General features: G+C 41.5%; 1 long non-coding RNA gene across 1 annotated transcript; it reads left to right on the forward strand.

Annotated features, from left to right (window-relative positions):
* Positions 1-46751: 46751 nt before the first annotated feature.
* LOC135973022 (uncharacterized) lies at positions 46752-106094 on the forward strand. Its single transcript, XR_010589706.1, has 4 exons — positions 46752-46832; positions 93857-94830; positions 100287-100383; positions 104251-106094. It is a non-coding gene; the product is annotated as an uncharacterized LOC135973022 (long non-coding RNA).
* The last annotated feature ends 38085 nt before the right edge of the window (positions 106095-144179 follow it).

Raw genomic sequence — 144179 nt, forward strand, 5'->3', positions numbered from 1 at the left:
CCACTAGATACCCCTCTCCATTCTGAGAATTTACCATTAATTCCTACCCTTTGTTCCCTGTCTTTTAACCAGTTCTCAATCCTTGAAAGGACCTTCCCTTTTATCCCATGACAGCTTAATTTACGTAAGAGCCTTTGGTGAGGGACCTTGTCAAAGGCTTTCTGGAAATCTAAGTACACTATGTCCACTGGATCCCCTTTGTCCACGTTTGTTGACCCCTTCAAAGAACTCTAATAGATTAGTAAGACACGATTTCCCTTTAGAGAAACCATGTTGACTATTGCTCAACAGCTTATGTTTTCCTATGTGTCTGACAATTTTATTCTTAACTATTGTTTCGACTAATTTGCCCGGTACCGACGTTAGACTTACCGGTCTGTAATTGCCGGGATCACCTCTGGAGCCCTTTTTAAATATTTGTGTTACATTAGCTAACTTCCAGTCATTGGGTACAGAAGCCGATTTAAAGGACAGGTTACAAACCTTAGTTAATAGTTCCGCAACTTCACATTTGAGTTCTTTCAGAACTCTGGGGTGAATGCCATCCGGTCCCGGTGACTTGTTAATGTTGAGTTTGTCAATTAATTCCAAAACCTCCTCTAGTGACACTTCAATCTGTGATTATAGTTAATCCCTCTGTTTAATAAATCATGTACTTGTAATGTGAAACATGTTTATATAAGAGAAGCCTATGTATCCAAAATATTTTAAGGTTGTTTTAACACAAATACATTTTGTGCTGTTTTGTATGTTTCATTAAATTCCAGTTACTGTCCTAATGCACTTGACAAATCATGAGCAAAAAGTTAATTATCTAGTATATAAGCAAATGTATCATTTGCCATTTTCTGACATACTAAAACTGTACAATTAGGAAGAATCTGAAAATATTGAGTTATATAATTGTTTAAAAAATCATAGATACTTACAGTGTACCCTCCTAGATAGAAAAAAGATCTACCAAATCTAGTGTAAAGGCTCTATTTAGTTGTAAATCAATGTGTTTTAATAGTTATATCACCCAGTGAGGGTTCTTTAGAAAATAACTGAAGTACAAATGGAAAAGTTAATTAAAATTGATGATTTAAATCGAGGCTTTGTACTTGGTGACTTAAATCAATCCATCCTGCTTTTGTCCTCTGGAATTGCTCTACTTCAGGGTGTGCCCCTTCCCTATGCCAGGTCTTCCTATGGACTGTTCAGCTGTTCCCCTCCTGTCAATGGAATTCTCCCCCAGCAGGGCTTTTACATTTCCTGTGTGCTACCACATACAGGGGCTGTAGTGGGAGCTATAATCTCACCTGCTGGGTTTACAGCTAAAATCAGCTTAAAATAGACACAGTCTTGTCTGAGATTTATTTTTGTAAGGGCAGAGGTATAGTCTCTTGGGGATATTTGGGGAATTTTATTCATTCAAATTCAGCTGATTCTTATCGGGGTTAAATGAAGAAACTAGCTTTAATGGGAGTTACCTACATACATTCTCAAACACTGACCTGAGAAAAGAGCCTGTATCTGTATGGGGACTGTGCTAAGAAACCACATTTTAAAGTAACTTAAATCACAAATATACGAGTGAAAAAAAAGGGGGGGGGCTTTTAGTAGTGAAATCCAGCGTCTTGTCGAGGGTACATCTTAGAGAAGCAAAATAGGGCACAAATCCATTTTTCTTTTTACTTGCAGGCCCTCTTTAACTCAGTGATGACCTTCTGGTACAGCACACTTGTATAGATATATATTTCCTTTGCAGTCAGTGGAATTACTCTAGTTTCATGCTGATCTAAGTAAATTTGACTCAGTGAGACTAGACTGGTCTATTTTACAGTTCTGGTTCTTATGCTCTAGCACACTGCTGATGTTGGGATGCAGACACCACAAAGGAATGTTAAAATTATCCATGAGGCTCTTTTCATTGAAACTGAAAATTCATTAAGCTTTTATTCAAAGCCTAGAAGTTGAGCCTAAATGTTTTTGACAAGTGCCCCTTTGTGGACTTTGAAATGTTGTTGTTACAGGATTTGTGTCCTGTGTGTAGTAGGGTCTGGATTTCAGTTTCTAACCGCTTGAATTCAGAGAGGAAGCATTGTTGAGTCGAAAAGGCACAAGCCTAGACAACAAGACTCCTGTGTTGTTATTAGATCCATTGCTGGCTGGCTACTCTGGCTCAGTTCAGCAGTCCATCCCTATTCAGTAAGCATTTATGCATGTGCGAACGGAAGTCCATCCCTAAATGCCTTGCTGAATTGAGACCCATGTGAGGGCAAGGTATTTAATTCCTTTGTGCCATAGTTTACCCTACCTATCAGAGAAGCATAATACTGCCTCACAGAGGTGTTCTGAAGCTTAGGGTGATACCCTGGCTCTTTTGAAGTCAATGACAAAACTCCCATTGACTTCAACATCCTTAATGTTTGTTGGATCCTTAGATTAAAGGTGCCATATAATAAATGCAAAATATTATTCTTCCCTTTTGCTTTTCCTGAATTGCTTCTTATTACCCCTCTCCTCAACCCTTTGGTGCACCTCAGCACAGTTCTGTTTTCATGCTGCTTTATTATTAGCCTCATTCTCTACCTTTAGGGTACTGGTAGCCCCTATTGAACTCAATGGGAGTTACAGGTATGCCCTGAGAGGGTGAGAGGAGGGAAGGAGGAGAGGTGACCTAGCTTTTAAAACAAATCAAATTCTTATCAGATGTCTTCTAACACTCAAACATGGATTGATGACTGGATATTTCCAGTCTTACATTTTCTAACTCAGTGAATCTCAGTATAGAAGACACCAGAAATTTTGTCTTGCATAGGAATTGTGATGGACAGAATAGAAAATAAAATCTCTGTAAAGGAAGTGAGGTTTTCTCCAAAAGTTTTTGAGACTAATGTTATTTTTAGTATCACTGTTCAGCAGAACTGACATTAATTGTACCTGGAGGTGATGGCTTAGCTGTATTTACTTAGAACATGCAATTAAAATATTTATTTGAAAGGTCAGTTCTGCATGGGATATATTATATGTGTGTGGAAAATGATAAGAACCTGCCTTTCATAAGAGGATGTTTTCTTTTGAAGCATATACATAAAATATTTTCCTATGTTTCCTTTCAAAATATACCCAGTCTTTGCAATTGTCATGCACACAATATCTCACCTGCTCTTGATGAGTAATGATAATGTTAAAACAAATATTTTATTTACCTGTAAAAAAGACAAACGATTGCTCACCTTGGATGAGTGGGTAGTAGAATTTTGCAAGACTGCCTGAACCAAAACTAATCTGCCTCCTTGTTGTGGCTGGGAGGGATAATGAATGGATCAGAGGGTTTGCAATAGGATATAGAGTGCCTGCCTCCTCAACGATATTGACTTGAATTCAGCCCAAATCAACAGAGCCTGAAAGTTACCCTCTGGATACACAGTGGCTCATATTTAATGATTTGGTGATCTCAGTCCACTTCCCATTGGATAAATGTTCAGACAACAATAACTAGCCCACAGCTGGTACTGACTTTACAACAGAGAAATGATGGATTATGACACCATTCAGGAAAACACTTAAGCACAAGCTTAAATCCATCCTTGTTCAGAACAGCACAGGCTTAATTTAGAGCTGTGCTTACTTTGTAATAAAAGAGGTGCCGGGGCTCAGCCCTGGCAAGCGCTAGCCCAAATTAAGCACTGGCTGGGTGTCCGGGAGAGTGGCGGCTGCTGGCTAGGCACCCGGCTCTGAAGGCTGTGCTGCTGCTGGAGATGGTGCTGTCTTCAGAACTGGTCAGCCAGAGAATGGTGGCTGCTGGCCAGGGTGCCAGAGGTTCTGGGGCTATGAACTGCCAAGCCCCGGCACAAATTAAGCACTGCTTTCGAGAAAAGAAGTCCTATGCAAAGACAATTGGACATCGTGTATGCTTAAAGTTAAACTTGTGCTTAAGTGCTGCTCTGAATCAGAATGCTTTCCTGGATCAGGGCCTGAATGAATCAGACACTGAATTATCCATTCTTTCCTATACCTTACCCCTGCAAATTAGGAACACACCAATGGGTCATAATGTGGGAGCTTGTACTGCCACTAACTGTGATGTAACAGTTCTGTGGCACAGGAGGGAATTCAGAGTCTAAGGTCACCAATCTGGTATGTTTCACAGGCATTATTATTTCCCATTATTTCCTCTTTACCGCATCCATGAGTCTCTTCTTCCCTTTATTCCCTGAAGTCAGCTAGCTGGACTGTTTGTGACTCATGACACAATTTCCTGAAACTTTTTTTTAACTTCTTAAAATATATAAAGAAATGCTTTCGTGTGTGATTGTGTGTGTGTGTTTCTATTAGCAGACATTGCAATTTCACCACAGAATTTTCAATGCAGTTGAAATTAACATATGGACCTGTCAGCATTCCTCACTCAGCAAAACTCCCAAATGACTTCAATGAGAATTTTGTGAGGAGTGCTGAGTGGGGACCATCATTCGTTTACTTCCTTGGTTTCTCCATTAGACTCACTGATATCAGCACCATGAATAGTACTTGTTAAATCCTGTTGCAGGTCCAGCAAGTGATACTTTTGCAAGTTGATATTTCTCTAATTGAGGGATGGGCAAGGGAAGGAAAATCCTAAATTCCACCCCCTTCAGAGATCTATCTAATAAGTATCTAGAATCTGCAGGAAATTCTCAATCACATTGTAACAATGTTACTTGTGACTATGCTTTTAAAAATAAGATTATTTCAAGAGGTTTTTTTTGGCGGTTCATAGAATCATAGAATATCAGGGTTGGAAGGGACCTCAGGAGGTCATCTAGTCCACCCCCCTGCTCAAAGCAGGACCAATCCCCAACTAAATCATCCCAGCCAGGACTTTGTCAAGCCTGACCTTAAAAACCTCTAAGGAAGGAGATTCCACCACCTCCATAGGTAACCTATTCCAGTGCTTCACCACCCTCCTAGTGAAAAAGTTTTTCCTACTATCCAACCTAAACCTCCCCCACTGCAACTTGAGACCATTACTCCTTGTTCTGTCATCTGCTACCACCGAGAACAGACTAGATCCATCCTCTTTGGAACCACCTTTTAGGTAGTTGAAAGCAGCTATCAAATCCCTCCTCATTCTTCTCTTCTGCAGACTAAATAATCCCAGTTCCCTCAGCCTCTCCTCATAAGTCATGTGCTCCAGCCCCCTAATAATTTTTGTTGCCCTCCGCTGGACGCTTTCCAGTTTTTCCACATCCTTGTAGTGTGGAGCCCAAAACTGGACACAGTACTCCAGATGAGGCCTCACCAATGTCAAATAGAGGGGAATGATCACGCCTCTCGATCTGCTGGCAATGCCCTTACTTATACAGCCCAAAATGCCGTTAGCCTTCTTGACAACAAGGGCACACTGTTGACTCATATCCAGCTTCTCATCCACTGTAACCCCTAGGTCCTTCTCTGCAGTATTGCTGCCTAGCCACTCGGTCCCTAGTCTGTAGCAGTGCATGGGATTCTTCCATCCTAAGTGGACTCTGCACTTGTCCTTGTTGAACCTTATCAGATTTCTTTTGGCCCAATCTTCTAATTTGTCTAGGTCCCTCAGTATCCTATCCCTACCATCCAGTGTATCTACCATTCTTCCCAGTTTAGTGTCATCTGCAAACTTGCTGAGGGTGCAGTCCACTCCATCCTCCAGATCATTAATGAAGATATTGAACAAAACTGGCCCCAGGACCGACCCTTGGGGCACTCCGCTTGATACCATCTGCCAACTAGACATAGAGCCATTGATCACTACCAGTTGAGCCTGACAATCTAGACAGCTTTCTATCCACCTTATAGTCCGTTCATCCAGCCCATACTTCTTTAACTTGCCGGTAAGAATACTATGGGAGACAGTATCAAAAGCTTTGCCAAAGTCAAGGAATAACACATCCACTGCTTTCCTCTCATCCACAGAGCCAGTTATCTCATGATAGAAGGCAATTAGGTTAGTCAGGCATGACTTGCCCTTGATGAATCCATGCTGACTGTTCCTGATCACTTTCCTCTCCTCTAAGTGCTTCAGAATTGATTCCTTGTGGACCTGCTCCATGATTTTTCCAGGGACTGAGGGGAGGCTGACTGGCCTGTAGTTCCCCGGATCCTCTTCCTTCCCTTTTTTAAAGATGGGCACTACATTAGCCTTTTTCCAGTCATCCGGGACCTCCCCGGATCGCATCCAGCCTCATGGACTTGTGCTTGTCCAGCTTTTCTAAATAGTCCTGAACCACTTCTTTCTCCATAGAGGGCTGGTCACCTCCTCCCCATGCTGTGCTGCCCAGTGCAGTAGTCTGGGAGCTGACTTCGTTCATGAAGACAGAGGCAAAAAAAGCATTGAGTACATTAGCTTTTTCCACATCCTCTGTCACTAGGTTGCTTCCCTCATTCTTGTTGCTAACATAGTTCATTTCAGATTTTTTTTACTTAGAATCACTAGTTATGATATTGTAATGAATTGACGTGTGTGTGCATAGTAAGATTTTGCAAGTAGTGAAACCATAGTAAGGTTGTATTGTATCAGAATTTTCAGTCTTATGGGATCTGTACTCGGTGTCTCACCTGGTTTTTTTGGTAACCCTATTTTGTAAACATGTCATAGATAATTTGAACGAAATTTCAGCCACTAATAAATATGAATATGGAATGATCTCCAATGTGTATCTTTTGTATGGATATTTAGGAATTTTGGGAAAACTAGAGTAGCCTATGTATAGAAAAGCCTATTTTTTCCACACAGCACACCTTTGCTGCCCCCTGCTGCTGCCTAATATTGTGATATCAGAGATATTGATCCCACTCATCATTACTGCCCTCTAGTTCATATGTATACCTGGGAAGAGTCACTGTTGTTCTGGTTGTCATGGCAGTGGCTGTCTTTGATAACTGATTTACCTCAGATGGCTATGACATGACTACAAAGAAGGGTCACAGGAGGAACTGCAATGAAACAGACTGGATTTAGATAAGACCTGCTGTGCTCCTTTGGGTTTGTGTTGTGGTAAATTACACTGCTTCTTTTGAAAGGGTAGATGGTTTGATTGTTACTTTCCTCAAAAAGAGTTTATTGACAATAAGATAGAAGGGTTCCTTTTCATGCGCATTGATTATATGCTCCTTACAAATTGGGGGATATGGGTTTCTTGAGTGTTTACCTTTTTTTTTACATGGGAAATTATAATGGAGGCGTTTAATCCAGTTTAATTAGTTTCACCATATTGGTCAGCATGGCACTGAGTGGTGAAATATGGAATGTTGCAAAGATAACAATGGGAATAAAATATACATTGAAAAGGACGTTAGGTAAGGTTGCTCTCATCAGTAAACTAAACCATAAAAAGTTAGGAAATACAAAGGGAAGGATTAAAAGGTTGTATAATTAAGCATTCTCAAGCTAGGAAATGACAGAATGAACACTAGCCATGGAACCTTAATTTGGCCCCTTTATACATATGCATTATGATACTGTCTTTAACTACACACTGAAATTACTAGCTGTGAAAAGTTTGTTTTAAGTAACTTGCCCAGGATCACACAGAAACTTGGTGGCTTAGTCAAAATTGCCAGGATGGCATTCAACTGCTGTAATCATGAGACCATCCTTTTTCTTCCTGCAATTCACTACAAATCTTCCAACTACCACAATAAATGAGGCAGAGGTCCTGCAGACAAGACTCCTTTCTTAAACAAACCCCATTCATCCACAGAGCAGATCTGTCCTGTGAACTGAATGAACCAAGGATCCTGGGCTTGTATATACATATAAAAATAATGTAATTAAAGACTTTATCATAATGCAAACTCACAAGGTTGCATGGGGAACATTCATTCTGCCATTTCCTAACTTGAGTGCTTGATGCCACAGCTTTTTAATCCTTTTTATTCCTTAACGTTGTATTTCCTAACTTTTTTTATAGTTTAGTTTATTTACGAGTAAACTTAACTAAAAAACAAAGGGTGTTTTTTTGTGTGTGAAATAACACATGTACTTCATTGCCCTCTACTGTGGCTATTGTAAGTAGCATATTAATAACTGTGAAGTCCTAGATCACCACAGATTTGAGCATGGGTTGTTGGAAGGTCTAAGTTCAATTCATTTTTACAGTTTCTTGAATTCTTAGGAGCATGTTCTTTCCTCAGTTCCTTTTTGCAGCTCCCTCTATTATCAATAGATTTGTGCCTTAAATAAATACTTCTAATTTGCTTACTGACTACTTCAGCTCTAAATAACAAGAGTTGGCAACAGATAAGAGGTCCAGCCAGGATTTGTTTGTGATTTTAGTTATAATAACGAATAAATAGGCAGGCTGAAGTGTTTTGTATTGCTTTTTAAAAGACCATTAGAACTTCAAGAGAAAAAATACAAGAGACCACTTTTAGCAAATAGGTGCTCTAAGATAAGACCTTATTGATACTGAAAGAAATTCCTGTTTTTTCCCCTTCTTCTTTCCTTTTTTAGTTGGTTCTCTTGCAGTTTTCTTGACATAGAGAAAGCTGCCTGTGTCTCTCATGCTGCCCATATGTGAGTGAATGCTATTCAAGAATTCTTTTTGTCCCTTGCCCCCAAGATCCTGTGGATGCACTTGAAAGATCTGGTAAATGGAGTAAGGCCTCTTCTACATCTGAAATTGGAGAAGTTTAAATGCTACTGCCATCCTCCCATATTGCTTTTTGTTTTTATTAGCTCTTAACTCCTCTTTGGACTGTATTATAGTGAATAATCCATACCTGCCTGGGAGGCTGATACTGGGTTGGCAATGGTGTTTAGTAGCATATCTTGGTGAGGCAGGTAAGGCCTGGTTTCTCATTTGAAATCAGATCGTGGATGCTGACTTTGTGTTCCTCAGCAAAAGCTTGAACTTCTTATCTCCTGCTACATAGGCTGTTGGTGCAGTGGGCAAAGATTTTGTCAGAAGAATGGATGGTATATGCTAGGGCCATCCCTGATGGTTCTCCTGCTTGAATGGTGTTTCCACATGCCCATTAGAACTGGGATTTTGGGGACTGGGGTTCTAGTTATCTTGATGGTGTTGCGATTCCACTCTGCCATATTCCCAGCATGTGGCAAAGTGCTCAGTCCCTTTGGCTAGAGTATTGGCATGACAAAAGAGTGTGCCTGGGTAGTGCCATGGCGTATGCAGGCACAGAAGCATTCTTATTTCTGCACCTTGCCAGGACACTCCACTCTCTCTGTCCAATTCAGTGTCCCTTTCCTGTGCGGCAGCTGTGGCATCCACTTACAATGTTGAGATTGTGGAGGCTATTCGCTAAAAGTCTGAGGGTAGGCACCCTTCTTTTCTCCCTCTTTTGCTGGGTTCTTACTAATTCCTTCTAATGACTTACTGAATTACAGTGGGGTGCGGGAAGAGTGAATATAGTGACCAAAGTATTGTTTAAAAGTAGGAACAAAGCATTTAGAGAAAAGGATTTTAAAACAGCCTACACCCATCGATCTTATATATAAGATACTGTCCCTGATAGTGTAGGCAGGCCTGATTTCTTCAGACACCTCAACAGGTGCCTGTGTTGGTCTAAATAGTTCCATAGATGCTGCTTCCTTACAAAGAATCCCATTTTATCCAGCCAGACTCTTTCTGATCTTCTGGTTGTTATATCAGATTGTAGGATTGTGGGGGATTTGGCAATCTAGTAAAATGGTTTTAAACAGTTCCCAATTATCACTCACATTTTTCTATTTAAATTCTTTCTTTCCTCAAGGTAAATTGGTTCATAGTTGTTTTCAGTTGGTGAAATTTGCCAAGTACATCTACTACTAGTTTGGACTTCATTCTGTTTACACATAACAAATGTAATCAAGAGCACAGATTTCAGATTAGTCTTCAAATTCAGAACTCTTTGAGGTTCTACTATCACTGGATCTATATAGTTGGCTTGGTGTGTGCTTTCAGATGTAATTAGGCTATGTTTATGTTGGAGGTTGTTTTTGTTTTAATGTCCTTTTACTAGTTGGCGTGTGTGTTCCTTGTTCTAATTCTTCTTGTCTTCTTTTCGCAAGCTAAACTTGTCAGTCAGGGTTGTCATGGTACTGCTGGATAAAACCTGGAATGTGAGAATGTAACAGGATACTGGCCCTTTAATAGGGCTATAAGGGAAACATGGGCCCCCATTCCTGGCTCAGCACTGAATAAGAGTTCTGGGACATGTAGTTCCTCGATGGACTGTGGGAACTATATGCTGGAGCGCAAAGCATGCTGAGAAAGAGGCTAAGGAAATAAGAGTTTACTATTTTTCAGAGATTGCAGTGGTTCTTCCTCTGACAGCGAGTGAGAGAGTGAGTGTGCAAGTGAATGCATGCCTTGAAAAGAGCCAGGCTATGTTAGGGATCCCAGGAAACACTCTGGGAATGAATATGCATTGGATCTCTGCTTAATCTGCTGAAGGAAAAGACACTGAGAGGGTAGGAGCTATTGGTGTCTCAGTAAATAAGAACCTCCAGTGAAGGAATGTGACAACAGCTGATACCTGCAGAGAACAGCCAGCAGGTGTTGTGGGATGGAGCTGGGAGGCCTGGAAATGGGAGAAGAAAGTGACTCTGCCAATTGAAGCAGAGCTTACAGAACACCTGGGGTGGGATTCAGTGTCCTTTGAGGGCTGAGAATTGTGGCTTCCAGAAGACTGAAGGAGGGAGTCAGTCCCCTCTGCAGTCAACTGGGAGACCAGGGCAGAGAGCCTGAAAACTGAGCAGTTGAAAAGTTAACTGAGGATTGTCTAATTTGGACCCTGCCTCAAAGAGAAGAATTTTGGGGATCCCAGCTACTAAGGAGTGAGAGTCATACTGATTCTAAGGGTGTGACTATGCCTTAGAAAGGGTTGGTTAGAGCTCTTGATTTGTGCTTCTTGTTGGATTTCTTTCCATCCTGGTAGACATGGAATTCTCCTGATTTAGCTGAGGGCTAAATTAAATCACCCAAACCCACTGCCAGCTGATGGAGACTGTAAACATAGTGGGAAATTGAGGCAGCCAGCGCCAACTCTGGAGCAGTAATAGATCCATGACAATTAACTTTTGAACTAGAAGAGGTTCTATAAGCCATTTGAGAAAGAAAAGTTGAACCATGGAAATCTTTCAAAAAGTGCTATGGGTGCAAAAAACATGTGAACTGAATTGGGGAAACTTGCAATAAATGTTGTGAAAAGCTTTCACCAAGCACTGTCAGATGATTTTGCAAGCTGTATTGCTGTTTAAAAGCTATAAAAGCAATATAAATAAATATTTTAATATTGGATCCAGATCTAGCGGCATTCACTCAGTCAAAAAATTTGCAGTTGAAATGAATGCCTAGTGGAAAAACAAACAGGTTCCAGTCTTTCAAAGAGATCTACCTGTGCAGGCCCTTATGCCAGCTGAGATCAATGAGACTGTACTGACAGAATTCTTTGCAGCATGAGGATTGTAGCTGGCTGAAATATTTTCCATTGCAATAGGATTCAGCAATCAAACTATGAGCACTTTTAACTAATGTCTCTAAAAGTCGCTTCACCATGTCAGGAGACAGAGTTTGTCATATTATGTATGCTTTGGTATGAGGATGAAGTGTGGGTTTTCACTTTGCCACAGGCTCAGGTGTGAAAATACTCCTGTTGGCAAAGAAACTATTGACAGACTGGTAGAGTCACAGTTCAAGATAAGAGAAGTTCTGGTGAACAAACACATGAAGCTGAGTTTAGGAAGCTGGAAACACTAAGACCAGCTAAAGCTCATCACCTTTCCCTAGTCCATTTCCTTTGATAAACATGTTACAATTTAGGCTTGCCAATAAATGGTCATGACTATCTTGACACAGTGGTGACTGGCATCTTCAACAAGTCAAAAGGGAGGAAGTTTGGATATAATAGAAAAGCAGTTTTTAACCTTTTAAAATTATGCATTCCACTGACAATCTGTGCAAACTATCTAGGAATCATCTCAAGGTGATTATTATTCATATATAAGCCCATAGGCTATCTGTGGAGTTTTATTGAAATCCAGAGCAGAATACAGATCTCTTTCCGAGCTACCCCTCTGTGTTCCAGATAGAAAGCTGTTTACCTACAATTTTCAGGAAGCATTTCACCACTGAATCATTTTTACTTACACCTGTTTGGAAAGTTAAATTAGATCCCATATCTGTTGCATATTAATAAAAAATAAAAAGGTATGTTCTAAGGATTTTTCCTTTAGTTTAGTGTGAAAGAGAAATCTAGCATCACAAAATAGGTGCTTTTTCTTTTCAGTCCCTGTTTTTATTGGTATATTTTTACTATGATTACCCTTTCAGTGGAAAAGTTTTCCTTGTTAGTTGAATTAAGGCAGTAGTGAATCAAAAGGTCTGCTATCATCAAGTTGACCCATATCATTCAGTTGTATTACTTTAATTTATCCACATGACCTCTTGCGCTCAGATGACAGCCTTCTTATACACTGAGCTGTTTGTAGTGGAAGGGTGCTGTGAGGGGAAGAAAAAATTGCCACTCACCTAGAATGTGAATTGTAAAATGCTTTCCCAGAGCTGTCCATTCTTAATTTCCTGTGTTCAGTCTGTTAGAAGCATCTCTGGTGAAAAGTCAATATGATCTATGTTGCTGTTTCAAAACGAATGCCTCTTTGTCCTATAAGGTTATGTATTCTTTCAGCTTTCCAAGTAATTCTACCAGGAAAGAAAAGAAAATTAAATGGCATTTCTGTCCTCTTTTTGTTTACGTGTTGTTTTCCCCTCTTGTGGGAGCAGAAACTCTTGTGATCTCTCTCACTCCTTTTTTTTAAAAGAACTTTTTTTAAATACATGTTTTTTTATAGTAGTAATGATATACAAAAATACTGTGTCTATAAATCAGTGGTGACAGTCAACTTGAAGTGCGCAAATGGTTTTATTGAAAATTGTTGTTCATTTGTAAAGTGAGGTGTTTCTATGACTCATTATGTTCATTCTTGGATTTGTTTAGATTACGCTTTTGTTTCCAAGAGTTAGTGGTCTTGATGTGCTGGCAAAAGCAACTGAGGAGTTTGGGTTTTTTGTTTTTGTTTTTTGAGTTTTCTCTTCATTTAAACACAATACTATTTCTTGTAACTTGCATGATCCTAAAACACCTGGGTAGACTAGAACTATAATGTGTAGATGAGGTAGGTGGATATACTTAGCTAGCTGCTGACTAGACAAGACTGCTAATCACTGCTAACTGTAATCTTAAACATAAGGCTGAGCTGAAGGAGGTCATAGTTAATAATGTGAAACTTGGAGGAGGGAAAAGGTGTCTCCTAGAACTTGCCAGCTGACCTGCTTTGGACACACCACCATGCGCTGTCTTTGTAAATTGGAGGTACTCTGTCCTATCAGAACAGCTCACCACTGGAATAATTGCTTAATATGCATACTCCAGAGCAGTGCTTAATTTGTAATGAAAGGGGTGCCGGGGCTCAAGCAATTAGGTGCTGGGGCTTGAGCAACTTTTTTACATTCATGATTGATGCAGCAAACCCAGAGGTGCCGGGGCTATGAACTGCCAAGCTTAGAGGTGCCAAGGCTCAGCCCTGGCAAGCCCTGACACAAATTAAGCACTGCTCCAGAGTAATAATCCAACTAAATGTAGTGGTGGAGGGAAGATTCCATTGGTTGATCTGCTCCTCACTACCTGGGATTGTCTTGTGGCAGTCAGATGGACCCTCTTCCCACAAACCACTAGAAAAGTGGCCAAAGCCAGCAAGTACAATTAGCTTCTAGTTTTCTGTGGGACTTTGGAGTCCATCTAATAGCAATCAGTATTCCCTATAAATTCCATTTCGTTCCATGCAGAGCTCCAACATTCTATTGGCAGAACGTGACTGGGCATGGGGAGCCTCCCACTCCAGTTGCCATGCAGAAGCCAGCCACAGTGGCAGAGCAGACTGCTTTGTTAGCACCACCACGGACCAAACCCATTCAAAAGGGGAAGGGCCATGGCCCTGCTCATCTCCTCCCCTCATGCTGCATTCGCCTAAGGAGTGACATACTAACTGTACTGCCAAAAGTGCTGGAAGGCATTATTTCCATGAGCCAAAATGCCTCCCACTGGGCTGGTACAGCTCTGCATTGTCCCACATGACTATGCCTAGTTGGCACAATTTGGTATTAAGCCTTATATAACATGTTCTGCTTTCTAGTCTATCCTGACTTAAGCCATTTTCTTTGCCTCTTTTATGACTGCATCACTAGCCTTAACTATTTTAGTTTTGGTGTCCTCAAGCTGATGGATTCTCAAGATTGTTTTTTCTCAACCAAGCTCTCCCTCATGTTCTCATTCCACTCACATCTATCTATAAGGTGGCCTTTCCCTATGTACATCTATCAGCTACAGTGGATCTCCACAAACGCTAAATCATAATGCTATAATCAGGTCTATAGTGCTCTGTGCAGCAGAAAGCAACCAAGCTGGGTAAAGGTGCATTTTTAGAAGCTGAATCATACAAAGTAAAAAAATATTTCAGCTGGAGAGTATAGTATTGCATTGTCAAGAAAAAGGAGCACTCCATGCTTTCCAAAATATATGAAAACACCATTCATCCTCTGACTGGAGACTTTAGATCTGAAACCTGGAATTCTTGCCCTCCATGACTTTCCTGAACTTCATGTGCACTTCATGTATGTTGTACCTTTATGTTTTGTACACACATAGTATTACTTTCTTAGCAGGTTGTTTGCTTACTGGATGTCATGGCTTTTTAGTTCCTGCCATTCTGTTACTAGTTGCTTTGGGTATGTGTTATTAACTATGCTTTGTTTGAAAAGGAAATCAGTAAAATAACGTGAGAGCCCATTCCTTTCTGCTCGAAGTACAGCATCATATATTCTTCTTTGGCAGAAGTTTTTAGTTCTCATTTCTGTCATCTCATTGTTTTTACAATTTTGTACATATTTAGGTTGGGTAAAGCGCATAGGAATTCTTCCTTGTTGAATTAGGAGAGAAGAATAGCAAAAGGTTTGGTATAATCATGTTGACATATATTATCCAGTTTTAAGGGCTCAGTCTCTCTCTCAGCAACTCTCACTAGTTTATATAACACTGAGATGTTGCAGTAAAAGGTTTCAGAGGAGGAAAAGATCACTATTTGCCTAGAATGTGAAACATAAAATACCTTCCCTTAGCAGTCCATTGGTAACTGCGTTCAGCCTCCCAGCTGAAAAGACCATATGATCTACACTGCTGTTTTTAAGAAAGGGTCTTTGTGTTCTGTAAGATGTGTTCTTTGGATTCAGAAATAATCCTACCAGAAAGGAAAAGTAAGTGAAAAGACAAGGAAAAGAGAGAGGACAAAATGAGAGAAATCAGTTAAAATGATACATTTTAACCATACACCGGCTCTTTATAAACTAACGTTACTAGAAGAATAAAACATTCAAAAGCTATTGCATTCTTCTGTCAATGGTGTCTTGGCCACATAGCTCATTACCATCTCTTCATAATTAAATGAATTAAGAAAGACATACTTGGGAAGTGCAGTGATGGACATGCTATAGAAATCTACCAAAGTCAAACATGGAGTACAAATCTAATAAGGGCTACATGCTGTAGGGCATCTGTACCAGATGATTGGCAGATAGCTAATGTGATGTAGATTTTTTTTAAAAGGCTTCAGAGGTGATCCTGGCAATTAAAGGCCAGTAAGCCTAACTTTAGTATCTAGCAAATTAGTTGAAACTATAGTAAAGAACATAATCATCAGACACACAGACGAACCCGGTATGTTGGGGAATGGTCAACATGGCTTTTGTAAAGGGAAATCATGTCTCACCACGCTATTAGATTTTTTGAGAGGGTCAAGAAGTAAGAAATATAGATAGGTATATAAATCCAAGTGAACAAGGCCCAAATCGTAGAAACACTGGAGCAGAAACTGAAGGAATGGCTCTGAAGGACCAGACCAAGGAGTCAGAGGAGGTGATGACCATCATGAACTATAAGTGCCCTGGAATGTGGTAACTTGAGCCCCCTACCAATTCAATTTTATCTGCTGTCATTGTCTGGCATAAATATATGTTCAAACACTATAAGTGACAAAAATTCTGTCTGAAATTGTATAAGCAAAGACAGAAATTGATTAAGCCTAAATTGGATGGATTTGTGACACTTCCCCGATTTAAACCCCAACACCACAAAATGGAATGGCATGGATGGTAGTTCATGAGAAAAGCTCTCCATTAAGATGGGGTCCAGATTGCTGAAAATGTATCCTGTGGGGATATAAAAGAAGCTATAAGTTAAATTATATCTGGACCTGGTAATTTTATAATTAAGGTTGCCCCAGACTTTCCATTGTAAGACATAGTTTTTAGTCACTTATAACTTTGCCAAACTTTAACTGTCTGAGCTGAAGTGTTCCATGCCAGGAGTCTACCTCGTGCTGATTTTTTTTTTCAAAACAAGTCAACCACTTTCCAAGAACAAAATCAGAGGAAAAATACATGTTTTCAGTGCTCTTTTGTTTTTTTTTATTTTTGCCACTGTTCCATTGAGAATCAGTAACATGTCCATGTTTTAGAGAAGAGACTTTCCCCCCCGTATTATTCAACGTGTGGCCCACACCTTTATACTACCTACTACTTAAACTCTGCAATATAGAATTATTTTCTACATGGCATATGTATGGCACTTACTGCCCTAGTAACTGAGTGCTTCACAAACATTAATGAATTCATCCTCACAAAACCCATCTGAGATTAGATGATATCACAATATTACAGCTGGGAACTGAAGCACAGAGAGATTAAGACAAAATTGTCAAGTGTCCACTATTTTTGGGTACCCAATTTAAGATCCCTAGGACCTGATTTCTTTTTCAGAGTACATAGCATATTTATAGCACTTTGTATGTCCAAAGTACAGTTCCTATTGATTTCAGCTGCAGTTGTGAGGGTTCAGCACTTCTGCAAATCAGGCCACAGGTGCACTCAGCAACAGGAACATATAGTCCATGTGTGAAAATGTTGATTTAAGTGACTCATATAGGAACTCTGAGGCAGGAGCAAGGATAGAAGCCAGTTCTCCAGGATGGTATTCAGTTCCCTAAACCATGAAACCATCATTTATCTTTCCACAGTTCCCCACCTCATTCACTATGCAGCTTGCAACATCTGCAACAAATAAGGCAAAGGTCTAGAGACAGCAGCCTTTCTTTATACAACCCCTTATTGATTCTCTGAGTACCCTCTATTCTGTGCACAGGGCCGGCTCCAGGCACCAGCACAGCAAGCTGGTGCTTGGGGCAGCCCATGGAAGGGGGCTGTACGAACAGGTCTTCAGCAGCGGGTCCCTCAGGTCCTCTCAGAGGGAAGGCCCGGCCGCTGAATTGCCACCGAAGAATGAAGCGCCGCAGTAGAGCAGGCGCCGAAGTGCCGCTGATTGCAGCTTCTTTTTTTTTTTTTCCTTTGCTCCTTGGGACAGTGCAGCCGGCCCTGTCTGTGCACTGAAGGAGGTGGGGGTTATGTTGAAAACATGTGATCATGTAATTACAGTGGAGTCGCATCTTATGCAGGGGTTAGGTTCTCAAGTCAGCGCATAAGGCAAAAATCACGTATACTCAAAATTATCCTTGAAAATCCCTTAAATCGCCCATAAAGTACAGTATACTGTACATGGTTTTGTGTATATAACGCTGTACAGTAATATGTATAAATGTATAATGTATACAGTAATGTACAGTATATAATAAAGAGTACATATGCAAAATCTAATTTTACAGTACTGTATTTTTAATTACAGGGGGTCGTCAGGGCTTGATGTCGATCCAGGAGACGGAGGTGATGGAGAGCTTGGGTGATGGAGAGTGAGTCGTAGACGAAGTGGTTGGCTCTGGTTCAGCTCAAGAAGTTGATTGCGTAGGCTCATCTGCTGCTGGTTGTTTTTCCTTGAAAAACATAGTGATCGGCAACTGTCGCTGTTGTCTCTTGAGCTGCTCAAACATTTCTTGATACGGTCTCAAATCGTCCGTAATACTACATGTGATTTTGAGGCTTCGTTCTATAGAGGGATCTTATTCAGAAATTAAATCGTTCAAGTGTTTCGCTGGTTGGAACACTTCAGCAAATTTATGAAGATTCCAATTTGCTGGCTCTTCCTGTTTGTCGTCATTATCTTCGTCTTCTGTAGACGATTTTATCAGTTCCTCTAACTCTTTGTTAGTCAATGTTTCTCTATGGCTCTCAATTAATTCTTCAATTTCTTCCTCAAGGATATCAACGAAGCCATCACCACCCACTTGCCTGGCCACCTGAACAATGCGTTTCGCTTCTTTGTCAATGGTCGGGAAACCCTTAAAATCATTCACACATTTTTTCCATAGGTTTTGCCAACATGCATTGACTGTTTCAGGCTTGATTACATCCATTGCCTGTTTAATATAAGTGATGCAATTGGCAATGTTGAAGGACTTCCAACACTCCATCACATTAAGATTGGGATCAATATCCACAGCGCTACGTATCTGTGAGAATGTAAGCCTCATGAATCATGCCTTGGTCGAGAGGTTGGAGGATGGAGGTGGTATTGGGGGGGAGAAAGACGACTTCAACGTCGTTATGTGCAAACCGGAGTGCCGCAGGGTGAGCAGGAGCATTGTCTACGATCAGCAACACTTTAAAGTCAAGTCCTTTCTCTTCGAGGTACCGCTTGACCTCCGGAATGAAACACTTGCGGAACCAATCCAGAAATAATGCTGCCATCACCCAAGCCTTTTTATTTGATTGCCAGAACACAGGCAGGAGATTTTGTTCTTGCTTTTAGGGCACGGGGATTTGCAGCCCTGTAGAGCAAGCCTGGCTTTATTAAATGCCCAGCCGCATTGCCACAAAACAACACAATCACACAGGGGCTTGTCTTTCTGATTTCGAAATGTAAGTGCGGTTGGGCATTTTTTTTCCAGAAGAGCCCAGTCTCGTCAGCATTAAAAACTTGTTCCGGAAGATAGTCCTTTTCTTCTATGATTTTCTTTAATTGTTCGGGGTAGGCTTTTGCTGCCTCTTCATTGGCAGATGCAGCTTCACCAGTAATCTGCACGTTTTTGAGGTTGAAGCAGTTCCTAAAACTGCTAAGCCAACCTTGGCTGGCTTTGAATTCCTTCTCATCAGAAGGCTGTCCCTCTTTAGTCTTCACTAAAGTCTTATTACACACCTGGCTCATCACCTTAGCAGTTATTGGAGCACTTGATGCCATGGCTTGACGAATTTCTCTCTCTCAAATTTTGATGGCACGGATGCTAGATTCGTTGCGGCCATATTTACGTGCCATGTTGGAGACTGACACCTACCGTCTCTCAATAAGTCCAACACAGCCAGTTTTTCCTCCAGTGTTGGAACAGATTGCTGTTTCTTCGGTTGAGCACCAGATGAAGTAGTTGGCTTGCATTTAGGGGCCATGTTGTACTAAAAAACCACTAGAATCACACTTAGCGTGGTGCGATGCTCACACTATGAGAGGCACGCGGGAACTGAGACCAACTGAGGGAACAGCAGATTCCCGTCTTCCATCTCACGCTAACTCCGGGGCATACACTCATTGGGTGGAATCGCCCACACTATTTACAGGTATCTTGTTGTTTTTCTTTTTTTTTGCCAAGCGCGTATAGTTGAATTCGCGTAAGTTAAATGCGCGTATGATGCGAGTCCCCTGGTAAAGACTTATCATAACGAATACATGCAAGGGGTTGCAATAAGCATTTCCTAACTTTGGAATGCTTAACTCTGCAATGTAAATAACATATTCACACAGAGGTTTTTTTGTTTGTTTGTTTTAAAGATCTGTAGTACTGAGTAGAAGTTGGTCAGAAAATGATTTGGCAGTCACTGGATGTGCAAAATGAGTCTAATTTACACAGTGAAGAGGGAGGAGGATGTTGTAGTAGGAAAACCAAGCCCTTGCCCTATTGTACATTCTTCAATCAGCTGCTACATAACCGCTTGTGCTACCTTGACTTACACATAATGGTTATATTCACTTTACATTATTTTGGGACAGCTGTTTAGGAGGTGTAAATGGGTAGAGCTCATTGAAGTCACTGGAGCTCAAAAGACTCACACCATTTGAGGATCTGGCCCTTTGTTTTTCCAATCTGTAATATGTGTTCAGGGTTATGGGTTTTTCTTTAAAACTATGTGTTGAGAATTCAGTGCTACCCAGATGTAAACATAGAAAACAAACATCCTTTAAGCAGAAATTCTACAGTTTGAGTGCACAAATAGACAGTGATACTCACTGGTGGGGGTAGAAGCCCCACAGCAAAATGCTGCCAGTGTTAACTACTGCTGTAACACAGCATACCGTCAAAGTGCAGCCAGGCTCAAGGAGACATTCCCCCTAGATTATCTGTCACCTGAGGGAAACCGCTTCCATCCAAGAATAATCCTCCACCTTTGTTTCCTTTCTTTCTGTTTTTTGACCTCTCTGTGTGGGCAATTTCTCTAAGGAACAAAATACTTGCCTTGTGTTTAGCCTTGTAATACTCAGTCTGACTGAATTCCAGCTATATTCTCTTTAGTGCTGTAGAAGGGTCGAGGTAGCTGTCTAATTTGTTGACTTTTGCAAATCTTTCCTTAGGAAACTATTGCGACAACCCTTGTTGACCATTTGTACAGTCATGTTCATGGCTCCAGCAATACTGTGTACTAGTTATATGAGTATCAACTGGTGGGGTAGAAGGGGCAAAGAAGGGTTGTTACAACTTTTCACATTTTAAGAGTATCTGGGTAAGTCTTTAGCAGAAACCATTGGCACAGAGGCAAAAACACACTGAATTTATGCCCAAGCATTTTCATCATGTACTTAGGTATGTTGTCATTATGCACTTTAAGCAAAAGTGAGTGATAGATGGAGTTAGAATTTGGATGTATATAGCTGAAAGAAAGAGAACTGTATTCTGTCATGGAAAGTATTCTGCTTAGTATTTTTTTGGACATATTTAAATATAGAACTAAAATGATGCCTGTATAATGTAAAATAAAATGCACATATAATTTTTAACTTCTCCTTTGGACAACCCTGAGACAACAGGGTTATGCAACCCTACATAGTTTTGACCACCTCATTAGTTAATAGTTTTGCCATGAAAACTATTTACTGACTAAATAGCACTGGCTGAGATAGAGTCAAATGATCTGATCTGAACATACGCAGTAATCTCTTTTAGACTGAGGCTAGGTCTACACTACCGCCTGAATCGGCAGGTAGAAATCGATCTCTCGGGGATTGAATTATCGCATCTCGTCTGGACGTGACAATCGATCCCCGAATCGACGCTCTTACTCCACCAGCGGAGGTGGGAATAAGCGCCGTCGACGGGGAGCCGCGGAGGTTGATTTTGCCGCCATCCTCACAGCGGGGTAAGTCGGCTCCGATATGTCGAATTCAGCTACGCTATTCGTGTAGCTGAATTTGCGTATCTTAAATCGACCCTCGCCCCTGTAGTGAAGACCTGCCCTTAGTAAAGTGAATGTTTTCTATCTGAGGAAGAGTCATCAGGGGAAAACTGAAGCTGCAACATATTTAAGGAGAAAGTTGAGACATAACTTATTCCATATTTACCACAGCATTTATGATGATGTGACTTTTGTTGCTCTTTACTTTCTTGAGCCATTTTGTAGGAAAGAAAATGAAGTGAGAAGGAAAAAATGAAGCAAATAGGATAGGAAATTAAAAGTAAATGCAATACTTTAAATCAGGCACTGGATGTCCCCAGCAGTGTTATGACTAAAAACTAAATTGTAAAGTGAAAGCGAAGGGCAGAAATTAACAGTTAAAACAAAGAGCTCCCCTAGAAAAACAAACATGTTTTGATATTTGTATTTTAGTCTAATACAGTGATGATGATAAAGCAGATGAGAGTACATAGGTGTGGTACTACTGCCACTGAGCGGAGACTTTTAACCTGACTTTTAACCTGGTTCAAGTGGCATGTGAGTTGACAAAAGAGTGTTTTAGTGAAGAGTTTTCAGCTCTGGAACTTGCTTTCTCCTTTGGTCTTCCAGAGCTTGAACTTGTTGACCTACAAGTCAAAATGCAAAGCTCATCATAACCCTCAGGCTTTCTTGTAGATGGGAATAGGTAAAATCCAGTTTTGATATATCTGAGAGTATTTCATATTTTGTGCTTTGGCCCTAACTTGTATCTTTTTTTTCTTTTTGGAACATTTGCACAGTCAAACACTCTCAGAATGACCCTCTGAAAGGATCATCTTTTATTTCTATGAAGAGAGCTTGTTTACTCTAGAAGTACTTTTCTTGCTGGCAGAAGGAATCCAGACTAGAATTAAATAGGACAGTGCCAAAGTATTCTCCTATATTTAAAATAAGCAATATATTGAAAATGTAAAACTTAAATAAATCTGTTTCCTTGCCAGCTTTTTTTTCATACTCTGCCTGAGCACTGGTTTGTTGTATAGTTGCTTATTGGATTGCTGATATTGTTTTTTTTAAAAAGCAAAATGTACTTAATGTATGTCTTCCCCCCTCCAATATTAATATGGATGCTGTAAACAGATACAGGTAAACACGTATATCAAATTGTTGCGTACCAAACTTAAGTAGTCTGTCTTTCATAGTTAGCTCTCTAAGTGGTAGTGTGGAAGTTCACATTATAACACATGATAGGAAAAGGCATAAGTTCAAGGGTCCTTGTTTATTAAGGATAATTGTTTAGAAGATTAACTTTCCTATAATATTACAAATCTGTGTCAGAGGTAAATAACACTATAAACATTATTCATTTGGAAACATCGTATGGGGAGGAAATCTGATGTGAAGAGCAGACAAGGTATCAGTTCTCTTCTATACACTCTGAATGGGGGTTGGAGGCTGGGAAGTGGGGAAATCAGTTATCAGTTCTGGCACATATGCTTTATAGCCCATGGAGTGAGATGTTCTATGACATGAAAGCACATCTTTATACAGTCAGAATGCACTTCTGTTTTGGCCAGTGGTTACCACTAAAGGCTTTACCCTAATGCTGTTACTAGGGTCAGCTGTATTATAGCACGAGTTACTTATTTATTCACTGTAGTGACAGTTACATTTCATATAGCAGCTGCTGAAGCCAAAACTATTCAGCAAGGACAAAATGTGATAAAACCCCAATGAAGTTTTCTTGCACCATATTAAGTTTTAATTTTTTTTTGTATAGGAACAAATATTTTTCTACTGCTATTTTCAACTTGTGACTGCAGCATTAAAAAACAGTAAACACTATTATGGTATGTAACACATGTAAAATTTGTTTGATGTCATTAAAATATAGTTCATTGATTTGTATGTCTTGTACTGTAAATATTTTTTAAAATATGGAATACCTGAAAATGATTTCAACTGTATAAATGTGTTCTTCACGTGACCAGCAAATGATCACTTGCTGGCTTTGTCAAGGAGTAAAACCTCTTTAGTCTAATGATTTCTGTTAAGTTGGTATGCAGAGAAGTACAACTTAGTGTAGATCACCACTGAACCAGGAAACCAGTGACAACACAGGAGAGTTGTGTCTCGGAAATAGCTTGGATGAAAGGTCCATCAATAGCTTTTAGATTTTAATGGAGTATTTGCTAAGAAAAGTTAGGGTGGGGTCAAATTCTGCTCTTACGTACAATTCCTGATGAAGTCAATGAGGAATTGCACTTGAGTAGATGAGGAATTTGGTCCAGGGTCTTTATTTTGCTATCACTTACATATATGCACACACCCAATTTCTTTGGTTTCTGTTTAATAAAATCAAGGTATAAAGGCATTGCATGTCACTTTTAAATAGTTAGGGCCTTATGCTTTTGAAACCAAAAATCCTGGGTTTGATTGCTGCTGGCAGTAGTGGTTCTCAACTAGTGGTATGCAGAGGTCTTCCAAGAGGTACCTCAACTTATCTAGATATTTGTCTAGTTTTACAACAGGCTACATAAAAAACACTAGCGAAGTCAGTACAAACTAAAATTTCATACAATGACTTGTTTATACTGCTTTATATACTGTACACTGAAATGTAAGTACAATCTTTATATTTCAATTTATTTATTTTATAATTAGATGGTAAAAATGAAAAAATAAGCGATTTTTTAGTAATAGTGCGCTGTGACACTTTTGTATTTTGATGTCTGATTTTGTAAGCAAGTAGTTTATAAGTGAGGTGAAACTTGTGGGTACACAAAACAAATCAGATTCCTGAAAGGGGTACAGTAGTCTGGAAAGATTGAGAGTCACTGAGCTAGGCTATGTGAGTGAGTTCAGCACACTGGGTCAACAGTGTAAAAATACTGAATCTTAGGTGCTTGGGATGAGCTCAATCTAGCCAGGGGGAGTATATAATGAAGTGGGAAAGTGTGTGGCTCTATTGATTTGTAGTGGCTCGCTCACAAAATATAAAACTCCCATGTAATACTTCTAAAGTAATTGAAGATTTCAAGGTGGCAGAATCTTGTGCTTTTTTAAGCGGAATGTTCTTAGCTGGGTATAAATAATGCACATTTATTATTCTTCCCTCTGAATGAGGATATTGGCTACTGCCCAACAGTGAATGATATTTAAGGGAAAAGGATGTAGCTGTTCACACCTAAGGCCCAATCCTGCAGTCCATATTAACTGTTAATGACCAATCTTGTAATTCAATTAAAGCTGACATTAACTGTTCTATCTATGTTCTGTGAGATCCTTCTTTTTCCCATAATGCTGGGAAGAAGTTCTGTGCTTTTTCATGAACAGCCAGCAGCCATCTCTATAGATATGAAGCTAGCCTTTCATGATCATAAATGCTGCATATATAATGAAACTTCCTCACAGACTTCTCCACACAGACATCTGAAACCCCAAACAAACATTTCCAAACACGTTAACGACTAAGCCATAACACTTCTACAAGAAAATGCCATAGATTCAGAATTCATTCTTTTAAGGAAGGGCTTAATTGATACATATGTTAAATATGTCAGTTACATGAAAGACAGTTATATTTTGACTTCAGTTTAATGACAGTCACATATCAGAAACAATTAAATACCCATTTGCTAGTTAGAGAAGGGATGGGCTGTGGTACTTCCACTTCTCACTTATGTAACATGCAATAAAAATATAGTAACTCTTACTGATTTCTTAAAATACAGCTAACCGTAGCAGACTGAATGTCTGATTTCAAACATATGTTTTACACTTAGTGTACATTTAGAAAAATGTTAATCAGAACTAAGTTTTTAGTAAATATATTTAACTGTATTTAATATACTTAAATATTACTTTAAGATTTTAGTAAATATATTGTAGATTAACTGATTGCTATATTGTATCCACAATAACAGCATATTTAACTTGTTTACTTCTAAAGGAAAACCAAAGTACTGCTTCTCAATTTTGATATATAACTGACATACAATATTGCATACAGAATTCATACCATACTGAGTACTTCAACCTGTCTCTTGCTGTATATAGTAGTGCTTGTTTCTTATCTTATACAGCAATGTGCAGTAATACCTTACAAATACAGCCTAGTTTCATTGCAAAACTGTTTCCCTGCAGCATGTTGACAAAGGTAACTTTACATTAGGATGGGCTTCCACAGGTCCAGTCATCTGTAGTGGAATAACCAATACCATCTCATTGACGATGCTTGGGGGGAAGAAAAAATACATAAACCTTTTTTCATTCCTTTTTAATTTGGGATATCAAACACAAAACTCTGGGCCTGCTTTTCCTTTCACACTGGTATCAATCTGTATACGTTCACAGAAATCAATGAGAGGCAAATCCGGCCCTTTGGGTGAGATTTTCACTCCCACTTTGGCTGCTTTACTCCATGTAAGAGTTACGGTGGCAAAAAGGGGCTCCCCCAAACCCCAGTTCCGGCCATAGGAGGACTCCCTTAGCTCTGGCACTGCAGAAGACAGCTGTAAGGCTGCTTCCTGAGGACTCCTCTACCAGCCCTGGGGCAGGGGGTGTGCTGGGTATAGGAGGGGCGTGTTGGGTCAGGGCCACCATGAACTATCGGTTAGCCTGGGGAGACAGCTGTAACTTAAACAAGGCCCCAGGGCTGTTTAAGTTATGCTGGACATCCCGGAGCACCCCAGGATCATGAGGGCTCAAAGGTGGGCTAAAGGCACATTTGTCCCCCTCATCTCCTAGTCTGTGAATTGTGTGCTGCATCTCTTCCAGAACAGAATTTCAGCCTTTGTCTCTAAAGCTTTAGAGTCAATTTAATTTCAGTGTCTGAAGGGTTACTTGATTTCTTGGAAGACCATTGTGATTGCTCAGATCTCGACCCCTTCTTCTAACAATCACTTTGTTCACTTGAATTTTTTTTTTTTTACTGTTTGGCAATCTCTCAATAGCATTCAATAGACCTGTCAGCGCAGGTTAGCAAATTAAAAACACATTGGCTTTCCTAATGACCTCACTTCTGTTACTCATAAAAAGTCATACACAACATACCACAGTTCTCCAGTGTACTTGGACAACCTGTGTTATAGGTGGTTCAAGAAGCAAAGCCCGTAGTTAAAGTTGACCAACAGTATCTAGTATAAGATCTGGTTTTCACTTGTTTGTAACTTTCCCAAACTTTAACCGTTTGGGTTGAAAAGTTCCATGCTGGTTTCTGCCTGAGGCTAGCTGCTTTTTTTTTTTTTAACTTCAGCTATTTCTCAGAATGATGTTATGGAAAAATACATTGTTTTGCCCACATTAAAAATAACTTACAGCTGTTTTGCTGAGAAGCCGTACCATCCCTATACTTTGGAGAAGTGACCAGAAATTTGGCAGGTGGGGTAATTTTGGTGTTGAACATTTCTTTTACCATCCCAATGAAAATCTTGACCAAGTAACGAGCCTTTGAAGAACTCGGTTCTCACAGGCTCAGTAGAGACTTCTTAGAGTTTGGCATCTAAATTTTCCAAAGAATCTGTCTCTGCTGAGTACGCTCCATTCTCTCATAGCTCTTACAGATGACTGGACTGTGCATATCCCATCCCTACATTGCAACTGAGCATGCTCCATCCCAGGGCTGCAGAGGCTGAGCAGGACTTCTCCTTTGCTTGCTCCTCCTGTCAGCCAAGGAATGCTGTGGTGCTGGCACCAGAATAGAATAGGGATACTCATTCCTGTGCTCTCAATGCTTTCCTGCTGCTACTCAGGCAGCATGGAGGAGGAAGCTCCTCTGTAGAATGCAGAGGTGGGTGAGGAGCTGGCCCTGGAGTATAGCAAGTATGTGTGTGTGTGGGACCAGGATGTGAAGCTGATGGAAGTGGATGGGGAATGGGATGAGTAGAGGTTGTAGGGGCTGAGGGAGAAGGGGTCAGGCTTGGGAGGGAGGAACAGGGGCAGAGAAGAGTCTTTAACTACTTAAGTATACTTGCCTTAGAACCTGGACTAGAACCCAGGATTCCAGTCTCACCATTCCGCTCGCTAGTGGAAGGAAATAGCTGTGGAACCCACTAGCAAAATATGTGCCTCATCTCCCTCTATTGGCTGGCTCACAGAGGATGATAAATTACTATTGCTATCAGCAAAAAGAACGAGGAGTACTTGTGGCACCTTAGAGACTAACATTTATTTGAGCATAAGCTTTCGTGGGCTAAAACCCACTTCATTGAATACATGCAGTGGAAAATACAGTAGGAAGATGCATATACACAGAGAACATGAAAAAATGGGTGTTGCCGTACCAACTACAATGAGAGTAATCAGGTACTCTAGTAGATCAAGTGGCAAAAGTATGTGCTGTGGATCTAAAGCTTCCCACCCTGTTGATGAACTGTGTTGGAGTCAACATGGTTCCCCAGGATAAAGCTTGTTTTTTCAGTTTAATTTATTAAAACCTAGGAAATAACACACAAAACTACTATGTTAAAAGAATGTTATTAAGGGTACAAAATCAAGCACTCATAAGTTAGGAAATGTCAGAAGTAAGATTGCCTGTGCAAACTTAATTTGGCCCCCTTGTGCATGTGTTTTATGACAGTTTTTAATTACATGTTCACACATCATTTCCACAGCACAGCCAGCATATAGCACAAATCATGGGTAAAAAGCACATCAATACAATTGTTTGATATTGAGGAACACCCCCCTTCCTTGCTGCCCCAGCCCTCCAAAAATCAATTATTTTTTGTTTATTTTTAATTCATTTTCAAAACCATGGCCACGAAGCACAACTGAAGCTTGCCTCTTCTCGGCTTATTACGTTCCTTTGCATGAACTGAAATAAGATGCACAACATAACTGTCATGTCTTCTATTTTGAGTTCTATAAAGACATTTAAGCCTTTCTATTCTCCTTGACAATGCAGTATTTTTGGAGTCTCCTGATGGTCCACTACATATAGCTTTAGAAAATTATCCTAAACCGAACATATGGATAGGTAGGTCTTAGGAGAGAGGCTCTATTTTTAGTTGTGCTATAGATTCTTCTTTTTTTGTTGTTTTTTGTTTCTATATACCAACTTTTTTTTTTAATCTGTTCACTGCCCAGTGCTATGATTGGAATAATTTCTTAAGTGCAAAGCTGCTGCCTACAAGGATACCTAGGCAAACAAAGGGTTAAATTCTGGCCCCATTCAAGTTAATAGGAGATTTGCCACTGACTTGGATGGGGCCAGACTTTCACACACTGGCATTACATGGTGTCATAAGCATTACAAACTAATGGCCCATTGTCAGGGCTGTCTTGCTTTCTCTTTTATAAAGTGTGCACATCTTCTACCTTTTGTTCTAGATTTATTATGCTTTACATTGGTCTGGTTGATGTGTTTAGAAAGGTATTTGTTTCCCTCACTGAATTACGCTGATCGTCTTATAGATCTGTTTTCTCTGGGCCACTCATTTCTCTTCATGATTACCACGTCTTCCGCTAGGATTACAGCAGGCAATTCTGTTTTTCTGTTACTACTTACTTTCTCTTAAAATAAGTAATTTGTTTGGATTCCCATTTCTCTGTTCTGTTCTGTGCATCTGTTCTCAGTCATGACAAAGGTAAAGAAAGCATGAACATCTTACTTATGGCTCCCCTACTTGCTTTAAATGTTCTGGTAAATCAGTGTTATATTATCTCTCTGTATTATGTCTGATTTCTCCCACTAGCTGTGAGCTGTGCTTCTTTGAAACCAGATGCCATGGTTTCCATTGTTGCCTCTTTCTGCATTGGGTCTGACTTTGAAACATACATTCTCACGACAGAGAAACCATCTGCTACATGTGGGGACTTAACAGCACTAGGCATAATGTTTCTTTATAGCTATTTACAAACGTGCCCAAATACTGCAAGATAATCAGACATAATAGGATTTAAATGCCCATTCAATGCATAGCCCTGCGGTAAGGCCATTTTCACATAATCTTGTATTGGATTACATTATACTGAATTTCATTTTAGTTCCTGTTTTCTGGTGTCATATAGTAACTTGGAACAGGAAATCTGCTATCAGTATCTGTTCAAACAAATCTGTTTTTAATGGTATGGTGAGTATTAGGAAGTTCAAACATAGTTGAATCTACACCTAATGTTTCTGAAGTTTCTATTTTAACTAGTATTTCAGCATATCCTCCTGTTCCTGTTTAGAAATGCTAATTCCAGTTCTGTTCTACTCCTTATAATATGGACTATAAAATAGTTTGATTTATTCCTTTTTCTTATTTATGACCCTTTGTTCAGGTATTTTGGATATTAAGGGCCAGATCTAGGTGACAGACAAATTGTCCTTTAGTATCATTAGAGGTATACTTCCTAACAAAATTAAAACAGTTTGAGTCCCTAAGTAGGAATAGTCACTCTATATCGCTAACAGGCAATAGGTGATGCTACAGTACACCATGTGTACCCACATTGTGACTCTGAAAGAAGTAGGAGCCCTGCAGGTTTAGTCCAGCTGGATATAAGAGATCTGTATCTAGAACAAATGGAAAAGTCACACTTAACGGACAGTACCATTGGTGTATATGATGAGTGTGTAGGGACTGTCTGCTCAGAATGAAGTTGCTGTTGCAATTTTTTGTACTTCTAGTTGTCAAAGTAGCTATCTAAAAAAGAAATAAAATGGGTTCTTCACTCAATACTATTCATGTTCCTATACAGCCGCATCACTGATGTATTTGAAAGCCTCCAACGCTGTTTGAAAGCTGTTACTATAAGTTTTTTACATACTGTCTGATAGGGCTTGCTGTGGAGTAACAAAGCCCTGGAAAATTGGCAGATGTCATTGCAATGTTTTTGTGCTAATAGTGCTTGGGACTGGAAATATGGATCTCCCACTTTCCTGCATCATTGTGCATCATTTGAATTATATTGGAAATATCTTTGTATGGTTGCTTAATGTGGCTTTATTATTCCCTCCAGAAATCTTCATGTTTCTCATATATACCCATTTTGTAGATCTATAAACTTGTTTAAAGTTTTCCACTCACTTGGTGGGTGGGAAGCAAATGTGTTGAATTTGCCACTTACAACAGATTTCTGTCGACTCCACAATTATATGTTTTATGCAAAAAGGATGGCAAGTTTGTTTTATGGAGGCATGAATTACACTGTCTGTGAAGTACTCGCACAGGCGTCACAAAAAAGGAGTTGTTTCTATAGGTTAATAATACATTAGAACTTATTATCCTTAGAACCCTTTGAAAATATTAAAGAATCCTCACAAGACCATTATGACGGTAAGTATTATCCATAATTGGCAGATGGGGAAACTGAGGCAGAGAGATTGATTTGCTCAAGTTGCCCTTGACTTAGGGTTAAACCAGAATTAAGCATTACAAATGTTCTTATAATATCCATCACTGTAGGATTTGAACAGGCAGATGAAGTTTGGAGCTTCCTGGTTCCCAGTTCTCTAATAAGACCAGTGGACCCCACCCCTTTTAACATCTTTCTCTGCAATTTTTCAGTCTTCCTTGGTAGTAATATTGTTAATCGGGAATCATGTATCTTAAGTGGCCATCCTTCCAACCAGGCAGTCACAATTCTCAAATATTAACATAAAAATGACAGAGTCACACTCCCTTTAGCCCTACTGCAATTCTCAATGTTTAAACAAACATTAAATTGTGAAGGGAAGAAAGGATTTTGCATGCCTTAAGTATGGCAAGGAGAAAGCTGGAGACCAGACCCCCTTAAGGGCTTCTCTTCTACTTTTAATATACTGAAAGGGGATTTTCATGACTCCTTGCCACCTGCACATGATCAACAACCTTATCTGCACACACATGAACAGCCCCCGCAACCTGAAGCACATACTCACCAGCAACTACACACCATACAACAAAAACACTAACCCAGGAACCAATCCCTGTAACAAATTTTGCCAACTCTGTCCGCATATCTGTTCAAGGGACACCATCATAGGACCTAACCACATCAGCCACACCATCGGGGGCTCGTTCACCATGCCATGTGATATATGCCATCATATACCATCCCCTCTGCCATGTACATTGGCCAAACCGGACAGTCTCTAAACAAAAGAATAAATGGACACAAATCAGGCATCAAGAATTATAACATTCAAAAACCAATAGGAGAACACTTCAGTCTCCCTGCACACTCAATAACAGACTTAAAAGTGGCAATTCTTCAACAAAAAATCTTCAAAAACAGACTCCAACGAGAAACTGCAGAACTGGAATTAAATTGCAAACTGGACACCATCAAATTAGGCCCGAATAAAGACTGGGAGTGGATGGGTCACTACAAAAAGTAATTTTCCCTGTGCTGATACTCATACCTTTTTGTCAACTGTTGGAAATGGGTGATGTCCACCTTGATTGGCCTCGTTAGCACTACAAAAGTAATTTCCCCTCCCTTGGTATTCACCCCTTCTTGTCAACTGTTGAGAATAGGCCACTTCCACCTTAATTGAATTGGCTTGTTAGCACTGACCCCCCACTTGTAAGGCAACTCCCATCTTTTCATGTGCTATAATATATATTCTGCTTACTGTATTTTTCACTCCATGCATCTGATAAAGTGGGTTTTAGCCCACAAAAGCTTATGCCCAAATAAATTTGTTAGTCTTTAATGTGCCACAAGGACTCCTCGTTGTTTTTGCTTATACAGACTAACTCGGCTACCCCTCTGAAACCTGACACCTATTAGAACTGTTTATTATTCTAGTCAATGTTGTTGACTTTGGCAAGTTTGGACAGCTCAAGGAATTGGTAATGGGATCTAGTCCCTTACCTCTAAATTGCCAGTTGAAATCCAGCCCTAGGCTGGAAGATGTTACTATTTCATATAGCTCTGCTTAATATTTGATGGTTATTATCCCATTCCTAGTGGACAAGTACTCAAAAACCACTTTCATAGAGGGGACTAATTTACATGCTTGTTTGCCTCACTTAGCAGAGCAAACAAGAACTGAATAGACATGTAGACTGAACTGTCTTCTCAAAATCTTTCTCCAGAGATGGACCCCCACCTGCCCCAGGTCAGAGTTTGGGCACAAGAGGGGACAGTATGGAGATGCTTGTACAGTAGCTATATATTCTATAGGTAAATAGAGGACTTTGGTATCCACAATTGCCATTCCATCATCTTTCACTAAAACTAAGTTCACATGAAAGATCTTAATAGATTTTTTTTAATCAACATTTAACAATAGTCCTGTCCCAGTTAGTGTTTCAAGTGTTAAAATGTTCATAACTTAGCACCAGCTTGAGCACAGACGTTTTTATAATACTCTCTGTAAAATGTTTTTGCTGATCTTTAGAGAGAGGAGAAAAAACAATGGAAATCCAATCTGAATTAATATCCAGGCTGCTGAGAGGAACTGAAGAGTATATTAGTCTGACAGCTAGTGACAAAAAGTCATGTTTGTCTACTGTTTGAGGAGGCAAATGAAGTATACAGAAGGAAAGTATGCCTGTTAGGAAAACTTGCACCATAATATAGCAAAATGCATGTTGAGAATATATTTATGCCCCATAAAATTGCCTGCTCCTTAATGTGCTTTTTCTGCTTTTTTAAATAAACAATCAAAGCTGTTCTTGCTCTGGCAGCTTCCCAGGACTACATGTGTTTCAGCATCTTAGCCATTGAAACTTTCTGACTCAAATCTCCCATTTCCCTTCTCCATCTAATTTAGTTCAAATACCATTGGGGTGCATGTAGCACATAGCATGCATTATTTTTATTTTTTTCCAGGTGACCTATTGCTTATAGATTGATAATGTGGAAATACTTACAGCACCAGCAACAGCATTGCAATCCACCTACCTCACCACGATATTTCACCCTTCAACTGGAACCACCATCTGTACAGTAGGAAGGTGGTTTAAGATTCCGTTCAGTCCTTGATTTTCATGCTGATTAGTGCCAATTGTGGTGGCTTTTGTGAAGTGGATCCCTGTTAGCTGGGTACTGGGTCATGGCTCTAGCTCACTTTGCATAGGACACCAAACAGCCATCTGATGGTGAATACTCACCAAGGACATCTACAGTGCAATTTAATGTGTAATTGTAGCGTGGATATATCTGCCTGTGCTAGCTTTAATCTAGGTAGCTCCGGTAACAAGAGCAGTGAAGACATGGCAACACAAACCTCAGCGCAGGCTAGCCTCCTAAGTACATACATGGGGTCCCTGGCAGGCTTGTACTTGAGTGGCTACCTTGTGCTGAAGCCTGTGCCACCATGTTTTCACTGCTCTTGTTACATAAGCTACCTTGATTAAAGCTAGCACAGGTAGGCACAACTTTACATTACACCTTAAATTGCAGTGTAGGCATACCCGTAGATGCTACTGCCCGGGGCTCAATTTAAGTTGATGTCCTAGAACTCAGAGTTTATGTTTGATTTCCAAGCACTTGAACTCTCCAGTACCTCAATAAGAACTCATTTGAAAGATGTAAGAACTTACATCCCTACGTAAGTTTCTCTAAAGACAAACCAGTGCCTCCCAGAAAGGGGCATGAAGCTTATAGCTAATTGAATTTTAGAGATGAACATCTGACCAATCTAAACAGTAATCTCTGCATTACATTTTCTCCAGAGTTCTGGGTATTTTGTTAAACTTTTTAAAGACAGAAATGTTTAAAATATCTTACACAATTATAGGAAAGAATTTTATGGCTCTTCACTACTTTTCCTGGCTCATTGTTTGCTCGTATGTTTGCTAAGCTACAATAAGATGGTGGGTGACAAATCCTTCATGTAGTGATCAAGGCATACAGTAATGATGACCATTTGGTTAGGCAGAAAGTTATTGCCAAATAACAGGTGTTTTCACTCTGTGTGTGTGTTCAGAGAACTCCATTCATCACTGTAAACTTTGGTTGTTGCTGAAGGAAGACATGGGTGAGATGAGTAAGCTTTATAGGGAAGTAAACAAAAGAAAACTAAAGCAACATAAAATGTATGCTTGTCAAATAAGATGGATCACCTCTGTTTATTCAGACAGAGATGTCAGATTATATGCAAGAATGTTGTGAGGAGCCACCTTTAAAACCAATCCCACTTCTAACCTAGAAAATGGACAGACTGTCTCCTGGTGACAGAGACCTTCTGACAAGTATCAGAGTGTGTGAAACTGAAGGCTTGCTGTGTCACCCTTTGCTGAAAACAAAATTGGATTTATACTATCACTCTCCTTCACCAGTGCTTTCTGGTTTCTTCTCTGTTTTTTTTAAACTCATTACTACACTCTTTTCATTTTTGGAATTTTCCTATGTGGAAGTCTGTACTACGTGCTCCAAAGGACACAGCTGGTATTGGATATATTTGTTTGTCATGTCAGTGGAAGTAAGATTTTTGGTTAAGTTAATCCACACCTAAATTAATATAGCATTTATTTGATAACCCACAATTTCTGTATTTGAGAGGAATGTGTTTGTGCATAATCTCTGTCCACAATTGCGAGATCATGTCCAAAACTTGCCTTTCCTTCTTACATAGCATCTCTAAGATCTATCCTTTTCTCTTTGTCCATAGAGCTATAAAATTTGCTCTTGTCCCATCTTGATAACTTTCTTTTCTGATGCCTTTCTAATGCCCACAGTGCCCTGCTCCAGTCTATACAAAATGCTGAAACCAAGATTTTCTCCCTTACTCATGAATTTGACCACCGTAGTTCCTCTTTGAATCCCTTCACTGTTTTCCCCAGTTTATATCTTCCCAACCCTATCCTGTGTTCAGCTAGTCCAAGGATGCCAGCTTTGTCACTCTGCTTATCACCTTTTCCCACAACTGTTTCTACACTTCCTTCCACACTGCCCCCTACGCATGGAAGCCCTTGCCTGTGCTGGTCTGCAGATCCACTACCTGCTCTTCTCTTAAATCCTCATTGGAGACCCACTTCTTTTTGTGAGGCCGGCAAGAAATTTGCCAGTTACGTTTCCTACTTATTCATCCTACATATTTATGAAAAAATGTGCCACAAACTCTCCTCCATAGTGTACACTAATATTGCTCAGTTAATATGTAACCTTAATGTTGCCCCTGGCCATTCTTCCCAATGTCTTGTTGTTATCCTCATTGTTGTATTCAAAATTTGTTTGTAAGCTCTTGAGTAAGGGATCTCGTCTTTCCATCTGTCCTGGCAGGTGCCTAGCACATGCTTGGGTAAAGTTAAGAAATATTTTCTCAGGGAAACTTTGGCCACAAGAACTTTTCTTCCTCCTCCCCACCTCCACAAAAGCAATAGGATCTATCTGAAATCACCTAAAACTAGAAATGAGGTCATAGGGCTCAGTAGAGTAGGGGCAGTAGAGTAAGGAGAAGGCGGTGGTGGTGGTGGGGTTTCCCTTAGTTTGAGTTCAGTGATATTTAACCGCATGTCTAGTAAACGTCTAGGAGTTAGATCATATCCATCTTCTGTGAATCAAGCGCAGATTTTGGTTCTTGAACCCCATACACAGACTGAACCATCCATGCTTTGCACAACCCTAACTGTAATCTCTTTGATTCCTGATCTCAGATTGTACAATGATTTCAACACTAGGTTTTTGCTATCTAATATTTTCTCTACTAGATCTCAACATATGGCCTTGAACCTTTCTAAGAGAGCCTTCGGACTTTCCGTTTAAAGTGATAATTTTCAATAAAAGCCTGCCAACATATAAAATCAGACTGACTATGAAATTTTGATTGTCATTGAAAATCCACGGAAACTTTGCTTTATTAGCAGTAAACTCCTTTTGGACATCTGTGACATGCCACTTTTGGCCAAATTGAATAAGGCACAGCACAGGGCAACAGGACAACAATGTGATCAATTTCAGAAGAGATTCATATTTGCTGAAAAATTACCATTATTACAAACCTTTGTCTACAGCACCAAGGAAAGACTAGGGTTGGATCAACCACTTCAGAGGTAGCAGACCTGATTCTGATCTTTACTTATTCTTTGAAACAAACCCAAGTCAAACAATTTTTGTGGCTCAAAAAGTTAATTTAATTCAACTATCATTCCGCTATGTTGTCTGGGAGAAGAGGTACTGAGATGCTGTGAGAGGATGCTGTCCTACAAGAGCTGAAAAGCTACAATGAGTATGAGCAGCTGCTCTTATGAGATTCCCAGGCCTTCATGGAAGTACAGTTACATATGTTCTCACAAGTTCTCATGAGCGTTTCACTCCAACTTTGTTCTGACCACAGACTCTGGAAGTTCAGATACAATAAGCATCCAGATCTGAGTTATCTGAACCAAATTTCTTGAGGTTTGTCCATCACTAGTGAAGATGCTTAAAGTTACACTACAATCCAAATTATTTCCTCCCAAAAGTTCCCATAGTAGACTGTCCAGTCTGCATTTAGGGAAGTGCCATGGCCACTTCTGCTATGTATGGTAAATAACAGTCCCTAAAATGAAACTGATGCAAGTCCAATGATGAGAAGTGAAGGAGTTAAAAATTCCAGTAAATGAGCTCTAGATGAAACTGAACTACGTTGGTGCAGAGTCTCTGAATTCTATTAGTTTTGACAACCTCAGTTATTCTAGTGCTTCTCATCATCTGTAAAGCTAACAAGGGCTGATAAGAGATGATGAGGCACCACACCGATTTGTATTTCAGAATTCATAAATATTTCACAATACCATTTTCTTACAATCAGATACATTAGTTTGTCGAGTGTAGATGTTGCTGAATATTCACTCAGTGCTGAGGTTTAACAAAGGCACTGCAAGGATAAACATTTTTAAATCAGCAGATATGAGCCATGAGTTGGTGCTACATACTCCACAGTTATTTGCTTTCAAATACGTGTTCTAATTTTAGTAAAATTGTTGAGTTTTGACCTCTAGGAGCTGCTGCTGTCTTGCTTGTAAATATACTGTTATGCTTCATAGCTGCCACCCTCTGCCCATCCCCCACCGATTGGTATCTTTTAAATTTTTTTAGCTACTTCAAAATTTTACACTATAGTCAGATACCCAAGGGTGAATTTAATTTGGAACAAACCTTGGTCTTGACATAACAAATTTTACTAGGGGATCAAACAATGCAACATACAATTTTCTCAGGCTGCACTTCATCTAGAGATACTTGAGACTCTAAAAATTAAGTAAATCGGCTGAATGTTTGAAGCAAAAAAATTATATGAAGTACAGTGTGGCCAAACTCTCCCCAAAGTAGCAGTTATTCTTTCTCCTGCTATAATAAGATGGAGCACACAAATATCACTTGATTAACAGCTGCAGTGTTAATTTCCCTTTTTGGTTGCTTGACTCACAGCAAGAATCATGTCAATGCAGCAGAGAAGCAATTAAATTGATTTTAATCTTTGTCAGAGAAGATAACATGCCTCTTTCTTTTCTCATTTAAATAATTAAAGTTTCAGCAGGTATTATTTCTGGCTTTAAAGAAATTGGTATCTTAATGTAATAGAATCCTTGTAATTATACACTTAATGGTTCTTAAGAAGTTAATCATGGTTTTCCATTTAAATGTGTGTATATGTATATATTATTTATTAAACTTTTATTTATTTTTGTGGATATATTTTTAAGATGGTGGAACATATAAAAAGTGAAATTCTAAAACAAATCCTTTCTCCTTCTCTTTCCTTATATTTTGCCTTTCAAATTTTTATTTTAAGCAACATTGTCACACTTCGGCAAATGTTTGAAAAATCTTTTATTAAACCAATTCTCATTAAGAGGAAGAGGAAGCTTTTAGTTGTCTCACTACCCTGAATTACTTTGGTGAAAAAAAATTCATATATACAAATATTTTTGTATCAGTGCCATTGTACAAACTCGACTTCATGAGGAGCACAGTAAATACTGTTGCACCCTTTTGACCAGAGTGACTAGTCTCACTTGGTGCTCTAGGGAGGTTTCCAGGTGGGAGCAGAAACAATGCCCATTGGAATCTAGTTTCTTGGCAGACTCAGTTATGCTTTATTTTAGGTGTGGTGCCTTAACTGTCTCTGAAAACTATCTTAAATGAAGGGTGCGTTCACACATAATTTTCAACAAGGTTTCAACTCAACCCATAACAAGGTTTAACCCAGCTCAAACAATATTGTTACCCTTTTTGGCCTGAGTGGTTAACCAGTATTTGAGTGCGGGCAGGTTGTTTACATTAGTAGGAGAAGTTGATGATGGAATCAGGTTGTCTATTCATGCAGTCCCGTTCATTTACAAAGAGTGTACATAAAGTCTTGTTTCCCTGAACACAGCAGGAATCAAACAGAAAGAAGTTTCTTTGTTCACATTTCCAAGCCTGACTTCCCAGCCAGTCCCAAAAGGTTTCTTTCTTCATTTTCTTTCAGGGCCACACTTCCAGTGCTTCACTGGATGCTTCTCCTGCTTCTTTTGCTGCTTCTGGGTGTTTCAGCTCATGGACACACACAACTCCAACAAAAAATACTCAGTGGAACTCCTCTGTCTCCATAGTTCAGTTTCTGAGCAGCCTTGCATGTGGTCTGTGTTTTGGTTGGAGGTGCCTGTTGTCTCAGCTATCTTACTCTAAAACGGAACTTTATTGCTTCTTACCTTTATCCTGAATGAAGGGCAGCTCTCACACCCACCAACTTCAACAAGGTTTCACCCAGCCACCATCATAACAATATTGTAAATGGGTGAAATTTGAGATTATGATATTTTTGTGAAATGGAAGAAATTTTATTTTAAAAAATTGCAATGTAAATGATGACTCAAAAAGGTGTGGTGAATGTTCATTCTCTCTTTGAGCTTGGTGGGTCATCACTGGTCACATGATATTGGTTCTGATTCTTTAATTGGCAGAGGCCTACCCCAGGTTAGCAGAAGTCACACAGACTTATTTCTGAGAGGAGTTGCCTGCTTATTCTATGCGCTTGCTCTTTCACAAATCATCCCTCTCATACAGCAAAAACCACGGGAAAGGGGCTTTTTGTGAGGGGAAACTTCATGAAGAAACTTCTTGTGAGTTTACCCTGCATCGTCCTCAGAGACATGGAGTCCTCCCTCCCCAGTAAAAGCTCTATCATATTGAGGGAGTAGGAAAATCCCAATGGGAAAAGTTGAGAAGCTGCTATATGCAGGCAACATATCAATAAGGGCATCCTCAAAAGAAAACCTGGAGGAAACAGTAAATCAGTGGCATGACCAGCTAAGCTGGAATGGGATGATTTTCAACCAGGACTCATGAATATTTTGCATTCAGTAAACACAGAAATAGGAACTCATGGTTGTGCTGTATGAACCACTAGAAGTTACCAGATCATGAAACTACCTATTTTCCCATCCACTGAAGTTGGATGTGTTCTCTGAGAATTGTCAATTATTGGATGACCTCTACGAGTTATGTTGTGTCCGCCATGGTGTTTGCATCACACCATTACTAAACTTTCTGAGTTATACCAAGATTAATTATTTCCTGGATTTTAAAAATGAAATGCCTTTTCAAATTTAAAATACAGCTGTGGAATTGAGCAACACCACATATAAGCAGCAGGGAGCGCACAAACATCTGATTTATACTATGCTTGATAAGAGCAAAGTATTTCTTTTACTTGTTACTATATCCCAAAATAATTTTACTTTTTCTCCTGCCTAGAAAAAATGCTAACACTTTCTGCAGTAGCTAAATATAAAAGTCTTCTCTTACAAAATATCTTGTAAACACAGCCTCTGGTTTAGAACAATGCCCAAAAGACACGAATTGTTCCCTCTCATATTTTATTACAGCAAATACTCAAGTGAAATTTAAAGGCAATTGTATGGCAATTTTTTTTTGTCTTGGGGCTTTTTTAGTTACTGAAAGGAAATAGACAAGCTACTTTTTGAGGGCTGGGAAAGACCGTGTACTTGTAGTATTTATAATCTAAAGGGGGCCATGCCTTGTAGCAAAGTGATCATTTGAATGAAAAAGAAGTTATCATATATACCATATGTCAAAAGTGACACATGAGCATTTCTTAGGACATTGTGTGTATTCCATACATCTCAAGACAATAAAATGTTTACATCACTTAGTCAAAAATTGATAAAGGCATTTATGTTTACAGTATCATCGAACCTAGTTCCAATGCCCCTAGAACTAATGATGTTTCGTTATGGTAACAGGACTAAAAAAATTTACATGGTCCTCATGTACTGGTATCAGTGAGTGACTTCACTTAACCTCTTAGCACATAATACTGCTGTTTACATTCTTGGTTATATGCACTCCTGTTGTACCTATGTAATATTCACGGTCAGACTAGCTTTTCACAGAGCAAACATAGAGTTAAGGTTTTCATTTCCATGTATTAGTATGAACTGAGCTCTTACATATGAAAGAGACTGACAGCTTTGACTGTGGGAATCCTGAACAATGAATACAACATGTCACTGAACATACTTGTACAAATGCTTGTTATTCCATGGTTAAGGCAACTGAGAATGTGTATGCTGAGTGTAGGTGTGAAAAGTCTGATAGTCAAACTTAAAATCTGTTTTGCTTGGTCTAATATGGCCAATTAACTTACTCTCATCTCATTTGTAGGTCTGTGCCATATGGTGTATGTACATGCAGAGATTATCTGATTTAGACCAGGCAGAAATTCCATGGAACAGAATTACAGAGGGGGGAACATGTTTAATAGACATATAATGTTTTTGATAAATGCACATTGTTTAACCTGAATAAAGAAAAGCCACATAGCAGATGCTGACTTCTTCATTAGACTTGGTAGCAGTGCACACTGATATTAATAGTAACATAAACAATATAGGGAATAGTTTCTTGTTTGATGACTGAAGAAATTCTTTAACTGAGAATCATAGTGGAAAGAAATGCTAACCTTATGGAGAACTCCCATTCAGAGATCACATCCATATCCTGATGTAGCTGGGTTGCCTTGCCTACCAAGTGATTATTGTGAGCAGTCCAGGCAGTCTGCAGATAAAAGATAATATTGTCTGGATAGACTGACATTAGCAATTATTTTCTGGGGGTTTTTTGCTCTGTTTTTTTACCTATTTCATTAGAGTCCCTGGACAAAATATAATTAAAATGATTTGACTTTTCCTGTATAGGTTTTTGTAGGACAAATCCATTATATTACATACTGACCAAACTATAACTTAAAGTTTCTGATGCAAGGCCGCTCACATTCAAACCACTTACATATAGTTTTGCACAAGTGGATAGACTTAAACTTTTATCTAGAGTGACTTGGCAAAAGATTTCCTAAGAACAATCTTACTTGAACACATGGGATCTTGAATCACAATCAATTAACATTTACTACCAGATTATGATGCTGCTTTTTTAAAACCTAAATTTTTAGATAGCTCCTCTGAACTTTTTGTATTTGCAGTTAGCACCCTCAGCCAACAAGTGAAGTACTTTAACAATCTTAATAGAAAACATGCTGCATGGAAAGGCTTTTTTATTTGAACACTTCTCTCAATACTCTTACCTTTAAAAAAAATCAAACCCCAGAAATCTGATTTCTTGTTATCAGTCAAAAATGTCCATAAGTCTGTTATAAAATGTCTTGTGTAATGAAAATCATGTGCTAGAAGACATCATTTCACTGAAAGATGATTTTGTTGTTTTTGATGATGTACAAAATTAGAAACTAATTTGGCAGAAGACCTTCATCCTCCACATGAAGTATCAGAGGGGTAGCCATGTTAGTCTGGATCTGTTACACATGAAGTAGTTAGTCATAAAATATTGTAGTCAGCAAAAATTCATAGCAAATCATGTAAATATCTTTTTATGAAAAAAATACAAACTCCGGTATAATAAATAACAGAACCTCAAGCCTTCACCACCGTGCATGTTAATAATGCAATACCTAAGTATGCATGACACACACCATTATCTGAAAGCAAAAGATTTTCAACCTTCTTTGTCACTTCACTTATTTGAATATTTTATCTAGGAACTAGTGATTGAAATCAGCTGGTGTGTCTCTGTGCTCAGAATGAGCTGTAGTTAGATCTTATCAAGCCTATCTTTGAGCTGAAAAACATATCCAGAAAGGCAATTTGTTCTGAAAGCAAATTCAGACTTTGTCAGTGACACTAATTACAAACATTCTTTAATAGCTAATTCAGTAATTGGAGTCACATATCTAGCAGTACACTAAGGAGTACGGTATCCTTAGTGTAGTGCTAGATATCATACTCTGACCAGCGAGGCAATTCAAAATGATGGGGTCTTTGCTGAAAGAATACTCTGGATTTGGCTATGATTCTATAGGTATTGCCAGGACACTATGTTGTGGGGCATATATTGCTGCTTCTCTGAATAGCAGCAACGTAGGCACCTACCATCTGCTGCCTACTGATTGTTGCTAAATCTAACAAATGTTAGCCAGCATGAAGTTGGCTGGACAGGGCACATCCTTTAGCATACGGTGAAGCACAGGCTTAGCAAAGGAATTTCCTATTCACAAACACTTTACTGTTAAACAAGCCACAACCGAGTTACAGATGTGTGGAAATCAACAAACTCTTAAACACAACCACCATGATCTGATCTTGATACCCTTGTGAGTCCTTGGTCCTTAGGCCAGGCAGCCCTTCCAGCTGTATTTCCAGGCCATCTTGCTTCAGGTGCAGAATGGCTTCCCTTGCTTAGAGAAACAGCCTTCTTTCTACCATATTGCACCCACCCACATCAATGGGTCGGGGAAATTGATGGGGTTGGCAGTGAAAAGGGAACAGTCCCAGTAGCATGGGAGGGAGACACTCGCTCAGCAACAATAGATAGCTCTTCCCCATGGAATCTGTGGCACCTGCTGGCCAGCTGGGGAGAGGGATGCTGATTGGCCAGAATTCCCTAGCTCCCAGGATTTAGCCCACTGGAGGGGCCATGTAGCACCTCTTTCAGCTCTGTTCCAGCAGCCCACCTTACCCACCCAAACTAGGAACGGGAACCTGGCCTGACAGATGCTGCAGGTCTAGCCAACTGCCTGTTTTGGGGGTCAGGGAGGATTTTTTTCTCCTGTGGGCCAACTGACGAAGGACCAGGGTGTATACTGCCTTCCTTACAACACCTGCACACCACAGTGGGTTAAGTAGCAATGTGCATGGTATCTATCTGAGGTACTCATGTAGTGGTTTTTACTTGCTGCAACTTGTGGCTAGTTTCCAGTGTGGTTAAGAGAATAAAATGAATGGTTCCCAGAGGTAAAAGACCTGGGATTTTGGTGATGGGCCTTGGGCTTATGTGATAGGGTGAGACTTTGTGGCCTTTACAGGCTAAGGTCAGACCTTGTGGCCCTTGTAGGCTAAGTGCCCACCCTGCTGCATCCTCTGTCCCCCTCATGAGGAGAGAAGGGTGTTAGGACTAAGAATGAACTGAGTCGTGGAGGGTAGGCGGAGTAGAGCCTGCCCTGCATTTTGGGATATATGGTAAGGAGCTCTGTAACTCTGCTGCCAGTTACGGGTTATATGGTAAGGAGCTCTGTAACTCCTGCACTGGAACCAATTAAATGCCTGGTATAGTATGGAAAGTATGGGTGAGGGGCGAGTAACACCCCTGCCTTGTGTTAAACTCTAATAAAAGTTGCAGTGTGCTACTTAGTTCCATGTATGTGTCAGTCCTCAATTTGCCACTATGTCCACATCAATGATGTCCTTCTCTGCCATCTTTCTTGCCATGCACTTCCACTGGGGAATTTCCAGACCCAGACCCTCCATTGACATCTAGGTAGAGAGTCATTGAAATGGCACCTAGTGGCAGCACACCTATTGTTCTAGTAGGGTAGAGCCATTCAGTGTTGATGGCTGTTAATTGGTCTATCCTAGCTTTGCAGCTGTAGTCTCTCCATTAGCTGTCAAGGTCCGGTAGCAAAACAGATGCTTTAATCCTCAGTGAAGGTTACAATCACAAAAGGCATTCACAAAATAAAATGGAATTCATAATTTGACACAGGTACCCCTCCCCCAAGTTGTCACAGTAAGTTTCACAGTTAATTATACATTGTGTAAAAAGTATTTCTTTTTATCATTTTAACATTTGTTGCCTTTTAATATCATTGGGTGATTCTTAGGTTTTGTAGCATATGAAAATGTTAATAGGAGCACCTGACTCACCCCTCTTATGCCATTCATTATTTTACGTGCCTCCCTCATGTACCCTCTTACTCTTTTCTCTAAGTTAAACTGTTAGAATCCTCTTTAATTGCTCATCAGGTGGAGGTCTTTCCAAACATCCAGTGATTTGTGTTGCTTTTCTCTGGACCTGTTCTGTTTCTGCTATACATTTCATTTTTAGATGAGGTGACCAGAAAAGAACACCATATTCAAGATGACTGTAATAATGATATACTTTTCAGTATTATCCTGTCTGCTTTTTAACCATGGTTGTGAATTGTGCAGATATCTTCCTTGAGTTGTCCATAGTGTTTAAGAAAGAGGTAGTATTAATAAAAAGAATAATAATGAAAATATTATACCACTTTTTACACACTGCTACATTTTATCTCTGTCTTATTTTTTTACTGGTAGTTGTTCAGCATTTTCCCTTTCAACACATCTTCTTGCATCTCTCTACATTAAATATCATACACACTCATGTTGTGCTATTGTCTAGTTATGTTAGGTTCTTCTGGCATTCCCTACAATTTTTTTGACTAACCTACATCCTCTTCTCTTGCACACTAGTGTACTACATGGCAAGTGCTGAACCCATGGAGTTTAGTACTTTGGTCCCATGGTACTTCACTATTGATAGAGTCAGTAGAAGTGAAATTACATTTTTATGACCACCACACTCAACTACTGTAGATGGAATTTGTTTGAGGTTTATTAACCAAATCTGTTACATAGGAAATCACTAATATTCTTTGTACCAAAACTTTAGCTTACTAATAATCAAATCAAATCAAATCAAAACAAAAAAACCCCAACAGTAGTAGTTTAAGCCCCTGTACACCATGTAGTCTCTACATGGCTAGAGCTACGCTTAAAGGAAAAATGAACACATAGTTTAAGTAGGAGAATTATCCCTAGTGTCTCTGAGACTGTACAATATGTGGCCAAAGAAACTACAATTAACCAGAAAAATATTTCTACAAAGTAACTGTAGCTATATTGTAGATCACAATTTTGTTAATCTGTGATGCATCTTACAGTGGGACAACAATTCCTTCTCGTTAGTTAATTCATGCTACAACTTTTTAATAAAAGCTAAGCACTTTAAAATATTTATGAAAGGAATAAAATGTGGAAATAGATAGTGTTTGAAATCATCTTGTTAAATGTTAAATGATGAGGAATGAAAATAAGGTTGTGGAATGTACTGCTCTGTTAAGTATATCTTAAAATCTGTACCTTTTGCTACCTTGACAGAGTTGAGAAATTTCATTTTTGAATCATTCATATGTGAATAGGTGCCTTCCCCAAAATGCTGTAAAAACACAGTCCACACAATATGTAAGGTCCAAATTAACCCAGTTTTTAGTGTTTGACTTTATTAATAAAGAAATCAACAGTAAGACAACAGATATTTAGCTGAAGCATTTTCCTCAGGCGAAGCTGCTCTTACAGGACCTCCCCCAGGACCACTCAGCTTAGATCCTGTTTCCCCACAAAACCAGTCCCATCTGCCTTTTATTTAAGTAGAGGTAATGAGTCGCTTGCCTCAGTGAGTCAACAGAACCCATGTAACTCTTTGTAGAAGAATCAGAAACTGCTAACAGAGTGGGATGTTTCAGGTAACAACAGTTGCAGCATCTTTCACTGATTTGTTTTTCTTGATTGATGTACTAAATGAATTATTCAGAAATGACTATGACACACAAACTAAACCCTCAAAACAAAAAAGCATTTTATCTTCCAGTAAATATGATTTAACAGTTCCAGTCTTGTAAGTCCAATTTAAAAATAATTCACAGCACTGCTTTAATTCACTTGTGCTGTAGTTATGGAAGACTTAAAAGCCACTACAAAAATAAAGTAATAAAAGCAGACAATTACTACTTTGGTTATTTATTGTGCATCATACATATTTGTGTCTGACTGCTTTCATTTTAGCTAGGCAAGAAAATATAACTTGCTGAAGGTGGATACTTTTATTCAAAGCCAACTGAGGCAGAGCTGGTGTTCAGTAATTACAGCCATAGTTTCCAGAAGACTCCTCCTTCAGCAGACTTGTAGTCGTGTTCCCATTTGTAACATTGTTCATTATATTCAACCTGCTGCCATCACTCTAGAGCTTTCAAAAGGCATTCTGTGGGCTATCATGCTTCAGGACATGGATAATGAAATAGTTAGAATTGACTTGTATTATAATCGGCTCACCTAACTTTCACTTGAAAAGTAGACTTAATAAAAGCAAGAGTGAAAGGCATTTTATGTTTTTAATAAGGAGTCTCATATGGTATTACTGGCTGTTTTTCATTGTGTTTCTCTTCTCACAGTTTTCCTTTTGAGGTGCCTGACACAAGAAGAATGGTGAACATCTCTTTATCTTAAAGCACTTCACAAAAGTACTGAGGTAATCAACAATATTGATCAATAACTTCAAATTGAAATTGGAGGGACTTAAAATTTATACATATATTTTGTATCAAGTCGATAACTGCTCGCTAGTGAATACAGCCTTGTGTGTTTGAAGAAAGGGTAAATAGCACTACAGTCTCTTATAATTAAATTTGTATATAATATATAATTATAAAGCTCTTAAAAAATCTGTCTGCCCTTACCCTGGCACAATTTGGCACAATTCTAAAGGGATTAAAGAAAAATATGTTTGTTACTGTGTTGTACGGTGTGTCGAGATGTGCCACACTATGAGCTGAACATTAGAAATACCTAAATGCACAGTAAATAGTAGACAAGGATCAAACAATGAAACTAGAGATCTGGGGTTGTAACAAAGAGCTTCTATAAATAGCATTACAATTTAAAACGTATTTTGATTACAGTGGTACAAGCTTTTTTGCTTAGACAATAGCTGCTTAAGGTTGAAAATGTTCTTCTTTCTCATGGCTCAAGGGATTGATTCCCCCCCCTATTCAGAACTGAACCTGCGCATTACTCCACAACACCTCTTTTTTATGGGGAATAAGAGATCCAAAGATAGAAATATTTTGTGGGAGGAGGAGGACATAGACTGATCAGAAGCCTCTAAACAGAGGACTTATTTCTGAGCTAAGTCGGTAACTAGAACAAACTCCACTGGATGGGTGATGGATGAGCTCTGCCAAAGAGGTAGAGTAGGACCTATAGCATCACCAGTGTACATGTCACACAACTCTTCCAGGCCTCAAGAGATGTGGACAATGCTGAAATAATTGAGTGAAAGTACTGGATTAAAAACATCTGGCTCAATATGGGTAAGATGGAGGTGTGGTTGGCTGGCAGAGGGAAGTGGTTTGGGAAACTGGCTGGAAGTGACCTATCTTCTTATTTAGGAAATTTGCTTTCCTGTAGTAGTGCAAAGCCTCAGGATCTCTCTCTCTACTTACCACTTGTTCTAGATACATAGAAAAAGTGACCAGAAATGTTTCCTTTCATCTCTGGCTGGCCAGATGATTATGCCCAAATCTATCTACTGCAGAACTAACAAGAGTGATTCGTGTTTTTGTCACTTTCAGACTTAACTTGTGCAGCATGTTCTACCCGGGTTAGCTAGGGTTACCATATTTCCACAAACAAAAAAGAGGACACTGGGGGGGGAGGGAAGCCCCGCCCTAGCCCCGCCCCATCCACTCCCTCCCACTTCCCACCCCCTGACTGCTCCCCTCAGAACCCCAACCCCCCCTGCTTCTTGTCCCCTGACTGTCCCCTGCTGAGAACCCCCTACCCTAACTGCCCCCCCCCAGGACCCTACCTGTTCCCTGACTGCCCTGACCCTTATCCACTCGCATGGGTGGCAGGGTTGTAGAAATTTTGGTGGTGCCCAGAACCCCCCACCCCACCTGCCTAAGGCTCTGGGAGGGGGGTTGGGTGGGGGGAGGAGGTCTGGGGTGCAGGTCCTGGGCTGGGGATTAGGGTGCAGGAGGGGTGCAGGTTCTGGGATAGAGTTTGGGTGCTGGGTGCAGGCTCCGGGCTGGGGCAGGGGGTGGGTGTGCAGGAGGGGGTGAGGGGTGCAGGCTCTGGGATGGAGTTTGGGGGTGAGAGGCGGTGCAAAGGGAGGGGGTGCAGGCTTTAGGAGGAAGTTTGAGGGCAGGAGGGGGTGTGTGGGAAGAGGGAGGGGGATTGGGAGGGAGTTTGGGGATAGGAGGGGATGCAGGGGTGAGGGCTGTGGGTCTGGGGATGAGGGGTTCATGATGCAGGAGGGGGCTCAGGGATGGAGCAGAGGATTAGGGTGTGTGGGGATGAAGGCTGGGGGGTTTGGGGTGTTGGAGAGGCTCAGGGCTAGGGTGGAAGGGCAGGGTAAGGGCAGCCTGTCTTCCCATTAGTGGATGGGGGCACTAGGACCCAGGGGCAGCAGACAGCAGTTGTCTGCATGTACTGCCAGAGCCAGCAGGCAGACAGGAATGGGGGACCCACCGAGGGGGGGATGCACGGAGGGGGGGTGGCAGGTGGAGGCTGGGGACCCATCCAACACTCCCCCGCTCCCTAACTGCCCACCCCCGACTCCCCTTACCATTCTGGCTCCACGTGGGTCTGTTTGTGTGTTACAGAGGACTACAGAGAGAGGGAGGGGGGAGCAGGGGAGGGCTCTGGCTGCTGGAGGCCAATGGGAGTGGGTCAATCGGCCTAGCCGCCCAATCAGCAGCCACACTCTGCATGGAAGGGAGGGAGGGAGGCGAGGGAGAAAAAAACCCGGACATTTTAACCTTGTTACCAATTCCTCCCGGACGGCTATTTAGAGACGCAAAAGCCGGACATGTCCGGGGAAATACGGACGGATGGTAACCCTAGGTTAGCCCTAAAGATTGAAGGGAAACTAAACTTGTGTGATGGGGTGTATTCCCCACACTGGCCCCTGAGAGGATAAATTAGGTGAGGCAAGCTTAACTGACCAATTAAGCAACCAGTAGGGGAGAGAGGCTACAAAGCTACTAATCAGAGGCAGGTGCACTGCAGCTGGGAAGGGGTCTGTAAAAAGCTCAGGAGCTGCAAGTAGCAAGAGACGCTGCAGGAAAGGCAGGCTGTAGTTACTTCCTGAGTGGAGGGAGTTGGGAGGCTGGTATACCCTACCCTGAGAGGGTGGGAGCCAGTGATGTAGGAAGAAGCCCAGGGAAAAAGCAGCAAGGGCTAAGATTGTACAGGCCTTGACTACATGTTATAGGATCCCTGGGCTGGAGCCCAGTATAGAGGATGGGTTAGGGTTCCCCTACCAGCCACTGGGTAGTGGCACAGAGCATTGGAGACGTCAGCCAGACAGTTGGTCCAGAAGGACTGCGATTTCCCTGGATGGGGAGGGCCAAGCCACGGACTGGAAGCTGCTGCTCCAAGAGCGAGAGAGAGGCTGCAGACAGAGAAAATGGGTAAAGAGACTGCTGAGGAGAGCGAAGCACCGGGCAGAACTGATCACCAGGACGGCCAGAAGGGAGGTGCCACATCACATCGTCTGGCACAGACAAGTGCATGCTGTATCCGTAGTTACTTGACTCATGTGACAGGGCTATCAACCAGTGGCTTGTTTAGACAATTGATATATCTGTTCAAGCACACTCATGTCAAGCCCTTATTATAAAAATCTCTGGTTAATGCTGTTAACAGAAAAACTTGGATGATGACTAAATTCTAAACCTGCTTGTTTTCAGTACATTCAATACTTGTCCTCTTTTCTGAATCTGTCAACTAGTTATGATGCCAGTTACAATGTTAGGTGGGTTTTTGTATGTATAGGCTTGTTTACTTAAAATTAGACAGAGACCATCAATTCATCTTAGATAGCCCTTTAAACATTAATGGACTTTTAGTCACACTGACTGCACACAGTTGTGCAGGCCTGAAAGTAGGGAGCTGGAGCTGAAGGATGTTGTTGTCCATTTCCAGTCCCCTAGGCTACAGAGTCTGCAGAGAAAATTCTTTCACCTGCTTACCTTCATTATACTGTACGACTGATTAAAAGATTTACATTATTTCTAAATTATAGGCAATTTTGTCCTGCTATGTAGTTTCTAGTAAATGTTGGCTAATATTTGTTAGGAAAACAGCATTTTAAAACTTTCTTGTTGCATATGGCTGTCAGGAATTGAACAAACAGGGTGAAATAGTGAGTCAAAGAAGTAAATGGCAAAATTCCCATTGACTTCAACGGGGCCAGGATTTCAACCATTGTTTTTCTTGAGCAATATATAGATTTAGTGTAGGATGATGTCAATGATGCATTAATCTTATAAGTGGTACTAAGGTTTTATGTTATTTATGTCAAGTTGGTGAAGCTGTTACTCAACATCTGTGACTAGCTGCCAAATACTTCACAGCTGAAATTATTGATGAACCTTTAATAGTTCATTGGGTGGCAAGCAACACTACTCTGATGTTTTGTTTATCACTGTTAAAGGACAGGATGGTGATGGTAGGCATATGACTCAATGCTTCATATCCTGTGTGGGCTAACTGCTGGACACTGAAATGGGCATACTTCATCCTGTTTATAAATCTCTCTGAGGTCTGAGCTACTTATAAAAGAATTAATGTTCCTTGGAAATGTCAGTCAGAACTTTTCATTTTAATATCATGCCTGGTTGAATTCAAAACTGGCATTTTTATACTGACACTGTGCATGAACTGACATGTCCTGGTACATGTGCCACCCTAGATTTAGAAAATAATAAAATCCCCACAATATATTGACGGAAACAATATTATACACTTACAGAACTAGCCTCCTTGCTATTTATTTCTTACTGACCTTGTAAATGCAACCTTGCTGCAGGCTTCCACAAATTGGAACCCTGCTACAGTATCCCAATTCAGTAGGACTGCAGAACCATATACTTACGGTAAGACCTCATTTCTGGAATACATTAGCCTAATAACTGAAATGACTGTCTCAGATAATTTTTGGTTCTGTTCTATGAGAGGCAGGTCTACTGCCTTCCACTATGGTTCCTCATGCTCTGAGAGACTGAGAATTTCTTACCTTCTTGGTGTTTCTCCACCTCAAGAAAAATAGCCTGCCTGGGGAAGAAAAAGAGAGTGAGAAAATGAAAACCATGCTGTTTTCTTAGTTTTATTTTTAATGTAATTGTAAATATGCATAAAGAACAGGAAGGTTGAAACGTCAAGCACTCAGAAGTTTAGAAATTCCAGAATTAAGGGTGTCTGTGCAATCTTTATTTGGCTTCCCTGTGCATATGCATTATCATACAATCCTTCATTACATGATCACGTGCTAGTTTTTCCCTTATAACACATTTGCACAAATAATATTTCTTAGATTGAAACTTTCAGTTTAGAAGAGTTTTCAGCCATCTGAGAGGGGAAACTAAAGACGTGATACAAAAGTAGCAACATAAGGCAGAGACAATGGAGTAGAGGCTGGTTATTGATGGAGGGAGCATAGAGTGCATGCGCATTTGAAATTGGGGAACATGTTCTTTGTGGAGGCAGGAACTTGATATCTCATTTGGGAGGACTACTTGTGGAAGGGAGAAGCTCAAAAAACGGGGAGTGGGATTGCTTCATGGGACTGCCTCAGCTTTGAAGGGACAAGCCCTGCAGCTTTGTTTCCCTATAGACATGAACTTGTTCTTTCTTTGAAGATGGAATCTTTGTTACAGTACATCCTGAATTGTACTGTGTGTTTGCCCTGTTCTACTTTAGTGGTAGTAATTTGAGGGACTGATTTATTGCTGTGTTACTCACTTCTACAGCAGTGTAATGCCGGGGATTTCAGTGGCATTACACTGATGTAAAAATGGTATCACAAAGTGGTGAATCAGGCCTCAGAATACATAAGATGCACACTGTATCAAACAGCACTTCAGTAAGTGTAGAATGGAAGTAACTGAATAAACGTTAGAAGTTGGTAGAACTGTTGTAACTTGATCGTAACCACAGCATGTCTGTGACACTGATTGTCCACAACCATTTTTTGCTTATGCCACATCCATGCAGCAACTCAATAGCACACAGCCTGAGCTTTAGCACAGGGAAAAAACAAAATCTGCTGGTTTATTATTTTAATTGCTTTAGGTTTGCACAAAAGTAACAAAGTTGCTTATCCAAAGATCTAAATGCCCTGCTATACATTACAACTCTCCCGCCCCTCTTCAAAAACAAACAAACAAACTATCAGAACACACAACTCCCATCTCCACTACAGATATAATCACCATCTAAATCCACCACATGCAGGAGCTTGTGCAAAGAAAAGTTAAGTGAATGGAGTTGGGGAACAATTAGTTGGTGAGGGTCACCTTTCACAGGAATTACTAGAATAGTGGAGAGGGAGAGGCTGTTGCAGAGAGAGACAATTTTAAGTTTCCTCCTTTTACCCCACAGTGCCAAGTTACCTTTTTAGCAGTCTCTTTCCTTCTCCAGCACTTTCTGTTGACATAAAAACTAAATGTATATTTAACTGTTTCCCTACTATCTTTCTCTTATCCTTCTGTTAAGAACTGTTTTATTTTGGAAAGATACATTTCATAATTCTTCTCCACCTCTAAAAGTCTTATTAAAAAGGCTCTTTAAAAATGAAATGTTAGTTAATCATGCTCTAATAGCAATAAGTTACATCAGAAAGTTCCTTCTAATGCACAACACAGGTATTTTTAAGGCATTTGGCTTTGTCTCTCCATAATGCATCCAGGGCATACATTAATAATGTATTGATGCACACCAGTTGTAGCTTATTACTATAGTAACTTACATAGAAGAGTCGTCTTCTAACACAGAACCAAGGATTGCTTCAAAAAATATTACTGAAGAGGAGGAAGCCAGTATGATAAGGAGTCAGTTTTATCTCACAGAGTTTATAGGGGGATATGGCATTCTTAATTTATCTTGGAAAGAAAGCATCAAGGTGGCTGACCTATGCATGAGCTTGCTTAGCCTATGCTGTTCTTTCATGAGTAATATCCTCATGTAACAGTGACATTTTATGATGTGAGGCTGGACATGTCTCAATGAACTTTATAGAACTGGGATTAAAGCAGAATTGTTTGTCATAATTATATTGCCTCTTGCTCATTAACTCATTAAACCTCCGTGTAATGGTCCCCCGCTCTCCTGCTCAGAGGGAGGCTACTCAGGCTGGTCCTGTCAGGCCAGAACTAGAGTCTGCAAAACTGGCAAGAGTCCCCAATAGGGCTGGGCGATTAATAGTCCCTGTCAGGCTTTTGCCGGGGTTTGGGTGGCTCAAGCAGTGAGCCCTTAAACTGAGTCTATTCGGGCTGGCTTTAGCAGACAGCAAACCAGAACAGTCTCTAGGTGAGCTGGGCCTGGGGAGGCTCAGGCAGCCCACAAGCAAAACAGCCTTAGGGCTGGGTTCAGCCAGCAAACAAACAGTCTTTCAGGGGAACTGGGTCCTGGGCTTGCAGAGGCACAGGCTACTAGCAAGCAACAATCTTTCAGGGCTGGCTTGGGTCTAGGTGAGGCTCAGGCAGCCAGCAAGCAAACCAGTCTACAGGTGAGCTGGGCCTGGGCTTGAGTAGGCTCAGAGTGCCAGCAAGCAAAACAGTCTTTCAGGGCTGGCTTTAGCCTGGGTAGAGCTCAGGCAGCCAGCAAACAAAACAGTTTACAGGTGAGTGGTAAGGGAAGCTCCTCTTCAGAGCTAGAGCCTTCTTTCAGAGTGTCGGGGGTCAGCCACCCGGGGTGGGGTAGCAGGGGGACATGGGCCCACCCTACTCCACCACGTCCCAGCCCAGGGCCCTGGCAGGGGCAGAATCTGCTGCCCCTAAGTCGGCGGGGATCCAGCTGCAACACGCCGACTGGGCCACCCTTGGCTTTGCAGCCAGCTGCTTTGGGGCTGCCCCTGGGCCACTTCCTGTCACCCCGGGGTTCGGTACCTCTAGCCTCCAGGCCTCTTCCAGCTCCTCGGGTAGATAGCAGCAGGCACTCTGGGCCAGTCCTCGTCGGCGTCTGTGGATTGGGCACTGCCTGGTGAGGGTTTTTCTTGGGGATGTGCCTGAACTGTCAGAGCTTACCTCCCCTCAGCAGGCTCTCCCCCAGCTGTGCTGCAGGGCCAGCCTTTTATACTTCCAGCCATGTCCCAGTACTTCTGGCAAGGGGGGCGGGGCGATCTAGCCTCTGCCCTCCAAGGGGAGTGTAATGGTCCCTTGCTGTCTCGCTCGGAGGGAGGTGTCTCGGCCTTGCTACACTACCATTTTCAAATGTAGGTGCCTAAAGTTAGGCACCTAAATCTATATTAGTCACCAAAATAGGAGGCCCAATTTGCCAAGGTGCTGAGCATCAATAGCTCCCATTGATTATAACTTTGTGGTTATTTCCCCTTCTTCTGTTGCTTGCAATGCAACTAAATTTGACACCTACTGGAGGCATTGTTCTTTCATATTGGATATAGAAACATGGCTTGCTTCTTTAGTGTGCATTTTAAAAAAGTGAAATGCATGTGTGATGAATACATATAACTAGAAAAATAATTTTTACATTAAACTTCCAAACTTTTATATAATTTCTATATAGCTAAATTCTATCTGTGTTCTAGTTCAACAGATCACAAGGGGGCTGGAGGAATGACCCTGATGTAATATTTAAAAGATTTTTGGATATTTAAATAGAACAAGAGATGGCAACAGTTTACAAGGTGGATTTCTCTGAAGGTTGGTGAAATGGAGTTTCTCCAAACTGATTATGCTAAATCTGGGGTTGGGAAGAGAGATGGATGAGTCAATGAAAGTTGGTCTTGCGCAGATGACACAAGGATCATCAGAGGTGAATGTCTGAATAGAATAAAGACATTGATTTTCCTAAATAGCAGGAAGGCTTTCAGGAATAGAAAGAGAGATGCATTGGATTAATGGCACTTTTCTTTGAGCTAGAAAAGGACACCTAGGAACAGAAGAACAACAGTATTGGAGCTTTGAAGTTGACACTCAAGGTTTTTGTAGCTGTGTTGTAGGTTTTATTCCATGGTCTGTAGCATAGCATTCTTGCTTCCCAGAGAGATTGCTAGTGAAATTAGTCACCTTATTGATGATTTTCTCTATTTTTCTCCAATAAACCGGCGTTTAGTTAAACTAATTTGAATTGAATTGGATTCTGGTGATCATATAGTGGGGACAAACACTGCTGGATGTTCCTAAGTGAAAGGAAACTGAAGTTTGGCCTCAGGGGAGGCTGAATTAGAATAGAGATCTAAATGACTCAAGCTCTTGGCCAAAAGCATAGGAAGTGCTGGTCTTACTCCAAAAGTTACTGTGAAAACGCAGGCATTTACACAACTTTTAAGAACTTCAGTGTGCTAGGTGCTGGTGACTAGATCTGGTACAGTTCATAGTAAACTGAGCTATACCAGTTCCTGTTGGAGAAACAGGAAATACTATGCTGGATTAATAATGCACTGATTTCCAAGACATTAAAGAATGTATTGAAATTTGGAAGTAAAAGTAATTTTGGTTCAATAAGGAATTTATGAATAGCTATAAAATAAAGTAATGACATATTAAAAGCAAATACAGTATGTATTTTTAAAGAGCTAATTTTAAAAATAGTTCAATAATATTTATATGATTAATCATTTCAGACTTGAAAATCTAATTTCTATTTGTTTTTCCTTTTTAGAATGTCAAAGTGTAATGTATGATGAACAGTGCAGGAAATGGCAAGACAGACTGTAGTCTTCTAATGATTTCCTGGGTCATTTATAATTTACTAATGCTGTCACAAACCCATCCCAATTCTGTTAGACATACATGGATTAATGTGTTTAAAATGGAATTATAATTTAGGGCTAGACAAATAGTTTCCATGAAAATAGCAACACTGTCCATGTCCTTTGGCTTGGGGGTAAAAGCTGAAATAAACATAATCCATCAATCTCTTACCATTCCAGAAACAAGCCAGAAATACTGATGATCCTTGCAATTGACACCTGGATGTTAATAGGAGCTCTGATGCTTTGGTTGTCAGTGTTGTAAGCAGCCCTAGAAAGTAATCTTTTCACATTTTATTTGGAGCAGTACTACTAAAAAGGATGTTGACTTTTTCCAAGCCTGAACTTTTGAGTCTGAAGCCTCATTCTGCAAACACTTAAGCATGTGTGTGATTTCTACTCACACAAGTAGTTCCATGTGAAGTCAATAGTACTACTTGTGTGAGTAAAATTAAGCACATGCTTGAGTACTATTGATTTCAATGGGTCTACTCATATGAACAAAATTATACACTTTCTTAAGTATCTGAAGGACTGGGATCAAAGGTTGCTCACAATCAGCATGTCTCCAGAAAGTTAGAAACTGTGCTTTCTCTCCTATATTTTGTATGCACTTATACTAATGTGCATTATAGCATAAGGTTTAAAATGGTAATGGTGAGGCTGAGATGTTCCTCTGTCTTATCTTAAACTGTATTAGCATTTCGCACTCTCCTGTCTGATTTTTATAGGCCCTTGAAACTAGTTTAACAATACCCTTAAGTGTAGTGATTTTTGCAACTAATGGGATTAGAACCACATCATTTGGTGTAATCCTTATTTATTCAGACATTTTAAAAATATACATTTTAAAAATTCTGTTTTAAAGTACTACCATCCTTTAACATGGTGTGTGACTTTGGAGAGTCTTTCATCTCCTTATTTTGTGTACTTGTGTTTTTTTTTTTTTTAAGGCAAGGGAAGGGGTTCAGACATTTTTTGAACTGTCAGTACTTATGAAACACCATTTTAAAAGCCCTTTATAAATTATCATTTTTCTTGGTACTGATGAGGTGTTCCCACATTGCTGCTCAATTTATTTACTCAGGAGACCAATTTATTTCACTACTTTCTGTTCTAACTGTTTGCATTGACATCCAGGTCCGCTTTGAGCAAGCAACTGTGACAAGTTGTTTATTAAACTGTAAACGGGTATTGTCTGATTCTAAACAATGGCTTTATCTAATTATGAAACCCTGTGTATCATTTTAACCCCAGGCGATTGGTTATACAAACCAGGTCTAGTACATCCTACAGATCTTAATTCTTTAAAAAAAAATCTTCAAAGTTTGAATACTCCATTGTACAGTGAAGAATTACCCTTCTTATCTACTGAGAATTTTTATAGACCAGTGTGTTGCATAAAAAGATTATAGAGTATTGGATTGACCTTGATCAGTACATTAAAAGCTAAAGGGAAAGGAGTATGATATAAAAACCAGGGCTGCCGATTAATTGTAGTTAACTCACACGATTAAATAAAAAAAAATAATTGCGATTAAAAAGATTAATCTTTTTAATCGCACTGTTCAACAATAGAATACCAACTGAAAATTATTAAATATTTTTGGTGTTTTCTACATTTTCAAATATATCGATTTCAATTATAACACAGAATACAAAGTGTACAGTGCTCACTTTATATTATTTTTGCTTACAAATATTTGTATTTAAAAATGATGAACAACAGTAGTATTTTTCAGTTCACCTCCTACAAGAACTAGAGTGCAAGCTCTTTATCACGAAAGTGCAACTTCAAATGTAGGTTTTTTTTTGTTACCTAACTGCACTCAAAAACAAAACTAAGTAATACTTTAGAGCCTACAAGTCCACTCAGTCCTACTTCTCGTTCAGCCAATTGCGAAGAGAAACAAGTTTGTTTACATTTACGGGAAATAATGCTGCCCACTTCTTAATTACAATGTCACCTGAAAGTGAGAACAGTTTGCATGGCACTGTTGTAGCTGGCATCGCAAGATATTTACGTGCCAGATGCGCTAAACAGTCCTATGCCTCTTCATGCTTCAGCCATCATTCCAGAGGACATGGTTCCATGCTGATGACGCTCATTAAAAAATAATGCGTTAATTAAATTTGTGACTGAACTCCTTGGGGGGAGAATTGTATGTCTATTGCTCTGTTTTACCTGCATTCTGCCATATATTTAATATTATAGCAGTCTCGGATGATGACCCAGCACATGTTTTTCATTTTAAGAACACTTTCACTGCAAATCTGAGAAAATACAAAGAAGATACCAATGTGAAATTTCTAAAAACAGCTACAGCACTTGACCCAAGATTTAAGAATCTGAAGTGCCTTCCAAAATCTGAGGGATGAGGTGTGGAGCATGCTTTCAGAAGTCTTAAAAGAACAACACTATGATGCGGAAACTACAGAACCCAAACCACCAAAAAAGAAAATCAACCTTCTGCTGGTGGCATCTGACTCAGATGATGAAAATGAATATGCATCGGTTCGCACTGCTTTGGATCGTTACCAAGCAGAACTCATCATCAGCATCGACGCATGTCCTCTGGAATGGTGGTTGAAGCATCAAGGTACATATGCATCTTTAGCGCATCTGGCATGTAAATATCTTGCGATGCTGGCTACAACAGTGCCATGCAAACTGTTCTCACTTTCAGGTGACATTGTAAATAAGAAGCAGGCAGCATTATCTTCTGTAAATGTAAACAAACTTGTTTGTCTGAGTGATTCGCTGAACAAGAAGTAGGGCAGATTGAACTTGCAGGCTTTAAAGTTTTACATTGTTTTATTTTTGAATGCAGATTTTTTTATACATAATTCTACATTTGTAAGTTCATCTTTCATGATAAAGAGATTGTACTACAGTACTTATATTAGGTAAATTGAAAAATACTATCTATTTTGTTTTTTACAATGCAAATATTTGTAATCAAAAATAAAGTGAGCACTGTACGCTTTGAATTCTGTGCTGTAATTGAAATCAATATCTTTGAAAATGTAGAAAACATCAAAAAATATTTAAATAAATGGTATTCTATTATTTAACAATGCGATTAATTTTTTTAATCGCACGATTAATCGTGATTCATTTTTTTAATCGCTTGACAGTCCTAATACAAACTAATGGTAGGGGAATGAATGAACAAGATCCATTGCTTAGGCTTCAAGGAACCTTGTAGAATTTTTAAGAAGTATTTTCCAAATGGACTCTTTAAATGATGACACACAGGTATGGTTATGGAAAGCCAAACTGGATACTCAAAAATAAGTTGAATAGACCAGCTTGAAAAACCCTAACCTTTCTATCCATTGTTTTGTGTCAGAGGATTGAGTGCAATCAATACTTTTTGTCTTCAGCTGTCAGAAAGTCAACTTTTCTAGGAGGGTTTCATAGACTAATCACAGAAAGAACTCAGGGTTTTATTTTTTAAGTGGTATTGAAAGACTTCTCTTGCCCTGCAAAACAACTGAAAATTAATGAACGAACGGTTTAGTTACCATGAAGTAAAAGGCAAAAAAGTTGGTGTTTTTTTTTCAAAAGAGAATTAGCACCAACTAGTATATTTATGCTCTAGTAACATACATTTGAAATAAATTAAACCTCTGTGAATGAGGTTAATTACTTTCCATTGAGAGTCCACACAGAGAATGTAGTTTGTAAACAAAATGCATTTAATTCATTTTTGATTTATCACTGAAAACTTTCAGCTTGCTTTCCTAAACGTTGCATTAATGATCTTGTATAATTGGTTTTGCACACAAAATCCCTTTTGGTAGTTTCATTTTGAATTTCTTATGAAATATGAAACTATTTAAAATTTAATACTGAATTAATATTAATTTAATAAAATATTTTAATATTAAGCTATTAATGTTTCATATTTTACACAGATATGCAGATTTTGAAAGCCATTCTAATGTTTTCTGACAAACTGTCCAGTTCTACAAAGACTATTTTGAAATCTTTCTGATTGCTCAGTTTCTGCTTAGCAGCTAGAGATGACAAGGTCAATGGTTATGTTTATTCAAACGCTAAAATTAATGCAAATGAGATGCAGGACACAGAGAAACACATGAAAATTTACCTAGTCTAATAGAGTTTAGAGTTTCTCCTATCTCTGTCCAGAATATACTTAAAAAGAGCCCAGCTTAGTTTTATAGGTTAATCCTTGTTTACACTAGAGTTTGACTCCTATCAAACCTGGCATGCTTAGGCACCTGAAGGCTGTCACTGACAAGCGTTTGTAAAGAGATGGACTGCCACTGATCTGGTCTAAATGAGCCAGTTGCACATAGGTGATAAAACCAGAGATTTACTGAAGTAGACAGGTCTGAGCTAAAACAGGCTTCTCTCTCTATTGAAACACTGTCTGTCACTTTAATCAGTCATCTCCCCGTCAAGCATAGTCAGCTAAAACAATGGAACGGTGTCTGAGCTTTGTTGAAAAAACAGGCAGATGTCAGATAACCGATACTGATGTGTTGTCCTGATTTTTAGGGTTGGACCTGCAGTTTTTCCTTTTTTGGTCTTGATAGGGTTTCTGGGGGAGCACTAAATAAAGCCATAAAGATTTTAGGGTCAAGGTAAAAATAACGAATTATTGGGGGTGGAGGGAGGGAGTATTATTCAATCCATGAAGTGGATAATAGCTACAACAATATTGTTTCTCCAGGTGAGATTTAGATCTCTATTTGTTTTTAATATACTTGTTGTATTATTCCTATCATATTATCCCTGAGCCTCTTGAGAGGATGAAACAAACAATCTCCTGAACAAGGAGATGTGAACTAAATGCATTAAAAATTTGCTCTGTCACTTCATTGCAACAGGATATCTAAAGGATGCAATTGAATACCTTATTGCATTTTTCTCCTTTACCAAAATATTTTTAAAAATGCAAAGAAGTAATCCACCTCGACTAGAAAATTTCAGGGAGAAATATTCTGTACAGTAGGTCTTCTGATTCACGAGTGTAGAATTCTGCTCTCTGGCTCAGCTGGTGGGTATCAGCTGTCTTTCCTGTACTGTCCCCCTTTTTTTAGCCCCCCAGGAAGCATTTTTCACACAGTGCATAATTAACCTGTAGAACGCATTGCCATAATACATCGTTGAGGCCAAGATATTAGGATTAAAAAAATTAGAGGCTGCCCTAGTGGCACTAAAAGGCCTCATGGCCAGGGACAGAGCAAGACCCCCCCCCACTACTGGCCTTCACCACCACTTTTGACACAACAGACCTCAAGCTAGTACTAATCTGCCTATATGACATAGTGAGATTAGATGCACAACACTGCAGTAGCTTGAATCAGTCCTCCCTTCCAAAATCCAGAGTGAGGTGATGGATAACTACTCCTCTTCTGTGAAGGAACTCACTTGAGGTGTTACACAGGGATCCATGTGAGACACCATGGATTTGGCTGTCAAAAGTGTGCTGATGACACTCAACTAAATACCTTTGTTTTCTATTGATGCAAGCACTACCACTAACATGTCACAATACCAACACTAGATAATCTGTTGGATGAAGAGCAGCTGGTTCAGACTCAAATCAGGCAAGAACAAAATAATGCTGATTCGAAGAGGAGAAACACTTTGAGGAACTAGTCAGGACACCATTTTTCCTCTCCCCACAACACTGAAGGCAAACAGGTCCCATTTGCCAAAATGGTCTGAAGCAGTAAGGTCCTGTTTAACTCTTCGCTAAGCTTGGATGACCAGGTAGCATCAGTGTGGGTAACAATATTGCCTTTCACCTCCAGCTCATTAGATGACCTCTCCCCAACTCTTCAGACAAGGACCTTGCCACAGTGATCCATTCATTTGTCTTCTCCACATTAGATCACTGTAACTCACTGTATCTGAAGCTGAATGTGAAGACAATGCACAGGCTCCAGCTGGTACAAGGTGTGGCTGCCCACCTTCTCCATGGTTTAGGCTGCCACAAGCACATCAAATGCATGTTCCAGTCCCTCTGTTGTCTCCCAATCAGCTTCCTTTAGTTCTACTTTTCAAAGCATTTAATTGGTCAAGCCTCAACTTGTGTTACAGAACAAACTTAATTCTATGAACTGTCAGGATCCTGGGTGAATATAGGCAGGTCTAGTGGTAGGATCTTGCAATTCCAGAACTTCAGCCAGGGTCAAGAGTTAAGGTGAGGTTCCAGGTGGAGTCAGAATCAGCAGCTACACCACTGGTCAGATCCAAAAAATCAGGCTGAGGGTCATTACCAGGTATCAGGGTCCAGGTTGGGATTCCAGGGCTCAATTGGGAGTCAAAATCCATGTTAAAACCAAGGTCAGTAATGGTAGTTCAGGAACAAAGAAGCAAGCTGGTTGTGGCAGCTAGCTAGGGACCCGCAGTTGTTGCCTGGAGACTCCCTATGCCCCATGTGTTTATATAGGGACAAGGAGTCAATCGGGGATTGCTAAAACCATTGTCAGTCAGATCACTTGACGCAGACCTTTCCATGGTGTTCAATGTCTGTGGATTGTGGGTCACAGGGAGTAGCTAAGCTACAACTGCTTCTGGGTGTCAGTGTGGGAATGTTGATTTCTTGGTAGCCTTGCCAGCCTGGGTTCAAGTCCCACTGATCCTTACAGCCCCCACCCCCCACTACAGGTTCTCTGTGCTGGGCCAGGTGTGGCTGCATGGAAGGTTGCCATGAGGTCAGGTGCATGGACCTGAGATGCTGACTCCCAGTATCGCTTCTTGGGGCCATGGCCTTCCCAGTCAAATGAGATACTAGAGGGAGCCATTCATTTTCAGTCCAATATTTCATGGACCACATATTTGTCATGACCCTGGACCTCCACTGGGGGAGGAGGCCATTGTATTCAATGTGCAAAGGGGTTGTCGATTTATGGCTTTAATAGAGACTTATGAAACACTGTGTCTACCTGGAAGGATCTGGGTAGTCCTTCTTTGTGTTTGTGTTTTTAAGCTCCTCCTGGACCTCACAGATCTGCTAGACCCAGTCTGCAGCTGCTGGGTTCACAGAGGTGGATTTCTGAAGGTATTAGGTGCTGAGGGGCTTTGTGCATGGCTTCTTGGTGCGAGCACAGAGCTCACAGGAGTCGACATAGGAGTGCACCTTTGAATGTTTTCAGGTCCACCAAAAGGAGTGGGCGACCAAGTGATAAGTCTTGAGGTGGCCAAAGTGGCTGCTAGCAAAGCGTCATGATAGAATCATTCTGCCAATGTGAATTTTTGAGAGTAATAGGCACAAGAAAGCAGGCGCTGTTGGGGACCAGCATTTTGGGAAAGTATTGCCCCAATTGCAACATTAGATGCATCAGTCACAATGACAAAGGCCTGCATTAGGTTGGGTTGACTCAGGATTGGAGTGCTGATGAAGGCCACTTTGAATTGATTGAACATTCATTGAGCTTCCAAAGACCAAGTGAAAGTGGCATGTTTGTGGCGGAGCACTATCAGCAGTGCTATCGGTTCAAACCCCCAGGAATGAGGCACCTATAAAAATTAGCAAACCCTGGGAAGCATTGCAGCTTCTTGATGTTCTGGAGGGTTGCCCAGGTCTAGTGTTCACCTTCCTGGGGTCCATTCAGAGGTCCTCAGTAGAAAAGATGTAGCCCAAGACCTCCCTGGAGACCTAATCAAAGTTGCATTTCTCAACTTTTGCATATAAGCCATGTTGGTGCAGCCAATCCAGAACTGACTGGATATGTTGAGTGTGCCATTCAGGGGTCTCCAAGAAGATGAGTATATTGTTGAGATAGACTATGATGTACTGGTCTAGGATGTCATGAAATGCCTCATTCACAAAGTGCTGGAATGTTCCTGTGACCATACCAAGTTTGAACGGCTATTTTCCACTCCTTCCTTGGATGGATCCACATCAGGTTATAGGCTCCTTGCAGGTTGAGCTTGCTAAACACGTGGCCCAACAATTCCAGAATGAAAGGGAGAGCGCACCGGTTTCTGATTACCTGGTAAAGGGCCCAGTAACCCACAAACAAATGCAGTATCACATCTTTCTTTTTAGCTAAAAGAGCTGGGCAATCTACACATAAATGCAGGGTCATCTTTTTTTCTTTTTGTAAAGAACCAGGCCCTAGCAGGGTTGGTGGAGGAACGGATAAATCCCTTGGCCAGATTTGCCTGGAGTTAGGATCAAAGGGTGGCCAGCTTCAGTTCTGAAATGGCATAGATGTGGCTGAAATGTATCTTGGCCCCAGGCTGCAGCTCAACTGGACAATCATAGTCATGGTGCAGTGGTAGAGAATCCACATTCTTCTTCTTAAAAACATCTATATAGTCGTGATACTTGGTGGGAAAGAGCAGGAGTCAGTTCTGGGCTACAGCCAGGGCCTGTGGGTTTCTGAGTGGCATCCTGGCCTTGGCTGGCATGGTGCATCTTGAAGCCAAGATTCATCTGACGGTGCACACAGACATACTTGCTGACAGTATTCACAGCGGAAATGGCCTTTCTGCTCATGCCAAAGGATGTGTGGGTCATGAGTGACCAGCCATAAGACACCCAGTATCATGGGGAAGTGTGGTAAGCAGACTGCTCTGAACCATAGGGGATCTCAGTGGTCCTGAATAACAACTTCCAGGGGTACCATTTTCAGTGTTGCTGTGCCTGAGGACAGGAGCGAGCCATCTATAGTCTGTACGAGGTTGGGGGGCCATTTTTTTGCTGCAGCAGGATGCCTAAGGCTTGTGATGTATTGGCAACTATAAAACTGTCTGCAGCCCCAGAATCCCCGAGCATCCCCTGCAGCCTATTGTCAGTGCATATGCCAAGGTTGGGCAAGACATTTAGGTAGGTCAGGATTTCCACATGAACTAGCTCTTCCTTGATCTCTTCATGTAATCCCCACCAGCACTGGTAGAGCAGGGCCACTTCATTCCATTCTGTACTGGAGACAAGTCTCCTAAAGTGGGCAACATAGGAGGCAGCTGGTCCATTGCTGTAGTTTTGCAGGGCTGCTTCTGCTGAATGAGCACAGTGGGGGCAGGGTCATCAAAAATAGAGGAGAAGGCCTGAATGAGGTGTCCCTGTTTGACAGTATCGGGGTTTGTCATTCCATTGGGGTGAAGCCCACTCCAGTGCCTTTTTCATCAGCAGATTAATTACAAGTCCTACTTTGGCCTGGTCATTGCAGTAGAACTGGGGCCAGTACAGAAACAGCAGGTGACATTGTTAGAGGAAACCCCAAAATTTTTGGTGGCCTCTGTTGAAACGCTTCAGGAGGGATACTGTTGGCCCAGGGTCCACATACACTGTTTGTGTTTGGTAGCAGTGTTCTCGTCCCGCAACCAGACAGCCTGCTCTCACAATATCTGGTTCTCTGTTACATACTGTGCCAGTGGGGCCCACAGCACATTGTTTTTGAGTATCTGGGTGATCTGCGCTTTCAGGATTTGGGTGCAACATGGGAAATTCTTCCTTGGGGTTATGAACCTGTTCAGGCATGTCAAGTGCACCTTGCCACATGGTTGGTAGGGGGCAACCTGCTGCCTACATGTTCCACAGGGACAGCCTTCTCCATGGGTTATGGGTGGTCCAGGCAAACTGTGAGGATCCTGACGAAGGTAGACAGGGCACGAGGAAGGAGCTTGGGATTCCAGAACTGAAGCTAGGGGTCAGAGCCAGTATCAGGGTCAAGAGTCAAGAGGAGCTAAGCTGCTGATCAGAGCCAGGAATCAGGCGAGTCAATAGTAGGTATTGGGGTCCATGGTGGGGTTCCAAAGCTCAATCCAGAGTCAGAATCCAAGTCAGAGCAGAGGTCAGTACAGGGAGTTCAGGAACAGAGAGGTAAGGCAGTTTTTGCAGCTAGCTAGGGACCCACGGTTGTTGACTGGAGACTTCATGATACACCCTATGGGCTTATCCAGGGACAAGGAGTCAATCAGGGATCACTAAGACCACTGTCAGTCAGATCAGTTGAAGCAGAATTTCCTATGATGTTCAACCTCTGTGGATTGTGGGTCAAAATGGAGTAGCTAAGTTACAGCTGCTGCTGGCTGGAAGTGGGGGGATGTTGGTTGCCTTGTAGGCCTGGGTTCAAGTCCTGTTGGTCCTTACTGCCAAGAATTGTACTCCTCTTGGGCAGTGAAGATTAAAAGGTCCAGGACCAACTGTGTGAGAGCTACAGACAAAGTGCTCTCGGTCAAAGGTGGCTGGCTATGGAATGAACTTCCAGGGAAGATTAGGGAAATCTGGAATCTGACCATCTTTAGAAAACACGGCAAAACTCTTTGATGAAGATTTTCTGCTATAACAAGAACAACGTTCTTGGCACTGCCCTGTCCGGCTCTTTTTTGATTACTATCTTCCCAGACCCAAAATGAACAAATAAAAAAATAGAGAAGCTCACTGTTCCCCTCCTCCCCCCACTTCGAAAAACAAACTCCCATACTAGCTGAATCAAGTTTTTATATTCTGAAAAAGAAGAGTCTGGGGCTTGATGAAATCCACTAGGGACTTCACTATTGCCAACCTGTCTAACGTGGAAGGTGTTCAGTTACCATGGTGATGGGCAGCAATGTAAGACAAAAGATAGATAATGAGAACATTCAGAGTTAATGTTTTGATTTGATTTTTTTTGAAGGGGTATAAACAATCATGCTTCAAGGCCCAAACCAACTATTAACGCTTTAGGCTTAAAGGAAACTTCACATATAGGTGAGTTATTTAATAACTATCAACTTCAGGGTTTCTTGTTCCTTTCTCAGAAGCACATGATGTTGGCCACTTTCAGACACGATACTGAACTAGATGGACCAATCTGGTAAGGTAATTCTTATGTTCCTATTCACGTTTGCACTTAGATCCAAGAGAGAATGGAGTAATTGTCCCAAGTTGTCTTGGTGGACTTTCAGTCTTAGTATGTGTCTATGCTAGCCTTCCTCTCTCCTCCTTCCTCCCCTCCCCCTGACTCTCAAATTTCACACTGGTGCTGTCACCATTTCAGCTCCACCTGTAGTGTTCATGAAACACTAGGCAGTGGCTGGTGTTTTAATGACTGCTGTCTAATTCAGTTCCATGGAGGTCTGAGTCCCATAGTGGATAAAATACTGGCATCTCTTGTCTACACTAATGAATTCACCATTGCTACCACTGATAGAAATGGTGGGAAATTTCTATGGAGCATACATACTTGATAGTACTCATATGCTATTTTTATCCTGTGGGTGGAGTGAAAACTCCTTGAAACTAATGGGTGTAACAGCGGCTCTTCATCCAGGATAAATGTAAAAAAAACAAATAAGCTTCTTTATGGAATAGATAGCTGAAACAAAAGGAGCCACCACCCAAAACGCAGGCTGGAGTAGGAGTTTGACTGGAGGCTGATGCAAATGCAGGGAAGCTAGGTATTTTTTTGCATGGAAGAGTGTGTGTGTGTGTGTGTGAGAGAGAGAGAGAGAGAGAAACACCACGGAAGCAGACAGAGAAGCAACCAAGGAAGCCCCAGAAACAGCCAGAGAAGCACTTTTAGCTTTTTATTGTTCCTTTCAAGGCAGGGCCGCCTGGGGTGGGGGTGGGGCAAGTGGGGCAATTTGCCCCAGGCCCCACAGGGGCCCCCATTAGAATATAGTATTCTATAGTATTGCAACTTTTTTTTATGGAAGGGGCCCCCAAAATTGCTTTGCCCCAGGCCCCCTGAATCTGTTTCAAGGTCACACTACAAGAGAGAGCTTTTGGGCAGAGTGCTAGCTGGAAAGAGCCTTGGAACCGTGAGCAAAGAATCTGTGTCCTGCTGTTTGATTCCTACGGTGTTCAGGGGAACAGGAATTTAAGTACATTTTTTGTGAATAAACAAGATTGATGAAGGAATCAGGTATTTCATGCAATTTCTTCTGTTAATGGAAACAACCCACAAGACCTCAATATTGGCTAACTATTTGGATCAAAATATTTGATAATCACTTGGATCAAAACAGGTTACACACTATGTCTTGGTTTTCACCGAGTTAAACTTTTCTGTCTTTATTATTTCTTTCTCTTGACATGGACTTCAAACAACTGTAAAATATTTGGCGTTGGGGTGCTACTTCTTTAAGTCTGTAGCAGTGGGGTTAAATATATCATATATATATTGAACAGCAGGTCAAACAGTTAAACAAGATGATGCTACTAAATTGAGGAATATTTCTAGTAGGTTTTTCTTCTATGCATTTAATATTTGTAATTTACTACTCTCGGTACAGTACATGCACCAGTTAAGGCCTGGTCTACACTACAAGTTTAGGTCGACTTTAGCAGCGTTAAATCGAATTAAGCCTGGACACGTCCACACAACGAAGCCCTTTCTTTCGACAAAAAGGGCCCTTAAAACCGGTTTCTTTACTCCAAGTTTTAAAGTTTTAAACTGCAGTGTGTCCTTGTCCTTCCCTCCTCCCCCACCCCTCCCAGGCTCCCTTGGCAATTATCCCCCCTAGTTGTGTGATGAATTAATAAAGAATGCATGAATGAGAAGTAACAATGACTTTATTGCCTCTGCAAGCGGTGCTCGAAGGGGGGAGGGAAGGGTGGGGTGGTTGGTTTACAGGGAAGTAGAGTGAAACGGGGGGAGGCGGGGGGGCGGAGAGTTCATCAAGGAGAAACAAACAGAAGTTTCACACCGTAGCCTGGCCAGTCACAAAACTGGTTTTCAAAGCTTCTCTGATGCGCACCGCGCCCTGTTGTACTCTTCTAACCGCCCTGGTGTCTGGCTGTGCGTAATCAGCGGCCAGGCGATTTGCCTCAACCTCCCACCCCGCCATAAATGTCTCCCCCTTACTCTCACAGATATTGTGGAGCGCACAGCAAGCAGCAATAACAATGGGGATATTGGTTTCACTGAGGTCTATCCGAGTCAGTAAGCTGCGCCAGTGCGCTTTTAAACATCCAAATGCACATTCCACCACCATTTGGCACTTGCTCAGCCTATAGCTGAACAGGTCCTGACTACTATCCAGGCTGCCTGTGTACGGCTTCATGAGCCATGGCATTAAGGGGTAGGCTGGGTCCCCAAGGATAACGATAGGTATTTCAACATCCCCAATGGTTATTTTCTGGTCGGGGAAGAAAGTCCCTTCCTCCAGCTTTCGAAACAGACCAGAGTGTCTGAAGACGCAAGCATCATGTACCTTTCCCGGCCATCCCACGTTGATGTTGGTGAAACGTCCCTTGTGATCCACCAGGGCTTGCAGCAGCATTGAAAAGTACCCCTTGCGGTTTATGTACTCGGTGGCTTGGTGCTCCGGTGCCAAGATAGGGATATGGGTTCCGTCTATCGCCCCACCAGAGTTTGGGAATCCCATTGCAGCAAAGCCATCCACTATGACCTGCACGTTTCCCAGAGTCACTACCCTTGATATCACCAGGTCTTTGATTGCCCTGGCAACTTGGATCACAGCAGCCCCCACAGTAGATTTGCCCACTCCAAATTGATTCCCGACTGACCGGTAGCTGTCTGGCGTTGCAAGCTTCCACAGGGCTATCGCCACTCACTTCTCAACTGTGAGGGCTGCTCTCATCCTGGTATTCTGGTGCTTCAGGGCAGGTGAAAGCAAGTTACAAAGTTCCATGAAAGTGCCCTTACGCATGCGAAAGTTTCGCAGCCACTGGGAATCGTCCCACACCTGCAACACAATGCGGTCCCACCAGTCTGTGCTTGTTTCCTGGGCCCAGAATCGGGTTCCACGCCATGAACTTGCCCCAGTAACACCATGATTTGCACATTGCTGGGGCCCGTACTTTGTGGGAGGTCTATGTCCATGTCAATTTCCTCATCACTCTCGTCGCCGCGCTGCAATCGCCTCGTCGGCTGGTCCTGGTTTTGCTTTGGCATGTCCTGGCTCTGCGCGTGGTGTTCATAGTGCTCATAATTGCCGCGGTGATCTGAGCGGGCTCCATGATCCCAGTGCTATGGCGTCTGGGCTGAAAAAAGGCACGAAACTGACAGAGGGAGGGAGGGGCGAATGACAACATGGTGTACAGGTACAGGGAATTAAAATCAACAAAGGTGGCTGTGCATCAGGGAGAAACACAAACAACTGTCCCACAGAATGGTCCCCTCAAAGATTGAACTCAAAACCCTGGGTTTAGCAGGCCGTTGATTTCACGGAGGGAGGGGGAAGCAAATGAATACATCTATTTTTTACATCTTAAGCTGGCAGCAGACAGTGCAGCATGACTGATAGCCCTCGGCATCTTCTGGGTGTTTGGCAGAAGATACTGTACTACGACTGCTAGCCATAATCGTCAAGACGGTGCAATAGGACTGCCGGCAGGACTGAGTCTCCAGGAGACAAAGCATGTCTGCCCAGGTGCCTCTGATTGAACTAGAGTACGATGACGATGGATACCAGTCGTAATACACCATCTACTGCCAAAAGGCAAGGGGCTGCTGCTGTGTAGCAATGCAGCCCCACGTCTGCCAGCACCCAGATAGCCGATGAAGGCTACCAGTCATACTGCACCGTCTACTGCCGAAAGGCAACTAGCTGCTGCTGTGTAGCAATGCAGTACCACGTCTGCCGGCACCCAAATTACATATGGTGACGGTGAGCTGAGCTGAGCAGGCTCCATGCTTGGCGTGGTATGTTGTCTGCACAGGTAACCCAGGTAAAAAGGCGTGAATCGATTGTCTGCCGTTGCTCTGACGGAGGGGGAGGGGCCTGACAACATGTACCCAGAACCCCCCGCGACACTGTTTTGCATCATCAGGCATTGGGATCTCAACCCAGAATTCCAATGGGTGGCAATGCAACGCTCCAGAAGTCGACGCTAGCCTCGGTACTGTGGACGCGGTCCGCCGACTTCATGCACTTAGAGCATTTTATGTGGGGACACACACAATCGACTGTATAAAACCGATATCTATAAAACCGGCTTCTATAAATTCGACCTAATTTCGTAGCGTAGACATACCCTAAGTCCTATAAGACTAGGTAGACATAAAGAAGAATGGTAAACTATATGCAAAAGAACTTTGACACTAAAAGCCACAAAGACTCTGCGAACAGATGTACTTGCCAAAGCCAAAGTAGTCTGTGGAATTGTGCAAGCAACATACAGTTAACTAAAGCACTAATTAAATATATTCTTCTTAAAAGAAGAATTTCATGCTTGATCTTGTCTTGGCAAGAAGCCCATAAGAAGAAGAAGAAAGATCTGTCACAGTCTTATAGAATGCAATAATTAAAGTCTGAAATACTTCCCAATCAAAAACCAAGACAAATTTAAACAGAATTAACTGTTTAAATGATGTCCCTTGCAAACTGGTATTACCACTGTATTTCAGTCTGACATTTATTTGCGTCTTTTACTACTGAACTCTTTAAAAACAATGGAGACTATCAGTTAAGAAACATATTGTGTGGTGTGATCCTGTTTTAGAAGCAGATTGTCCAAAGGCTAGAGAGCATCGACAGAGGCCATTTAGGTTGGCCATGCACACACTCTGTACAGATAGTACACAACATAGAAAATCAAAGCTCACATACCCCGTCCAGGGCCGCCTGGGGGGTGAGGGGGGGAGGGCAAGTGGGTCCTTCACTCACTCTGGGGGCCCCGGAAAACTCTCATGGGGCTCGGGCCCCCCGAGCTTCTTCCGCTCCGGGTCTTCGGCGGCGGGGGGTCCTTCCGCTTCAGGACCTGCCGCCGAAGTGCCTTGAAGACTCGCGGTGGGGGGTCCTTCCGCTCCAGGACCCGCTGCCAAAGCGCCGGGTCTTCGGCGGCGGGAGCCCCCCCACCACCAAAGACCCCAGGCCCCCTGAATCCTCTGGGCAGCCCTGGCCCCGTCACTAGTGGAAAAATCATATGAACTCTTTGAGGTTTTGTTCTCCCCCTACTTATGTGTGTATAGTTTCCATTAATGCTAATTTGAGAGAGGACCAAACCAAATCCTAGGATCCAAACATGTTTAAACTTTAAGGACTTAAAATTTGTATCCAGATTTTGCATCTCAGCTTAAGAACATAAGAACAGCAATACTGGGTCAGACCAATGGTCAATCTAGCCCAGTATCCTCTCTTCTGACAGTGGTCAATGCCGAGTGCTTCAGAGGGAAAGACCGGAATAGGTAATCATCAAGGGATCCATCCCCTCTTGTCCATTCCCAGCTTCTGGTAAACAGAGGCTAGGGACACCATTCCTGCCCGTCCTGGCTAATAGCCATTGATGGACCCATCCTCCCAAGAACTTACCTAGTTCTTTTTTAAACCCTGTTATAGTCTTTGCCTTCACAACATCCTCTGGCAAAGAGTTCCACTGGATGACTGTGTGTTGTGTGAAGAAATTCTTCCTTTTATTTGTTTAAAACCTGCTGCATATTAATTTCATTTGGTGACCCCTACGGTCTTGTGTTATGAGAAGGAGTAAATAACACTTCCTTATTTACTTTCTCCACACCAGTCATAATTTTATAGACCTCTATGATATCCCCCTTTAGTCCTCTCCTGCAACCTGAAAAGTCCCAGTCTTATTAATCTCTCCTCATATGGAAGCTGTTTCATACCCCAAATCATTTTTGTTGCCCTTTTCTGTACCTTTTCCAATTCTAATATACCCTTTTTGAGATGGGATGACCAGATATGTATGCCAGTATTCAAGACTCAAGCTTGTCTTCAGAACTACAAATTCAACAACCCTGTGGAGTGAGAAGGGAACTCGTTTCAGTCGCACTATTATTATTACCTTTTAAGATCTATTAACTTGCACAATCTGTTTTCCATTCAGAAAGATCAGTCCGGCTTAAAGGAAGTTAGGCATCCAGGGGTCCAAGACCATGAGCCTTTTAGTACTTCCTTATTATTCTGTGTTTTATTTCTGATGTGATCCAATCCTTTTTTCTGAGAAAAGTCTGCCCTCTGGCACAGTAGTTCCACTGTCATAAGAGTTTAGTTTTCTGTGATCTCAGTGGTATTTAACAATAAACTCTGAACTACATGTTTAGCAGAAGCTGTGGGAACATGGATGTCAAGTCCATTAATCATGGATGAAAAAAAATCTCTAGGCTAGAATGTCAGCCAGGGATTAGTTGTGCCCTGCACTGCAGAATCTATTCAAACGACCTACCGATTAGGTCAGCTTGTCCTTCTGCCCTGAGATTTTTATTTTAACAGAAACTGGCAGTTATAGCTATAATCCTTACAGTACTCTAAGCTGTGTATAGATATGTGATTGGAGAACCATAGACAAGTCCTGTGTAGTATTTAGTTCACAGATATCACTTTGACACAATCACATAAAAAATCAATACAAAACTGCATGTTCTGTAAAGTAAATGTGTCCATTACCTAGAAAGTATTTCAGAGTACTTTAAAGTCTCCTAAAATACCTGTGTCCATAAATGAACAATTAATTTGTAGATTGTTTTTCTTTCTCTTTTTTTTTAAAGTAAATATTTGTTAAATGTGTTGTTTTAAAGGGTGTAGAGAGAAAAAAATGTAGAATTGCACTGAACAAAAGTAATCTTCTGGTACATAATGGAATGGTAATGTTTTTATATCATGGTATTAATAGAGATGTTCTTGAACAATGAAATAATTGAAAGTTATGAGTATCCATTTATAAATTCCTAGTGCAAATGTATGGCCAAAAATGCTAAACATATTACAACCTGTGAATTGGTAAAGATTTATGAAGCTGCATCCTATTCCAGACAGAAATCTGTTCCCTTCATCGACTCTCAGGTTGAATTTTAAAGAAAAGGGATACCTTCATGGGGAAGAAAGGGAACAATCTCAGATAGGTCTAAGTTTGATTGACTTTTTGAAAAGAAAAGTATTTAAGAACTGTTTTATTTAAATTCTGCTTTGTATCTGCTCTTCATATCTTGGCTAAATGAGCTTACGTTAATAATGGGACACTGAGAACAACAGTGGAAAATTAGGAATGGGTGAGAAGTGAAATTTTTAAAATTTAGATTTAAATAATGAAAAAGATGTCAATAAAAAGGTTCTTGGTGCTCTGACCCCAAATTAAATGTTACACCATAATACCTCAATAGCAGTAAAAAAGCAAACATTCAGACAGGGAGAAATAACTCAGTTTAGCTAGTCAGCCAAACAAGAAAGCTCCTTTCCACTCACTCCCTTCCACTCATTCTGAGAACATGTCAGCCCTTTCCAAAAATGCTACCAAACAGATAACTTTTACGGTGTGCCCAGAAGATCACCAAATATAGGCAATTTTGGACCAAGGAAAGGGGCAAGTTCTAATGCCCTAGGACTTTCACAGAGAGTGCCTTGCTATCACCCCCCTGTCTTTGATAAAGATTGGCTGCAGCTTGAGCACCTCTGCTGACCACAATTGTGGCAGTATGGCACTAGGAGAGAGGTGATCCCTCAGGTGGCCTTAGGGCTTTATAGGTAATAACAAATACCATAAACTCTGCCTGGACACCAATACACATGCAGTATAGATCCCAGAACACTGAGGTACTATGCTCCCAGCAAGATGCTGTGATCAGTAAGCAAGCAGTTGTATTCTGCAACAGCTGCAGTCTCCAGATGGTTTTAAAGTGTGGCCTGTATGTAGAGCACATTGCAATACTCTAATCTGGAGACAACAAAGACATAGATAACATTAGCAAGGTCTGCATCCAAAAGAAAAGGGTCACTGCCACAGATGGTAAAAAGCTGACTGGTAACTGTTATAATATGATCATCCAACAGCAGGTGGGGCATTGGGTGTGGGCACACTCCCTCACAGGGACCAATGTCACCTCTGCCATCCACTCTGGCTGCTTTCTCCAATCCACCAGTATCAGCTCAGTCTTGCCTGGTGACATCCTATTAGTAGCTGACATAGCAGAACTGAACTGTTGTTATTCACATAGAATAATTACTAGGGCCCTGATTCAGGAAGGTCCTTAAGTGCATGCCTAACTATAAGCATGTGAGTAGTCCTGTTGATCTTGCTACTTGCATGCTTAAAGTGCCTTCCTGAACTGGGGCTGAGCAAGGCCAGGCGGTATGTGAAGAATTAATATTGTTATCTGTTTTAATGTCAGTGCACAGTGTTGTTAACTATGAGCACTGCCCTCCTTGTATACACAGGAGTCACAAGATTAGAAGAGGTGTTGACTTCTTTTCCCCCCTTCTTCCCACTTCTACACACCCCTTCATTTTTCCACATATACGCTTTGGGTAAAAATTCTACTGAACCTTTGTGACCATGAAGAGATACGGGGGCCACTCTGATCAATGGTGATGTCTGTATACATAAGAGAAACAAGAGAAGCACAAATTACTATTTTTCTGTTAAGGAGAGTCTGACTTAAACACACAGAGAAAGGAGCTCTGGCATGTGCCATAGGAGTTTAGAGCAGTTTTGCACACCTGCATTCCTGTGGGATCTGTGAATTGCATCCTTGCTCTGTTTGACCAGTAAAATCAAGCAGGGCAGTACTGGGTCAATTGTTTGTTGAAATTCTTAAACCTCCCTGGAAGGGGGTAGGGTACCAATGTGTCTCAAACCAGGATGTTCTGATGGCTTGATGAATCAGGAAGAAAGGTCTCTAGGGAACTGGTGGTAGGAGTCTTGTTCTTAATCTGACCAATTATGGCATAAAGACTCTTTGCAATCTTATGCCCGGGTGTGCAGAAGGTAAAGAAAGTTAGTTATTTTTCTGCACCATGCCTTGTGATCAGTGTGAGTGTCTTGGATGGTTAACAACCTGATTTAATGTGGGTGGTTTCCATCTGCTGGCAGAGTCCAGCGTATCTTCCTGTGAAGAAGTGTCAGGTTACTTTACAGATAAGACATTCACAGTCAAGGGAATTTCCTGTCTCTTTGGTAATATCTTGAGTTCTCAGGATTCTTGGATCCCAGTCAGTTTCGTTTTTGGCTTTGGCTATAATATAGAGATTGAGCTGCTAGTGCGGGTTACTTCTATAGCCTCAAGTAACGTCAGTGGGCCCCAGAGGTGTCATTTTATGTTTGCATCTAGGGTGACCAGACAGCAAGTGTGAAAAATCAGGACGGGGGTGGGGGGTAATAGGAGCCTATATAAGAAAAAGACCCCAAAATCGGGACTCTCCCTATAAAATCGGGACATCTGGTCACCCTAGTTTGCATCTGGTTAGGAATTTGTGATCTTTGTCTCAAATGCAGACTTTGCCACTATAATTTATGGCTCTGGCACCTCTAGAATGGATTACTTTGGATTGCCCTTGAAGATCACTCGAACTAGAGCTGGAGCAGAATATTTTGCCCACTTCAGTATGAGAGGCATCATATATTCTCACTGGTTCTTTTACATCTGTACTGCCTTCCAGGTGGATTTCAAGGTGCTGACTTTGATCTATGCAGCCCTAAACTGGTTTGGATCTGTCTCTGACAGATCATCTCTCTGCAAGAGCTGCCATGGTAGCTGAGGTCAGCTCCAGCTAAGATTCTCTACAGAGTGTCCTTGACTCTGGAATTCACTTCCCTAGGCAGTCTGACCGATCTAGAGGTTCAGAGGAATAGTGCGAGGACCATCTCTCAAGTTTCTAAATAAATGAGTAGGTGGTAACTTGCTTTCAGTTTTGTCCTCTGCATAAAGTGACTTCAAAGTGTGCTATGGGGTGTATGATTGGACATATTAAAACTATATTAAAAATGAAATTATACATTTTTAAAAAGGTTGAGGCAGAGTCAAGAAATGTAAAATGAAAATTAGATTGGGGTGTTAGGGTGTTAGTGTCTGCAAAATGTGGTGCACCTAAAATATGGTAAAACCCATGCTTTAAAATGTATAGAAGCCTTAATGAGTTCTCAATGTGCCTATATCTCTAAAATTCTCAGGAAAGGAAACAGTTTTTCATTTGCTAGATAATGAATAAAAGGCCATGCAGGGTAAACGTAAATATTTTTGAATATATATATATATATATATATTAGTTAAATGATTACAATAGAACTTGTTTATTAAGATAATGTAGTGATTTTATCACTTCATTCTTGGTATCTTAGTACCTGATATTATACTAGTACTGTTTCCATGGAAACGGAACACACTGTTCCTTTCATTTGACCTTAAGTTCAAGTCCTGCTGTTGCAGTAGAAATGCCAAGGAACACCTCAGCTCTTATTAAAAACAAAACTACCAAATATATGCAAAAATAAAACCTTAAAAATAAATAAATCCCGAGAACAGGGAAGGGGAAGATACAATATTTTCAACAAGAGGACCAAGAAATAACTGACTGTTTGGGATATTTATACAGCGTGTCACATTTTGTCTCTAAAATTAATTATGTTTGGATTAGGGCTGTCAAGCGATTAAAAAAATTAATCGTGATTAATCGTGCTGTTAAACAGTAATAGAATACCATTTATTTAAGTATTTTTGGATGTTTTCTACATTTTCAAATATATTTCAATTACAACACAGAATACAAAATGTACAGTGCTCACTTTATATTTATTTTTTATTACAAGTGTTTGCACTATAAAAGACAAAAAACCAATATTTTTCAATTCACCTAATACAAAAAGTTGAACTTAAAAATGTAGAATTATATTAAAAAAAACACTGCATTCAAAAATAAAACCATGTAAAACTGTAGAGCTTACAAGTCCACTCAGTCCTATTTTTTGTTCAGCCAATTGTTCAGATAAACAAGTTTGTTTACATTTGCAGAAGATAATGCTGCCTGCTTCTTGTTTACAATGTCACCTGAAAGTGAGAACAGGTGTTTGCATGGCACTGTTGTAGCCGGTGTTGCAAGACTAAAGATTCATATGTCCCTTGATGCTTCAACCACCATTCCAGAGGACATGCGTTCATGCTGATGACAGGTTCTGCTTGGTAACGATTCAAAGCAGACCAACACATGTTCATTTTCATCATCTGAGTCAAATGCCACCGGCAGAAGGTTGATTTTCTTTTTTGGTGGTTTGAGTTCTTTAGTTTCAGCATCAGAGTCTTGTTCTTTTAAGATTTCTGAAAGCATGCTCCACACCTCATCCCTCTCAGATTTTGGAAGGTACTTCAGATTCTTAAATCTTGGGTCGAGTGCTGTAGCTATCTTAAAAATTTCACATTGGTATCTTCTTTGCATTTTGTCAAATTTCCAGTGAAAGTGTTCTTAAAACGAAAAACATGTGCTGGGTCATCATCCAAGACTGCTATAACATGAAATATATGGTAGAATGCAGGTAAAACAGAGCAGTAGACATACAATTCTCCCTCAAGGAGTTCAGTCACAAAGTTAATTAACACATTTTTTTTTTAACGAGAGTCATCAGCATGGAAGTATGTTCTCTGGAACAATGACCAAACCATGAAGAGACATATGAATCTTTAGTGCATCTGGCATGTAAATATCTTGTGATGCCAGCTGCAACAGTGCCACGAGAACGCCTGTTCTCACTTTCAGGTGACATTGTAATTAAGAGGTGGGCAGCATTATCTCCTGTAAATGTAAACAAACTTGTTTCTCTTAGCTATTAGCTGAACAAGAAGTAGGACTGAGTAGACTTGTAGGCTCTAAAGTTTTACATTGGTTTGTTTTTGAGTGCAGTTATGTAAGGAAAAAAAAACTACATTTGTAACTTGCACTTTCATGGTAAAGAGATTGCACTCCAGGACTTGTATGAGGTGAATTGAAAAATACAGTGCAAATATTTGTAATAAAAAATAATATAAAGTGAGCACTGTACACTTTGTATTCTGTGTTGTAATTGCAATCGATATATTTGAAAATGTAGAAAAACATCAAAAATATTTAATAAATTTTAACTGGTATTCTATTGCGTAACAGTGCGATTAATTTGCTTTGCTTTTTAATTTATTAAATTCTACTATTTAAAAGTTTGATCTTATTGATCTGTTTTGCCACTTTAAGAACCTGCTGTATTTATTCCTGAGAGGACCATATTGGCCTGGTTAGTTCCAAATGTTGACCAGTTGTGCCTGAAAGATAGAGAAAGGTTGAAGAAGCGGCACCTCAGTCTGGATAAGATTTAAATTAGGTCTGGCCAGAGTAGGCTTCAGGTTGACTGACCTTTGATGGTGTCAAAAGCTTCTGAGCTGTTTTTGCTAGGCTTGGCCACTTTGAATTGGGGACATTAAAAAAAATCGCCTATTCTTGACCTACATATAAATTCTGATCTGTATCTAAAAAGAGAACCTGAAAAAAAGCCCTTTACAGTTTTGGATTCAGCCCAGAAACATAATAGAAGGCTTGGGTTCAGATCCAACTATTCACATACAAACCCCACAAAATGGGGGCCATCTTTATTAAAAACTGCTTCAGTTTGGTCAGAACTTCTCTATGAAATATAAATCAATATTCCTTGTGCCTCTGAAACTGATTACTACTTTGATTTGCTGCAGTGGAAGACAATGTTGGAGTTCCTAAACTGCTCTTATGTCTGTCATCTGGTGATGATAGAGAAGAAAAAACCCTCACAACAATAACAAAAACAAAAACAAAAAAAGAAAACTGTTTTGTTCTGCCATATTAGAAACATGGGAACAAAACAATTTGCCAAATGGACAGCAACATATTTTAGTAGAAGAAGAAATAAGGATTAATAATTTTAATGTTTTTTGCTCTTTTTTCAAATCATAACTTTTACTATGGTTGCACATAAACCTAATCTTCTGAATATTACATTTACTATCTGGGATTCTGGACAATGATTGTCTGCAAGACTGAGCCTATTTGACTGGTAGATTGGATAGGAGAGAACACAGGCAGCACCAGCAACCAAAGTAAGTGAATGCTGATCTCATACTCTTCTGCTTTGGAATTGCTCCTAAAGTCATGATTTTGGAAGCTATACACAAACATGAGGCCCAGTCCTGAAGGTAGTATGTGTCCTCAACTTCTATTAAATTCAATGGGCTCTGAAGGTGCTCATCTTAGAATCTTAGAGGAAATACTCAAGCCTGCACCTTTCAAGACAGCCCATAACTTTACCTTGCATAAGGGAGAACTCAATGGGCTTGATTTTTTTTTTCAGAAGTGGTTGTACCTAGAAGTCCAATTGAAATCAATGGAAGCTACAGCTCCTCAGCACCTTTGAAAATCAAGCCTGATCTATTTTCCTTGTTCCCCAAGGCCAGATTAGTAGTGACAATAAAATGGAACAGGTGATGGAAGCTTTAATGTTTCCTTTATTCCTTTCTAGTAGGAAAAGATGTAAAAGACTAATGAGGCTGCACCAGAAGGCTTGTAAAGACCTCAAATTAAAAAAAGGAATCACACATAACATTTGAAAGAGGAGATATTACCAGAATACAGGGGAAGAAGTACAATAGAACTTCAGAGCTGCAAACACCTCGGGATTGGAGGTTGTTCATAACACTGAACAAAATGTTATGGTTGTTCTTTCAAAAGTTTACAACTGAATATTGTTTAATACAGCTTTGAAACTTTATTATGCAAAAGAAAAATGCTGCTTTCCCTTTATTTTGTTAGTAGTTTGTTTCACACAGTACTGTACTGTATTTGCTTTTTTTTTGGTCTCTGCTGCTACTTGATTGTATTCTTTCAGTTCCAAATGAAATGTATGGTTGACTGGTCAGTTCGTAACTCTGGTGGTCATAATTCTGAGGTTCTACTGTAGAACATGTAGGAATGAACTTAGAAATGGCAAAGTAAAGAAAAGTACTGTTAGTAGAGGATGTAAAAAGGAACATGATAAAGTTTTATGAGTACATAAGAAACAAGATAATGAAAAAGAAAAGTGCAGATCTGCTGTTTACCAGGCAAGGACAGCAAATAATGGTTGATGAGGCGAATGATGAAATGCTTAGTAGCCACCAAGCTTCAGTATTTATTAAAAAGAGATAATAGTTACAGCTTGCTTAATGGAATAGTGAGAAAAGGGAGAGATCAGAAGGCAGGAAGGAACAAGCCAAAGAATACCTAGAAAACCTGGAAGTATTCAGAGCAGCAGGGTCTGAAGACGTTCACATCACTACTAAAGGAACAAACAATAGTACTGGAAATGTTGGTGTTTATCTTTGAGACTAACTGGAGGATAATTGATATTGCACAGTACTGGAAAAATGAGTAGCTACCATTTATTTTAAGATGTGGGGGAGGGGAAGAAAGGTCAGAATTACACACCAATAAATTTAGCTTCAATATCTGGTAAATGATTTGTAATCAACAAGGGGATATATAAATATAGTGCTGAATAAATAACAAAGATAGGAAAATATGGTGGTGGATTCATCAAAACAAAGATAATCCTTTCGTTAGAAAGACACTGAGAAATAGATATGCCAAACTTTGAAAATGAAATATAAATTATTTAATTCCAAGAAGATGTAAGAGATTATCTGACTCTCCCAAGATCACATAGAAAAACTGTAGGGGAGCCAGAACGAGAGCCCCGTCCTGGCAGTCGTATGCCTTAATCACAGCCTCATGCTTTCTTCCCTTTAATTCTGAATTCGAATGCATTATCAAGTCTGATACATTTGGCATATACAAATGAGATTGCTTCAGAACTTTATAACCTCTCAGTGTTTTAAACTGTTTTCAGTTTGAAGTGATCTAAAAATCAAATGAAAGCTTTTCTAACTTCCCTAATTTTAAACTCATGTACTGATTTTTTTTTTCAAACTTAAAGAACTCATTCAGACTTGAAAATGAACCCAAATCTGAATACAGTATGTTACTGTGAGGTTATATAAGACACTCCAGATCATTAATGATGTTAAGAGAAATAATATTTTAAGGTACAAAGTGGCAGAGTTAAGATTGTGTGTAAAACCTTAATATTGTGTTTCCCAACTTCTGAATGCTCAGTTCATCAAACTTAATGTTTATGTATAGTATGCATTTATGTCTCTATACATGAGTAATGTGAAATCAGAAAACAAATTAAGCTACAGAAAGAATGAATAATTAAATCAATTCTAAATTAACATAAGAGTATGAGCTAGAAGAGCTTTCAAGGTCTTTTCAAATGATTTTAAGACTTTTTCCAGTGCTATTACAGATCCTGAAAACTGATTTCCTTATCCTTGTGCTTTTTTTTTCAGTCTAGTTCCACTATTAGAAGCCCATCAAAAGCTTAAAGATATATTTCCTACAAGTAATTAGTTGATTTTGATTCCATAAAAATGAAATAACATGGACATCCCCCAAAAATATTATTCCTTCAAAAGTATAACCTAAGAATCAAAATTAGATTGCAAATACTGTTGCGATATCAGTACTTTTCAAATATATTTTTTTAAAATGTGAATATTATAAAGGAGCCAATTATTTGTCTTTTTCTGAACAAAAATTATGCAGTGAAATTTGGAGAAAACTGAAAATAGGTGGGCAAAATGGACACAAGGAAGTATACTCTGAACCAATTTACTAGCTTAAATGAATTTGCCTTGCTGCGGTACCCTCAGCAAAACCAATAAACTCCAGTGAAGAATTCAGTCCCCTTTGCTAGAGGTATCATGGAAAAGCCTGGGCCGGCTCCAGGCACCAGCCCAGCAAGCAGGTGCTTGGGGCGACCAAGGGGAAGGGGCGGCATGTCGGGCTCTTCGGCGGCAATTCGGCGGCGGATCCCTTGGTCCCTCTCGGAGGAAAGAACCTGCCACTGAATTGCCGCTGAAGAAGAAAGTGTGGCGCTGCCGCCAATCGCGATCATGGCTTTTTTTTTTTTCCTTTCCCGCTTGAGGAGGCAAAAACCCTGGAGCCAGCCCTGGGAAAAGCAACTCTGTTAAGCAGGGGCAAAGTACAACACTCTAGGTCTACCAACTCTGCCAATTCAAAAACAATTTTCATCACATTGAAAATGTTCTCTTTTCCAGATGCTTAAATTTAGAACATTTACAATGGCAATTATAAAATCACAACTGGACTAATTTATTCATTAATGACCCCATCACAGGCTAAATTTTATTTTAAGGGGTGCTCTTTTAAAAAATGTATAATAAGCAGAGTTATTTTTAGGAAGATATAGTAAAGCCTAATAACAGTTTCTCCTTTCTCATGTCCCAGAATGTCAAATATATATTTTACCTTGTAGTAAAAAGCTCATAATGGATTTAAAATGTTCATTTGAAAGGTTGTCATTTGCTAGTGATTTGGAGATCAATCCTTCTCCTTTTTTTAAAGTTTTGGATTGTAGTTAATGACCTTTTTGGTTCTGTGCCCAGGAAAAAGATATTAACTTTAGAAACAGGCAAGGAAGTTATACCTGACCTTGAACAAAAGCTAAAGCTATTTAATAATTATGGGGCAAGATCAACTGATGAACGTTTGGCTTTTGGTTAATCTAGATCAAGCAGAATCTATTTTACCATATAACTTAATGGTATTTGATTACTGTGACTGGCCTATTGAAAGTGAGGGTTTTTCCAGTCTCAAATGTTTTAAGACTAATGTGATTTTTTAAAATGAGATTACAAGATTGGTTGAAGAGGTAACAGCGTTGATGTAATATACCTAAACTTATGTAAGTCAGATGACTTGGTACCGCATGACATTATGATTAAAAAACTAGAACAATATAAAATTAACACTGCACACATTTAATGGATTAAAAGCTGGCTAACTGATCTCAAAACGTAACTCTAAATGGAAAATCATCATCAAGTGTGTATATTTTTAGTGGGGTTCCTCAAGGATTGGTTCTTGGCCTTATGCTATTTAACATTTGTATTATTGTCTTAGAAGAATAAATAAAATCATCACTGATAAAGTTTGCCAATGACACACAAAAGGAGGGATTGGTAAATAAAGATGAGGACAGGTCACTGATATAGAGCAATCTGGATTGCTTGGTATACCTGGTGCCAGCAATATATGTTTTAATACCATTAAATGTAAATATATACACCTAGGAACAAAGAATGTTGGCCATACTTACAGCCTGGCGAGACCTATACTCTGAAAAAGATTTGGGGGTCACGGTGGATAATCAGCTGAACAGGAGCACCCGATGTCACGATATGGCCAAAAGGGCTATCAGATCCTGGGATGCATAAACCAGATACTCCCGTTCAAGATATTTTACTTCTGTATTTAGCACTAGTGCAACTGGTGCTGGAATACTGTGTCTAGTTCAGGTGTCCACAATTCAAGAAGGATGTTGATAATTGGAGAGGGTTCAGAGAAGAGCAGCAAGAATGATTAAATGATTAGAAAACATACATGATAGTGATAGACTCAAAGAGCTCAACCTATTTAGTTTAACAAACAGAATGCTAAAGGGTGACTTGATTACAGTCTATAAGTATCTATGTGGGGACCACATATTTCATAATGGGCTCATCAATCTAGCAGACAAAGGTATAATACAATCCAAAGGCTGGAATTTGAAGCTAGACAAATTTAGACTGGAACTATGGTGTAAATTTTTAACAGTGAAGATCATTAACCATTGGAGCAATTTATCAAGGGTCTTGGTGGATTTTTTATCACTGACAATTTTTAAAACAAGTTTGGATGTTTTTCTAAAAGATATGCTCTAGGAATTATTTTGGACAAATTCTATGACCTGTACAGGAGGCCAGACTAGATGATCACAATGGTCCTTTCTGACCCTGAACCTGTGAATTTACTTGGGCTGAGAATCAGACCTCCCAGATGGAGCATAGACATACCTTGGAGGGTTTGTCCTGTGGTTGCTAGCCAGTGCCGAAGACTGCCACCACACTACTGTGGTCTGCTATTGTTCCCCATGCGAGTAGATTAAAGCTAACATGGGTATACCTATCCGTGCTGCAATTATACCATTCACCTGCAATGTAGGCATAACATAAAGCTACGTCTGCACTACGAGCTAGGAGTGTGATTCCCCTGCTCATATACACATAGTCCCGCTAGCGCTCATCCAGCTACCGCATGCAAAAATAGCAGTGTAGCCCTAGTAGCAGCAGCAGTGGAGGCACAACTGAGCTGAGTATATACTCAGGTTTGTACTTGGCATGGCTCAGTTGTGCCTTCGCTGCCACAACCAGTGCTACCATGGTTACATTGTTATTTACACTTCCACTAGCTGGATTAGAGCTAGTGTGACTGTATACATGAGCAGGGGAATTACACCCCAGCTTGTAATATAGATGTAGCCGTAATGGCTCAAAATTACCTGCCCCTTCCTTCCAAGACTGCGTGCCATGTTGCTGCAGTTGCAATTATAGAGCTAGATACTACCAGTTCCTCCCTCCTTGGACTGCACTCAAGGTCTCAAGACAGTACCTGCCTGAACAGCCCATCCGCCACAGACGGCATTGAGAGAGAAGGTATCTTGTAGGAAGTCTTTCTTTTCTTTCAAAAAATAAGAGGGGATTTAATTAGTGAGGCTTATCCCCATTTGTCCCTGATTACCAGTCACTGTTGTTATAAAATAATAAATAATGGGGTAATATTGTAAATATGGTACCCGATGTGTGGTATATCAGACAGAAGTTACTATATATTTCTTAATAGCTACAAGTATGAAAATATTGTTTGTGATGTATTTGAAACATGTTTTATTAGTGGTTTGTGATGGAGTGTTCACCCTACACGACCCCTGAAGGAGTTAAAGTGGCTCAGAAGAGGATATTTGACAGGATTGGCTTCCCCTGGGGGTGGATGGGGGGTCCGACTATACGGCCCTAATTGACCCTGACGCCCAGCTAGGCTGGTATAAAGCCTGAGAGATTGGGGGCAGAAAGAGGGTGCTGTGGGGGAGATAGTGATTAGTTACTCTCAGGGTTGAAAGGAGTAGGAAGAGGTCTAGGGAAAATAGCAGTAAGGGTGAGGCCTCATGGACCGTAGCTGCTGATTGTAGGGTCCCTAGGCTGGAACCCAGTTTAGAGGGTGGTCCTGGGTTCCCTTACCAGCCACTGGGGGAGTGGCATGGGGATGGCAATGGCCTTTGAAGACTGCCTGTGGCATTTTGGTTAGAAAGACTTTGATACCATGAAAGGGGGGAAACTGTAGTGACCTGGCTGGAGGACCAAGCCACAGAAAGGAAGTGCTGCAGTTTGTGCCGTGGGTGAGAGGCCACTGAGAGAGAGACTGGGACAAGGGCTTGGCTGGGAACCCACCAGAGGAGCTGTTAAACCAGTGGTGAGCAAGATGAGCCACAAGGAGGCGCCACAGCAGTGAGTGGAGCACAATTACATTACAGTTTTGTTAGAATGGAGGACTGAGAAGCCTCTTAAATTCTAATTTAGTGAGCCCAGCATAAGTTGTGCTGGGAACTTTAGTATTGTTGTTATAGTCAGTGGCAGCTGTCAGCTTCACAAATTTGGGAACTTTCTTGATTGAGTACAAAACTTGAAAGCTTTCTACATTCTGTGCACAGCTCAAAATATTAACTCTGCTCCTAGAAAAGTGTAGATAAGGATGGTGAAGTTCCCAGCTGTCATTTTATCCTTATTTGTTTTTTTTTAAAGTTATCCTATTGTCATCATGTGAGCTTAGTGGTGGGTGAAATGGTGGCTCATTTTTAGCTGCTGATTGGTGTCAGAGCTGCCTCTGGAATTTTAAAATAGTCTTTTCAGTGCTGACGGAAAGATTTTACCTATCACAACAGTCTGACATCCATTTAAACATGGCTTGCATTTTCTGTCATGTCACATCTATGAGAACAAATCCCAAGTTACTGTACCACAATTAAAGACATGGACTTTGAAGTGTGGCTCTTAAATTATCCTCAGGAGAGTCAATATGGGCATTACCTAACCTCATATTTTGACTTTAAGAACTAGAGGAAAATTGGATACTTTTTATAATTACCAATCACATTTGTATTTTGTGTGTCTCAAAATGCCTTCAGGAGAGACTTTTATAATAAAACTTGACATTTCTGGGGGCCTAGAATAACAACCTATTGTTAAAAAACTGTATACCTCCTGACGGTCAAAATGACAGACTGGACCTCTACATAGAGTGCTTCCGCAGACGTGCACAGGCTGAAATTGTGGACAAACAACATCACTTGTCCCATAACTTCAGCCGTACGGAACGCAATGCCATCCACAGCCTCAGAAACAACTCTGACATTATCATCAAAGGGGCTGACAAAGGAGGTGCTGTAGTCATAATGAACAGGTCGGATTATGAACAGGAGGCTGCCAGGCAACTCTCCAAGACCACATTCTACAGGCCACTATCCTCTGATCCCACTGAGGAATACCAAAAGAAACTATACCATTTGCTCAAGAAATTCCCAGCTACAGTATGGGAACAAATCTACATGGACACACCCCCAGAACCCCGACCAGGGGTATTCTATCTGCTACCCAAGATCCATAAACCCGAAAACCCTGGACGCCCCATCATCTCAGGCATTGGCACTCTTACGGCAGGATTATCTGGCTATTTGACTCTCTCCTCAGACCCTACGCTACCATCACTCCCAGCTATCTTCGAGACACCACCGACTTCCTGAGGAAACTACAATGCATTAGTGTTCTTCCTGAAAACACCATCCTGGCCACCATGGATGTAGAAGCACTTTACACCAATATTCCACATGAGGATGGACTACAAGCTGTCAGGAACAGTATCCCTGATGAAGCCACAGCACGCCACTTCAGATTTGGGGACAACTTATACCTTCAAGTCAGTGGCACTGCTATGGGTACCCGCATGGCCCCACAGTATGACAACATTTTTATGGCTGACTTAGAACAACGCTTCCTCAGCTCTCGTCCCCTAGTGCCCCTCCTCTACTTGTGCTACATTGATGACATCATCATCATATGGACCCACGGAAAGGAGTCCCTTGAAGAATTCCATCTGGACTTCAACAATTTCCACCCCACCATCAACCTCAGCCTGGACCAGTCCACACAAGAGATCCACTTCCTGGACACTACAGTGCAAATAAGTGATGGTCACGTAAACACCACCCTATACCGGAAACCTAGTGACTGCTATACGTACTTACATGCCTCCAGCTTCCATCTAAGACACATCACACGATCCATTGTCTACAGCCAAGCCCTAAGATACAACCGAAGTTGCTCCAACCCCTCAGACAGAGACAAACACCTACAAGATCTTTATCAAGCATTCTTAAAACTACAATACCCACCTGGGGAAGTGAGGAAACAGATTGACAGAGCAAGATGGGTACTCAGAAATCACCTACTACAGGACAGGCCCAACAAGGACAATAACAGAACACCACTGGCCATCACATACAGCCCCCAGCTAAAACCTCTCCAGCGCATTATCCACGATCTACAACCTATCCTGGAAAATTATCCCTCATTCTCACAGACCTTGGGAGGCAGGCCAGTCCTCGCTTACAGACAACCCCCCAACCTGAAGCAAATACTCACCAGCAACTACACACCACACCACAGAAACACCAACCCAGGACCCAATCCCTGTAGCAAATCTCGTTGCCTACTCTGTCCCCATATCTACTCTGACACCATCAGAGGACCCAACCACATCAGCCACACCATCAAGGGCTCATTCACCTGCACATCTACTAATGTTATATATGCCATCATGTGCCAGCAATGCCCCTCTGCCCTGTACATTGGCCAAACCGGACAGTCCCTCCACAAAAGAATAAATGGACACAAATCGGACATCAGGAATGGTAACATACAAAAGCCAGTAAGTGAACACTTCAATCTCCCTGGTCATTCTATTACAGATTTAAAAGTCACTATCATTGAACAAAAAAACTTCAGAAACAGACTTCAAAGAGAAACAGCAGAACTAAAATTCATTTGCAAATTTAACACCATTAATCTAGGCTTGAATAGGGACTGGGAGTGGCGGGCTCATTACAGAAGCAGCTTTTCCTCTCCTGGAATTGACACCTCCTCATCTATTTTTGGGAGTGGACTACATCCACCCTGATTGAATTGGCCCTGTCAACACTGGTTCTCCACTTGCGAAGTAACTCCCTTCTCTCCATGTGTCAGTATATAATGCCTGCATCTGTAACTTTCACTCTATGCATCTGAAGAAGTGAAGTTTTTACCCATGAAAGCTTATGCCCAAATAAATCTGTTAGTCTTTAAGGTGCCACCAGACTCCTTGTTGTTTTTGTAGATACAGACTAACACGGCTACCCCCTGATACAGGGAAAAGTTGGTGTCTGGAGGAGTGTTACAGGTGAAATCTAACTCTTGACCTGGGCCACAGCATTGAGTTTCAGTCAGCCCCTTTGCACCAGTTATAGGATCGGTATACGTATGGATTCCCCTGGCCCACTCCCATTGCATCTTTTAAACAAGTCTGTGTAGGGTTGGCATGACGACCCTATCTGCCGTGTAAAGGGGTTGAATAGGAATTGCTTTGTGCTCCCCTCCCCCCCCCCCTGCAGCTATTTAGGGCTTAAGTGAGGCAGAGGACTAGTCTGGCCTTCCACACCACAGGTGAATTTCGCCCCTTAGCAATGTTATCTGGAACTGCCAATCTGAGCGGAAACCAGGTAGGCTTCTGACTGGACAAATGAGGAACCTTAAAGAGAAACTGTCACGTCACTTAGTGGAAACCTATAACATACATGTTATTCTCTCTTTTTTTTTAAAGGACTTAATGAAATATATAAAATAAAGTGCACCGTGGCATAAGTGTAACCAACATAATGGGTTCCCATATAATTTTATATCTGAAACACTATCTCTTGGTTTTGCCAACTATAAAGCAACTCCTATAATTTTCAGTCTGGCAGTTTTTCATCAGAATCTGCTTCATATAATTGCACTTTAGGGGTCTTCAAATATTTCCTTATCTTTGCAGGCTTCACAAGCACCAGCCTGAATGATTTATTGTACTTCTGCCCTTTCTTAGTCTCCTTAAAGGATTTTTTTATTAGGTATCTTTCCTCAGGGACGGACTCCTGTAAAAAATGCACTGTGCCAGGCTTGTTACAATTTTAATAGTTTATCCTGTCACCTAGTCTTGTAAATGGGCCTTGGAACTTTAGGCATCTTTGAGACTTAATATTATTTAAAAAGTGCCTCCTGCCTCTTCTCTAATTAATTGCAATCAGGAAGGCTAGTTGGTGGACACATGGTGTCACAGCTCTGTGAAATGCTGCCTGATGGCTATAAACACTGCCATATGTTCTCTGTGAAATATTGCCATAATCACTGGCAACAGGAACAGCTGATATGTGATGAAGGATGGTTTCTTCTCGTCTTTCTGTTTTATTCTCAAAATCTGTGAGGAGCTGGCTGATCAATTTAATTTTGTTTTTCCGCTGCCTCTACTGGTAGTTGATTTGTCTGCTTTTCAAATTTTACTTCACTAACTTTCAGACTTTTATATTCATGCTTCAGATTATAGCTGCCAATGGATTGGTTTGTATATCTTGTCACTTTGCTAATACTACACTTTAATGAGGCTATGTCCTTAGTTTAAAAGGAAACTTTTACCCTGAAATAGACAGATAATGTGATTGCTAAAGCCAGGTTGCTGGAAAATGAGAAAGAAACTTAAAAACGAATGAAGAGGAATTTTTCACTTAGCTAGCAACGTTCAAGTCCTCCCATGAAAATGGAGGTGGCTGGACAGCTTCTTAGTTTAATTGCTTGCCTGCTTTTTTGGCTTGGGAAACAGTATAAACTTGTATGGAGGGTGGGGAGAGAGAAATCTCAAAAGACAAGACTTTAATCAATATTTTTAGGTCTGATCCTTGATCATCCATTGAAGTAAAGGTAAAAGTTCATAGAATCATACAAATGTAGGGCTGGAAGGGACTCAGGAGGTCATCAAGTCCAGCCCCATGTGCTGAGGCAGGACCAAGTAAACCTAAACCATCCCTGGCAGGTATTGGTCCAACTTTTTCTTAAAGGCCTCCAGTAATGGGGATTTCACTACCTCCCTTGGAAGCCTATTTCAGAATTTAGCTACCCTTCATAGTTAGAAAGTTTTTCTTAACTTAAATGTCCTTTGCTATAGATTAAACCCATTACTTCTTGTCCTACCTTCAGTGAACATGAAGAACAATTGATCACCATTCTCTGTATAGCAGCCCTTAACATGTTTGAAGACTATCAGGTCCATCTTCAGTTGTCTTTTCTCAAGACTAAACCTACCCAATTTTTTTTTAACCTGGACTCCTAGATAAGGCTTTCTAAATCTTGTATCATTTTTGCTGTTCTCCTCATAGGCGCCAACTTCCAGATTTCCTGGGGGGTGCTCAACCCCCTGCTCTGTCCTAGGCCCTGCTCCCACTCCATCCCTTCCCCCAGTGCCCCACCCCTGCCCCACCTCTTCCCGCCCCTGCTCCACCCCCTCCCTCGAGGGTGCCCCATATTCAAATGGTGCCTCCCCAAAGTGGGTGCGGGGCACGAACAAAAGGGCAGGTCACATGTGTGTCCCCCGCACTCAGCCCTGGGTCCACCACACTCTTCCCACCCCATGTTACCTGCAGGAGGGGGTGCTTTGTCCTCCCACTGCGCCTGCCCTCCCAGCTTGTTCTCCTGCTCTCCATTCTCCCCAGGAGCCCAGGCGGGGAGCAGGAGGGAGCCACTTTTAACGCCGGCCCCTCCCAGTCGCTGATCTGCAGGCCTGCCCAGCAGCTGCCTGAGAGAGCCTGGCTGGGGAGGAGATGGCTTCTGCTCCCCGCCTGGCTCGGCTGCCGGGGACCCCAGCACCCAAACCCGGGCAGGGAGCGGGAGTCACCTCCCCAGCCATGCTCTGTCAGGCAACTGCCACACAGGCTGCAGAGCAGCATCTCAGTGGCTGGAAGGGGCTATAAATAAAATAAATTAATGGAGATATCCCATCTCCTAGAACTGGAAGGGACCCTGAAAGGTCATTGAGTCCAGCCCCCTGCCTTCATTAGCAGGACTAAGTACTGATTTTGCCCCAGATCCCTAAGTGGCCTCCTCAAGGATTGAACTCTCAACCCTGGGTTTAGTAGGCCAATGCTCAAACCACTGAGCTATCCCTCCCCCCAAGGGCTGGTCCCTCCCCTTCCACTCCCCACATCTGGGCCATGCATTGCCCAGCCTGCCCCCCGTTCCTCCCCCAGCATGCTGCCAAACAGCTGATGGCGGCCGGTGGGAGACACTGTGGGGGATGGGTACTAGCTGATCAGCGGGGCCCGGTGCTGGGGGGGGGGAGGGGCCTGCCAGTGGGTGCTCAGCACTCACTATTTTTTTCCCGTGGATGCTCCAGCCCACGGAGTCAGTGCCTATGGTTCTCCTTTGCACTCCCTCCAATTTAGTCACACCTTTCCTAAAGTGGGGTATTCAGAATTGGACATGCTTCTCCAGATGAGGCCTCAACAGTGCAGAGTAGAGTGGGACAATTGCCTCCTGGGTCTTACAAACAATACTTCTGTTAATACAGCCCAGAATATTAGCCCTCTTCACCACTGATCACATTGTTGACTCATATTCAATATGCCATCACTAACCCCAAGATCCTATTCAGCAGTACTACCACCTTGCTAGTTAGTCTCCATTTTTTAGTTGTGCATTTGATTCCCCCACTTCCAAGTGTAGTACTTTGCACATGTCTGTATTGAATTTAATCTTGTTGATGTCAGACAAATTCTCTGATTTGTGACGGTCATTTTGAATGCTAATCCTGTTCTCGAAAGTGCTTGCAACACCTCCCACTTTTGTGTCATCTGCAAATTTTATAAACATACTCTCCACTGCATTATCCAAGTGATTAACGAAAATATTGACTAGCACAGGACCCTGGACTGACCCCTGTGGGACTCCCTTAGATATGTCCTCCCAGTTTGACAGAGAACCATTGATAACTATCTGACATAGACATGCCCAGGCGTGCTCTGGCAGGTATATTAAATCTGTGCACTTGCATTTGGAAAGGGCGGGGCTCCTGTGTTGTCAGTGGTTGGAGTGGGTTCCCCATGCTGGCCACAGACAGGGCTCCCTCACAGTGAAAGCAGGTGGCAGTGAGTCAGCCTGGACAGCTCATGTAATCCTGTAATGTCTCAAACTGTGCTTTGAGTACAGTCTTTCAACCAGTTGTGCACACACCTTATAGTAATTTCATCTGCACCACATTTCTCTAGTTTGCTTATGAGAATGTCATATGGGACTGTGTCAAAAGCTTTACTAAAATCAGAATGTATCAATATCTATTGCTTTCCCCCCATCCACGAGGCCAGTGAACCTGTAAAAGAATGAAATAAGGTTGGTTTGGTGTGATTTGTTCTTGACAATTCCATGCTGGCTATTCCTTATAAACCCAATTATACTCTAGATGCTTACAAATGGATTATTTAATAGTTTGTTCCAATATCTTTCCAGGTGTCAGCCTAACTTCAATTAGTCTATAATTCCCCAAGTCCTCTTTGTTCCCCTTTTTAAAGATAGGTACTATATTTGCCCTTCTCGAGTCCTCTGGGATCTCACCCGTCCTCCATGAGTTCTTGACGATAATTGGCAATGGTTCTGAGATTGGTACAGCTAGTTGTTTAAGTACCATAAACTGAATGATATCAGCCCCTGCTGACTTGAATATACCTAACTTACATAAATATTATTCTTTAACCTGTTCTTTCCCTATTTTGGCTTGCATTCCTTTCCCCTTATTGATATAACTGTGTTGAGTATCTAGTCACCATTAATTTTGCTTGCTTGTTTGTTTGAAAAGTGTGAATTGGGAGTGCTTTGTTCCAGGTGGGCCTTGAGTGGGCCTGACTGGTATATAAGGGCAGTCAGCAGCGAACCAGCTGAGCGGCGAACAGCAGAGGCTAACAGAGGGAGTTTGCCTGGGAGCTCGCCTGGGGAGAGCTCACTGAGGCTTTCATCTGCAGGTTCCTCTGAGTAGTTCCTGCAACAGTTGAGGAAGCTCTTAAGAGGACGGTGATATGGAAGGTGAGCGATCAGCTGTTGTAACCTGCACAGGTTGTGCCATGTTTGTCTTTCTTCCACAGGACAGAAGCAACTTTGTCTGTACAAAGTGCAAGCTGGTCTCCATATTGGAAGAGAAGGTTCAAGGGCTGGAGAAATGAGTATCGACTCTGTGTTGCATAAGGGAAAATGAAGATTTCCTGGACAGACGTCAGGAGATGGTTCTACGGCCACAATGTTCTGAAGATTCAGAGCAGGCGCAGCAGGGACAGAAGGATTGTGAAGAGGTTTGGCAGGATGTGACCTCCAGAAGGAGAAAGAGGAGCGTCCATGCACCAGCAATGGAGATACAGGTGGGCAATCGTTTCCATGTTCTCTCTACAAGTACTAATGTGGAGAGTGGACTAGATGACCCATCTGAGGGAAGGGAGCAGAAGGAGACTCCACCGATTGGAAGGCAAAAAAAGCACTGTCCTAGGGATGGGGGTTCCACGACCACCACTCCCAAGAGGAGGAGGAGGGTGGTGGTGGTCAGGGACTCCCTCCTCAGGGGGACTGAGTCATCTATCTGCCGCCCTGACCGGGAAAACCGAGAGGTCTGCTACTTGATAGGAGCTAGAATACACGATGTGACGGAGAGACTGCCGAGACTCATCAAGCCCTCGGATCGCTACCCCTTCCTGCTTCTTCACGTGGGCACCAATGATACTCCCAAGAATTATCTTGAGCGAATCACTGCAGACTATGTGGCTCTGGGAAGAAGGATAAAGGAGTTTGAGGCGCATGTGGTGTTCTCGTCCATCCTCCCTGTGCAAGGAAAAGGCCTGGGTAGAGACCGTCGAATCGTGGAAGTCAACGAATGGCTACGCAGGTGGTGTCAGAGAGAAGGCTTTGGATTCTTCGACCATGGGATGGTGTTCCAAGAAGGAGGACTGCTAGGCAGAGACGGGCTCCACCTAACGAAGAGAGGGAAGAGCATCTTCGCCAGCAGGCTGGCTAACCTAGTGAGGAAGGCTTTAAACTAGGTTCACCGGGGGAAGAAGACCAAAGCCCTGAGGTAAGTGGGGAAATGGGATCCTGGGAGGAAGCACAAGCAGGAGAGTGCAAGAGGGGAGGACTCCTGTCTCATGCTGAGAAAGAGGGACGATCGATGAGTTATCTTAAGTGCCTATACACAAATGCAAGAAGCCTGGGAAACAAGCAGGGAGAACTGGAAGTCCTGGCACAGTCAGGGAACTATGATGCGATTGGGATAACAGAAACTTGGTGGGATAACTCACATGACTGGAGTACTGTCATGGATGGATATAAACTGTTCAGGAAGGACAGGCAGGGCAGAAAAGGTGGGGGAGTTGCGTTGTATGTAAGAGAGGAGTATGACTGCTCAGAGCTCTGGTATGAAACTGCAGAAAAACCTGAGAGTCTCTGGATAAAGTTGAGAAGTGTGAGCAACAAGGGTGATGTCGTGATTGGAGTCTGCTATAGACCACCAGACCAGGGGGATGAGGTGGACGAGGCTTTGTTCTGGCAACTAGCAGAAGTTGCTAGATCGCAGGCCCTGGTTCTCATGGGAGATTTTAATCACCCTGATATCTGCTGGGAGAGCAATACAGTGGTGCACAGACAATCCAGGAAGTTTTTGGAAAGTGTAGGGGACAATTTCCTGGTGCAAGTGCTGGAGGAACCAACTAGGGGCAGAGCTTTTCTTGACCTGCTGCTTACAAACAGGGAAGAATTAGTAGGGGAAGCAAAAGTGGATGGGAACCTGGGAGGCAGTGACCATGAGATGGTCGAGTTCAGGATCCTGACACAAGGAAGAAAGGAGAGCAGCAGAATACGGACCCTGGACTTCAGAAAAGCAGACTTTGACTCCCTCAGGGAACAGATGGGCAGGATCCCCTGGGAGAATAACATGAAGGGCAAAGGGGTCCAGGAGAGCTGGCTGTATTTTAAAGAATCTTTATTGCGGTTGCAGGAACAAACCATCCCGATGTGTAGCAAGAATAGTAAATATGGCAGGCAACCAGCTTGGCTAAACAGTGAAATCCTTGCTGATCTTAAACACAAAAAAGAAGCTTACAAGACGTGGAAGATTGGACAAATGGCCAGGGAAGAGTATAAAAATATTGCTCAGGCATGCAGGAGTGAAATCAGGAAGGCCAAATCACACTTGGAGTTGCAGTTAGCAAGAGATGTTAAGAGTAACAAGAAGGGTTTCTTCAGGTATGTTAGCAACAAGAAGAAAGTCAAGGAAAGTGTGGGCCCCTTACTGAATGAGGGAGGCACCCTAGTGACCGAGGATGTGGAAAAAGCTAATGTACTCAATGCTTTTTTTGCCTCTGTCTTCACGAACAAGGTCAGCTCCCAGACTGCTGCACTGGGCAGCACAATATGGGGAGAAGGTGACCAGCCCTCTGTGGAGAAAGAAGTGGTTCGGGACTATTTAGAAAAACTGGACGTGCACAAGTCCATGGGGCCGGATGCGCTGCATCCGAGGGTGCTAAAGGAGTTGGCGGATGAGATTGCAGAGCCATTAGCCATTATTTTTGAAAACTCATGGCGATCGGGGGAGGTCCCAGATGACTGGAAAAAGGCTAATGTAGTGCCCATCTTTAAAAAAGGGAAGAAGGAGGATCCGGGGAACTACAGGCCAGTCAGCCTCACCTCAGTCCCTGGAAAAATCATGGAGCAGGTCCTCAAGGAATCAATTATGAAGCACTTAGAGGAGAGGAAAGTGATCAGGAACAGTCAGCATGGATTCACCAAGGGGAAGTCGTGCCTGACTAACCTAATTGCCTTCTATGATGAGATAACTGGCTCTGTGGATGAGGGGAAAGCAGTGGATGTGTTATTCCTTGACTTTAGCAAAGCTTTTGATACTGTCTCCATAGTATTCTTATCGCCAAGTTAAAGAAGTATGGACTGGATGAATGGACTGTAAGGTGGATAGAAAGCTGGCTAGATCGTCGGGCTCAACGGGTAGTGATCAATGGCTTCATGTCTAGTTGACAGCCGGTTTCAAGCGGAGTGCCCCAAGGGTCAGTCCTGGGGCCGGTTTTGTTTAATATCTTTATTAATGATCTGGAGGATGGTGTGGACTGCACTCTCAGTAAGTTTGCAGATGACACTAAACTAGGAGGTGTGGTAGATACACTAGAGGGTAGGGATTGGATACAGAGGGACCTAGACAAATTAGAGGATTGGGCCAAAAAAACCTGATGAGGTTCAACAAGGACAAGTGCAGAGTCCTGCACTTAGGACGGAAGAATCCCATGCACTGCTACAGACTAGGGACCGAATGGCTAGGTAGCAGTTCTGCAGAAAAGGACCTAGGGGTCACAGTGGACGAGAAGCTGGATATGAGTCAACAGTGTGCTCTTGTTGCCAAGAAGGCTAACGGCATTTTGGGCTGTATAAGTAGGGGCATTGCCAGCAGATCGAGGAACGTGATCGTTCCCCTTTATTCGCCATTGGTGAGGCCTCATCTGGAATACTGTGTCCAGTTTTGGGCCCCACACTACAAGAAGGTTGTGGAAAAATTGGAAAGAGTCCAGCAGAGGGCAACAAAAATGATTAGGGGTCTGGAGCACATGACTTATGAGGAGAGGCTGAGGGAACTGGGATTGTTTAGTCTCCAGAAGAGAAGAATGAGGGGGGATTTGATAGTAGCCTTCAACTACCTGAAGGGCGGTTCCAAAGAGGATGGAGCTCGGCTGTTCTCAGTGGTGGCAGGTGACAGAACAAGGAGCAATGGTCTCAAGTTGCAGTGGGGGAGGTCCAAGTTGGATATTAGGAAACACTATTTCACTAGGAGGGTGGTGAAGCACTGGAATGCGTTACCTAGGGAGGTGGTGGAGTCTCCTTCCTTGGAGGTTTTTAAGGCCCGGCTTGACAAAGCCGTGGCTGGGATGATTTAGTTGGGAATTGGTCCTGCTTTGAGCAGGGGGTTGGACTAGATGACCTCTTGAGGTCCCTTCCAGCCCTGATATTCTATGATTCTATGATTTTTAGTGAAGGTATTGAACACCTCTGTCCTCTTGATGCCATCAGTTAGTAGCTCTCCTTCCCCACCAAGTAGAGGGATCTACTTATTCTTTCATCTTTCTTTAGTTCCTAATGTAGTTCAAGAAACTTTTATTGCCTTTCATGTCTCTTACATTTTGTGCTTTAGCCTTTCTGATTTTGTGCTGACATGCTTGTGCTATTCTTTTGTCATTAAAGAGCTTCCGATGGAGCCATATTGGTCTCTCACTATTCTATCTCGATTCAAAGGAAAGATAAGTCTGCAGCTCTGCCTTTAATATTGTCTCCTTGAGAAACTGCCAGCTTTTCTGAACTCTTTTATCCCTTCAGTTTTTCTTTGCATGGGGCCCCACCTAACAATCAACAGTTTTCTGAGTTTGTTAAAGTCATTAAGTCCAGCTTGCCTGGCTGGCAAGATAGTCTGGAATGCCGAAGAGGACTGTTAGTGCTTTAGGAGTTCACATTTGTTTCTGGGTTGATGAAATCTAATTATAGAGGACACAACCAGGTTGGGGTGTCAGCCGTGTTTCTTGACAGTCTGCCCTGAGGTTGGCACTCATGGTCGTGAGTCTCTCCAGACAGTGTGACAATATCACCCCCATTTCCCCCTCCCCCTTTTATCTTACCCAGATACTTTCAACTGCTCTGCCTCTCACCTCCTGTACCTCAGAACAAGTGTATTTATTCCTGCAACACCTCATCCCCCTTTTTCCCGCCTGTCCTTCCTGAAACAAGCTGAGCTCCTTTATATCAATATTCTGGTCTTGAGACCTATTTCACTAAGTCTTTGTATTGCCAATTAAGTCATAATTTAGCTCATGTACTAATACTTTCAGTTCTTCCTGTTTATTCCCCATACTCCTTGCATCTGAGGCTAGGTCCACACTACCTGCCCGATTCGGCGGGTAGAGATCGATCTTCTGGGATCGATTTATCGCGTCTCATCTGGATGCGATAAATCAATCCCAGAAGCGCTCCCCCATCAACTGCGGAACTCCTGCTCACCGAGAGGAGGAAGCGCTGTTGACGGGGGAGCTTGCCTGCGCCGCTTGGACCCGCAGTAAGTAAACTTAGTTCGATCTAGGAAACGTCAACTTCAGCTACGCTATTCTCATAGCTGAAGTTGCGTTTCCTAGATCGATCCCCCGCCCCAGTGTGGACCAGCCCTAAGATGTTGATGATGCTCCACCTTGATTTCCCTCTTGTTGCTCCTATCTTCCTATTGTAATTTTCCATTCCCCTCACAACATATAGCATTTTTATGCTTACCTTTGGGCTTTTGTCACCTCCCCCCTTTGAACCTAATTTAAAGCGCTCTCATTAGGCAGGTGAGTTGGTGTATGAAGATGCTCTTCTTTTTGCTCCCAGCGCTCTGTAGTCATTTCTGATCTGCTCAGGGTCATACCTGGCATTAATGCCAACATAGACCAGCGGCTCTCAACCTTTCCAGATTACCCCTTTCAGGAGTCTGATTTGTCTTGCATACCCCCAAGTTACACCTCACTTAAACTACTTGCTTACAAAATCAGACATAAAAATACAAAAGTGTCACAGCACACTATTACTGAAAAATTGCTTACTTTCTCATTTTTACCATATAATTATAAAATAAATCGACTGGAATATAAATATTGTACTTACATTTTAGTGTATAGTATATAGAGCAGAATAAACAAGCCACTGTTTGTATGAAATTATAGTTTGTACTGACTTTGCTAGTGTTTTTTATGTAGTCTGTTGTAAAACTAGGCACGTAGCTACATGAGTTGATGTACCCCCTGGAAGACCTCTGTGTACCCTGTACCACTGATTGAGAACCACTTATATAGACAAGTTACATGGGGTAGTGGTCGGGGATGGACGAGCCTGAGCAACTTTTCTGTAATGTCTTGGATGCGGGCTGCAGGCATCATGGACTATGTCAGGTCAGCAAGTGTATGCTTTCATCCCCCTCAGAAGGGAGTTCCTGACCACCATCACTCTACATCTCCTCCTCTTAGGTGCAGTGTCTGTGAACCTCCCAGCCTTGGGGCAGGTGACTCCTCCACCTCAGCTATTGGGATGTGCTCCTCACCACCTATTGCCAGTACACTACATTTGTTCTTGACCACGAAGGACGGGGACCTGGATGGGGGTTGGAGCACTGTCTACTGTGCAAGGTAGCCAGCAGCCAGTCTCCTCCCATACAGCAGCCAGTTCTCCTTCCTTCTCTGCTGCCACTATTGTCATTTTGTTGTCAGTCAGTATCCTCTGCCCCAGATCTTTCCATGTGCATCCTGTCAATGAAATCCTTGTGCTCCCGGATGCTATGCAGTTCTTGTTCACTAGTGTAGAATCGGTCCCTTAAGGCCATCTGTCAGTATAAGCATATGCTTGGCAGAAGAATACTTGATACTATACCAACAGTGGGATAAGAAATAATAAATGTTTGTGTATATGATACTATGCACCAATTTTTTTTCCTTTATATGTTTTGCTTCTGACATTAAGTTCAAAACTCTGGGCCCCAGTCTCTGAACCCTTCATTAAGAGCAGCAATTCTCTTACTACATCACTGTGCTGGAAGCCTCAAATGACTGTCTCCACAGTAAGTACAATTCAATAATGGAGAAGCAGTGTATTAAAGATGTAAAGTATTTGTGTCTTCAGTTAGAATCATAGGGCTCATTTTGAGGTAATCAAATAGAATTGTTTCTAGTTGGTTTATAAGAATTGGTTTCTTTGGAGCCCCTTTTCTGTTTAGAGATGTCTTAGATTACTAATTTTAATGGGTTTGCTAGCTCTGAGAATAATTTTATTTTTTTAAAGAAACAGCTGACTTTTTTTAACAGCTTCCTTAATGCTTTGGGAGTTGTAGGCTATTGAAACAGGTTTCTCTCTTTCTCTCTCTTTTTTTAACCTTATGTGCACAGCTCAGGCTATTAAACTGTATGCAGGTGATTGATCTCTTTAATAAAACACAGTTCTTTAGTCAGGAAAGAATGATAAACAAATGTACTTTGTTTGTCCAGTGCTTTGGAGATTATGATAACATGAGGGCATCAAGAATGCCTTTTAACTGATAAGTTAGATGAAACACATCAATTCAGACTTGATTTCAACAAGTCTAGAAACCAATATGCTTAAGTCAATTTTGTTCATGCTTTCTGTTCATTTGTAATACTATGTGCATTTTAACAGAAAATATTTCATACTTAAGTAAAGAGAGGCCCTGGGAGGTAAACGATTCTGGCATTTTCTGGACAATCATTAAACAAGGACGCTGAACAATCACTTTGTCTGATTACATGGTTTTGCTGTTTGTTATAATTCCCCATTCTGCATGGTTTCAATGGACATCTGTCACAAACACACCTGGGGGGAGTGTAACTGTAGAACAGCATGTCGCTAGTGCTTGCCTAGCTGCATTTTTAAAAAGGATGTATACATTACGACAGTCCTGAAAGCAAATATTCCTTGTTCTTCTTACATACATATGGTCTGATTGTCTGCCCATTTACACTGATGTAAATCAGAAGTAACTCCACTGGTATAAAAAACCGAGTATATGAGACGAGAATCAAGCCCTTATTTCTTTAGCTAATCACTAAAAAGCATTCTTTCTATGGCAACTTCTGTTTTCGTGGTATATGCTGTTCTGAAGGACAATACAGCTTTATTAAGATATACCTCTCACCCCTCCACCCCCCCCGTCATATGAACAGTCACAGTTTATGGCACTCTAAAGGAAAAATACAGGAAACTTGTCATTATTTTTCTTCAAGTTGTAATGTTTTTTTCATTATACAATGTGATGAAAGACTATTGCCCTCATTTTTTGGAAGTGTTATGGGAATCCGGCAAAACATAATTCTTTCTACTAATATATGGATTTTTTTTGTACTGCTGTATTTACCAGTATTTTAAGGTGACTGTTTCTAAACTCTCTTTGAGGTGAAAGTTGGCACACACAGTAACTAGCTCAGGAACATATTAAAAAAAAAATCCTTATTTTTAGGGTTAGGCCTGAAACTGAAAGAGGAAACGTTGGCAAGTTCACATACTTTCTGGTCCTCTGTCAAACCCTAATGTTTTGGGTTTCATTACTCTGTGAGTCTTAATTATTTGATTTTTGAAAGAAAATTAAAAATAACCAAAATTAGGATCACTAGTACACTCAGGAGGGTCTATAGTTTTATCTTGATTGTCAAAAAGTAGCTGCAGAACACCTATCAAAGCTAATGGGAGTTATCTGCCTAAATTACTTTACCTCGAGCAAAGTAAAGTAATCCTTTTAAATATGAGGGAACAATATTGTTTGTTGTCCCAAATATGCTGCTATATTTTGGCAATATGAGATGGATTAATGGCAGTTTCATCCTTAACTCTTGAATTTGGGAAGGCTGGTTCACATAGTGAGACACGCCTCACATGTACTTTGACCAAGCTCTATGGCCTTCTTTTATGTAATCTTTGTGTAATGTAGTATGATAGCTTTTAAACACATTACTCCCACCTACCCAGTATGCATTGAATTGAAGACCTACAGACACAATACTGGAAAACAAACCTATTTTAAGAAAATATAGCTTCTTCAAATCAAAAGCTACCCATTTCAACTGTTAGAAGCAAGTGAGTGGGAGATTTTCTTTTTTCATTTAAAATATGTATTTTATTAATGTGGAACTTTGCCTGTAGTACTTATAAAACAGATAAATACAGTATTATTAAATCATTCTTCATGTTATTTCTCTTGTCCCAATCTTACCAGTGTCATAGTTGGTGGGTTAAAGACATTTGTAGTTCATGCAGAATAGAAGACCAAATGTTAAAACAAACAAACAAACAAACAAACAAAAACCCAAGGCACCTCCCTCTTCCCCCTGAAACCCAACAGGATCCCAGTGTTTACCACAATGGCTGATGAATGTAAACATATCAATAATTACTGAAGAAGTTGGGGAAAGTTCAAATGATGTCACAGAACATTTGGATGCCTCCTTTGAGGCATGGCATGTTGCTTTTTAAAATGCTGTCTGTTAGTAAGTGGATTTGCAAAAGTTTTCTATCTTGTCTTTTGATTTTGACCACTACACTTTCATTTGGAACAATACCCAAGAGTTATCTAATTTGAAACCGTGACTGGTTACACTGCTGTTACACAATAAATGCCACCTGGGCAGACCTAGGCTTATGAATTCTTTCTTAACACTTTTGTGTAACACAGTGTGTGTTGGGGAAATGGGAAGGATTAAGATACAAATCTAGTTTCCATCAAGTGCACCCACAGTCACATACATTGAAACAAGATTCTGTCGGGGTGCAGCACATGAGCAGATGTTAAGGGGTGTGATAATGGTGTTAATACTAAGTTCCATTTTTAGGTATAGTGGAATCTCAGTTAACTGACTAGTTCAATGGGGCTAGATCCCACTAACAGTCACTATTACCAAGAATGTTGAAGTCAGATGTACAGTGCCTGGCCCACTATTCTCACACAACAGCTCAGAAAAGAAGAATGATTTTTGTTTTATTTCTTGCCTCGTTTTAATATTGTGGATGTGCAACCCAACCTCTTGTGAGTGAAGGCCTTATTGTGTTTTCAACTGAGTTATGCTATGACAGCACAGAGCAGGCAAGCATTGATATTTGGTAGTAGCCATGGCAACCATGAGTAAAATGTGGGCATGATGCAGGGACAAGATCAAATGACTGACATATCTAGCATGTGCTGGAATTATTTAGACTGCACTATAAAGCTCACCTTTTTTAAAGGATCTCCCTATAGCAGACAATAATATATTATAATAATTAAGGAAAAACAGCAAAGCACTAATGTTGTTGTTGCTCCAGTCCACCAGGAACAACACAACAATCCATGTGCTATGGTTTTTACTTTTCCTTTCCTTTAGCCTCTCTCAGCAGAAAGCTGTATATCGGGTTAACAAACTAGAGATAAAATGCCAAACTAATAGCAAAACTGAGGGCTGTGTTGTGCTGCTTCTGCTGTATTCATTTGTTTTCTCCACTTGTCTTTCACAAGTATTTGTATAAGAGCTGGGTATTATTACTATACAAAGTTTTTCACCAATAGACCTCAAGGTAATTTACAAATTAGGTAAATATGATTAGAGCTGGGTGAAATTTTTCAGAAAAAAAATTTGGTGACACAAATGGTTCATAAATTGGTGTCTGTCTCACAGAATTGTTAATTTAAATACAAAAAATTCCAAAAAACCAAACTTTTCATTTTGACATTTTCAAAAATGATGCTTCGTTTTAAACTATCCTTCAATTTTATTAAAAAAAAATAAATGTTAACAAAATGCTCTAAATTAAAACAAAATGTATAGTTTTGAGTCAAACAATATTTCATTCAACCCAAAATGAATTGTTTTAAAAATTGTTTTGGAACAGTCAGCAAACCAACTAATCAGTTATTCACATAGCTCCAGTTATTATCCCTATTTTACAGATGGAGAAACTGAGGCACGGAGTTATGAAGTGACTTGCCCAAGGACACCCAGAAGGCTAATAGCAGAACCAGGAATAGAATCCAGATCTTCTGAGTCCAACTGCTACTCTATCTATGAGGTTACACTGCCAAACTCATTTGTGACCCCCTCATCTCTCCCTTCCCCCAAGGCAAGGCTGAGTGGCACAGGGTTACAAATAGAGGGGAAAGAGCACTAAAATCTTTCTGGGATGAGTTATACAAATTTACAGTGTAAATAAGTAGTATAAAAGTACAGTATTGGAAAAAGCTGTACAAGCCCTAAGCCCTGACATTTTGTCACAAAGTGATGAAATTCCATGGAAGAGCCATCACAGACCTGGTGCTTTTTTGAGACCACTTTAAGCCCTACAAAAAGACAGCAAGCTCTACAAATATATCTATTTCTATCTCAGAAATGAGCTGCAAAACAAATGGCTCACGTATGTCATGAGGGAGACTGACTCATCTAATGACCGCCGAGAGCTCTCTTCCTGGGTGTACTTGCAAGACCAGTGCTCCCCCCTTCAACTTTGCTTTGTGATTCTGAAAGTCTCTTAACTATTATTCATGTTTGGATTGGAAATCCTAAATAGCATCACTAATATTTCTAATATCTGTGACACTTGGGGAATAATACTCAATTCTATTTCCATCCCTAAGAATTGTTTTAAATTGAAATTGGAACTTGAATTATAAGAAGGCAAAGCTCTCTTGGCCTCATTGTTCAGTATTTTAGAAAAACAAACAAGCTTATTTTGATATCAGGTATTCACTTCAAAGTAAACCTTTCACAGTGTGGACATCATGTTCCTTAGGTATTTACTATAGCTTCTTATAGTGCAATTAATTAATATGGTAAATATTATTATAGTAGGTCATTATACAATGTAGAAACTGAATACATAAATGGTATCTTATTTAAGTGAGCAGACATCAGAGCTCAGCAAAAGCCTCTTTACAGTGGTTCATTTTGCATTTTCTAACAAACCTACGCCTACTATCGTAGTATGCACACTATACAAATCTGCAAAGCGAATTTCTTATGGAGAAAGCAGCCTCTATTGCTCCAATGACAGTGCAGTTCACAGTAGAAACACATTGAATTCTACATAGTAATAGTGCTTCAATAATAGCTAAAAAGGTGTTTTATGGTGGATGTTGATAACTAAATGCTTATCCCATATATAGAAATCAAAATAATTGGAATTTCTTTATAGCCTGGATCCAGTGGAGGTCACTGGAGAATACCTTGATATAGAAGGTTAAAATCAAGACTGTTTTGGTTATTTTTCAGCTGTCTGTGGTATATTTAATATAGTATATTTGAATCATGGGTTCTGGTTCCTGTAAATCTATGGTCTCTTTCTTGAATGAATGAGGAGATAAGCAATTGAATTTGAAAGATATTTTATGCAACAGAAAAGCAATTTGATTTCCAGTTATCAAAGGGCAAGAAGCAAACTACCAACTCAACACTAAATATTTATAATCCTTTGTCATAGTTCAGGGCAACTGCACCTGTATTCCCCCTCCATGGTCCAGCAAGGGCACCTACACCTAGGCTTCCAGCTCCCCGGCGGTCATATATCTTGGGTGGAGACCCATGTCTTTCTCCCTCCTGACCAGGGTTTTTCCAGGTTGCATAGTTCCCAGACTGCCTAAACAGGCCTATGTCTGTGTTTTGTTTTCTCCATAGAGGCTATGAACAGTTGTAACTAACCACAGTTATAAATTACACACAGCCATAGGCGCCAACTTTCTCCGGTGCTGATGGGTGCCCACGCCCCTCCACCCCTTTCCCCACCCCTGGCCCCGCCCCTATTCCAACACATCCCCAAAGTCCCCGCCCTAACTCTGCCCCCTCCCTGCCCCTATTGGACCCCTTCCCCAAATCCCAGCCCCGCCTCTTCCCCCAGCGTGCCACGTTCTCCCTCCTCCCACCTCCCTTCCTGCCCTGCGAATCAGCTGTTTCACGGTGCAAGCGCTGGGAGGCAGTGGGGAGAAGCAGGATGTGGCAGCACGCTCACGGAGGAGGCAGAGGTAAACTGGAGCAGGGGAGGCAGGGCAGAGTGGGGAGCTGCTGGTGGGTGCTGAACACCCATCAATTTTTTTCCGTGGGTGCTCCAGCCCCGGAACACCCACGGAGTCGGCACCTATGCACACAGCCCTTTCTAATCAAGCACACTTATTCTTAAGGTGGAAGTATTAGGGAAAATATATTAATAACAACAACAAAAAAGCTTACCAAAGATCACACCTCAACTCCAACAAATGCTCTGGTAGGTGATCAGTCCTTCAAACCCCACACAGGGGTCTTTCTGGGGTCCCAAGTTCATAACCGCTTTGCTCAAAACAAGAACCATAACAACTCATTCTTTCCTTTATACAGCTTGGACCTCTAAGCTTCAGAATCTGGGAATAGGTAATCAGCAGATAATGGTTGTGTCCTCAGGGCATAGCTCCAAAAGATTTGGGTTTTTGTAGAACTGGAAGTGGAATTTTTCATTCACTTCTCCCCAGGTGTTTCCTGGGAAACCGCTTAACTTTGTTTGTCCCAAAAGTTCATTCTTGTCTGGTCCTTTGAAGTTCATAACACTTTCTGGGGTTTACAGTGGTCACCTCTGTCCCCTAGAAAAGTTACATGCAAACCCACAATAATACATAAACTTTGCATTTTTAATACAGTGGACTCAAAACCTACTTAAACTTAATTCAGTAAGATTTTTTTTCAAGGATATTGCAAGAAATTGCCACATGTGCACCCACAAGGAGCTATATTTCTAGCCAAACTTGAGAGACACTCAACTTGATGGCATTTCTCTATTGGGATGTAACATGATAACTTTTAAATGCTGCATCTAATCAATTCCAGAATTTCAGGGAATGTTTTAGGCATCAGTGGGCAAAACCCTATTGATGTTGATGGAAACCAGAAAAACCAAAAGGAGGAAATGAAGGACTCTTGTAGCCCCTGGCAGCTGGTTAGCAGAGATACCAATTTCAACCATCTCTGTAATTGTTGGGTGATGGCAGCCATTAGCACATTCCAACATAACAGTGCCCTTCATTATAGTTCTGCCCCCCAGTACAATTTAAAATGTTGACACACTGAAAGAGAAAGGAAAGAAGGAGAATAGGAAGAGTGTGGGGGATGAGTGCACACACAACCCCTGGCATGTGGGGGAATGGGGACCCTGGCATGGGAGGAATGAATGTACACACACCCTTGGCATGGAGAAGGGGTATGAGTGACCCTGGCATGGGACAAAGGGGAGGAATTGGGGGGGGGACAGAGCCCCGGCGGTTTGGGTTGCAGGAGGTCCCTGAAATAGAAGGGAATGGGACAGTGGCACATGGGTAGCTTAAGGGTTGGGGAAGGGAGAAGAAGGAATACAAGGAGACCCTGGTGTGTGCAATGAACTTGGCCTACAGAAGCAACAAAGTGTGCAACCCTCTGGTTATAAAGCTGTGCAGTGGAGACTCTTTATAGCCAAACAGCACTGGGAGGAAGGACTCTGGTAAAAGTTAAAAGCCTTTTTCTGTTTCAGTTTTTCCCTTTGGCCTCTGATTACAAATTGTTTTTATGTAAGTAGTTCTAAAGAAAAATGATTCTAGCATCACTGCTAACATAAAGTACTACTCATAGCATACCTTAATGCTAGTAATGGGTGCTCCTTTTGTGGCATTACAGTCATACTGGTGGTCTTGTTCAGTATTAGATTTTTTTCTGTAAACCATGGCATTTATTGCCCATAGGAAATGCAGCTACAGGTACCTTTGTTCCCCACAACCAGGGCCGGCTCCAGCATTTCTGCAGCCCCAAGCAAAAAAAAAAAAAAGTCGCGATCGCGATTGGCGGAGGCAATTGGGGAAAAAAAAAAGCCACGATCGGCGGTGGCAGTTCAGCGGCAGGTCCTTCGCTCCTAGAGGGAGTGAGGGACCTGCCACCCCCGAATTGCCACAGGTGCCGCCCCTCTCCCTTGGCCGCCCCAAGCACCTGCTTGTTAAACTGGTGCCTGGAGCCGGCCCTGCCCACATCAACAGGTGTAGAGTGCCCATGTGTGGATTATTGAATTTTAGGAGGTTGCCTGTTTAGTCCAAATTGCTTCAGAATTTAAATTCAGGATTTAAATATCTAACCCTTAACTACAATGGATGATTTTTCTATATATCATATCTTTCTATGGATGAACTTTCCTTCTAACTTGCCTTTTTTTGGTACCCATGAAACATTTTAGATTATAAACAGAACGGTCTAATTATAGCTCTGTTGGTGACATACCATGTCTCATGAGTTGCAAAGTCATGCGTCACTATTACTGTTATTTATGTAGCACCATAAATGTACATGAAAGGTGATCAGTAACAAGTGGAAATAAATGTGTCCAGACTTGGCACAGACATTGTGTTTATGCAATAGCATTTTAATGCTCTTCATTTGTAGCTTTAGATAGTTAGCAAAAGAAGCTGAAAGTGGCCCATGTGTGGGGGAGCATTGGTTGAGTTTCTATTTGTCTCTCTTTTGTCTACCTAATTGTGTGTGTAATGCATGTATTTTAAATAGCTGCATTTGGAATGGTGTTACTCAACCATGGTTTTCAACAGCATTTTCCCTGTGAGAAGGCTGTGGTTAACTATCATTATTAGGTAACTATAAAGGGAAGAGTAACAGCCCTCCTGTGTACAATACTATAAAATCCCTCCTGGCCAGAGACTCCAAAATCCTTTTACCTGTAAAGGGTTAAGAAGCTCAGGTAACCTGGCTGACACCTGACCCAAAGGACCAATAAGGGGACAAGATACTTTCAGATCTTGGGGGGGGGGGAAGGTTTTTGTTTGTGCTCTTTGTTTTGGAGGGAGTTCGCTCTTGGGACTGAGAGGGACCAGACATCAATCCAGGCTCTCCAAATCTTTCTGAACAAGTCTCTCATATTTCAAACTTGTAAGTAAACAGCCAGGCAAGGCGTGTTAGGTTTATCTTTGTTTTCTCAACTTGTAAATGTACCTTTTGCTAGGGTGTTTACCTTTGTTTGCTGTAACTTTGAACCTAAGGCTAGAGGGGGGTCCTCTGGGTTCTTTAAGTTTGATTACCCTGTAAAGTTATTTTCCATCCTGATTTTACAGAGATGATTTTTACCTTTTTCTTTAATTAAAAGCCTTCTTTTTAAGAACCTGATTGATTTTCCCTGTTTTTTTAGATCCAAGGAGGTTGGATCTTGATCCACCAGGAGTTGGTGGGAGAGAGGAGGGGGGAAGGTTAATTTCTCCTTGTTTTAAGATCCAAGGGGGTTTGGATCTGTATTCACCAGGGAATTGGTGAAGAGTCTCTCAAGGCTACCCAGGGAAGGGAATTAGCACATTGGGAGTGGTGCCAGCGGACCAGATCTAAGCTGGTAGTCAAGCTTAGAAGTTTTCATGCAGGCCCCCACATCTGTACCCTAAAGTTCAGAGTGGGGAAGCAGCCTTGACAGTAACTATACTTAAAATGTAAATTATAGGTGTTTCACACCTGTTTAGCTTTGCTAATAAAAACATTAGAATTAAGTAGCCTGGAATAAGGGAGATAATAAAAGTAGCATCTGGGTATGTGTATGTTCTGAATATAAAATGTCTTGAAGAACATGAAGAATGATGTGAAAAGAATGTAGGTGAGAAAAAAAATCAAGGACTTTTTACATCATCACTGTTAGTCAAACATTCGGACCTGGAAGTGCAGGGTATGCTGTACTTGAGCATGTTCCTGCATTTTGTTCACTAATTGCAATAGTGGATATTTTATTAGAGAGAGCCAGATGGATGGACCAGATGGATGGGACAGACGGGACCGGACAGACCAACCAGACAGATGGACCAAACGGACCACACAGACAGACGGATCAGATGGGTGCACCAGGTGCACTGGACAGAAAAGATGGATGGACCAGACGTACCAGGTGGACCGGACGCACCAGACGGACCAGATGGATGCACCGGATGGACCAGTTGGACGGACTGGACCAGATGGACTGGACGGGGTAGAGTGGACCCAATGGACTGGATGGGACAGACTGGATCAGACTGGACGGATGGACAGAGGGACCAGACAGACCAGACACACAGACGAACCAGACAGACGGAAGGACTGGACTGGATAGACCAGACGGACGAACCAGATGGACAGAGAGACGGACCAGACAGATGAATGCACCAGCCAGACCAGATGGACAGACAGACCAGACCGACTGGCCCAGACAGATCTGTCTGGTCTATCTGTCTCTGGTCTTCTGTTTCTGGTCCCTCCGGTCCATCCGTTTTGTCCACTATTTCTGTCCCGTCTGTCCAGTCCGGTCCATCTGTCCTGTCTGTCCAATCTGTCTTTCTGGTCCGTCCGGTCTGTCTATCCACCTGGTCCATCTGTCTGGTCCATCTGGTCCGGTCCGTCCGTCTGTCTAATCCATCTGGTCCATCCATCTGATCTAGTCTGTCTAGTTTGTTGGTCCGGTCAGTCTGTCTGGTCAGGTCTGTCTGTCCATCTGGTCTGGTCCGTCTGGTGTATCTGAATGGTCCGTCTGACTCCCTGTCTGTTTGTTTGGTGCATCAGTTAGGTCTGGTCCATCTGGTCTGGTCTGTCTGTCTGGTTTGTCCATCTGGTCTGTCTGGTCCACCTGTTTGCTTCATCTGGTCCATCTCTCTGGTTTCATCAGTCTGGACTGGTCTGTCCATCTGGTTGGTCTGTCTATTTGGTCTACTCCGTCTGGTGTGTCCCTCTGGCGAATTGGTGTGCTCCGTGTGATGTGTCTGTCTGGTCCGTCTGGTCTGATCCGTCAGGTATGGTCTGGTCCAGTCTGTCTGGTCCGGTCTGTCTGTCTCTCTGTCCATCTGGTCCGTCTGGTCCGGTCCGTGTGGTGCGTCCATCTGCTCTGGTCTGTTGATCCGTTGGTCCGTCCGTCTGTCTGGTCCGTCTGTGTAGTCTCCATCCGTCTCGTCCATCTGTCTGGTCTCTCTGCCCATCTGGTCCGTCTGTCTTGTCCATCCAGTCCATCCATCTGATCCATCTGGTCCATGTGATTCGTCCATCTGGTCTGTCTGTCTGGTACATCTGTCTGTCTGTCTGATCTGTCTGGTATGTCTCTCTGTCTGGTCCATCTGTCTTGTCCGTCTGGTCTGTCTAGTCTGTCTGCTTTTTCTTTCTGATCCGTCTATCTGATCCATCTGTCTGGTTCGTTCGTCCATCCATCTGTCTTGTCCATCTGTCTGGTCCATCTGTTTGACAGACAGACCAGACCCGACCCAACTAGACAGACCAGGACAGGACAGACCAGACTAACAGACCATATAGACAGACCAGACAGATGCATGTACACATCAAGAATGAGAATCTGGCCCATGGGATTTGATGCATTGCAATGGGAATGCATCAAATTTTGATCCATTCATGGCCATTCCAAAAACTAAAGGGATACTTGTCAACTTAAATCACGTTTATGGCTGAATTTTTTTTAACTTACTTTAGAATTTACTTGTAAGAGAAGATTAGAAAAATTCAATTAATGAATCCTATGTAAATTGCATTTTAAATGAAGTGCACAGAAAAATGCATGTAAAAGATTGTCCATGAAAGGTTTAACATTAGCCATGTATCTCATTACATCATCAGAAAAAGCTATAATAAACAAAATAAATTAAGACAGATTAAAGGAATGTATTAGTTCTACATTTATATGCCAAATGTGTCAGCAGTTATGAAAATCAACTAGTTTTACATCAGGCTGAGTGTTTTTATTTTTAGTTAGTATACAAAGCTAGTGGTACTGCAAGTGCACCAGAGGTTCCTAGGATGTCTGTGATAAATTGTATAACTATCAATCAAGTCTGAGCAAATGAAAGGAAGATACAGCGTAATGTTTTATAGACATTTAATAGCATTTCATTTATTACCTCAGTTTACTATGGCTATGAACTAGTTAACAGCACACATTTCTCAGTGTCTTACAGCTAAGGTTTCAGGTATTTTTAAAGAAAATGAGTGCACTTTGCTTATCCTTTGTAAAAGGAACTTACAAACAGAACTGCAATTTCACTTAATAGCTATAAACCATTACTCTAATGGTTTGACAAATACCTATGAGGATCGACTGCAATATTTCAGCCAAGAAAGGGCTGAATATTAAATAAATGTAACCTCCCATGGGGTTCTTCTTTAACCCCCTACTTGTTTTGGAAGGTGAATTTAAGAGCTGAAAGCATTTTAGAATAAATGTTAGGGGATGGATGCAGTAGGATCTGTGCAGCAGATTAGCACTTTATGCTGGTAATCACAGATCCTTTTTATCTTCCCATTATCCTTTCAAACATGTGATTTCAAAGTGCAGAATTTAAGATGAGAGTTAGGTATACAATTGGCTTGTACCAGCATCATGTAGTGGGTTATGGACAGTTAGCTGATTTCTCTGCTAGCAGTTATTCTATTTTTTTTATTCTTACTTTCGATAACCTGTTTGGATTGACAATTGGGGAAAGGCAAAGTGATTTGTGATTTACCTATTAATGCAATAAACCAAGATCTTAGTTTTTATGTTTAAGCCAAAAGTCTCTGAGAAAAGAGACTCAAGTATGGCATTCAATAACTAAACTTGTTTAAAGAGAACCAGGAATGAAATTGACAAAATGAGACACAAAATGCGAGCAGAGCAGGAGACTTCACATGATTTGGGGGATTATTTCCTAATCCAAAGCAAACATTTCCTATAATTTTCCTCTTTATATAAGTATACTTCTGACATTAGTTGATTTCAGTTGGGGGAAATGGGATAATGTCCACGGGACAGATGTTCACACTGTGTTGTGAAAGTAAAATAGGGATTTTTCATACTGAGCATAATTTTTAAATGTTAGTTACAAGATACGGAAGCACTTGAAATGCATATATATTAGGATGTAGTGGAAATTTTGGGACAAGACTTTGATAACATCCTTAACAAAACTGCCACAGTAACAATAAACCCTTTAATTACATTCAGGGGAAAAAGAAAACATCGAAGCCTACCTGTAATGGCTGTTTTTATTATATATTTTATTTTTTTTTGACAAGAGAGAAAGTATGCTGAAAGCTTTTGATTACCCAATTGCTATTTCTACAACAGACAGCCAATCAAAAGGCAATTTGGATTCCTAGATAAGTGAGTGTTATCAATTATGCTCAAAACAGAAGATTTTATTTTTAAAGTTGTTCAGATGTTTTCTTGTAGACGAAGTTTGGTTAGTAATGAGCCAAGCCTAAGCAAATCTCCCACTGAAGCAGAAATTGCTACTGTCAAAGCACCTATTCATTTGCTGAGACCTCTTTTTGTTCCTAGTTCCTCTTCTGATACATTGCTGCACCTGTAGTATACCCATGAACTGCTGCATGAATGCTCTTTTTCAAAGCATTACATTCTGATGGAAAAATAATATCCTTACGAATCATCTAAATTACATAAAATCTTTCCTAAATTACATGAAATTCTTACAAGTTAGTTGATTTCTAAAAAGCGTTGACAGACACAAACACACATAATGAGCTGATAACATAAATTAGCCTCTTTCTTAGGATGGAGGATAAAAAAAATGCACAGAGGCATGAGGAGATCCCCCTGTCAAACCACCCCAGTTCAAGCAGCTAGCCAGCTTGTTCTGCAGATGGATCAGCAGCCATAGCAGCATGTATCTGGTACACAGGTGTTTTTAAGCATGTTTTTGTTCTTGAGCCAACCAGAAACTAGTCTTTTATGAGGGTAAAGGAATAATGAGTCATTCACAGATGTCTGCCAGTAGTAAAGTAAATTGTCTACCTATTGTAGTAACAACCGAAATTTAAGAGGTGAAGGCCATGCACAGAGCTGAGAATGAATTATTTTTTGCCTTCCATTATTTATTTATTTGTGGTAGTAGGCCCAGTGGACTTAATGCTTTCCTTGCAGATAAAAAGGCCTGATCCCAGCCTTGAACTCACAATCTAAAACAGACAGACAAGTGGAGATTGGGGTACAACATCTAACTAAAGTGGTCAAGATTCTGTTTGGTCAGTCACGCATGTTGCCTGGTCAGTTAGAATTTGTCTTCCTTATTCTCTTTCTCTTGTCCCTTCATTCCAGTTCACCTTTTTCACCAGTAAGTAATACACTGTCTTAAATTGTTAGCATCTTAAATTGAACAGTGTGCCAAGTGGCTGCTCTTAACCAAATGCTACGGTGTTCTTGTGAGTGAGGCAACATGAATTCTTATGTGTCTTCTGGAAGTTGAAATCCACATCTTTGTAATATTTCAAGGTTCTGCCAGCTCATCATACTGATAAGATTCTTGTACTACACTGCAGTGCACCACTGTATTCAGCAAGCTTCTTGTCCAACCTTTCTAAATAGTAACTTACATCTATCCCATTTACATGCTTCAGAGAGTACCACCTGTTAAGCTCAAAATTGTTCTTGTAGGTGAGACGGGGAGTGGAAAGATGCACTCACCACTGGTTGTGCAAAGCAGTCATATTTTTAACCATGCTATCAGTAGCACTGGAGATGAGATAGGGATAACAACTTTTTTCCACAACTGGCAACACCAATATTCTCAGTTTGTTTCCTTAACACCAATATAAGTGAAAACTATCGGTGAAAGAATTTAATTGGTGTGGATCCTTCATCAATTCATTATTCCCTTCACTGGCTTCTTAGTCATATCTGAATCCAATTCAGAATTGCCCACCAGGTTTTCAAATATCTGTCCATTGCCTTTGACCTTATACACATGAAACTGTACTTCCCTTAGGCAGCTCCACCAGTCTTGGCCACTTCTTTATCCTATTTGCTTTAACTCCCCATAGTTGAACTCCGCTATCTTTCGGTAAATAACTTCCCCTCTAAACATCCTTTTATCTTTAGCCAGATTAGCTGACTCTATACAGCATTGGTACCTACTGTGTGTCATAACCATCTCCTTCAGTGATAGAATCCATCTGTAAAAAGAGATTAAGAGGATTTTAATAATAAAATCAGGTGATGCCTCTGCTTCCCCCCACCAAAGGATGAGGGGAGCCCTTAAAGGAGCAGCTACATCTCTCTTCCCATTGTCCAAAGACCCCATGGTTTGCACCCCAACCCTCCCGCAACCTTATAGAACCTGATCAATCACCTAACCAGAGCTACATTCAGAATTTGATCTCTTCATTACAAATTCATCCTTCCTTATAACAGAGTTGGTTGTAGAATATAAGAATTCAGTTGCTAAATCTTGGCTCATCTTTGTTGTGTTTGTTGGAAGAGTAGCTTGCAGTTTTGCTGACATTTGGCATGTAGCAACATTTTCAGAGAATCATAGGACTGGAAGGGACTTCAAGAGGTCATCTAGTCCAGTCCCCTGCACTTGTGGCAGGACTCAGTATTATCTAGACCATCCCTGACAGGTGTTTGTCCAACCTGCTCTTAAAAATCTCCAAGGATGGAGATTCCACAACCTCCCTAGGCAATTTATTCCATTGCTTAACCACCCTGACAGTTAGGAAGTTTTTCCTAATGTCCAACCTAAACCTCCCTTGCTGCAATATAAGTCCATTGCTTCTTGTCCTATCCTCAGAGGTTAAAAAGAACATTCCCCACCCACCCCCGTCCTCCTTGTAACAGCCTTGTATGTACTTGAAAACTATCCTGTCCCCTCTCAGTCTTCTCTTTTCCAAAAACAAATCCAATTTTTTCAATCTTCCCTCATAGGTCATGTTTTCTAAATGTTTAATCATTTTTGTTGCTCTTCTCTGGACTTTCTCCAATTTGTCCACATCTTTACTGAAACGTGGCACCCAGAACTGGACACAATACTCCAGCTGAGGCCTAATCTGTGCAGAGTAGGGTGGAAGAATTACTTCTCGTGTCTTGCTTACAACACTCCTGCTAATACATCCCAGAATGATGTTCACTTTTTTTTTTTTTTTTTTGCAACAGTGTTACACTGTTGATTCATATTTAGCTTGTGGTCCACTATGAGCCACAGATCCCTTTCTGCAGTACTCCTTCCTAGGCAATCATTTCCCATTTTGTATGTATGCAACAGATTGTTCCTTCCTAAGTGGAGTACTTTGCATTTGTCCTTATTGAATTTCATCCTATTTACTTCAGACCACTTCTCCAGTTTGTCCAGATCATTTTGAATTATAATCCTATCCTCCAAAGCACTTGCAATCCCTCCCAGTGTGATATCGTCCGCAAACTTTATAAATGTACTCTCTATGTCACTATCTAAATAATTGATGAAAATATTGAACAGAACTGGACCCAGAACTGATCCCTGCAGGACCCCACTCATTATACCCTTCCAGCATGACTGTGAACCACTGATAACTACTCTCTGGGAGCTGTTTTCCAACCAGTTTTGCACCCACCCTATTGTAGCTCCATCTAGGTTGCATTTCCCAAGTTTGTTGCATGGATTGGTTCCTAAGTTAGAGTTGTTATGGTGCAGTGTGTGGTTGCTGGTGAGAATATGCTTAAGGTTGGCGGGTTGTCTGTGGGCGAGGACTGGCCTGCCTCCCAAGGTCTGTGAAAGTGAGGGATCATTGTCCAGGATGGTTTGTAGATCACTGATGATGCGTTGGAGAGGTTTAAGCTGAGGACTGTAGGTGATGGCCAGTGGAGTTCTGTTGGTTTCTTTTTTGGGCCTATCTTGTAGCAGGAGGTTTCTGGGTACACGTCTGGCTCTGTTGATTTGTTTCTTTATTTCCTTGTGTGGGTATCGTAGTTTTGAGAATGCTTGGTGAAGATCTTATAGATGTTGGTCTCTGTCTGAGGGGTTGGAGCAGATGCGGTTGTACCTCAGTGCTTGGCTGTAGACGATGGATCGTGTGGTGTGTCCGGGGTGGAAGCTGGAGGCATGAAGGTAGGCGTAGCGGTTGGTGGGTTTTCGGTATAGGGTGGTGTTAACATGGCCATCGCTTATTTGTACTGTGGTGTCTAGGAAGTGGACCTCCCGTGTAGATTGGTCCAGGCTGAGGTTGATGGTGGGGCAAGATATACCATGTCTACCACTTCTCCCCTATCCACAAGGCTTATTACCCTGTCAAAGAAAGCTATCAGGTTGGTTTGATACAATTTGTTCTTGACAAATCCATGCTGACTGTTACTTATCACCTTATTATCTTCTAGATGTTTGCAAATGGGTTGCTTATTTGCTCCATTATCTTTCTAGGTACAGAAGTTAAGCTGACTGGTCTGTAATTTCCTGAGTTGTCCTTATTTCCTTTTTTATAGATTGGCACTATATTTGCCCTTTTCCAGTCTTCTGGAATCTCTCCCCCCTCATTGAGTAACGGGCCCACCCTGTCCTTGGTCTTCCTCTTGTTTCTAATGTAGTTGCAGATGTTTTCCTGTTACCCTTTATGTCTCTAGCTAGTTTAATCTCGTTTTGTGCCTTGGCCTTTCTAATTTTGTCCCTACATACTTGTGTTATATTCATCCTTTGTAATCTGACCTAGTTGCTACTTTTTGTAGGACTCTTTTTTGATTTTTAGATCATTGAAGATTTTGATAGATGGTGACACAGAACATGATGGTAGTGGTAGCATGTCCCTTTAATTCAGGCTTGTCTGACTATCCAAAAGAGCCTAAAAAGCTAATAAGGGGAGTTGTGACTGTAGCCTTCATTAATTCTTATAGTTCTTCTCTTCTGAATTATGTTTGGGATTAAAATTGATCTTTTCTAGACCAGTGCATTGAGGAAGTAACTGTTTAACTCCTCTCTTTGTTTCCCTGAGTTAAGATTAAAAATATTGCTACCTTGCCAATCCAACTAAGCACATGACATGGAGGGAATGGGAGGAAAAATGTTTTGAAATATCACTGTATCCTTTGCCTCTCTTTTACTGGTTACCCAAGCCTTTGGCTCATCCAATTTGGCAATGAGGTGGGGAGATAAGATTTAATATCTGTATGTTAAATCTGAGTGAATATATACTCTCTAGACATAATTGAAATGTCAAGGTAGATTTTGTTTGTTTGTTCAGATATAGTATAGTAAGTACAAGTAAATGTGTGTTGCTACAGCGTGTGTTTCTGCAGTAATGGAAAGATCATACAACAGGAAGAGTATAGCTTCTTAGTGTAGGAAAAGTTTGTTACCCACCCACCTATTAGGAACTTAAATACCCTCTCTCTCTGGGTTAGTTACTGCGCCTACGATTATAGGAACCCAAACGGTTCCCATGGTGGTTCAGCTCACTTTTTGTAATGCCATCTCTTGTTATACTCCTGAACTTTCTCTTACAGATAAGGAGGAGGATTATAACTACTGCCTTTGTAGTGGTTATTATTGGTAAGCACTGATAACATGTTTGGTACAATGTTCTCTCCCTTAAAGAGCTGCTGGAGCACATAATCACTTCATGTCAATAGTGCAAGGTCATTTGTCTCTGGGAACTCTCCTCCTTCCCCACCGTTATTCTGATATCCTCTGACAGAGTGAAAACTGTGACCAGATATTAACAATTAAAATTTACTTTTCCAGATTCAGTTTCCCTCCCCCAGCTTTTGTAGATCAACATAAGACCATGTGATCAACTGAGATCTCAGCTAAAGCTGATTGCACTGGGGTCGATATTAATCGCCTAAAGAGTAGAACTCATTCAGATTATCTTGTTTTGAAAACATTTTACATTGCAGTACTGATGATTTGGAAATATGGGTATTAAGGCTCAAAATAAAGTTTAATCCACACACATTGTATTTTTGGTTTCAGATATTCCTTGAAGTGGCAAAATACAATGCTTTTTCTTAACCACTTCCACCTCATTCACAAACAAATCTTCATGATGACGCAGATACTTTTTTTTAAGTGTCTCTCTATTCAGAAGTTTGAATCAAAAACAGCTTGTCATATTGACTAAGAGATACATTTGATGTTGCCTAGTTCATCTCCCCATACAGGCACATTTTGACACAGTGTATTTGAGCACTAATAATGACATTAGAAGATGTTGGAAAGAGATCTAATTCAGCATGCAGAAGTGACTTTGCTGTCATCTCCTATTTTCTGCACAATTGACAGCAGATACTTGGGGCTGAATTTTTATTTCAGGTCAAATTTCCAAGGCATGAGGCTGTCTGTTAGAAACAGATAAGACCAAAACCAATACCAAAGCACTTGTTGGAAGTGTCAGCAGTGCTGAGAATTTGAAAAGGATGCTTCAGTTTTCTGTTTAGGACATGACACGACAACATATGTTTTAGCAGCAAGAAAATCCAACAACAACCACCTGTCAGTTTCCCAAGTTTCCTACTGCAAAGATTTTACAAAAGAAGTCTTATTTATTTGGGAAGAGGAGATGATTTGTTTTCTACTAATGTGGCATCTCCGTCACACTTTCTAGCTAACATACTCTAAAATTCTTCAAAGGAATCAAAGTAGGTACAATATCTTCATGACCCAAAATGATAAGCCATGCTTTTTAGCCTTCATTGTCAAACAGGCAAATGCAATTCGTATCTACATCTGTCTTTTAGTGCGTAAGATACTCAAAGAGTAGAATAAAAATGTCTCTAAGGCAACTCTTCTTAAAATTATACTACATACATTTCATAAATAATCAGATCTCAAACAGTCTAATTCCTCTTCAGTCTCTGTCATTAGCTATGCTATTACTCCTGACTTTCCATTTGGTGCGTGCTATTATTAAAGTATGGCACTATAGTAACTTTGCTCAAAGGGCACCCAATAAGTGATTCAAAAATAAAATACACAAAGGACTTAATTTTATATAGCAGCCTGATGGGTTGTGATAATACCCCGGGCACCCTCACAAATGTTTCATAAACTCCCCAGACTCATGTCCATTATATATACTTTGTTAATAAAGAGGAATTCCATTGGTCTGAGTTCTTTGTAAAAATGTGGAAAAGGGATTTATCACAGCCCTTAAAAGAATCCCAGTGGCATGGCATACTATGTACTATTAAAAATGTATCGGTGGCTCTCCAGGTATGTTTGGTGGAACATTTTTTATTAAAAATGTATTGGATGTTACAGATGTTGCAGAAGATAAAGGCCTTATCCTTTTATGTTTGTTGGTGCTATAGCAAAGAAAAAGAAACCCTGATGTATATACTATGGAACTAACAAATATCTGTGGAAAGAGGCAGACACAAGAATCCTCAGCTTCAGGAGTCAAATTTAAGCTGAAAATTATACCCTAGCTTATTTAGCTACTATGCTGCATTTAACTCCACATAAAGACTTTGGGCTACACTGATCACCAAGGGTATGATTTTACAAAAGTGAATGAGGTGGCTTATGCATAGTATAGAGCAGTGGTATTAGGACCTATCTGAGTTAGCAGCCAAAAAAAACCCAAACAAACAAAAAAAGAAGCAAAAAGCTTATGCATATAGAGTGCAACTATATGAGTGCAAGAAATTTGGATCCCATTTTCTGATACATTTGGATAAAAAATGTCGATATGGCCCAAAGAATGCGAGATCTCTGTCCCAACTCACCCCTTCTCTTTTCCACTTCCCCCATCTCCTCCTTCCCATCTCTCCCTATTCATGCATGTCTTCTCCAGTTTTATTACTGGGACATCTATCCTAACATGCTAGGTCTGTGCAGGGGCGGCTCCAGGCACCAGCGCACCAAGCGCGTGCCTGGGGCCGCAAGCCACGGGGAGGCGGCCTGCTGGTCGCCGTGAGGGCGGCAGTCAGGCTGCCTTTGGCGGCATGACTGCAGGAGGTCTGCCGGTCCTGCGGCTTTGGTGGCAATTCGGCGGCGGGAACGCTGAAGGCATAGGACCTGCGGACCTCCCGCAGGCGCGCCGCCGAAGGCTGCCTCACTGCCGTGCTTGGGGCGGGAATATACATAGTGCCGCCCCTGGGTCTATGTAGTATTATTTGTTTTTGTATTGACCAGTCTTGCAGCTTTGACAAATTGTAAAATTGTGTAATTGCATACTTCTGTTGGAGCTCCCGTGAAGCATGTGGTATTTGGAAAGATATACATGCTATAAGTCATTTACCTTTTTGTACATTTCATTCTGTTTCTTTATCAAAATCCACTAAAATGAATTAACCAAACCAAACCCAAACAAACAAAACACCACGAGCACAATGCTGATCTTACATGGGCATAAATCAGGTATAACTCATTGAAGTCAACAGAATTTCTCTCATGTAAGGTCAGAATAGGCCCCTCTGCCTCTACTTTGTAAGGTCATCTCTGTGTTTTGCCTTTTGTGTGTAGCCTGATCTACACCCTCAGGGAAAGTATCTGAACTTAAATTCTTGAATGGATTTAGTAATGCTCACACCTTTGGAATTGCAATGATAACCTCCTAAAGTAATTTTTTTAACAATGGAAAAAGTGGGAGATGTGGGGTTTGGGTTTTTTTTATTTATATATATATATTTTTGATTTTGTAATATTTGAAGGGAACAGTATAGTTTAGGATCCAAGGGAATACCTTTTCAAATATGTTCTCAGTTACTCTTTAAGCTGTGTTAAACTAATCAACAGTTAGCAGAAGTACATATCTGCAAGTCATACTGCACTGCGTATAATTCTAGATTAAACAATTGAATGCTTTTCATAGCACTTGGAATCCACTGTGATCCAGGGAAACTTTCAGGTGCCTAATGTCTACACTAATTTTACACAATTAAAGAATTCCAATAGGCAGGTTTCTATATGACAAAAACCACGACTGTTAACTCAGCCTCTTGTTAACAGTCCCAGTAAAGCGCCTAATGGTTGAGTAGACTCTGGAGATTAAACTGCCTTTAGAGATGGTCCATCGAGATCAAGGCTGGTGGCTCATTGGATTGTCAGTGTAGGGAAAGTAGCAATGCTGAGGCCTGTGCTCTACTTGTTCTGTGCAAAATCAGAGGATTTCGGCTTCCAGGCTATTATCAGCCACTGGTCAGAAATATTAAAAAGAAACAAAGAACAGTAAAATGGAAAAGAGAGGGAAACTAGAAAATAAATCACGAAGAAAAACAGTTAAATGGTATAAGCATTAGTTGCCCCACAACGTGCTGACCATTGTTGCTGAGGCAGCATAACGGCAGGATTGTGCGGCACTTTGAAAAAGCTCATCGTAAATGACATCTGTTCTCACCCTCTCAAGAGTAAGCGGGAAGAAGAGAAAGAGTTGTCTGCTTCTCCATACTCTGGTCACTGAACAAAGGCTCAATTTAGCTTCAAAGTAGAGAGAATCTGCCACAGACAGTTTACAAACAGAAGAGGTGAAATTAATGGAGTACACACATTATTTGTGAATACATCTCCACCTTTAAGTTTTGATTTTTTTTAAAACGGGACTTTGTAATGCTTTTAAAATACAGTGGGGCTTTGGATTGTATTGGATTAGAAATAGATGTGCAAGAGCAACAGAGAATGTGAACCTCCCTCAAAATAAAAAAAACCTCACTTGCAGGAAATAAATACTTACCTCCAGAAAAAGTGCACTTAACTAGAAGTACTGATGGCTTATTTACTTGCTCAATATTTTGAGCTCGTAAAAGATTATAATCTACACAAATGGTATCAATAGATCTAAGATACAAAAGGGTAATACAATGTAGGTGCACTCCTTTACAGTTCTATAATTTTGGGATCTACTTTTAGGGCAGGAAAAAATGAGCACGTTGTTTATTTGTCACTGTATGATTAGAAATAGTTGAATAATTTCCTCATAAACATGGGAGATGTGATCAGGTCCAGCTCTAGGCACCAGCGTTCCAAGCCTGTGCTTGGGGTGGCACTTCTAAAGGGGCGGCACTCCGGCTCTTTGGGACGGCACTTTTCAAGGGGCGTCATTCCGGGTTTTTTTTTTTGCTTCGGCGGTGGCACTCCGGCTTTTTTTTTTGCTTGGGGCAGCAAAAAACCTGGAGCCGGCCCTGGATGTGATCAGTATGCTCCCTGAATTGTTAAAATGTGGTGTATAGAGACAGTGGAGTCAAGAATTTTGGGAATGTATTCTCGATAATTTTGTACGTAATAAAATTTTATTTTGTTTTGCTGGCCAGTATTTACAGGGTTTGTTTTTTGGGGTTTTTTTTTGTTTGTTTTTTTTGCTACCACTACTCCACACTGCTTGTAATAAAGAAAGAAAAGGCAAGCCAGTGAAAACACCAACAAAGATCAGGTTTGCAGTAAACATAAATAGAAATAATTTCCATAGGACTACAAAGGGCTTGCCTGCACAGGGACATTCGGGATAGTTAAGGCAAATCACCTCAAGATATGAAGTCAATGTGCATAAATTAAAGTGCCTTAAACCCTTTTGTGGATGCAGCAGTAAAAGTGGTAGCCAAGAAGAAGAGCTTTGTGTAAGCTCAGAAGCTTGTCTCTCTCACCAACTGAGGTTGGTTCAATAAAAGATATTGCCTCACCCACCTGTCCCTCTAACATCCACACAGGGATTTAACACACTTTAACTTCATATCTTTAATCGATTCACCTGGCCTTGCCTGACTGTTCCTGCATAGATATGACCAGAGTGTGGGTGCTACTACTGCTTTTGTTGCAGTCGGTGTTGATAAGCTGCAGAGGTCCTGTTTAGGCAAACTGGCTCTGGCAAAATAAGAGTGACTCCAAATTTTTGTTTATCTCTTAACCCAAACACAACCTCCTAATCTGATTTCAGTTTGTTTCAGAAAATTGCTCTTCCACAACTTGCCCATTGAATGAAACCTGTATTTCCTCTCACCTGCCTTTTGCACACTGACCCAAGCCCCACTTTTTCCACTCCCCATTTCCCACCTGAACTCAATGACATTCACAACCATCTTTTTTTTATTCATGTTGCTGCTTGGTCCTAGCAAGTGACACAATCTATCTGCTGTTTCCTGAGCAGCCGCTCATTTGATTAGTGCTAAATTCTCTTTTTGACATTCTAAGAGTTAAGTCCTCCATTGATTGCAACTGATACAAAATGGGCTTCCCCATACTGTCCTGCCATTGTTTCAATCGTGATTTAAAGGGACCACCTCCAGTTGTGGAAGGATAATTTAGTTTCTGTGGATGGCTTCCATTTTCAGTTTATCAGGAAATTCCCTCCCACCCCCCTGAATGATTTACCTGCACTGGGTACTTGCCACATTGCAACAAAATCAATTTTTCAATCTAATCTACCTGCCAGGTCCCTGGGTTGCTGAGAGGATGGTGAAAAATTCCACCCCACCCAGGCCAACGTGGCAGTGAGGGAAAAATTTCTTCAGGTGCTGGTCCGTGTCAGTGTGCCACTCTGGGTGGGCATGCACGATTTTTGCTAGCAGTATCTGTTGGTCTGCACCGGTACCTTTCTCCTCCTCAAGTTCTGTACTGAGGGCATAAGAAGTGGTGTAGACTGACCTCCTCTCCTGTTCCTTTCTACTGCTGCATGGTCTGAGATGCAAACTCTTCAGAAACCATGAATGTCTTCAGGTGAATATATTGTTTATAGGACATGTTTAGTATTTTAGTTACATATCAGGGCCTCCTTTCACACCTCCTCCATATGGGGTGACTATTCTGCCCAAGATCCTGGACTTGAAGAATTGTATCTACTGTCCCTGGATTTTTCTCATTAGTGATGATCACCAGATGTGCCTCTGCTGCTTTGAAGATGCTCATGTAGCTTTCAAGTGCAATATCTGCCACTCCTTTCCCAATTGGACCCACCGGGCATGAGAGGACAGACTTAGAAAACATGTCATGGAGCATGCAATGAGGCCTCATTCTGAGCCAGGCTGGGCAGATCCTTTGTACAATTATCAGAAGTACCTAGGTGCGTACCTCCTAGTTTGGTGACTTCTGACACAGGAGTGGACAGGAGCAGAGCCAAGAACTCCACTTCTCTGGCTCACCATGAGGGTAGGAAACTCTCATAGATCTAGAGAGCAATCACCTTCTAAAACCAGCTCCAAGAGGATGCACCATTTAAGTCAGGGGAAACTTTTGCTTCTTGGAGGCTCTGGAGCTGTCACTAATCCACAAGCTCCAAAGAGAAAAAGTGCTTCAATGTCACCAACAGGGATGGGACTGTTACCAGCACCGACCAAGTCAAAACATTGGAAGCCTAAGTCAGGATAACCATTGGTACTGCCCAAACAACAACAGGCACCCCTGGTACTGCTGCATTTCAGTAAAGAGGCTTCAGCATTGAAGACCCTAGTGAGGCTGGCTCTGATGACGCAAAGAGGGAAGAAGCCCATGCCCTTCTATAAATATAGATATATGACCCCAGAGGACTTTATCATCCTTCCAGGCTTGGAGTCTCCCTCCTCTTTGGATCTGATCCTCACTAGAGAGATCCGGACTCCACTGGTACCAGGATGATGTGAGCATAAAAGCTGCTCTCCTATCCCCCATTACTAGCGGTGGGATGTCTTAATACTCGGTTCCAAAGACATTGCCACTGGAAGTGGACCCTACATTTTCCTCCTCTGGGGTGTTGGGATAAGTTAAGGGACCGTCATCATGCTCTCAGAGACAAGACATCAGACCAGATAGAGGGTCCAGAATTTCTTGGGCATCCTCGCAGTCTTACAAGACAAGGTACCCACGGGACTGAAGGAACCCTATGCCATAGTGCATCCTCAACCAGTTTTACTGGGGACCATGGGATGTGTACAGACACCATACTGAATCTGTATGGTCCCATCGAGAATCATTACATCCTTCCTCTCCCAGAGAGGAGCCTGAACTTCCACAAGAACCTATGTAAGAGGAGGAAGAGGAACCAATGATACTGCCTGTCGCATCAGGAATATCCTCATCTCCTCATCTTTGCTCTGGACTCTCCTTCTCTGTCTGATGACTATAGGAAGTTTCAGGATTTACGGCGAAGAGTGGCTCAGGCACTCCAGATCCCCTCTCCTCACAAGCTCTTGAATATCTTAGGATGCTGGGTCTAATAAAATAGTGCTCCCTATGAATGAAACCATTTTGGAGCCTGCCTGCAACATGTTCCCCCACTCCTAAGAGGGCTGAAAACAAATCTTGTGCCAGTCAGAGGAGCAGAATTCTTTTTATGAACACTGCCCAAAACTCTCTCATTATACAAGCTGGCACCGAGTGAAGCAGATGCCATCAATCATGCTCCATTCCCTCTGACAAGGAGACTAAACAGCTGAACCTCCTTAGGAGGAGAGTCTTCACCTCAATCAGTGTGCAATTCAGAATAGACAATTACCAATATCCAATTAGGTGCTAACATCTAAATATGTTAATTACTCAAAATTCACAGAATTCATAGGCAAACTCCCACAAGAGGCTAGAGCACAGTTCCAAGCTCTTACAGAGGAGGACAAGTTGGTTTCTAGAACCTCCCTCCAGATCACAGTTGATGCAACTGACACAGCCTCCCATGCAATGGCTATGGCAATTGTCATGTCTCTGTAGTCCTGACTCTATTCAGGGCCGGCTCGAGGCACCAGCAAAAGAAGCAGGTGCTTGGGGCGGCACATTTGCAGGGGGCGGCATTCGGGCCATCTTTTTTTTTTTTTTTTCTTAACTCACTTCCTCCCCTCTCGCAACGCTGCAGCTGGGGATCCAGCATGGGAGTTGAGAACCCACGGGACCCTGGGAGCTGTAGTTCCTTAGCTAACTTCCTGCCTATAGAGCCAGCCCTGGAACAGGGAAAGAACTACATTTCCCAGCATTCCCTTGGCCGCTAGCCACAGGAAAGGGAGGGGGAGGGAATGAGGAAGCTGAGACCCCATGCGCTTGCCATGGATGGGGAGCTGGCTGCTAGAAGGGGGTGGCACTGTGAATGGGGGACAAGTATGCCCAAGGAATAGAAGGCTTTGCCCCAGATATCCCCTTCAGAAGACTTCCCCAGACTGGATTAGGGATACTGGTGTGACCTCACCTTGCAGCAGCCCCCAAAGAAGGAATTGGGTGGACTAAATGGACAGTGCCCCTCTCTATCTGAAGCCTAGCAAGGGAGGTACATGGATCCCACTAGAATTTAAAATGAAAAGTAAGAGAGGGGAGGCTCTACTGGACCTGGGCAGCTTTAGATACAGTACCAGGCACGTAGGAGGATTTCCACTTCTGAGCCCTGGAAGCAGACATTGACTTTTCCTTTCCAGATTTAGCTACTATTCCAGATTTGAACACCCTCAAAATTCAGGAGTGCTCAAGCTCAATTTGGGCAGCTATTACTTCATTTCTCCCAAATCAAATATACTGATCCACTGTAACTTGTTGTAGAAAAAGAGGATAAAATTGAGCAAGAAATGCTTCCCAGTGGTTATTAGGACTGGAATTGCTATTTTCAACAGCCATTGCCCTCCCCCCCCCTTTTTTTTTTTAGTTTTATTTGTTTAAAAGGAAGACAGTGATATTGCATTGGCAAATTCCCTACAGAAACAAAGAGTGGAACAAAAGAATAATAAAGGCACCTCAAGGTTTCCTCATTTATGTAGGACAGTCTTATAATATTCATCCAGATATCCTCCTATCACACAAGCTGAAAATTGTTCCACTTTACTGCAGTTCTATAACCATATGGGAACCAATCCTGTCTGTGTTCTGTGCACATCCAAAATTCCTGCTGAATGACCCGCCCTGGGAGCGAGTTATCAGTGACCCAGGGCTGGGGCGGCAGGAGGGTGCAGGTTGGGGGGAGAGCCCAGGGCTGGGGCAGCAGGGGAGTGCGGGGGGGAGCCCAGGGCTGGGGTGGGGGCAGCCAAAATTTTTTTTTGCTTGGGGCAGCAAAAAACCTAGAGGCGGCCCTGACTCTGTTCTTTGGGATTCCCCAGAAAAGTTCAGTCTGTGGTACAGGATTGACCTCTTTTTATGTGAATAACATGTTCAGCGATAAGACAGATGGCTCACTGCACATGTTAATGCAAAAATGCATTGATGTATTGTTGCAGGGGAGCTCAAGGTCACAACTCCAGGGGAGATGCATTATAATCCTCTGATCAGGACCCTTAATGTGTGTGTGTGCTCCCCATTCCCCTCTTACTTTGGGTTCTGAGGACGATCCAACAAGATGGAGTGGTGGTCATCCCGACTGTACCTAGATGGCCCAGGAAGTTCTGGTTTCCCAACCTTGTACAGATGTCAGCACATCTGCCCGTCACTATCTGATCCTTCCCAGGCTTCCTGACCCAGAACAAGGGGAAGATCACACATCCCAAGATGGGTTCCTGCCACCATAGTGTGGTATTTGGATGGGTGTCAAACCTAGACAGGACATGGTCTTAAGCTGTCCAGACCATTCTCCACAGTAGTGGAAGGAGTCCACCAGGAAGTGCTACACTGCCAAGTGGAAAAGATTTTCTATGTGGTACTAATGTTGTCTGTCAACCCCAGAATACTTTTGACATCCCTAACATTCTAGTTTATCTGCTCTTCTTAAAGACATCAGTACATCAGCACTTGTCACTCCCCAATTGATGCTTACTCAGTTTTCACCCATCCAGTGACTGTACAGTTTCTAAAAGGCATAGTCAGGACTTTCTTGCCAATGACAAGGCTACTCTGATGTGGGATCTCAGTGTGGTTCTATCATTGTTAACAGAGTCTTAGTTCGAACCTGCTCACTGACTCACTTTTTGATGAAGAGTGCCTCTCTAGTGGCCAACACTTCAGCTAGAAGGGTTGGGAAACTGGGGGCCCTTATGGCCAATCCATTGTATATGGTTTTCCATAAGGAGAAAATTTTCTCTGAGACTACATTCTAGATTTACCCCCCAGGGTGGTCTCAGACTTTCATCTGAATCAAATGATACACTACCTGTCTTTTTCCCAAAAACATGTGTTACCAATGACGACAAGAGCCTTCATTCTCTGTAGATATGTCAAGCTTTCTATCTGCAGAAAACAAGACCATTTAGAAAATTGCCTAGGCTGTTTGTGTCCCTGGCATGTGTCACATGAAAGGAGAAAATATTTTTTGCAGAGACTTTCCAAATGGATCTCAGGCTATATTCTACAGTGTTTGTGTTGGCAGATGCCCCTCCTGCACAAGGTATGAAGGCCCACTCTACCAGAGCCCAGGTGGCATCAATGACCTCACTTTGAGACTTTCTGCTCATTGAAATCTGCAAAGCGGCAGCATGGGGCTCTCCCTGTACCTTTATGAAACATTATGTGCTAGTACAAGGCTCCGTAGCTGATGCATCTTCTTCCTCCTCAATGTGTACTGCTTGTCAGTCAGCCAAAGTGGACTACACACTGGGACTAGTGCCAGGGTGGACAAACTTTGGCCTGAGGGTCACATCGGGTTTTGGAAATTGTATGGAGGGCCAGTTAGGGGAGAGGGTCATGGCCTGGCCTCCTATCTCCCCCCCCCCCCCGGGATCCCCACCCCATCTATACACTCCCTCACTCCCTGTCCTCTGACCACCACCGGAACCCCTACCCCTGAATGTCCCCCGCCGCCCCATCCAATCCCTCCTCTCATTTCTGACGGCCCCCCCAGACCCTTCCCCCATCCAAACATCCCTTCTCCCTGTCCCCTGACTGCACCCGGAACCCCTGCCCCTGACTGCCCCCCACTGCCCCATCCAACCCCCTCCTCCTTCCTGACTGCCCCCCGGGGACCCCTGCCCTATCCAACCACCCCTTCTCCCTGTCCCCTGACTGCCTCCAGAACCCCTGCCTCTGACTGCCCCCCGCTGCCCCATCCAACCCCTCCTCTCATTCCTGACTGCCCCCCCGGGGACCTCGCCCACATTCAACCCCCCTGTTCCATGCCCTCTGACCACCCCGACCCCTATCCACACCCCAGAACTCCCCTGCCCTCTATCCAACCCCCCGCTCCCTGCCTCTTACCGCGCTGTCTGGAGCACCGGTGGCTGGTGGCACTACAGCCACACCGTCACCACCGCGCAGCACAGAGCACCAGGTCAGGCCCCAGCTCTGCAGCTGTGCTGCCCCAGAAGCTCGCAGCCCCGCCGCCCAGAGCATTGCGCTGGCGGTGGAGCGAGCTGAAGCTGCGGGGGAGGGGGAACAGTAGGGGAGGGGCCGGGGGTAGCATCCTGGGCCAGGAGCTCAGGGGCTGGGCAGGAGGGTCCCGCGGGTCGGATGTGGCCCGCGGGCCATAGTTTGCCCACCTCTGGACTAGTGCATGATGAAGAAAGAGAAGTTACTTACCTTATGTAACGGAATTCTCCAAGATGAATGGTCTTATTTGTATTCCATACCTGCCCTCCTTCCCCTCTGCACTGAATTCTTTACATGTGATTTGCAGTAGAGAAGGAAGAGAAAAGGCAGTTGGTCTGCATTGCACCTTGTGACCTCAGTCCAGAGCAAGAGGAGGAGCAGGGCACAGGTGAGGAACAATGGATACTGTTAGCAAAAATCTTCCAGTCTCAGGACCATAAAGCATATGTTTCCCAAAGTGGAATACAGATGGAACACATCTCAAAGAACTTCAGTCGCTGTAAGGTAAGTAACTTCTCTTTCCCAGCCCCCAAAACATGATTAGCCCACAGGCCCAAAACTCATTCCTACTCTAAGTCCAAGGTGAGGGGACATTTTTTCCCCGGTGCAGAATAGTGCATTCAGGCATGGGGGAAGGGCTTATGAGCCTTCCCTTTGGGTTTGAGGGAGACAATATGCTGCACTTCCTGTCCAACCAATCAGCTATAGAGCACTCCGCCTCAAGCCCACAAGGAAGTTGGGTGCCCATGAGGAGAGAAGGAAAATGGGTGTGTGTGCAATCCTAAAAGGGGCCAAGGGTTTTCTTTCCTGTGCTGGCATAGGTTATCTTTACAGTAGCTCACAGAAGAGAGAGAGAGAGAGAGAGAGAAAACAAAAAGCCTCAAGAATTTTGCTAAGAGCTGTCTGTCTGCGAAGGAACATAATCTACAGATCTTTTGAAGGCTGAACCAGTGATCAACAGACATTCGCATTCTGAATGCTAATTAACAATGATTTGGGTCATGGGGATACTAAAAGGAAAGGAATGGAATTGAGAGGGAAAATTTAAACATCTTCATACTGAGATATAGTAGGATTGGAAAATTTAAGCTGAGAGTAGACAAAACACTAGGAAGTATGCTGTATGGACCCTTCCTTGTTGATGGAAGATAGACTTGATGACCTTGTGGAACTGCTTCATCTCTCACTTTTCAGATTAATATATAGAGCTCTTATTTGTCATTGAGCTCCATGTAGCTGAACCCCTGGAGACTAAATTAATTAAAAAAGAGTTCTCTCTGTAACAGGGTCTGGACCTCTCTCCCTAATTCATAGTTCATAACAATGGAAAATGTGTGAATTTGTTGTAGTGCACTTATTTGAAAGAACAGCATAGAAATTGGCAGGGGCACAGATGTGTGGATTGCTCTGTGAAATGTGTGGTCATTAAGTCTTCGATAAGTGGCTATTTCAAGCAGACTTCCCCAAAGAATAGAAAACCCAGTGACCTTTGAGGAGAGGGACTGAAAAGTAAGATTTCTGGAATCTACACCCATCTCTCAGCATTGGCCAAGAGGTCTGAACAGAGCTGTCTTATCCCAGTGAGCCGTGTTTTTGCAGAGGCAAACCAAAGAGGAGAAGCCAAAAGATAAACAGATGACAAGAAGTGGCAGTGTTGTTGGTCACATTCCCTCTAGCATACTTTTGGCTGTTGAAATTGGTACTACTTATAGTTGTTCTTTGTACTTTAATGTCTAGATGTGTCCTCTACAGATAAACTTTAAACATTCCATCTATAATAAGCCAATTCATTACTCTAATATTTTAGTTTTCTATTTTTACAAGACTATTATGATTTGGCCTGATTTTCTCATGTGTCATGAGAATGGCAATTGGTAACTCTACTAATATTGCTGCCCACAAGGGTTTGTAATTTTAGAAGTAATCACTTTTTGGCTGATATAAATTTTGTAATGAGAAATACTAGATTTATGACTGTAGGATTTCTCACAGACTGTTTTATTGCTTAGAGGAATTGCTTCCTCTGGTGGGAAAATTCATCCTTAGATGTCTGCATCAAGCGTTTGATGACCGTTTATGCTTGGAGAATGCTAATGTAATCACTGAAACAATAATGATGGCTTGAGACAGTGTAATTGTTCCCCTCTTAGCTCATTCAGTGTCTGGAATGAAGCAACCAGTCAAGTTTCTTAATGTTTACTTGTACCTCTTTAGAGCCAGGTTTTTCTATAACTTTAGTGTTCATATTTCTGAATCCTTGTAAAGATAATGAACTTAGTCAAAGGACTATTTGGGTGAAACACTGCAATTTTATACTCCTTTGCAGATCTGAATTACAAAAGCATTCTGGATTTGCTTTATATTTGCTCTGTTGGGTTGACACAGGAAATCTCACTAATAGCAGTAAATATGTAAAGAGCAAATCTTTCAAGATCAAACTTAATTGCAGTTTTTTGCTAGAATTACAAAGGACTCCATTATACAAGGGCTGCAACCAGGCTTCTTTCCCAGCAACTTTCCCTCCTTACTGGGCAGAACTGAACTGGGCAAGGCCTTCTCATTTTTCCTCTCCTCTCGCTGCCTGACATTGGCTGCAGGTGTAGTGAGGTGGGGTGAAATTGGGGCTGTAGAAGATGGTTTTTGGATTGATCTTTTTAGAAGACGATCTTTTTTGGGCTACTGTCTTTGAATTGATAGAGAGGGGACAGTAATAGATGAGAACTCTGGCACAAACTGGCGGTACTGTTCTGCCAGGCCCCCAAATCTGTACATCTGCTTCTCTGACATCAGAGTGGGACATAACTCCTTAAGGCCTGGACTTTGTCCACAAGTGGATGTACCTGGCCCTTCCCCAAGGTATGCCCCAGGAAAGTTGTCTCACCTTTGCCTATGTATCATTTTGTGGTGTTTGCTGTTAACTCAGCCTCTTCAAGGGAACGGAGTACTACAGCTTCTTGCTTCAGGTGGTCCTCCCAGCTCCGGCCCATGACATCATCAAGGTAGGCAACAGCCCAGAACTGTTCTCGGTCTAGAGGACTTAGTCCATTTGGCATTGGAATGTTGTTGGGAACCAGTGTAAGCCAAATGATATGATCTGGAACTGATACAGGCAGAAGGGTGTGCCAAAGGCCATTTTTTCTTGAAACTCCAGCGTAAGAGGGATTTGCCAGTATCCCTTGGTAAGATTCAGTTGTTGGCCTAGCCCAACCAATCTAGTAGCTCATCAAAGCATGGCATGGGGTATGCATTAAACTTTGATGTGGCATTGACTTTTTAAAAATCTGGTGGATCAACACTACTGGACTCCTCGATTACCCCAAGTTCCAGCACAGATTGGAGTTCTTGTTTCACAATCTCTCTTATCTTGGGAAAGTGGCCATGAGGTTTCCCTGACCTAGTGTCCAGGCTCTGTTTGGATGTGGTGAGAGGTGAGGTGGATTTGCCCAGGCTGGGCAAAAAATACTGTAATGAAGGTGGAGATCAGTAGTTAGGCTCAGACCTTCTGTTCCAGAATGAGATTTGCCCCAAAAGTGACCATCCTGGGTCCTGAATTGGCTCTATGTGGCCCTAACTCTGGTTCTGGAGGGTAAAAAACTATAAATAGGCCCTTTTGGGCTTTCCATAGCATTAGGAGATTGATGTGGTAGATTTGTTTTGGTTTGCCTCTTGTCTGGCTGCCTGATTTCATAATTCACTTGCCCTACCTGGCAAATATTCTTCTAAAGGCCCTGCCAGCAGGCCAACAGATTTTACTCTGAACTAGGGAGCAGAAAAGTACCCAAGACCCAGGTTGGAACACTCAGAGGTGGTCCTCTTTATTAAGGGTCATTTTTTGGGTGCTCTGTGAGTTTAGGAGATTTTGTTGTGGGAACGTGCCTAAAGTCTCTTGCAAACTGTGAGAATGTATTGCACAAAGTTGTCAGACTGGAGCTCCGGTTTCTTCCTCATTTCATGTACTAAGTCCAGAATCTCCCACAGTTGTCTTCCATGCAACAATTCAAAATGGAGGGGAATCCCAGTGACAAAGTTTTGGTGGCAATTAATTTTTTTAACATATTATTTAATGAAAGATTCTACCCACTTGTCAGTTTTGGGGGATGGCAGACAGAAATTGGGAGGGACTTGATCATCAGAAGTCAGTATAGTTCTTTTAGAACCTGGGAGGGCAAAGTGGGTTCCTTGGCCTCTGAAAATTTCCCATAGTACCTTTACCCAGTCAAAAATCTTCATCGCTTCAGCTGTAATGGTTTTGGCACTCATGGAGCATTAAGGTACAGTCTTGGGATAATTAGTAACGTAGTTCAGTATTATGAAGATATATTGGTATCCAGCTGGGTTCTCCTTGAACAACTCAACCATGTCCATTCCAATCCTTTCAAATGGTGTGCCAACCAAGGGAAGAGGGACCAATGGAGCTGACTCCTCAGGATGCAGTTAGTTGACAATCCAGCCAAGGGACACATATCTGGAGCCTCTTTATATATCCCCAGCCAGAAAAATCCAGGCCAGGATCTGTGCTAAGGCTTTGTCCCTGAGGTAGGGTCAGGACACCAGGAGTTGGACTCAGACCATTAGGATAGGGGAAGTCTTTCTCTATGTGGTACAACCACTTGCCCTGAAATTCAAAATGGGGAAAGTACTTCTGTCTGCTGGGGGTCCATTATTTCCCCATTAGTCATATGTGCATAAGCCTGGCTTAACATCTCATCATCTTTTTGCTCCCCAATTAAGTTAGAAAACCTAGTCAGGATCTCTGATTCAGATTAGGGGATGACCCCTGGCTCTGGGAGGACTGGGATCCTAGAGAAGCATCTAGCCACTTGGAAATCCCCTGCCCTGGCCTGGACATAACCAGGTACCTGGCATGATATACCATACCAGCGAGGTCTGAGTGATTGACAGAGAGGATGGCATTGGCAAGGATCCTGAGAGCTCCTTCAGGAGGTCTCAAAAATATTCCCAGTCTTGGCCAATAATGACTGGGTATGCGAGAGGTGCAGCCAGGCTGACCATTAAGGGACTTGTATATTCCCCCATGGGGAGCTGAATTTGGGTGTGGGGATATGGCTTTATGACCCCATGCATATGCTGTTAGATAAAGGGTGCCCCAGAGAGGTCCTGGAGTTGGGAGCACAGATTCCCTCACGAGAATATGGACACACCCTGAGTCCAAAAGGCTGTTACATCTATCCTGTTTAACCAGGATGATCAGTTTGGCTGGCCCTGGCCAGTACGTTCACACCTTTGCAACCCAGACTTGACAATAACAGCATTGTAAGATTGGGCAGTCCTGGCACCAGTGCCAGGATGGCCACATGAAAAACAAATGGGCCTGATAACCATTACTGGGGTCTCACCGCAACCATTGGGTAGACCCTTCTGTGAGGCCCCTCCCTGTTTCTGACCCCATGGTCTCCCTTTTTTGAGATCGGGTTGGGTCAGAGGATTTTTGAGCTAGGTCCCAGCTGGGCTATTCCATTTCCTAGCCACCATAAAGTTTTCCATTGGCTGGATGGCTTCAGACATTGTCTCAGGCTGGTGGCATAAGATCCAGTCTCTTCCCCAGCAGGGAGTATTTGCGTAAATTGTCTGAGCAGAATCATGTCTGCTTTTTGAAACCTGGTCTTTGTCTCAGGTCTGAGCCACTGTCCACATCAGTCACGGTTTCTGGGCTACCACGTGGGGCTGGCTGCCTGTGGGATACCTCTCCCCCCTAAAATCAGTGGTGGAATGTTTCCTCTGAAATACTTAATGATCCAGGATGGCTGCTTTGACTTGGGTGTAATCTCGTGATGTTACTGACCCTAACCCACAATAGGCAGCTTTCTCCATCCCGGTCAAATATGGGGCCAGTAAGATTGCCCATTGCTTGGGTGGCCACTATGCTGCCATTGTCACATGCTTAACATTTTGAGAAAGGCCTCAGGATCATCTTCATGTCACCTCTCAGATTAACAAAGAGGAATCAGGCACCCCTGCTGGGTCCAGGCCAGGAGGCCTAGTCAGGCCAGGAGGCTGCAATACAGTTGTGACCTGCTGCACCAGCTGCTGTTGCTGCTGGGCAGCTAAATGTTGCATCAGCTGCTGATGCTGAGTGGCCATCAGTGGAGGAGGAGTTGCAGTGGCTGTTGATGCTGGTGCTCTGCTATCCACTTCAATAATTGCTCTACATCCATACTGCTGGGGAGGTGGGCTCTTGTTTTTATTTTTAAGTCCTAACCTGTTCCTTTCCACAATGGGTGAGTTGATGTCTGCATTCTTCATCAATTTTGTAAATGAGTTGCTGGAGTGGCACCCCCTTATGGGCACAACTCATCCAGCTGCAGGTCTTTGCTGGTTTGTCTCTGTCCCTGTGAGGCCCACTGTTCAGTCCTACCCTTTTTGTGGGGTTTATAGTTCAAAGGTAAACAAGAATAAAATGAACAACTCAGAAACAGGGTTGTCACACAACTTTTGCTGGGGCCCCATCCTTCTATTTGGAGTTAGTCTCCCAGTCTTTCGCTGATTCCCTTCCCAGGGTCTGGTTGTCCCTTCCAGAAGGGCTAACCTGGCTGGCAAGTGAGCTCCAACCAGAGTTCTCTCCCATCAAGAGACACAGAGCTAGGTCCTTCATAGGCAGCCTGCAACTGGGCTAGGCCTTCTCCTTTTACCTCCCCCCTCTTCATGCCTGACATTGGCTGCAGGTGTAACCAGGTGGAGTCAGCTGGGTCCACAGGCTCTCCTTAATTTTGTCCTCAGTGTGAAGCCTATTTGCCTCATTAGCCCCATTGCTGTCAACATGGATCTATTGGCCTCATCACAGGTTCTTTGTGATTAATGGCTGTGTATCAGCTGTCCCATGGAAATATTTATTTCTTTGTTTAAAAACAGTTTGTATTTTTTTTCATAATGTAAATATTTCTGCCAGTATTATATAGTCTAAAATCTTGGTTCACAAAATTTTAAATTGGGGCCAAATTTAAGTTGAAGAAAGACCAATTTTTGTATTGTAATGGAACATTGAAACATAGTATACTCTGCTATCTTGGAGATAAGAGACCCAGTAAAATTGGCTCACACACAGACACAGACACTATATAATTATGAAATACACACACACACACACACACATACATATATAATTATGTCACACAAAGAAACAGTTCTATTATTCCATATTGGTAAGTATGCCTGAGGGTAGCCAATCTGATTTTTCCAAATGGACACACCCTGTTTTTCATCTAAGTTGCCAGTGGATAAGATACCGAGCATTTTCTAACTAAGTGAAGGTATAATCAAGACAACTGTCTCGAAGTGAAGTCTGTATGCAGGATATGTAGGTTAATTTGGAGTAAGGGAGTCCAGTCAAAGTGCTTGGAGAGAGAACCCTGCTGAACAAATGAATCACCTCACTCAGAATGTGTATTGTTACGTGAAATAAAAAAGATTGTCTTTATGAATTGTACATGTGGTTAGCAGTATGTGATTACACAGCTTAATGGGAATATGGAGACCAAATGGCGGTTTGCTACAAATATTCACACCTGTTTGCTTAGCTACCAGTTTTCTACAGATTTCCACTGAACAATCACATAGTATGGTTCCCTCAGTGGCCCTAACTAGGATTGCATAGAACTGAACTACAGTTTGGTTCATTGTAGCAGTTGCTATAACATAGAATTTTATTTTTTCTTTGCCCCCTTCTACAGGTACAGTTTAGTTTTTGTGTTTAAAGGAAGATAACTAAAGTTTTGTACTTTTAAAATCTACTGTAATTGTAAACTCTGATTGCAGCAGTTTTCTTTGTGCATCATGCTGTCTCCAAAATGTTTGCTTCACCATGTTTGTATCTACAAACTGAAAGCAACATAATGAGAGTGTAAAGATAGAAGCTCCCTAGTTTAGAGTTAAATCAGGGGTTCTCAAACTGGGGGTTGGGACCCCTCAGGGGGTTGTGAGGTTATTACATGGGGGGGTTGAGAGCTGTCAGCCTCCATCCCAAACCCCACTTCACATCCAGCATTTATAATGGTGTTAAATATATAAAAAAGTATTTTTAATTTATAAGGGGGAGGGTCACACTCAGAGACTTGCTATGTGAAAGAGATCACCAGTACAAAAGTTTGAGAACCACTGAGTCAAACTGTTATAATCACTAGAATCTGAACTTCATAAAGTCATTCTTCCTCTTTTATATCCTTCTGTGTCCCTGGGGACCAGTGTAAGGCAGAAAATGGAAGTGCTTGAGTCACCTCCATGTTCATGGAGGACTAGTTAGTTCCCCTGTACTCTGTCACCAGGGCCGGCACTTCCACTAGGTGACCCTAGGCAGTCGCCTAGGGTGGCAGGATTTGGGGGGCGGCGTTTTGCCACCCTCAGCTGAAATTCGGCAGCAGGGGGGTCCTTCCCAGGGCCGGCTCCAGGCACCAGCTTAACAAGCAGGTGCTTGGGGCGGCCACTTCGGAGAGGGGCAGCACGTCCAGCTGTTCGGCGGCAATTCGGTGGACGGTCCCTCACTCCTGCTTGGAGCGAAGGACCTCCCGCCGAATTGCTGCCGCAGATCGCGATTGTGACTTTTTTTTTTTTTTGGCGGCTGCTTGGGGCGGCCAAAACCCTGGAGCTGGCCCTGGTCCTTCCGCTCCAGATCTTCATCTGAAATTTGGCAGTGGGTCCTTCACTCGCTCCGGGACCCGCCGCCGAAGTGCCCCAAAGACGCGGACCGGAAGGACCCCACCGCCAAAGACCCCAGGGCCCTCTGAATGCTCAGAGGAGGAGCGCTGCCACCTAGGGCAACAAAAACCTCTGTCACATCCTGTTTTGATGGCATACTCATATGATATTTAGTACAAAAATACTACATGCCTTTTGGGAGTTGTTTTTGGATGGAACTTGTGTCAGTTCACTGTGTCCATGATGCTCTTGGCATTGTGGTGTGGACTAGCATTTATTTTTTCATTTTCTATGGATAATAGATTTACTTAGAGTCAGCACACATGTCCCAGAAGGATTATTTGCAGTGCAACAGAGTTTTAAATCTTTGTCTGATTTGGCAAATTTTGCCTTTTTTAATATAATTCACTTCTGTGCTGCTGATCTCATTCTTTATTGAAAGAGCACATTTGTGGATCATTCAAGTTCAATTCTGGAAACTGGTTTCAATAACTTTAATTTATTTAAACTATTAAAATAATTTAAAATATACAGAACAGTAGCTCTCTTGCTTTTCTATTCAAATTGCTGTTCTAACCCTTGAAGTTGGCTTGAAATAAAATATCTTGAACACTGCTTGAACTGATTCAGTGTTACTGTTAAAAAGTAAAATTACTGAATAGATAAACTCACATGCATTCCAAATTTTGTCCAGACTATTGAAATGGAATGTTATGACTTTGCCATAGCTATTCATATATATGTTATTAATCCTGGAGATATTGTATATTGCTTGCTTTTAAATCTTATCTGAGGAACTTGATATTCTTTTGTAACTTGGTCTGTTGTTTTTTCTGTACTATGACATTCTGCAGATGAACCATTGCTCAATATGTAAAGTCTAAATGCTCTGCTTATTCAATAAACTACCATGTCATTGAATGAATTACAAAGCAGCTGTATCCTTTGCACATTAAGTATGTGGGTCTGCCGCTTATTACAAAATCCTGACTTTTCTGATGCTAATGTACCATACCAGGCAAGCAAAAATTGTTAGTCATCTAACAAACTCTACAAATACATTCAAATGACTTTGTTACTTCATACCTCTGCTTCTTTGTTCATACATTCTGCAGTTTAGGTCCCAATCCTGTAAGGTGATGGGGTCCATAAATACTCATTGACTAGATGGCATTAAGGCCTTTAAATTGTATGCTTTTTCAGCTCAGGGACTTTGTTTTTTTGACTTTGTCAGAAAAGTGGCATTTACATCACAGTACTGTAGAAGTAATAAATTAACTGGTAAAATGGTGATGGCTTATTTTATTTTATTTTTTGCCATAAAAAAAAATGTAGCATGCATGCTAACTTTTAAGCCATTAATATATATTTTATAATTTCAGATTGCATGAGGTTATTTTTGCTATTGTCTTCTATGGTTGACTTTTTGGACCCACTAAGCATAATTGCCAAATAGCCTAGCTAACCAAATAATTTGTATACATATATAAATTTTGTTTGTGAGGTGAACTAGTTTTGATCAAATAAAAATACTTCAAGTAGAAGGTCAAATCTTATCTGATGTTTCAACAGGTAGTTATTTTTAAAAAGTCTTTGTTCCTCTGCGTTTGTGTTTCAGAAATAAAATACAATGAAAGGCTATTTGTATTGTACATTTGACCTAGTGCAAGCATTTGAATCTAGAGATTGAAACTAGAGAGTTTAAAGATTGGAGTGGCTCGGTTAAGATTGAATATGTATTGCAACTCTTAGATGTTGACTTGAAACCAATTAAAGCCCGAAGAGTTATATATTCACAAATAGTTAATTATATTGTACTTGATTTTACAACCTACATGATTGCCAAAGTAAAACCTACACCATTGCCATATCTAGTGGGATTAATATGAATGTATTGTCTGGAAGTTTGAGTTCTCATTCTAGTTCTATTTCCTGGCGATACATAGCAAGTCCATGAGACGGAGTAAGCAGGGAAATACTAGTTCTCCCACCTTTTTTCTTCTCCTAGCCTCAACCCCCTTTCCTCCCATGTCCCTCTAGGTCCTTGCTCATCACATCTTTATCCCTCCCCTCCCCACACAAGTTTATGAAGAATTAGGGGAAATAACTTTTGTTTAAGTGAACATTTGTGCTTTTACTAATATCCTTCATTTTCTGTCAAACAAAAACTGGGGTGGGGGGGCACTGAAAGCACAAGTTCCTAGAAAGAGAGAAATGAACAGAAGTTATGAAACTCAGTCATGGACTGTGGACATCCAAATGGTTACGTTTAGCAGAAAGTTGGGATATGAAGGCTGAGTATTTTCATATACTGCATTATGAATGCAGGAGATTTTCAAGGGGTAGTTACTGTGGGCTTGATTCTGCCTTCACTCCATGTTGCCATGTAACTTATTACACAAGTCTTATTAATTTGAAGTAATGTGTTTATCCAATGTATTATAATACATCTTGTTTGTTAAATATGTGTAGATCTGGAATCTTTCAACCAGTTCCCCAGACCTAATAATCTGGAATCAAAATATCCCATTTGAACAAGATCTTTGTGCAGAATTCAGAAGATACATGCTTTTTTCCTAGAAAATCCTGTACTGGATATTTATTCCTGAACTCCAATCTATGTTGTTTACTATAAAAATAAAAATAATTAATTTTTTAGCTGACAGGTAACATTCCTCATTTTATGGTAAGAATTGTTGCTAGCAAAAACACTAATAGATGAAGTCAGGATAAATAAATAAACAATACTTGAGACAAACGGGCCCTGATCCTGCAACATTTATTCACATGCTTAACTTTGCTATTATGATTAGTCCCATTGAAATCTATGATGTACTAAAAGCACTGGCCCCTCTGCTTGAGCTAAAAGAGAATTTCTACGACCTATTACCAGCGTAGGGCCTAGTATTCAGTTAAGAAGCTTAGATTCTGTCCATTAGAGGGCAGTGACTAAATATCAGCCAGTTCATTACAGTCTCAAACTCATGAAAAATACAAGGGATGGATGCGGATATAATCTTTTCCCCTTCATTTATGTTGTTTTCAATTTTGGTTAATGAAGACAGGAAAATGTCTTACCTTACCTGAACATTTCCTTTCTTCTAGTGGGAAAGGAAAGATTCATTACAATGGTCTTACTTCTGCTTGCAGCTCCTCAGAGGCAGAAACCAGACCTGTCAATCAAGGCAGCCTGGGCATTGGTACACCCCTGAAAAACCAGCCAGCCAGTTCTGCAAAGCTCCTTCATACAGTTAAATCCTTTAAAGTTTAGTTTACAGGTTTTTAGGTAAAACAAGAAAGTCATATAAACACTTCCTCCTGCAGAACAACTTCAAATACTACACCAGCATCTGGAGGATCTCTTGCTATACTGTGCTCACAAAGAAAATGGAGGAGACTGAAGGTTTAAGCCTCCCACAGAACTATAATCCTTGTGCCGGATGGATTGGATCTGCGGACTTTCTGGTTAGAAGAAAGGACATTTTCAGGTAAGGCAAGATAAATATTGCTATTCATCTTTGCAGGGAAAGTTCACAGATCCATTACAAAGGGATGTCCAAGAGCAGAATATCCCTGGGGAGGAAAACAAAGGATAAATGAGGAAATAAATAGATGAATGAGACAAATCTATTTATTTAATCAGTTGCTGCGGAATCATAGTATGCAGATCCCTCTCTCCAGTGAAAGGACTGAGGAGACCTGTATGGTTAGCTTGTAAAACTTACTGACTGTGTGAAAAACATGACCAGATCACCAGCCTACATCTCTCTTTATACGTTGGCTATGAACCTTCAGGACAGGAGGCTTCCATGGCTGTGAACGAATAAGCACAAATGACTGTATGGGAAAAGGGCTTTGAAAACTTCTGGAATGTACTAATAGTTATCTAATAACTGATGCCTTAACAGCTTTTTTAAAAAAAATGATGATGGGGTTACAGGCCAGCAGAGCTACACATTTTTTTGAACTGGATACTGCATTCACTGTTGATTTTTAGAGCTCTCCTGACATCAAGAGTATGAGTTGTGGAGTTTTGTTTTAAAGGGTTTTGCTTGTGGATGGGATGGAAATTTCTTGTTACCATGTTTATTTTAGTAATCAAGGCTGTGTGAAACCTTGGCACAGCTTTGCTTTAATAAGAGGTGCAGTGCTGCTGTTCCCCAATAAGACCTTTACATCTAAAAATGCTCCTCGCTGAAGAAATTGTAACCAGGATGACCATCTTGAAAACACAGAAAATGTATGGGCTCTTCTGCCAAGATGCTTAGTTAGAGTGTTTAATGGTTCCCAGCAGGGAGTTCTCACTGGTGTGGATTTGAGAAGTGCAGCAGCTCTTAAGACATTTTCTTGCATCTGGATGAGAAAATAATCCTGCTGACACTTGCTGTGTTTAGTGAATTGGAAATGGCTAAATGGGTTTCAGTCTGAGGTTTTAGGCCCATTTTAAGACTTCACTGTAAGAAGTCCAAAACTAAAGAAATGGTTTACCTTTGCATTGACTGGATCAATCCGTGCTAGTAATTTGATGTATCATACATATAGATCACACCCTGGAAGCTGCCCTCTTTGTGGAATACTTTCTCAAGACTAAAAAATAAAATAGTGTTATAAACCCACAGGCATATGCTATATTAGCTAATACCCTTTACACATTGTATAGTTAGATTTAATTTTTATAAGTTGAGGTGTAGAATTTTGTCCTTGAGAGTAGACCTTTTTGTAGACAAGGCATAACTGAGCAGTGGTTGCCAACTGAATTGGACATGAAGACCAGAACTTCCTTGGACAATGTGGGGTCACTGGGCTCCCCTTTTAATTTTTTTAAATTATTATGACCCTGGAGAACATTGTAACAGAAAAAGACAGTCATGCTTTTGGTCACAAGATAGAGTGCACGATCATAGCTATGCCATATTAATCTCTTTTCTGGAATGAGACCTTTGGTTTTTTTGCTGAATTCTGGATGCAAATACATCCATTCAAAGGTGGGTGACTTGGGACCCGCTGTCCACTTGAAGACCTTTGGCTGTATACTCTGCTTTCCTAGACTTGTTGTTTGCTTTCTTAGCCAACTGCTATGATTTTTTTCCTCTTTATGAGCAGAGCTTGATAACATAGAAGGTCTTTTCCCCTCCCTTCCTTTTTGTCCAGGAGAAAAGATATTAGATGCTCATAACCAGGCTAAGGATCTGGTACTACCTTTTTTATTTATGAAAGCCACTTCTGAAGTGATGCGAGACATCACCAATACATCCTGGCTGATCAGCACTGGAGTTACAGCTCTTAGGGCTTAATTGCTTGAGCTTGAACAACTGATATTGTGGTTTGAGGTCTGTTCTTCCATTAGCCTTGGATGAAATGTTCCCCAAAGGAGTTTTCCTGCTTTTGAAGCTGGT

Source organism: Chrysemys picta, chromosome 8 (genome assembly GCF_011386835.1).
Source record: "Chrysemys picta bellii isolate R12L10 chromosome 8, ASM1138683v2, whole genome shotgun sequence".
Lineage (NCBI taxonomy): Eukaryota > Metazoa > Chordata > Testudines > Emydidae > Chrysemys > Chrysemys picta.